The sequence below is a fragment of the Argentina silus genome (assembly GCF_951799395.1).
Source record: "Argentina silus genome assembly, chromosome: 9".
NCBI lineage: Eukaryota > Metazoa > Chordata > Actinopteri > Argentiniformes > Argentinidae > Argentina > Argentina silus.
Window position 1 is genome coordinate 11120140 of NC_139663.1, and position 137826 is coordinate 11257965.

Sequence of the window (137826 nt, forward strand, 5' to 3'; positions counted from 1 at the left end):
AATCTGGATTTGTGCCGTGCTGTGTACTTTCTCTGTGCTATGGCTTGCTGTGTGTGACTTTCTTGAATGCTATTCGTACTAATGTGTTGGCTGTTTGTAACCGTCATTGATTGACCCTTGACCCTCAATTGCCTGTGCTGTCCTGTGCTGTGCCTGACTGTTCTGTGACGTGTGTTGATTCGCTGCTGTGCTGTGTTCCAGTGGTATTTGATTCTGGGAGGTGCAGTGTTCCTCATGGCCACCAGTGCAGCAAAGCCCCAAGAAGGGGGAGACAGCGAGCAGAGCTGATTCCCACTCAAGTACTGTTCTCACTTTGGCTCATTCAGCAACTCACTCTGGGCCCGTCTGTGCTGTGCTATGTGTCTGTTCTGCTTCTTGCAAGCTTATTTGTATTTATTTATTTATTTATTTTTCCACAGATTTGACTAACTCTGATATTCACCTCTTGTTTTTCCTGCCCTTCCCTCCTGTCCCATGCCCTTGTCATCCATGGTCAATGCCAATGGTTACATATTAATTTGTTTATTTAGCTTTGCTTTACTCAGGTTTGTGTAACAGATTGAATACCCCGTACCTAATTAAGTTATAAACTCTAGCAGAAGATCATTGTGATGTATTTACTACACTCCCTCATAGTGAAAAGTAGCCAACTACAGTCAATCAAAGCGCTTTTTACAAAGCCAATTGTCTCAAAGTGCTTTTACAACAACAAAAATACAAACAATCTAACCAATAAATACAATACAACCGATAAAAACTAAGGACCAGGACCATGATTTAGGGCGGGGTGAACTCTTATGTCAGGTCAGCACAGTCGTGCCCCTTTATACCTACACCTGTCATTGGCATTTGACTCTTAGCCGTTTCACCTCTCTGTTCAGCAGTCTCTCACTGTCTCCCACCCTGGTGAGGTGGACATTGACTGGGGTGAAAGGTTAAAAAGACTGGGACTGTTGGGCTTGGGAGAGTTTTACTAATCACAGCTCGTCTGATAATCTAACTGAATGTTGATTAGGAGAAGACGTGTTTGTTATGTGGTGCCTTTGTAATGATACAAACCTCTCTCTCCAGTGGATGTACATTGTTCCACTCGTCCTCTTCCTGATGATGTCAGGAGCTCAGGATCAGTCTGGGGGCGGAGCCGGTGGTGGAGCAGCCAATGGGGGAGGCCGATGATTGCCATGCCAACATGATTTCCCGGGAACAATTTCTACTAGTTGTACATAATGATGTTGACAAATGCACTCACACACCATTTAACAAAATTAGACTGGTATGGACAGATGATCTAACCTTGAAAAAGTATGTCATGGACTGCATTTTTAGTACTGATGGCTAAATAAAGTATTTATTAATACCTGAAAACTGTGTCTGTTTGACTGTTTTTTTCCAATATGGTGCCAATGTGTTGTAAGTCAAGCGAAAAAGGTTCTGCTCTGTTTCCCCCGCTAGATGTCTTCCACCACTAGAAATAGTTTGCAGTGATTTCAAAAGTATATTGAGAAATGGATGAAGAGCAATAGGACTCTTGAAAGTAAGATGAGTCCCTTCTTGACATGCAGACCTTTGAGAGGTTATTGCAGTTATTCAGTCATAGACCTCTCCTGTTCCCAGAATATTGAGTCATCTTTCAAGTCTCTAGTCCCTCATCCATCCTGGTGTCAAATCCCTTTGTTCCTTCTTCCTCTTCCTCTTCCTCTCATCATTTCTTGTCCCATCTTGATCCATCTGTCTGTCCCATACCATTCCTCAATCCATTCAATGCGTTGCAATGAGCACATCCTCCAATTTCTACCTCCATCAGCCTCCCCTAGTTCACACACTGAAACGCAAAATGTGTACGGACAAAAACATCCACTTATCCCCCCTCTCATCTCCGCTACCTCTTCAGTCTCTCTCAGAGTTAGTCTTTCTAACGCCCTTCCCCCCTCTTATTTATAAGTATGAGTCAGGGGATGTAGATTCACAGCAATATGGCTTTAGAAACGGAATGTTCCAGAACCCCTATGTCAACATCATGCCCCCCCCACTCCATCAGTCAGTCTCGCTGTCCGTCCGCCCATGTATCTTATTCTGTCTGTGTCCAGCTGTGAGGAATAGCCCCTTATTTTGAAGTGGCTCAGTGTTGAGCTTCATCGCTTTAGTGCCCTCTTCCCCTCCCTGTTTACCAGCTACCACTTTCTCAGAATACCCCACCAGTCCCACAGATACACAGCATTAGGAACTGCCCTGTAACCTTCGCTCTGTCTTTCCATCCTTCTATGTTCTGTTTGTGTATAATAATGACATTACTGTATATGCCATTTAGCATACACTTTTATCCAAAGTGACTTACAGTGCAGTGAGTGCCTGAATGTTTTGTATATAAAGTCCAAGCATTCCTCCCTTTTTGCCCTGTTAACTTGAGAAAGTGAGGGTTGATGTGACGAGAACAGCTGAGGGAAAGAGGAGAGCTTGAATGGATGGATGGAAGGAGAGGGCAACTGCAAAGTAATTTGTTAGTAAAGAGATATGCTAGTGTGTCACGTGGGCCATACATTATGCATACATCAACAGTGTTCAGAACACTGGAGGAATGTGGGAAAATGAGTTTTCAAGTACACTTCGCAGCTCTTAAATCTACCATACCAACCCCTGGCCCAATTTAATATAAAGCAAAACGTCTTTTGCCAGGTTGACCTACCTGTAGTCCATCAGGGTCGGGTAACTTTTTTACTTTCACCACAAATAGCACTCAGAACAGGCTGGCCAGCGCTGGCCCTGACGACTGCCGGTCTACTAGGAAACGGGGAAGCTGACACCGAGGAGCATAAGTGTTGTGTGATCTTCAGGAATGGAATCTTATGAGTTTGTTGCTCAGCTTAAAAAAGGCATTTCGGGAAATGCAAAAACAAGAGCTTCTAGTTGGCATGCAGCCAGGAAGGGAATCATTCCCACAGCGTAGAATCAGTCTACCAATAAAAAGTCAAAAGTAGCTGTACAGGTAGACCTACTGTAGAATAGAGTACATCAGGGAAGGATGGTGGAGGTAGAAATCGGAGGATAGGCTCGTTGTAATGCCTGAGCCCCTCCTCCGATTTGTACCTCCACCAGCCTCCCCAGGTATATATTATATACAGTATACAGTTACACGTTTTATTCCATGTCCTGTTGAACACTTGATTTGATTTCTATCATTTAATACAGTATGTTACTACAGTATAGGCTACTATGCTGTGGTTGGTGATGCAGGACTTTGGCAGGTGTTTACTACAGTATAGAGCGTATGTTATATCTTCATCAGTTGGGCTGTGGTCACAGCGCTATGGACTGATTTATAGTGTCGGAATGAGCAGATTTCACAGTCCACAGTCAGGTAAACAGGAGAGGGCAAAGGAGAGAGTACAGGCAGAATAGTGAAGGATGGATAATTGCTAAGTGGGGGAAGGTGAGACGATGTGGGTTGAGGAATAATAAATTAAAGAGAGAGACAAAGCCGGACTGCTGCATGCATGTTGGTGGTCACCATAAATCTCTTGGCTCCCTGTCGCTAAGAGATCAATGATGTCACCATGACAACACATGCCAGCCAGGGACCCCCTGCCTGTGATGACTTGAGATTCAGAAGTATTATGGGCTTCATGCTCTGAAGAGTAATGCTATGTGGAGGTAGAAATCGGAGGACACACTCATCCTATGACAAACGCACAGGGCGGAATGCAGACGTTGCATGTTTGATACCATTCCTCATTCTGTTCCATGCATTACAAGAGCCCGTCCTCCAGTTTCTACCTCCACTAGCCTCTCCTGATGGCCATATAGTGCTGCTGCATAGCGTCCCGGAGCACACTCAAAGGCCACGGCATAATACTCTTTAAGTCCACTCACTGACAGCTCAATAAGCTGTGGGGTGGTGAAGTTTATTAGCATACCACACTCTAAACATATCTGGTCTTATGGAGGCCAGTGCTAAGCAGCCAGTTACACTTCATTAAAATGCCTCCTCTAATAGCTTATGTCCCCAAACAAAGTGGCCCAATGAAACACTGTTTCGTGATGCTATTTCCTATCTATAGACATAAATAGAGACGTGTGTCAATAAAAGAAAGCCTCCCATGATCTGATAGGGTTTTAGTATGGGGGACGGATGGTTGCACAATTGCCTGGTCATTGTCTGTCTGAGGACGCATGCTGGGTGGCTTTTGACGTTCCAGTTGGTGCTCCATGGCCACATCCCAACTCAGGACATCACATATAGCGACTAAACAAGAGCAATGGAGCATTCACTTCAAATCAACATGGTACCTTACCTACTATACTTACACTTCTGACTGGCGGAGGTTTCCAGCATGAAGTCATTGTGGCTGCAGTGACTTTCTAGTCAGTAGTCCTTATTTTTGAGGTCAATTGCTAAGCGGTCAAAGTCAAAGGAGACAGCCCTGCCATGGTTATTTCAGGCAGCATACACATCATGGAAGCCATGTAGTATAGAAATCTTATTGGTATGTTTCTAGAATGACGCCCACAATGAGTAAATTCAATATGGGGGTCCTCGCTCTCTGCGTGCGTGCGTGTGCGTGTGCGTGTGCGTGTGCGTGTGCGTGTGCGTGTGCGTGTGCGTGTGTGTGTGTGCGTGTGTGTTTGTGTGCGTGTGCGTGTGTGTGTGTGTGTGAGTTGCGAAATATCGAGAGTGTGTCCTTGTGTCCAACTTTCTGAACTACTGTTGAAGGAGTTTCAGATGTCAGGACCAACCCTTTAGTAACCATTACATCCAACCAAACCTAGCCCTCCCCTTCTCTTCCCTGAACCTGGGCCCCTCATCCCCTCCCCATTTTCCCAGAGGAAATAAGAGTGTACTTTCAGAGGGGGACAGTCACAATCTCTGCTGAAGACCCTACTGTACCATGCCAAACAACGCTACAAGTACCAACGGAGTCATGCCTGCACCTAAGAAAGCAGGTAAGAAGCACATCTTCATCTTCGTTTATCTGTGAGCTCCCCTATTCAAATGCAAAAGGACTAAAATGCTCTCCTTGATCAGAACTTGCAACCAAATGCCATAGTCATTATCGATACAAATTGCAGTACATATGATTTGAGCCTTTCATATCAATCATTTGTGATATTGAATCGTTATTCATAATCAATTTCTACATTCCCAAATAGATTTTAGGGGTTTTAATTTTTTATTCCAGATTCAAGTTGAATTTTGATGAAAAATGTAGGTTTAACTGTACACCTTAGAGAGTGAGAATAATGATCAGAGGAGTTTTTTGTCTCTTAAATGGGACAGTGATTCATCTCAAATTGAGAGAGGTGGCTCATAAATGTGACACTGACAATTAAGAGAGAGGGCTCATCTAACAGGCTATGGTGTTCTGTAACAATTTGTGCATCGTGGTCATGTCATGTGTGATTTTGATGGCTCACAAGCCATCAGAAAGATGATAAGAGTACATTCAGAGTGACTGCTTGGTTCATACCTAGTTAGTTTCATATTTGAATGTATTATTTTCAGAGGAAATCATTCCCAAAGCAAAGGCACCTTTAGCATTGTTTTACATGTGTTGTTTACTGCACATGCCAGTCAAACTCCTCATCATTCAGCTGTGTCAACCCAAGTATTTTAGAACTCTGAGAATTGTGGTTTTAGCATTACATTACAGCATTACTACATACTGTATGTCTCTCTCTCTCTCTCTTTCTCTCTCTCTCTTTCTCCACAAATCCTGAGGTGAAATGCTGAGATGTTGTGTCTAATACTCCTACTTTAGTCATTTTATGATATCCATCTTGTTTTTAGTTGTTGGAAGAATACTTAGGGTTAAATGTTGTTATCAAACCCTCAGAACAAATGCAGTATTTTAGACACATCACTCCTTCTTGTGTGTCCCTCCCTCTCAATGAAAATGCCAACTATGGTGAATGTCCTGGCATACAGTACAGTACAGTCAACGAAGCCAATGTTGCCTCATGTTTACTCTGACAACCAAAGTAAAGACCAGGGCCTGAACCCACGCTCCTCTGAGCACCAGGATTAAGACAGAAGACTTGTTTTAAATTAACAAATAAGCCGACTGTCCTCTCCTTGTGGATTCACTCCATACACGCATGTTTTAATTGGCACTGGTGGTATATGGGGTACAGAAGGGAGGTCTGTGTTGTGTTGTATGGTGCCGTAATGTGGTACACATTTGATAAAGGAAAACATTGAAATAAGTGTCACATAGTGAAATGCAGACGGACAGAGAGATAGACAGACAGACAGACAGACAGACAGACAGACTGAAAGGACATTCAAGTGGTTTAGTCATTACTAAAGGTATTATTTTTTATTTACGATGTGGCTAAAATGTTGTTTAGTGGCCGTCATAAATATGGGCATCATGCTCATCATGTTTCCTTGTCAGCCCCTCTTTGCGAAACATCTCTCTCCAACAGTCCGTCTGCCAGGTCTCTCCCTCATAAATCATCTCAACGAACTGCCCTTCCCACGTGTGTGGCACCGTCACCACACCACTATGTTCTTACATCTGTCCTCTCCTTTCTTGATAATCAAATCCACTCTCTCAGCAGTCTTCTACCTCACACAACCACACTGGCCCTAATGGCATACGTCAGGTCTCACACCTCTTCTCAGTCTATTAATGCAACTTAATCTCCCCCTCACTGCCACTCCCCCCCTCACCCCACCTAATGCCCATGTCTACCCTGGATCTGTCCTGTTCCTCCCAATCTTCCCCAGTGACAGTGTGGACTCAATATCCCAGAACCCCCCACTGTTCCTAAATCTTCTTCTGGCTCCCATGATAATGAAGTGTGAAAGACTACACAGTTATTCAAGTCTTTGGCTGTGAAAGTGCTTTTCAGTTTTATTTATGGCTGTTTGATTCTGCCAAATGTGTCACATCGACATACCAAATCTAGAGTGGTTGTTAAGTGTTAAGTGATTGCTTTGGTTCTGAGAACCAAGAAAAATCATATTCCATCAGATTGCCACAGAAATTACAGTATGCAAGTGTAACCAGGTTGAGATAGAAAACAAACTGCTCAAGTTGAAATACCCCCACCAGTGCCGTCAAATAGCTAGCTTTTCAGTGACGTAGCTGGTAAACATCAGGTATTTCTGTAGCGATCACGTGTACGCAGGTTTGAAACTCATGTGAGCTCATGTGAGTGCGAGGAATCAATACTGTTTGCAACAGCGCAACACCTGTTACCCTGGTGCTGTGACCTGGATCCGATGTTGCAAAGACAGAGGAAAAGAAGGAAGAAAAAATCTGTATGATTGAGCAATTCTTTATCAGTTATCACAACTACAATGTTTTGGTGAATGTTTTGACCAGTCAGTTCACGGTTAGGACTCAATAGCTTTAACCCCCATGTTATCATTGTAATGCAAATTTTGCCATCATGAATACTGTTGTTTGTTTGTCCATCTGTCAGCCCACGCTTTTTCCATCCGTCTCCATTTTCATGTACGCACTCATCATCGCCATGGATCATAACAAGGGTTTTTTCAACACATCATAACAGGGAGCAGAGAGATGGATCAGATCTTAGGCCCGCTCCCTCCGCCTCTCCTCCCATGAGATCTCCTGATCTCACCGACTCAGATCAGTGGCTTCTCTGGCTCTGCTGTCTCAGTTGGATCCGAACCCGATCCTGACAGGCAGCTCTCTCACATCGAGGGGGGTGGCGCCATCCACTAACCAGCCCATCCAAAGAAAACAGCTTATTTTCTGCAGCGTCAAGGGGTCACTATCCTGGCCAGTAAGAGGCACCTACAGATGTCCCCGACATGGCCATCCTCCAAGGCACAGTTTGGAGAGGATCAATGTTCTTAATTTCATTCTCCTATCAGCTTCTGTCTGTCCACACATGTGACCTATCTCCTATTATTGGAGTGGAGACATATCCATGTTAAAAAAAACATTCTGGATATGAATATGTGGAAAACCTTGACAAATGTAAACTTTTTCTTCACCACAGTTTAAATTCCCATTTTGTTCCCGAAATATAGGTTGCTATTTCACAGTTATTTTAACTAAAATGTACCTAGTTCCCATTTTGTAAAAGCTCCATTCCACTTCCATCTCCGCCTGATTAATGAATTATCCCCTACAGTATGTTAGGTACCACTATGGAGTGTATAACTGTCTTGCTTTGTGTTTAGTATGTGCCTGAATGGTCTCCCAAGTCACACCGCTGCACTCTTTCTTTATACATCTCTATCTCTGATGTCAAGCCATCAATCTTCCTGAGGATCTGTTTATCCATCTGTCAATCTCTGTGGGGCTTTGCTGCTGATCCCATTGAGAGTGGATATGTATCTGGTAGGGCTTAACTTCAACAGGGGTTGGCAGAGCCCTGTCATATCCCACAAGCCTCAGTCCTCCCCTCACCCCGCTCATAATAACCACGGTGATGTCTCACTTCAAGGTGACTCAATGTGTTTGCACATCAGGGGAGGCTGGTGGAGGTAGAAAGGCATGGAATGTATTGATACTATTCCTCATTCTATTCCATGCATTACAATGAGCCCGTCCTCCAATTTCTACCTCCACCAGCGTCCCCTGTTACACATACTGCCTGGGAAACACTCTCTTCAGATGGGGATCAGACTCCCTAGGTTTTTCCGTTGGAAGTTTATCAAATGCTATATCCCATGATACTTATGACCTCAAGACTTTTATCTGACTGTCTCTCTCTCTCTCTCTCTCTCTCTCTCTCTCTCTCTCTCTCTCTCTCTCTCTCTCTCTCTCTCTCTCTCTCTCTCTCTCTCTCTCTCTCTGTGGCTTCTATCGCTACCCACCCCCTCAAGGATACCCCTGAATGTCTTGGTGGCCCCCTCTACCACTGTCTTAGACCACTGCTATCCCATTCACTCACTCTTGCTCCTTCACTCACATTTCTCTCTGTGTCCTTCCCTCTCCCACTCTGTCCCTATAAGGGAGAGTTCTGGAAGAGTGTGGTGGGGGGGGGGGGGGGGGGTGACTGATGAAGTGACCTGTCATCAGCTTCTTTCCTCCTCCCTACCTGACCATATGACCTTCACTCTCTCTCTCCCTTTCTCTTGCAAGGCATTTCCTCCCTCATGTTAACCTCTATCTGTTGTTCATCATGTTAATTATATGGTACTTTTTCCTTCTTTCTCTACGTTACAAATTTTTCTCCGTTGGAGAGTATGTAGCTGTTGTGTAGCAGTCACTCAGGACACATGGGCTGGGTCCAAACGGCAAATCTCTCTCTGTAACACGATCCTAACCTTCAGTAGTGGCCAATAAATAGTTCTGCATTCCTAGTGAATTATCTTATTTACTTCTTAGCAACAACTATGGGTAAAGTAGTGTCTATGCAACATAATAGACCCTCACATAGCTGTATATTTTCAGGCTCTTCGTGTACATATAAATGAAGAGCCTGAACTGAAAGTTAAAGGTCTGCGGGTCAGATTCAGTCAACCACAGCCATATGAGGAAGTGGATAGAACTCAGCATGAAATGCCAGGCTCTCTAGCTGACATGGCCCAGGAAAGGCGGCGAAGTTCTCAGCCTTGTTCAAAACTTTGCTCATCTCCCTAGTCTTCCCGAGCTCGCTCCCCGAACAAGCTCACATTTTTCCTCATTGTCGTCATACTGTCGGCTCCCTCCACTATACCGAGAAGCCCTGGTTAAAGAGTTAGGTTTCCCCCAGACTGGTGCCAGAACTGACTGTGCTTCCAGAAAGAGCCAGGGTAAAAGAGCTCACTGCTCTCTCCTTCCAGCCACGTGTTGGCAGGACCTCCGTGATCAATGACCACCTGTCCTCTAAAAAGCCATCCATTGGTGTCAGTGGCAGCCCAGGCTCCCTTCAAGGTTGCGGACTGTCAAGAAGAAGCATTAGATGGATCTCTCTCACCCTCCCATCCCTTCCATCATCGAGGGCTATCAAGTGACATCCTCAAACACAAATTTTTTTGCCATCTGAGAGCATGTTGGAGATGAATGTTAAGGATTTGGAAACGCTTACTCTGTGCAGCTCTCTCTCTCTCTTGCACACACGTGTGCGGGTACACGTTTGTGTGTGTGTGTGTGCGTGCGTGTGTGTGTGTGCGTGCGTGCGTGCGTGCGTGCGTGCGTGCGTGCGTGTGTGTCAGGAGAGGAGAAAATGCCCATACAGATTGTTTTCTTTCATCCATATCCCCTCTGTTCTCTACTCATCTTATGGCATCAAGTCATTGACAAATTACTTTGTATAATAATAATAATATAATAACAAAAAAGTGCCAATGGGACAACATGCAATTAAGTAGGCAGTTTTTATGCTAGAAAGGCAAAAAGCATGTTGTTACACAAGTTATTTTAAAGTAACTACACAGGTATAGGGTACATATTGTTTGTGTTTTTATGTTATTGAAATAAACAAAACACTGAAGCTACTTTCAGCACATTACAATATCCCACTATGTGATGGGTGAAAAAGAGGGATGAGATGACGATGAATAAACAAAACTAATTCAACTAATTCAACAAAAAACAGTCATTCAAGTTGAAGTCACCCATAGAAGACACTGACAGTGAGAGCAGAGTGCGGAGACATGACCACAATAACACCCAGTTTTCGGAGAACACGGAATGGTGAACCGATGAACAGGAGGGAGAAATAGCGATTAAACAACAGGGGATGTAGCAGAGACAAACATGCCATCAAGCTGGACACACAGTGTATTCTTAGAACGAGCTAGCCCCTGCTGTCAGAGGCTGTGATGTGTGTCCTTAGCCATGTAAGTTTAGGCCTGGCATGCCTTTAAGCCGTAACCCAAACCTGGGCTGGCATGGGTAAACTACATGAATCAGAGCTAAGAGAAAAAGTCAGCAAAGCACTCATGCTGATAGCATAAGAGTAGTGGGGAATGATGGGTGACACGGTGACAATAGCCGTGTGGAAGGGACAAGAGAATAAAAACTACTGTACAAATTACTATATATAAATATATGTATACACACATATATATATTCATTAAGTTGTCTCTGTTTTTGTAGGAAGAAAAACTAAGGCCGTTCCCGCAGGTAAAGAACAACGATACTGTATCACTGAATATTTATATAAATTACAATATATTAGTGACAGGTGTCATTTAAACTGGATTATCCAATCAGTGAACAGTTAATGGACGTCTCTCTATCCATCCATCACAGAGAAAGTGCCTGTGTACGAGCCTAATATTCCTGAACCTACCACCAGGGCTGACTTCATGAAATGTGAGTTTACGTATTTTGGCTCTTTGGCTTTATCAGTTTGGGGCTCTTCCTCTGAAACGTGTTTGATGCTGGATCCTGCCGGCCTAGACGCCATAGTGTTGAAACTCGCCCCCCATGTTGCCTCTCTCCTCTCAGACTGGTTCCCCCTATCCCTGGATGACAAAACTGCTCAGAAGCTGCTGTGGCTCTCCGAGGGTGGGGCCAAGGTGTCCCGTGGAGCAGAGGAAGTGTGTCCATACCCCAACAGACCTGAGAGATATGAGCATTCACCACAGGTGAACCTGCCTACAGATAGTATGCCATTGACTGACCATGTGCATACAAAGTTCTAATTTTATAAGCCTGTCGTCGGTTAATGCATGCGTCCCCGAGTCCGAGGCTTCTTCCTCTTCGTGTCTTCTTTCCTCTTCCACTGCCCAACTCTCCTTTCTTCTCCTCTCCTCTCCTCTCTGTGCAGGTCCTCTGTAAGGAGGGTCTGTTGGGGGAGCGTGGTTACTGGGAGGTGGACTACGATGGCTGGGTGGTGGTTGGGGTGACATACAATAGCGTGTGCAGGAAAGGCCTGGATGGGCCATGTGGGCTGGGGGAGAACAACAGCTCCTGGGGGGTGGGCTGGGCGGGCTCCAACTACCACTGCTGGCACAACTCGGAGAACATGGAGGTCCAGCTGCCCCTGATCCCCACCATTGGCGTGTACGTGGACCATCCTGCCGGCATCATCAAGTTCCTCCTGGTGGAGGGAGAGGGGGAGGAGAAGGTGGTGCGACAGCTGCACACGTTCAAAACCACCTTTAAAGAGAAGCTCATGCCTGGTTTCTGGATCGGCAGAAAATCCTTCTGCTGGATCAAAAAGAAAGATCAGTAACAGGGTAGATGTAAGAATCGGGAAAGAGGGAGCGAGGGAAGGAGAGGAGGGTCAGGGACAGTGAGGGGTTTAGGTCAAGGAGGGAGAGTGAATTTGATTAAAGGAGAGAAAGGAAGAAAGAAGTTTCTTATAATTATAGGGAACAAGCACTGGTGTGAGAAAGCAGTTGAAGCCGTGAATAAGGGAATCTTTGCAACATGAAATCATTGCGTTGATTCATATTATTTTTTACAGTTTTAAGGGTTGCTGTTATCCCTCTGTTGCATGAGGAAAACTACTTATGAATTACTATAATCATGATGATATCCAAAAGGATGCTTAATTATCAAATTGACTACTATCATTACAATTCATGAGTATTGTCATTTGTTTTATTTAATAGAATTTAGTAGTTCTAGTCTTTGTTTCTGTTACATACAGCACTTCGGTATATGTTAGAGTACTTCAGATTGAATTCAGAGACTGTATAATTGTATATCTTTGCCTGTGTTTATGAATGTGAATGTGGTGAATAAATACAACTGTGTAAGAACGCTTGGCTCAATTATAATATTGCATGATATGAAATTGCTTTTGTTGGCTCTTCCACACTTAAACAAATGCACACGTCTAGACGGTTGCTATAGAAGCAATAATGAAAACAACGATTCTAGAGAAACACGGTAACAATATTCCCGCTAACTATTATAATGTGTTCCACAGGGGATCTGTGTCTCAAGAAAAAACAAACCCTCCGTGCAGCAATTTATTCACTCATGCTGCCCTCTGTAGGATCCTACTGCACAGGTTTTCCACCACTGTCATGGATTCCAAACGTTGTTGAGCTGTGACTTTCTAAAAGCTTTTGGAATTTTCCTGGAATCAGTGTTGCCAGATGTCATTGACAGTTTTCAGTCCAATCCTAGCCAAAATCTGTTTTTTCAAGAGAATGGATGAACCTTTAACAGAGAGGGATCAGAAACCCAGCCACTGAAGCAAAATAAGTAAAAAAATTTGCCATCTGCCCCAAAGCTATTGTTTGCAAATCACATAAAATGTTGCCAAACACAGAGTGACTATTCTTATAAACAAGTCTAATGTAACAAATCCCACAAGGGCATATTCTTTTGAACGTAACAAAATGCAGTGACATTTGGACAGAGACAGAAAACAACTTGGTCACTGTTTGCTCCTTTATTTAAAACATATAAGTAAACTCAATTAAACATTTAACAGCTTTTGAAATATTGGAGATGAACACATCTCTATTCAGCTCAACCTCTCTCTCTTTCACGCACACTCACTTGCTCACTCATTCAGTCGGGATATTTGGAGCATATTATTATAGTGTCACCATATTTCAGATAGTATCTGTGTTGCAGTGGAGGCTGGTGAAGTCAGAAATCGGAACGTGTTTCAAACCATTCCTCATTCCATCCCATGGATTACAATGAGCCAGTCCTCTGATTTCTATCTCCACCAGCCTCCACTGCTGTGTTGTACAATCATTCTATCAGTCAGTCATTCATTGGCAAGGTAGAAGTACAAATAGGCATATTTATGGAGGCATGTGAGCCCTCCACTTACAATTTGAAAAGCTACAGGTTTCATGTTACTGAAGCCCCTTTACCCAACCATTTCTGAGAGGGTGACTGCATCCTCCACCCTTTAGAAGTTTCGCCCCACAAGGTACAAAGCAACCGGCTGTGTCAGTTAGAATATCATATCAAATATGTTAATGTCTTTGTTGGTCAGTACAGTGGGTCACTGTGAGCACATTTGAGGTGCATGTAGTGTTCAAGTGTGTTGTATTTAGTGATTAAGTGTGTGTACTGTGTTGAGAATGATCTGAGTCTGTGTATATCAGCGTGGTTTTTTTACATCCGTTTTTTTTTTTCCTCGCAGCACTAATGTTGCCGTTTTTCGTTAGTCATTAATACACAGGGGTACTTTTCTTTTGTTAGTATCATATACTGCCAGCCAATCAGGTCCCTCACTTTCACCCACACAATCTCCATCTCCATCACTCTCTCACTTCCTGTCTTTCTCTATCTCTCTCACTCAGTGTTTGAGGGAAAAGTCTCCCGTGTTGAGGCGAGGCCGAGGCAGTCCTCCAAACATTTCGGTTCCGTCGGTGGCTCCGGGGGCCAAAAGGGCCTTCATGCTGGCCGCGATATGATCCAGGTCAGCACAGCCGGCCTGGTGGACACACAGACAGACAAGGTGTCTATGATTGTGACTGATTGACAAAGAAGACAATGCACATCTGAAGATGAGATTGTAAGCATAGTGTAGAGTAATGAGTGTACAGATGTAAGTTTAGGTTGACTGACCCGTTCCCCGCTGTGGCCGTCTCCCTGGGCGCCTCTGCTCCCTCTGAACCCCCACACGGGCACAGACACAGGGAGGGAGCGGGCCATAGCCATGGGGTTAGGGTGTCGAGAGTAGGAGGCATGTCCCATCGCCATGCTGCGTGGGGGAGGAGGGGCATCCTCACTCAAGGAGCCTGGGGCAGAGATAACACACATTAAGAAAGAGATTAACCCATTTGTGCCGAATGCCGCGCGACATCTACCACCGGTGGCTGCATTGCGCACATTTGAATCTACCGCCAGTTGCTGCGTGGCGCAGCATTTTTGATTTGTCTTACTTTTCATGAGTGCAGCACTGTCATTGGTTCAAATACACATGAGGTGGGTCTTGTTGATTTTTTAAAACCACGTGAGCACCCAAATGTCGTGTGGTTCGCCGAAAATCACGTAAATCAATCAGACATACACGTGCGTTTATTGTAGATTTTTTAAACGCACGTGTATGTCGGATTGATTTTCGGCGAACCACACGACATTTGGGTGCTCACGTGGTTTTAAAAAATCAACAAGACCCACCTCATGTGTATTTGAACCAATGACAGTGCATTATATGCTGCACTCATGAAAAGTACGACAAATCAAAAATGCTGCGCCACGCAGCAACTGGCGGTAGATTCAAATGTGCGCAACGCAGCAACCGGCGGTAGATGCAATGTTGCGTCGCGCAGCATCCGGCACAAATGGGTTAAAGACTGTAAGCAAAGACTATCATTATATCACCATAAACTAATGTCACACACACACACGCACACACTGACCATCAGTGCTCTCCTCCTCTCCATCAGACTCAAAGAACGGCTCACAGTCACGAGACAGTGAGTCCTCATCCATGGAGAACACCCCTGAAACGAGGAGAAAGAAATATAATTAAATATACAAGCCAAACGACACTGACAGAGTAACAGGACAACAGAGTTTGGTATTCACCAGCAGTCTCATTCAAATTCCGTCTCCGTTCATCCATGTCTTCCTCCTCTTCCTCATCCTCACACTCCTCCTCCAAGTCGGCAATTCCAGGCCTCTCTCTTCCTCGTTCGGCCTCCTCCAGCACACTCTCTCTCTCCCTCTCTCCGTTCCCGTGCTGCCCAGCAGCTTGACCAATAAGAGCCCCCGTGCTGTAGATTGAAGGGTAGCTCTGCGAATAGAGTCTGGTGTTGGGGCTGATGGTTCCTGTCCCCTCACCTGTTAAGCTCTATGCGAGAGAGAAAGCAAGGACGGGAGTTTTAACCTCACAAATTGTGCACTAGTATGAGTGGACAGAAGGACTGAACCACATGCACACCACTCACCCCCCTGGATCCAGTATCAGTGGGCATGTCCACAACAAGCTTAGCTCCTCCATCCCCAGCACCCAGACGTGTATGCCTATGCGCCGTCAGCATGGATGTGGAGTGCAGCACAGCGATGTCATCCATGTAGCGCCGTGAGGACTCTGCCAAAGCCCCCTGACCCCACACATGATAAGAGAAATCCCACTTCCGGCCTACGGGCAAGAGACCGCCACTCTCCCTTTTCCTGACTCCATCTCCCTCTGCCACAGATGGCCGGAACTTCTTACAGGCTGTAAGAATGGCCAGGTCACAGACAGATTTCTGGCAATACGCTTCCGCCGCAGCCAGTAGTGCCAGCCAGCTCTCTTTGTGGTTGTCTGGGATCTCAGGGTCAGACGACTGGGTGATGGAGGCCATGATAGGTGTATAATCTATTAGGAATGCAGCAATCGAAAATAGTTGTATTGGTCAATAGCTCAAAAGTATAGTCTAATATGCAAGTAGGACTCTACAGCCTTGATGGCATGTGCTCCTCAAGCTTGTCTCGTGATAAGTTGACCTTGCGTCTTAACTTTATTGGAGTGTATAGTGTCTCTATGTCTTCAAAATATACTTAGTAGTAAAATCTGTGTAAAAGTTTTGTTTCTATCTAACTATGTGGTTTTTTTCTTTGGCTGGTTTGCCTGTTACAGCTGAGAACTCAATCTGCAGTTGAAATAAGATAGCAGGTTTAAGAGGCACAAGGTGATTGGTTGATATGATGTATAGCCGTGTCTGTGTGCATGAGAGCTAGGGGAGAGATGAAGGAATGAAATGTTGCTGGTGTTGGTCTGCAAATAAGAAATGATGATGGATTAATACAACGAAAAGACAGGCATTCATTGCAAACAACTGAGGCATCTTTGACAATAACATATTGCATTTTTTCTATATCTAGTTCTAGTTGCAGAGTCTAGTCTAGTTCAGATAATGCTCACTTGGTAAGATGAAGCATGAAGAAAACTGATCTAGTGGTTTGCGATAACATTCGACTCATGCTTTTGAAATATTTAACATCACATGAATACTTACTGAATATAAAATCCAATCAATTCATTGCTTATTCTGGGCATCGTTCTTGCATGTCATAGGTTTATCATGCATGCCAGTCTGAGCATGTTTCAAAATAGAAAACCGACTGTGCAACACCTAATCAGAACGAGTCTCCTCTCGCGAACCTGGTCACTGTCGCAGTCCAGCTACGCTCCCCCTTGCCACCACCATCTCGCGCATTCGTTAGCATAACAACTGGCTCTGCCAAAACCGTGTATGACGCTGACTGCTCTAGCTAGCTTTGCCCTGCTAGTTTTCCAATGTCATTCCTGCCAACCGCACGCCCAGATACACTTTGTTTACAGATGCATGCCGTAGAGTTTTTGCATCGTTGCTCATTATGTTTTGTTCTTGTTTGTTTGTGAGCTGCATACCAAGCTAACTGGTTAGCTATGCGCACTCTCTCCTCCCAACAACATGACCACATTTCACCTCCATTTTTTTCAGATATGAAGGAGCACAACTAGATAATATAAAATGAGACACTAGGAGTAGAGGTTCACTTACACATTCAGTTTCTTCCTTTTTCGGTTGCAGGCTTCTCTGTAGTTTTAACTTTATTTTTTCGATCGTTCTTTGTCTGCTTCTTCTCTCAAGACTTCTCTCCCCTAGACTGGAGACTCCGACGTCGTTGTTTACAGACGCTCCAATCAGACGCACGTTGTACGTGTGACTGCTGGGCGCAGTGGGCGGGCTCGTACTCGCCTGGTTCTGGACGGGCACGTGGACGAGTCCTTGCATGGGGCTCACTGTTGGCTTGTTCTCATGTATCCTTTCCCTTACGTTCTCCATTGATTTGTATTGCTCCGTCCCATTTCTCCAAGTATGCACTTGTGCACTCCCTCACGTGGATTTAAATGGGAATAGATTTGTGTAGGAGCCAATGCTTAGACCAGCAGTTTCCAAACTAAGGGTCGGGACCCCTTTATCAAAGCATAGTGGGGGCCCCAGGATTTCAGATTGGGGTCCCTTGAGAAAATCAAACTCACCTCTATGCTTTGATAAAGAAGACACAAACATTGTATGTGTATTGCACCTGTAGCCTATATGGCAGTGTTTGGGGGTTTGAATCCAACCAATTTGAGCATATTTAGGCGACTAGAATACATACATTGTACATAATTATTATGTGTTAACACAGTCCACAATCAAGTTGTTGGGGTCACAGGAAATTATTGATGTCAATTTAGGGTCACGAGACAAAAACATTTGGGAACCCCTGGCTTAGACCAATCCCCTTCTTTTAAATCAATTCGAGGAAGTGCACAAGTACATACTTCAGGTGAAGGGTGGAGAAATGGGATGCATAATAACAGATGGACAGATGAAGCAAATACCTTATTTGGTAGCTCCCCCATGTTTTCACCATCCTGTCATATTAGGACTTTAGGAGAGGTGAATTGAAGTCACTTTATTGCACCCTCACTCATCATCTATTTCATCCTGAGCACTCCCACACTTCTAGGTGCACCAATTCCAATTCCAATGGACTTTTGGTAAAACCACCACAATCATGCATGCGATTTTTTGCTCAACATGAGCCCAACGAGTGGGCTCGCACTAATCCTGGGTTCAAATAGTCTTTTTTTGTATAATTTAAAATGCTGTGCTTGATTGAGCTTGGCTACTGCAAAGGACCCTATGGAATAGTAACAAAATGGCAAACCCCGCCCACCTGGCACTCCAGGCAGACTGAAGCAAATGCTCAAAGTATTTGAAAAAGCTACTAATTCGACCCAGGTCTGGCTCACACACACACACTCATGCGCAAGTGCTTTGCTAGAGGTCTGAAGACTAGGCTTTTGCCTGGTGAGCTAAATTATTCTTGTGTTGGATAGAAGTATATTATACACTGGTATAAACCCATCATTCTAGCTTGCCTTAACCATTTATTGCACCGTCTACGGCTGCATTCTGTGTATATGATAAATAAACTTTGATTTGATTTGATTTGATTCAAGAGATCAAGTCCACAGAAGCAACGAATGGATATTGCGTTTCATAACCACCACTTAATATACTCGAATATATCAAATGTAAATATCACAATAACGCATGAAAACAACCTCTAATTGGCTGATGTATCCGACTGACGGATCATGTAAGGCGGTCCTATCTCAGATGTACGCGGATATCGGAAGTCTGACGTAATATTGTTTTGGAAAAACAGTGGCGACTGAAGAAAGAATGGATGCGAAGGCTGAGAGTTACAAGGTAAGATCAATGCCTGTGTGTCGCATAATAAGACATTTGATTGATTGTCACATTTGTTGCAGGTAGCCTGTGTCACCTTCAAAGTAGTTTGGTTCCGTTTGTGGAGACTAACGCTAACAACTGGGTCGTATTTGCTTATCTGGAGCTAGCCTTAGCTTTGGCGAGTTTAATGTATTTGGCCGTGACTAACTGTATGTAGCAAATGTCTAGGACAAACTAACTTAATTTTTGCACTGATTGCTTAGCTAAATAGTTCCTCATCAAATCGCTGGTCCTGTAGAGTAATTAAGGTCTATGTTAGCTAGATGACTGAGAATCCCATGCGTGTCTGTGTGTATACTATGTGTCAAACGTAGCGACACTTTAATTATGTAATTACGACGATCATAGCTAAGACTTGTACAGTAGGTGTTATTTCTGTTAGCTATACTACCAGGCGTACTGTTTTTCCCAAACGTAGTCCAATGGAATGCCATTTTATCACTGTATGTATGTAGACACGATAGGTCAACGTTGACAGGGGGAATCACAGCCATGTAGTACACGGAGAGAGTGAGTCATGTAATTCATGTGACCCTACTACGCTAAATCAGCTCATGCATTTTGATACAGAGTCATCAGACAGGATTGTCAACCTTGCTCCACCTCAGTCACACACTTAGTATTCATTTCACATACGGCTCATTAGGTTGGTAATGTAGTTAAATTAGGAACAGGAACATTACATCCCACCCTTACAGTAATGGTTGTGTCCCCTTTGTGTGTTTTTCCTCAAAGCTGGTGTTTGAGAAGGAGGGGGTTTACCTCCACACCAATGCCAAGAGGAGCAACCAGGACACCACTATCCCTGGGTTTATCAGGATTGTGGAACGGGTAAGAGGAAGCTGTATTTATCCAGATCAGGACCACTAAGTTCTCATGTGTTGTGCTAAGACCTCAGAGATCAGTCCTGTACAAGAAGTTGTTGGTCTTCAGCAGTTTTCAGCCTTTTATGACCTCAAACCTCCCCTTCTAAGCTTGATTGGAAAGAGATGAGAGATGGTTTTTCTATTTCACAGGGAGGAGAGCCAGCTTTAGAGTGGAGCCCATTAGAAGATGAAGGTCGAACTGCTCCTTCTGTATTCTACACTAAAAAGGTAAGAGGTGTTTTTGTAACGATACCATTTATACGTTTACATGTAAAGTGCTTCTCATGCATTTCACATCAAGGTCTTAATACACCACTCACTGTCTATAGCAACACGATACTATGTGTTCTTCATTATTCTTCATACATACTCCTTTCCTGTTAGGATGGAGAAGGAGGGGAAGAGGATACAAACTTTGACCCAGGTTATGAGCCAGACTGGGCCGTAATCAGCACAGTAAAGAGAGATATAGAGCTTCCCCCAGTGAAAGAGACAGGTAATGATCCTCTGTGTTAACGGTTCTAGTTCTATTCTATGTATGCGTGTGCTTGAAATAGAGATTGCTGTTGAACATTAATCTTTCCTATCTTTTCCTCTCTCCAGGTCAGTGGTCGTTCTCTCTGCCCCTCTCGGAGCTGTACTCTCTGAAGAGGGCTCGTTTCTCCCTTGGGCGTAACTTCCTGGTTTTGACCAGTAGAGGGGGCCACCCCCTACCTGCTCTGCACTTCCATAGGGGCGGCACTAGGGAGCTGCTGAGGGCCCTACAGCGTTACATCATCCTGGCCCCGTGAGTAGCGACAACAACTCCACAATCAGCTGATGTACTCAGACCCATTGTTTATGCTGTGTTTGGAACTGTTATTCTCTTTATATCACTCGCCCACCCACCCCCGCATTTCTTTTTCACTTATTCTCTGATATTCTGTGTTTTGTCCTTTACTGTCTGCCTCACATCCTCTGAATATCTGTATAATATATTATATAATATCTGGGTTTCAGGTCCCCAGTAGACGGGCGACTCTTCCTAGCTTATCCTCATGACTCTGGTGCCCTTTCTCAGTCATTTGATGAGCTGCAGATGTTTGATGATGGAAGTTCGGACCTTGTCTCTGTAAGATTTTTTTTGCATCTGTGATAAATCTTTTTTTTATTTATTTTTTTATCATGGGGGTATGTTTGTGTGAGTAAGTAAACATATGCATTTATCTGTTTGTAGAGGTTCATCCAGGACCCCTATGCAACCACCTTTGGGGGGTTCTCCAAAGTCACCAACTTCTTTCGGGGGGCCCTACGACCACCAGAGTCCACCCTCCACCCACGTGCTCCTCAGGACCCTCATAGACCCCCATCTGCTGACGAAGAGCCCGGCTTTGAGCTCATCACCTGTGTAAGAGTGGGAAGGGGGGGTGCAGGGTACGGGGTGAGTGCAAGAGACAGAGAATAGGACCTGACTTAATAGCATACAGATGTATCACATACAGATGGTTAGGATGGATAGGATTCAAACAGATGTAAAGCGAGACATGGAAATGAAAGAGTGTGCTTTCCCCTCTGTGTCACCAGGGGGCAGAGCTTGGCCCCAGACCAGAGGTAATCAGGGGACAGCCTCTTGACAAATGGGAAGAGTTCATGGACGCAGAGGGCCGTGTAAAGGACCCACAGCAAGTCAAAGAACTGGTCTTCAGAGGGGTAAGACCATTTATAAATATCAGTCCTCTCATGCGAGGAATGACTGATGCCATATGTCTACCAGATGTGTATATGCTGTCCATATCATACCAGCCAATCCATCTCTCCTTTCATCCTTCTCATAGGGCATCACTCCATCCATGAGGAAGGAGGTGTGGAAGTTTCTGCTAGGGTTTTATCCGTGGAACAGTACTGTCAAAGAGAGAGAGGACATTTTGAGGATAAAAACGTTAGTGGCTATCACTATCTGTTTATGGCTGTCTTTATGTCAGAGGATTTGGACTGGTGTCTAAAGTGAAGTGTACTCACTCTCTCTGTGTTTCCCTCTTCAGTGACGAGTATTTCAGAATGAAGGTTCAGTGGAAGTCAGTCAGTGAAGAGCAGGAGATGAGGAACTCCCTTCTCAGAGGATACCGTAGCCTGATAGGTCGGTCCTGCTGTCTGTTAAACATCTTTGTACATCCCATTGGTTGCTGCTTCTTGGATGATTTGATAATTGTGTGTCTCTTTGGTTTGATTGGACAGAGAGGGATGTGAGTAGGACGGACAGACACAACGCCTTTTTCTCGGGCAATGACAACCCCGGACTGACTCTTCTCAATGATGTGCTGATGACCTACTGCATGTTCAACTTTGACCTGGGTACGTCTCTTCTCTAGGTCCACACTTTGATTTGTCCACCACTGGACACAATGTGTTTTAATGGTTACTTCAAATGGTTTTATTACATTCTATATAGTGGAGTATTCATGTCAATGAATACTCCACGTTGATTGTGGATCTCTCTTTGACTGGACACAGTGTGTTTCAATAGTTAGTCCAAATGTAATTATTATAATATGAGAAAGATGTAGATTCTGCCGATGAATGCTGCACTTTGATAGTGGATCTCTCTTTCTCCCCCTTTGTCCATCTCCTCCTTCTTTCTCTCTCCCTAGGCTATGTCCAGGGTATGAGTGACCTCCTGGCCCCTCTGCTGTTCGTCACCCAGAACGAGGTGGAGTCCTTCTGGTGTCTGACAGGCTTCATGGAGCTGGTGGTGAGAACCTCACATCCAGACATGTTGTTATTCTTATTCTTATTCTTATTATTATTATTATGTGCCATTTAGCTGACGTTTTTATCCAAAGCGACTTACATTTGAAGTGAGTGCATGCATGTCAGTGTATATGGTCCCAGCGGAAATCGAACCCACAACCTAAGCGTTGTTAGTGCCATGCTCTACACTGTTATAAACAGCAGTATCTATACTGTTACATATACCAATGCTATTTTGTTATATTATTTATTATACTTATTATATTTAAAGGCACCATATGCAGGATTGCGCCCTCTTTTCACTTCAATGGGAATTGCAATGACAATTCAGAATAATGTCTCCTCCTCTCTCCTTCCCCTTGCTTAATGCAAACTACTTCTAACTGAAACAGTGAATCAAAAATGCACATTTCTATCCAGCGAATGTCTTAGTTACATGACATTGAAACTAGCAAAGGACCGGTGTGGTTGAAATGCAGTTGTTATTTAGTTTGGAAATGTTTGCAGAAACATGGAACACAGATTTATTATACTGTTATATTTAACAGTCTAGTACTATGCATAGGACAAGGTCTTGTAATGACAATCCCTTGTTTTGTCTTTGCCTTATTCAGCACCAGAATTTTGAGGAGTCTCAGGAGGCCATGAAGCAGCAGCTCATTCAGCTCAGTCTCCTCATGAAGGCTCTGGACCCAGAGCTCTGTGACTACCTGGGTAAGCAAAGATGACACTCGCTCACTCCCTCCCTCAGTCACGTCTCAGGCTTCATCATATCTTACCAGTGTTATTATTCAGTTGGTAAGCTAGGCATGAAAGGTGTCAATTCTCCATTTAATCAGTTAATCATAATCTTAATAATTCACATAATCCTTACCCTGCTACAGTGGTGTCACTACCTCAAGAAATCAAGTGTTACTTTATTGTTTATTGTTTTGTTTGTTGCATTTCTCTCTCTCATTCAGACTCTCAAGACAGTGGCTCTCTGTGCTTCTGTTTCCGTTGGTTACTGATCTGGTTTAAGAGGGAGTTCTCCTTTGAGGATATCCTGTCCCTCTGGGAGGTGAGAGCAACACACATTTAGCACTTGTTGTAAACACTAACATACATTTACAACACCCATACCTATACTCAAATGTGTAAGTAAATATACAGTGTACAAGGCATATTCATCTTCTAACCCCCTTTCTGTCCTAGGTTCTATGGACTCAACTGCCATGTGCAAACTTCCACCTGCTGATGGCCTGTTCCATTCTGGAATCACAAAGAGGGGAGCTCATTGGTTCAGACCACGACTTCAATACTATTTTGAAGGTGTGTTTGATGGGTATTTGAATGTTATTTTCTGTGTGATGTCATTTATGTGTGTTCGCGTGCGTACAGTATAAAGGACTGTATATGTTTCTCCCTGCAGCACATCAATGAACTGACAATGAAGCTGGATCTGCAGACCGTGCTGCGTGGATCAGAGGCCATCTACCTACAGCTGGCCCACTGCAAGGTGGGAACTGGGAAATGGATATGTCCATCATGTAGTTGATTTACTGAGTATTATCATCTAAGTCATTTATTTAAACACTAAAAATCTTTTCTTGCCTCCTTTTGCTCTCTCTCTCTCTCTCTCTCTCAGGAGCTGCCAGTGAAAGTCCAGGAGGTTCTGGGTCTGTATGTTCCCTCCAGTTCTGATGAGGAGAGCCCAGACTTGGACGCAAACGAGACGCAGCACCTTCTTGGCCAATCACAGGCAAAAGCTGCTGCAACGAGCCAATCGAGTAATGGTGGAGCAGCCGCCCGCCCTCCCCCTAGCTACCCTTAACTCTGAATGACTAGACAACTGATGTGCTGCTGAACTGAATGAACTGACCTGTGTGAGGCTTTCATATAGGAAGATATACATTAGGTAATATAATGGAAATTATAAAATTAAGGAGACTGATTATACTGTTCTCTATGGGAAAAGAGGATTGCAGACTGTTATTACCACCTATGACATGCAGGGGGCATTAGTGAGTGAGAGATGAGAGGTTGTTTTAATGTGTTTTCATGAATGTAATTACCCCAAGATATTTAAAGGCTATATATGCTGTGCTTTGTCTTTATATTTACAGCGCATATGTTTTCTTTTACATTGAGCTTCTGTGTAAAGTTTTTTTGATTTTGTCTTTTTCTCTATCCTACATTGTGTGTAATGCTGTTGTTTTTACATGTCTCCAGATTGTTTTATGCCTCCATTTCTTTTTCTGACTGTTTCTCCCTGGTGGATTTGGAGTTTTTTTTGTGTTCATGAACTACATAAATTATTCTCAGTTGTATCCCGGCCGTTATATCTGTCTGTCTTCTCATCCATATTGCTGTTCCCTTGTCACTCTCACTTTCTAAGGGATTAAAATGAAGGATAAACCTACTGACAGCGCGTTGTTAGTACTGTATTATGCCATTACAGCCCTATGCAGATTTTGCATGCCTTATAGAGTGTAGTACTATGCAGTATTGTTTTAGGTTTTTAACTACCTGTATTATTTCATAACAATATTTTCATTGACCTGATATGGCTTAATCTTGTACCAAATAAAGGGTATCAAAACTGTTTCTGATGTTATTGCCAGACAGAGCTGTGTGTGCTGCCTTGCCTATTATCATTTCTTTTGTGCTGGCTTGCCTATTCAGGCAAGCCTGTCCATACCACCACTCCTATGAATCTCAATGTGACTCATCCACGTCTTCGTCATCTATGTCCCCTCCTAAGTAAGTAATAAGATACTGTAGAAAGACTGATAAAAATCAGTGAGATAATGCCACCACAATAGTAAAAGCAGTTACCTAACCTTTTTTCTTTTTCATAACTTGAATCCAATTTTGAAGTAAATCTCTGCTTGCACACAGTTAGATACTGTTAGTTAATTGTTGGCGTTACAGCCCACAGTAATAGATATTAGCAGAGTTAAAAGTATAAAACGAGTCATCCCAAAACAGCATGGGACAGCACTAGGGCTCTTACAGGCTTAGTCTGCCAAATGTGGTTAGGATAGTTTTATGCAGTGTGTTAACAGAGTGAGCTGCTTAAACTCTCCCCCCCCCCTCTCTGTCAGCAGGTGTCTGTGTGAGGTGAAAAGCTGTGGAAAATGGGAGTTCTGTTCTCCAGGAAATGAGGTGGAAAATGAGGGGCGGGCAACCACACACCCCTCTCACGACCGATTCTGCTCTCACTTGTTAGTTTGAATACAGCTGCAATGTATGAATTTAGTAGGGCACTTAAACAGGCCAACAGTCTGTCAGTCTGTTTCTCTTCCCCACGCCCCTCTCTCCCCGGACCTGACCTGACCTCGCTTCACTCCCAGAGCCAAACTCACTCAGTCTTTCATTCAAACTCAGTCAGTGCAGCTCAATTCACTTTTTATGGGTGATGGCTCTCTCAACAGCTTTAAGCCCCATTTCTTCTCTCTAATTCTACAATGGTCCGAGTGTTTTGTGGTGATAATCCCTCTTGCTATGATTGTGTTGCTTTTAGAAGACCTATTATCAGCAGTATTAGAAATCTCAAAGGACTTAATTTCTGTGGTTTAAGTCCCCACCGGGTCTGTAGTCTCACTTCTGAAAAATGCTTGAGGTTTGCCAGCAGATTTGAACCCATGATGAGTACACACAATCAAACAGGTTAGCAAGGTTTGGATCAGTAATTGAAGTGGTTCCACAGTGAATAGAGATTTCTAGGCCACAAGAAAAATCTGTCCACTTTGCTAAAACTATTTATCAAAATGGCTCAGTAATAATGTTGTAAAGGATAAACAGATTTTAAATAATCCCTTTTGAGAGATCTAATGTAACATCAGGTTAGTGACATAGAGTATTCAATTGGGGTAAAGCTACAATATAAAATTGTATCAATAAATCCTTCATCTTGAACTATTCACAAACTCTAAAGGAAACCAGAGCTCCCATCAAAGCCCTTAATGTGTGAATAGCCACCTGTAATGTCTGTGGCAAATACAATCTGAGTTCTCCACTGTGAAGTGTGACCCCATTGTGACCGTCAGGGGAGTCCCTGAGGAGGAGTGTGTGAGAGTGATTCTGCCCAATGAATATGTGAAGTGTGTGTGTGTGTGTGTGTGAGAGAGAGAGAGAGAGAGAGAGAGAGAGAGAGAGAGAGAGAGAGAGAGAGAGAGAGAGAGAGAGAGGACACAGGAGAAGGCAGAAGGCCAGGGACTGGTGTCTGACACTGATTTGTAAAGGGAGACAATACGGCTCATTGACCTGCCTGGCTTCACTGTCTGTTGCACATACCTCGCCCTGCCATCCCCAGTGGATTCACTGCTCTTTAAACACGAGGAGCAGATTGCCACAGGCAAGGGAGGGGTAAGGAGAGGGTGGGTAATGGGGGGAGTAGGGTGACGGGACACAGGTTGCTTTGACAATGAGTTTCCTCTGAGAATGAGGCACGAGAGAGTTCTATGCCAAAAGAGAAAAATAGATAAATTTGAAAAAGTAATATTATAAATGTGTAAATGGTTAAGCAGAGCTCAAATCAAGAAATGAAGTTGTGGATACATTGGACAGTATAAAGCCACAACATTGCTATTTTGATTAAATGGTCTTATTTCTGTGAACAATTTGAAATGTTCTCTTTGAGAAAATATATTTGAGATTTTCTTCGATCGTACTTTTCTCCCTTCACTCAAAGTGTCAACAAACAACCTCCTTTTGTTTTCCATTCCCATTGTCAGAGTTTGGTGATGACCTTTTTTTCTCCTCTCTTCTCTCTCTCCCCTTCTCTTTTTCACTGTCGAAGACAAGCTGTTGCCCTGTCCCTGCGGGCAACTCCCTCTCTTGTGTGCACCCTCCCATTCCTCCCCTCCCTCTCTCTCCTTCTCTTTTTCTCCCTCTCTCCACCTGTTGATGCCATTGTTGCACAGACAGCATTGTTGTCTTTTTGTTATTTTATGTCACCACCCCTCTTTCTACCCTCTTTCTCTTTCTGTCCCTCATCACCACACCCTCTCCGACACTCTCTCTCTCCGATGGGTATAAAACATGGAGAGGAGAGGTGGAGGGTTAGATTCAGAGGAGTACTACAGAGGGATTCACTGAAAGGAGTTTAAAGGAAAGAAGAGGATAGAAGTCAAGAAGAGAAAGTTGGATTGGCTGCAGTTCCACCATAGCCACTACGTCCAATACTCTCTCTTTTCTGAAGCTTGAACATTGACTGTTCTCTCTCTCTCTCTGGACTGAGAGGAGTGTAAAGCCACCCAGGTAGTTGTGTCAGTGGGTTTGAGGGATGTCTATGTCTCTGTGGTGTGAAGAGGAGGGCCGGGGCCAGGGCAGGGGCGAGGCTCAGCTCCGGGCCCCATGGGACCCCAGCGTGTCTGGGCAGCGTGTGATCCAGAGGCTGCTGCGGGTGGAGGAGAGGTACCAGCCCTCCGCCCTCTACATCGCCCTCATCCAGAGGGAACCAGAGCGCAGAGAAGAACTCGCCAAATGGGCCTTGGAGGTACAGTACACAATCTCTGTCCATTTCTCTGTTCATTTTCTCTCTGTCCATTTCCCTCTCTGTCTATTTCTGGATTTTTCATCTTTCAGGTATAGGAGCTGTGAGGCTAATTGTTCTATCTTCTGGGTCTCTCTGATAGGTGTGCGGTGAGTGTGGCTGTGATGAGACAGTGTTTCCCCTGTCTGTCTCTCTGTTGGACCGGTTCCTGTCTGCCACTCTGTCTTCACCTGGCTCTCCCTACTGCCTGGCTGCAGCCTGCATCCTCATCGCCTCCAAACTGGCAGAGAGTGAGATTGTCACCGCTGACACCCTCTGTGCTGCAGCTGAGTACAGCTTCATGCCCTCTAACCTACGGGTGAGTCACCGTCCTTATATGGATTAGTAACACAGTGTGTGTTTTGATTTGATATATCAACACCAGAGGACTGGCTCATTGTAATGCGTGGAATGGAATAAGGAATGTGTTTGATACCATTCCTCACTCTATTCCATGCTTACAGTGAGCCTCCACTGATCAACACACATGTACAGTATATTGATATGATTTCCCTGCCCACATTAGGAGATGGAACGTGTTGTCCTTGGGACTCTTCGATGGGACACTGCAGCAGTTACCCCTCAGGATTTCTTCCCACATTTCCTTCCTCCTGCGGGAGAGAGGAAGGATGGAGAGATGGACTCAGAAGAGTTTTTCTCCACGCTGCGTCGGCATAGCGATACCCTGGTTGCTATGTGTGTCTGTGACTCCCGTTTCCTTGGAGCTCCTCCATCCCTTGTTGCCGCGGCAGCTCTGAACTCTGCCCTCCGGGGTTTGGGCAACAAGGGTCCGGATCAGCTGGGTCACATGAGTGCCACACTAGCAGAACTCTGTCAGACTGACTTGGTGAGTGCCTAAAACCCTAAAGCCCGTCCTCTGATTGCTGCCTCCACCAGCCTCCCATGCTTTGAACCTATAATTGTCCATGTGTCTTTCAAATAATTTGAGGGCACAGGAGCTCTAATTCTTTTTCAAAGTAGAAGTTTGATGAAAGACAGAGTAAAGGGTTGAAATGGGTTATATTTTGAGAAGGAGAGATTGTTGGGCAATAGCCACAGAGCAAAAGGTGTTCAAGTTATATATTGGTTGTGTTATGGTTCCCGGAAATGTGTTATACTGTATTTAACCCTCAAATCTGTCTTCCCTCCCAGGCTGTATTACAATGCTACAGTGAGATGATAGAAGGCGCTCTTAAAGAACGACTAAGACGTGGACAAGACAGCCCCATAGAGAAATATGGAGAGATGGAGGACGAAAGAGCAGGCACTCCCACTGATATGAGAGAGATTGACTTCTGAACACTGAATGGAGTGTAGCATTCAAAGTGCGAATCAATCAAAATCTTACATCAAGTTAATCAGTGAAACTGATATAAATTCATTATGACCTCATGTTCTACATTCTTTTTTATGATATTTATCATTGTTAATTTAATTGTTCTTTATTTATTCATTGACATCATTGTGAGACTGTGTTACTTGTGCCATATTTATTATCTGTCATTACTGTGAATTGCCATTTTATTGTTGACATAACGTCTTTAATCTATTATTTATTAATGTATTTATTATGTCTAATTGCATAATGTTAATTTATTTCAATCTATCATTGTTTGTCTTTTTTTATGTTATGTGCCATGATATTTGATGAAAAATATACAAATCTATTTTTAAAGAAATTAAAGACATACTACACGTGCGTGTTGGAGTTGGCTATTCAGGCAAACATGTTATCGCTTTCTTTGGATAAGGAAAGGGGAAGGACAGAAAGGAAAGATACATGTCTGAAGTATTCGAACAAGACCCATAGTCGCTTGTTTTCGACGTCATACTTCCTACGACGCATCGAGCGTTTTTTTTTTTTTTATACAAGGCAAGTAGCCGGCTACAACGGTCAGGAATTAATTGTAATTGATCAACGAGTAACGGTAAGCAAGAATATTGTATGGTATATCTACGATGTGATGATACATTTGGACTATGGGGGATAGTGATAGCAAGCAGCTGCTCGTGCCGGATGCGCTCCACCGTGGCCAAATAGAATTAGCGACAGACAACGCTACACTACTGTAACATTATGCTGTTGGCCAGCTTTGTAGGAGAAACTGACTTTTTTTTAACACAAGAATTGGTCATTTGTATTTATACCCGCTTCAATTCAGACATTTGAACTGTCGATTCGCGTTGCCATTTAGAAATTCTGCTTCATTGACATTTACTTTGTTTAGCTCGCGACGTTTCTCATTATACGTCCTTGCGTACTATAGCTATAGCTAGCTAGCTAGCTTAACACTAGCTGCTAGTTCTTTATTGAAGCTTATCAAGTCTATTCAACAGGGTGTCCTATGATACGGCTAGTGTCAGTATCTGTCGGCTGACTAGTGAAACATTATCACTAGGTGTTCAGTGGCGTATTGATTACGGATATACCCTCCATTGCAACTAAATGTCGGGTACCTGAAAATAATAGACAGATAGAATTCATGCATAGGCCTATTATTGTTTTGAAGGAGGATGAACTTGGATCCTCGCCTGTTGCTGCTCCTGTCCATCTCTCTGGGGGTGTGGTCGGTGCCTATTGACCGCAATGCAGCCCCCCAGGAAGCCCAGCCCCCCCAGGAGGAGAAACCGGAGGATAGCGTGGTACTGTTCCATAATGACACAGCTCAGTACCTTGCATTTCACCTCTTTCTTGGTGTTGTGTGTGTGTGTGTGTGTGTGTGTGTGTGTGTGTCTGTCTGTCTGTCTGTCTGTCTGTCTGTCTGTCTGTCTGTCTACCACCTGTGACAGATTGTCGATGTTGGTGTGTGTGTCTGTCTACCACCTGTGTCAGATTGTCAATGTTGACCTATCGTGTCTATATACATACATAATTAAGGTGAAGTCATGCTCATATGACATGCCTGGGTTTTTTGCCTGTTGGTAATCTCTCCTCTGTCATTGTGTGTGTGTGCCCTGCGTGTGTGTGTGTGTGTGTGTGTGTGTGTGTGTGTGTGTGTGTGTGTGTGTGTGTGTGTGCCCTGCGTGTGTGTGAGCCCTGCGTGTATGTGTGTTTGACTTGTGTTTTTATGTCTGACATTGCAGGACACAGGCCTGTACTATGACAGGTACCTGAGGGAGGTTATTGAGGTGCTGGAGACCGACCCGCACTTCAGAGAGAAACTCCAGACAGCCAACACAGAGGATATCAAGGTGAATGTCTCTCCTCTCTCAACATCTCATCCTCCCTCCTCATCTCATCTCTTCAATTTAGTATTTTCTTCCCTGGATTCTCTTTCTTATAGTATCTCACATTGTAATTAGATGAGCATTGCTTATAGTGATGACTCATTATTAAGTACAATCTTACCTCTCTGTGCGGATCTTTCTCTCTCTCTCTCCCTCTCCCCCCCCCCCCTCTCTCTGTCTCTCTTTCTCTCTCTCTGTCTCTATTTGTCTGTCAATCTTCACCTCCCCCAGAATGGGCGTCTCAGTAAGGAGCTGGACCTGGTGGGTCACCATGTCAGAACTCGCCTGGATGAGCTGAAGAGGCAGGAGGTGTCTCGTCTTAGGATGCTGCTGAAAGCCAAACTGGATAGCACCAACACACAGAGTGAGTGTGTCGCAGGTGTCACATGTGTCGCGTGTCTGTATCTCTGTGTCTGCATGTAATTTGCTTTAATTCCTGTGTCTATTCCTCAGGTTTGCAGATGGACCATGTCTCTCTGTTGAAGCAATTTGAACACCTGGATCCACACAATCAAAACACCTTTGAGGCCAAAGACCTTGAGCTGCTCATCTCAACGGTAATGCATTGAACAAAGGGGAAACAACACTTAGTCTTAACCACCCCAATAATCGATCTCTCTAAAGCGCAGGCTCTTGTCACGTCACAGATGTTTCCATTCCCCTCATCACTCTCCCCTGTGTCACTACTAGGCTACTAAGGACCTGGAGAACTACGATGCAGAGAGACATGAGGAGTTCAAACGCTATGAAATGCTCAAGGAGCACGAGAGACGGGAGTACCTGAAGGGACTGGACCAGGAGAAGAGGGAGAAGGAGGAGAAAAGGATGGAGGAGTTGAAGGAGAAACATCGCCAGCACCCAAAAGTCAATGCTCCAGTAAGAGAGGGAGGGGGAGAGGGAGTCACAGACTGTCCTCCCATCCATGTCAGTAGCTTGAGAGACCAGCAGAATTAATCTTTCTCTCTGTCTGTCTCTCTCTCCCTTAGGGCAGTGTAGCTCAGCTGCGTGAGGTGTGGGAGGAGACAGATGGACTGGACCCACAGGAATTCAATCCAAAGACCTTCTTTAAACTTCATGGTCAGTTAGGCCCCAGCTCCAATCCTCAGTCTGACCCTATGGAGTACTCTTCTGTTGTAGAACCATAGTTTGGTTTAGCCTTTACTTCCATGGCAGAGACTTAAATAACGCTACAAACACTGCTTATGTGACCTCCATTTGCTCACTTCATGTTTTTTTTGTTCAGTTAAGGAAAACATCTATGAAGAATTATATCATTCTCTTCTTTGCAGATACTAATGGAGATAGTGTTCTAGATGAGCAGGAACTAGAGGCCCTCTTCACCAAAGAGGTACAGTGGTAAACCTTCATCTCAACTCTCTAATATAGACCTCTTCTCAGTAGCAGCAGTGTTTATATGCAGTGTTCAGTAACAGCCAACTCTCTTGTCTCTCTCCCCTCAGCTGGAGAAGGTCTACGACCCAAAGAACGAGGAGGATGATATGACAGAGATGGAGGAAGAGAGGCTGAGAATGAGAGAGCATGTCATGAAGACTGTTAGTATTGGGCCTCCTTTATTCTTTGTTTCACCTGTTTCCCCTTGATGCTGTCTGTCTTTGTCTGTCTCTCTGTTTCTGTCTGTTTCTGTCTGTCTTTGTCTGTCCCTCTGTGTCTGTCTGTTCATTTCTCACATTTTCAGTATCCTCGTCTTTCTGCCGTCCCTTCTTCTCAACCATTACTGTCTCATTCATCTTTTGCCTTTTTTTAATGTTTTGCAGGTGGACATCAATCAAGACCGACTTGTTAGCCTGGAAGAGTTTCTCAAATCAACAGAGAAGAAAGAGTTCAACAATGCTAAAGAATGGGAGGTAAGGAAAGGAAAGAAACATAGCGTGATTACTAGAGCCTGGCAGATATATCGGAGCACCGATATAACTGGCCTTTTACAGAAATATCTGTATCGGCGCATATTCCACAGACAATGCCCTGAAGATGTGCGTCAGCCTCAAATGATAGAATGTCCATGTAATTGTTTTTTTAAAGAGCATCTTTTTGCCGTTGTTTCCCTATGAAAACTGTGCTAAAAAGGAATTCTTAAAAAAAAATAATCGGCATCGGTATCAGACCGAAAAATCCAGCATCGGTCGGGCTCTAGTGATTACAGAGGTGTGTGTATGTGAGAGTGTGTGTTCCATCACTCAAACTCGCTCACTTTCCAGACTCTGGACGACACCAAGCCAGTGTACACAGAGGCGGAGCTCCAGGGGTTTGAGGTGGAGCTGCTGAAGAAGGAGGAGGAGCTGGGCCGGAGGGCAGAGTCTCTGCGTCAGGAGCAGGAGCTGCTGAAGGAGAGGGGCAAAGCTCTAGAGGCACAGAGGAGAGAGTACCAACAGGTACAAAACCCCTGGCATCTCATATAAGCATGACCCCACTGTATGAGTGAAGTCGCCATACCATGAATACCAGCCATTTGCCCCAGTGTATACTGCCCAACAGGAGAGGCTGGTAAAGGTAGATATCGGAGGACGGGCTCATCGTAATGCATGGAACGGAATTATGAATTTGCATACACTCATAATCCTATGGATCGTGTCTGTAGATTATATCTAATAGACGTCTTTTGACTCATTCTTCCAGGCAGTATTAGAGATGTCTCAAAGACAGGAGAAGAAGCCGGTAGAGGAGGTGGCGCCACCTACAGGTCCTAATGGAGAGCTGCAGTTCCACCAAGAGATGCAGAAACTGGAAGATCAAGGTGAACGAGACGAGAGCAGATTGAAAGGAAAGGGGATGGAGTGAATCGGAGACATTTTTTTTCTTTATTCTCCTGTTTGTTCTGCTAGTAATGGAATGTTCTCCCTCTCATTCAGGTGCCAAAGCTCCGGTTGAACATGACGTTGAAGCCCAGAATAACCTGCCTGCTGAACCGCCACAGAACCTGCCGATACACACCTAATACACAACTTTGACAGCCTTATACTGTACACACACACACACACACACACACACACACACACACACACACACACACACCAACCGACTGACTGACACATATGTCCAGATGGGTTATACAGATGACGTACAAACGCACAATAAGTCAATTTGGCACATCCTGTCCTGGCACCATCCCAGTGTTAATCTCTGTGGTCTACATTTGACTTTAATAAAGAACTCAACTCACTGGAACTATTCTGGTTGCTTTGAAATGCCTTGTCAAGCATGGGAAATGATGTGTGTGTCATATCTGTATTCTCTGTGTGCCTTTCTCTAAATGTCATTTCTGAGTGGTAACATTTGACATCTGAATAAGAGGCTTTTTTTTGTGTTATCCTTTATTTATTCAATGAAATCTTACTGAGATCTGAGTCTCTTTTACAGAGGAGCCCTGTAAAAGACACACTGCAACAGAGAATAAGATAAAAGGAACATCCAGAAAGACGAAATCACACAATATTTCAACAACATAAAAGCAGGGGGGAAAATGGAAATGCACGAATCCACAGAAAAAAATAAAAACAATAGCAACAATGATATCAACTCTTAAGACGTCAGCACAACTTAGATTAAAAAACAACAACAATGTGGATAACAGACAAAAGCAATAGATGGGAATCACGCAAAAAAGGACCTGCTAAAACAGTTCCAATTTAAGCATGTCGTCCACTAGCTCTGACTTAGATTTTCATTTCCAGTGCATGCTTTTTCATACTGTGGCATTATTTTGACATCTGGTATTATTCTCTTCACTATAACTATTCTATGACAACTTTCATGGCCTGTGTTATGGCTCCTAGCGTGATATATGGTGGTCCTTGTTGTTGTCCTTTGGAATTGGTCCCCCGGCACACACCGCATTCCTACCCTGCATTCCACTCACCCCCTGACCCCTTGTGACCCCTCTGCCCCTCCTCTCCTGGTGGCAATGCAGCTGCCACCTTTCAATCATCTGACATCACTGGAACTGTGTTTGGCTGTAGTAGGGGCTGGGGATCACACACACTGCCCTAACTGGAGGCCTTGGATCAGATCCACTCACACAGTCACAGTCTGTAGTGATGTCCTAATCTCTCTTCACACTGCACTTCACAGTCTCCAGTTCCGACCTTAATACCACATGCAAAAGCAGTAAATTGGGGAGGAAGGGGTGGGATTGTGAATTCATGGTCTCTGTTATTCAGTTATTCAGCTTAACATAAGGAATTTTCACTGAATTTTCACAGACTATTTAAACAAATTTAGGGGATATATACCTATACCTATACATGAGAAATTTCAGCATTCATTTCAGCACCATGGACAGTAGCTTTAGGACCTAGGTTCTGATACAGGTCAGCGGTCAGAACAGTGTCAACCTGTGCAGAGTTCTATGTATCTAAGTTTCTATGTACACAACCATAGAATTAGTGTGAATCATTCATGCTGAAAATCCAATGATCTTGTGGAGTCTTGGGTGGTGTTATTCAAATATCACAGTATTGTGTCAGAATCTCTGCAAAGAGAGGAACAGTATAACAGATGTCTTTATTTCCTGAAAATTCTTTCCTTTTTTTTCATCATAAGAATCAGATGGAACCTAAACCATTGTTCAATTTCCATTTTCTATCATGTGTCAACTCAGTATTCATACCGGAGAACACAACATGCAGTACCAGAACACAACAGCAGATGGCAACAACAGGCACTGATAAGGCTATGTGTCCATCACACAAATTTTATGTAACTGCCTTTCTTTTTTTCTGAAAATGAAAAATGAACATTTTCAGCTGTGACATTTACAGCTGACAACCTCCATTTTGGAAGTTGGTCCATTGTTTCTCTCCATGGTGTCTGTCAATCATGCTGTTCCATGAACACAGCTTCTCAGTGTGAAGGGGTCGCAGGGTTCATCCACCTTGGGTCTTCAGGTTGAGCACCTGTAACACAGTGGAAGCCGTGCCTGACCTGTGGCGACTATGTCTTTACACACTGATGTCTGGCCTACCATTTTGGTTATAGCCCAGGGCTACATCATTATGGTGCACGTTGTATAATCATGTTCATCTGTAGACTGGGTCTCAAGCCTGTATGGTACAGCTCCTGTGCCACTGTGTTCCTTCTCTGGTCCTTGAACTCAGTGACAACAAAGAAAAACCCAAATAATCTGTGTTTAATGATAGAAAGAGGATTAAAGAATGACTGTTTAAATACAGTACTTATCATCCTTGTTCATCATTATATCCAGATGAGTGAAAGCACTGTAATAATAGTGTACTAATTAGGGCATGATGCACTACCCATGTTGAACTGCAGAGGGCAGCCTCAGACTCTCTTCCATGATATTCACATTTGGGTGAACCCAATAAGTCAGTATGGACCCTAACTGGATTTAGCCTTTCGAGGGGTGCATAGAAAAATCAGCTGTCCATGAATGCTCTCTTATCCTTTTTTTTTTAACCATCAAATTACAGAATTTTTATTGTACATGTTAGTTAAAAAAACAACAACCATCAAATGCAGTAACACTGCTGTGTTACTATAATTCAGCTACACAGTTGCAAATTGTGTTTTTTAGGCATTGTGCTGAGCTTTCAGTAATATACCTTATTCAGAGAGAAAAGGGGTAAATAAAGCACAGAGATTTGCCAAATCATGGTGTGTGTGTGTGTGTGTGTGTGTGTGTGTGTGTGTGTGTGTGTGTGTGTGTGTGTGTGTGTGTGTGTGTGTGTGTGTGTGTGTGTGTGTGTGTGTGTGTGTGTGTGTGGCCTTTTCCCAGGGGGAACTTCAGGGTATATTGCGCAGACAGCAGTAGATGTTTGAATCAGGCTTAATCAGGTCTGGTTTGAATAAACAAATGTCTCTTTCCTCCCTTTCCCCTTTGAGGTAAGGCTGTCTAGTTTTAACCCTGACCCCTCAGTGACCTGGAGAGAGAGAGAGAGAGAGAGAGAGAGAGAGAGAGAGAGGGAGGGAGAGAGAGAGAGAGAGAGAGAGAGGGAGAGAGAGAGAGAGAGAGAGAGAGAGAGAGAGAGAGAGAGAGAGAGACTGGAGGCTGGGTTCATAAATGATGGCTTATTGGGCAGGACTGTCAAAGATAACATTTATAATGTACTTGATGTACAACAATCTCTTCTTTGCTAAAGACTGCAGTGTATCCAGGGGTTGGGTGTCCTGTTGTTAGTCACTGTTATGCTTGCCTTCTCTTTTCCAGGCAGGCAGTGAAATGTTGAGGGACCAGGAGATATTTTAGAACCCCTCTCTGCGCTCTTTGACAAAATGAAAATGATGGCCATTTGTGGCCATGACCTCCCCATACATAACTTAAATTGTATTCATCCCATTGCAATTTTGTCAAGCTAAATTACAGGCGTTGCCATCAACTATCTTTACAGTTATCATCAGTTGGGTGCAATTCTGAATATTGGGGATCACAAAGTAAAATAGAGATTGGACATAGAATCTACATTAACTGGGTCTGTTGAATAATCTACATCTCATGTCCTTGTCTCAAAGTGAACTCCTACACTTGCTCAGACTGTAAGATGTTGAACTTGAGACACATCTGACCTAGTACTGTGTCGCAGCTGCTGCTCTCGGAGGATTCTTGCCTATTTGAATGCTGTCTCTGTACATTCCAATGACATCATCCTTTAAGAGCACATTACGTCATCCTTTCCGGGACATTTCTTGCAGCCCCACCCAATTGAGCCCATATTGGCGGAAAAGCATTTCCATTGGCTTCACCTGTGCATAATACCGCCTTCTTGCATCTTCGATTGGTTCTAGTGTACCCGATGTCTTTTTTATGATTGGTTTTAATAGCACATCTGTCAAGTGTGCTACCAAGAAGGGAGAAAGCCTACACTGGTAGTGATGAATAGCGGGTGATTTGTTTTTTCACATAGACTGCTTGAATTCAAATAGAAATATTTGTCATTTCATGTTCAAACAACATTTAAAATAAACATAGATGTCTTTAATATAGCTGTGACATGCCCCCCAAACCTAGGTCTCTCTAGGGTCGAGTCAATCATCGAAAATGACAATTTACCACTCAGGTACTCAAAGTAGACTTTTACAATAAATCATTTTAAGATTATTATTATATGCCCTATATAGCCTAGCCTCGGTCATGAATCACTTTTACAACATAGAATTGGAAGTAAAGCTAGAAGCGTTTTTTTTCACTCTCTGAAGGCAAAGGTGTGTGTGTGTGTGTGTGTGTGTGTGTGTGTGTGTGTGTGTGTGTGTGTGTGTGTGTGTGTGTGTGTGTGTGTGTGTGTGCGTGTGTTCACGCGCGTGCATGCGTGTGTGTGTGTGTGCTTGTCAGGTGAGTTTGGGAGCTGTATCGTAGGCCTACGACGCAGTACTTTTATCAAGCACCAGAGGGTGCGAGTGTTTCACAGTACAATTAAAATGAGGCAGCCAATGATAAACGCTATCAGTCCTGCGTTCTGATTTTCATACATGACGGGTTAAAGATGAATGTCGTGAGTGTAATTTTAATGAGTAGGCTAGCCTATGTATATGCTATGAAATCTTCGTTTTTTTCCTGGGGTATTTGCGCGAGATCTCCCATGCATCATGATTGTATCTAAGTGTTCCGTGCACGCACTCGAGTATGAGCGCTTCTAGATTGTTTCTTTAAGACCCAGCACCTTTTCATCCACGCGATGGAGGGAGGGGGGGTGAGGAGGAAAGACGGGGGTTGTCTATGGTGAGGTGTAACGTCGATCGCGCCCAGTGCCATACGTGTGAGAGGGAGAGGGAAGGGGGGATGCTGGCAACCGTTTATTTTTTACGACGATACCGCTTCTAACGGCGAGATGCTCCGATGGAGTAAGTGAGGATGATGTCTTATTTGATTTCGACGATGACAAGGGTAAGATGCAAATGAAGTAGCATCAGCATTCAACACGGTCACATTTAATCTTATGAGATTGAGCGGTGCATATGATTGTCCAGCTGTGTTTATGGGGAGGGGGATGGAGAAGAGGGGGCGAGGCGCGGTGGGGTGTTGATAGGGAATAAACGCCTAACATTCGGAATAATTAAACGCCTCATAGTCTAGCCCTCTGGTACATTTAGAAATACCATACACAGTACCAATATTTGATGTGTGCGTATGCTTATTTCATTTGCCGAATCATTGGCACATCAGCTCATATGGGATGGAGAGTGTAATCGGAGGGGGGGGGGGGGGGGGGGGGGGGACATAGCCTATATGTAACTCGACTGCTATATTTCATCAACGTCGATCGTTTTTATTGTGACAGTAGTTTTGATTTATAGGCATACCATTAGAATTATAGTATACATTATAGTTGTCACTGAATACTCGATAATTTGCAGCAGATTATACATGGAAGACACAGGACAGACAGGGGCTATAATGTGTTCCTTCCTGTAGGCTACATAGCCTCTGTATAATTACAATACGTGATGACACTCTTTATTCATGTAGGCTATGATACCTATGCGTCTCTGTGCTATATCTCGCATGGTTACGTGCTTACTACATAGAGAGATGTGCCATGCTAGGCTACAATGTAACCCTCCATGACTCTCATTTCCGTGTATCATGCGCATCCATTATTAGCATTATGACTAATAGGCTGAATGGACCTACAGATCAGAGCAGAGACGGATCGACGATGCTTCAGACGTGTGCAGCGGGATAGGAGAGTAACGCTGGGTAGAATTATTGCAATACAACGTATGATTATTCATTGTCGTGGAGCAGATATGGGCAAGGTGTGTGTATGCGTGTGCGCGAGTGTGTGTGTGTGTGTGTGTGTGTGTGTGTGTGTGTGTGTGTGTGTGTGTATGTGTGGATGTTGATAAGACAGATGTTTTCTCCATGTTTGGTGCCAAATGCACTTACGTTGTGCATCCGTTAAATCTCAGATCCGAGTGTCATGGATAGCCTTGCCTGGAAAACATCCACTAGTAACTATTATAATCAGTCGCTTATTTGACGGATTCCCCCGACCCTCACTAGCCCTAGCTCTAGCCATCATCACATCTCCCAGGCTGGGATATCTTTCAAATATTTTGGGAGGTTCAGGTCTCCAAACATGTCTCCCTTTCTAACATATAACTTCATTATAATAGTAAGGTTCTTATTATGTAGGATGGGACTCTACTAGGCCAATTCATCTCCCTTGATATGGATGCATGTCTGACTTGGTGATCTCTTAGAATAGTCTATTTATACACAAAATGTCTCTTCATTTTCCACATTTCTATCATTCTATTCTCTCTTTTTACAGCTCCCTTTCCCATCAATCTGAAGACCACCTTGAGGGGGTAGAGGCCTTCCAATACACCTGCCCTCCCCCTTGCCCCTTCCCTGAACCCTCAGATAACCCCATTGGCCCCCCCCTTAGTGTTCCTGCCACTCTAAGCCCTGCCCACTGGAACCTTACTCTACCCCCTTTGCCCACTCCACACACCCAGCACCCCAAAGGCACCTTTCGATCTCCCAGCAGCACTGTCCCTGCCACCCAGCCCCTCCCACTGAGCCTATAAAGGGAGCCACTGAGAGAGAGAGAAAATCTGTTTTTATTAGCACATGCTCAGAGCCAATCAAGTGTTCCCCAGACAGACCAAGGCCATTCCTGTGGGAACCGTACTTACCAAGGCACCAATCAGGTAAAGACAGGAAGTCTGGAAATTAAGTCATAGCAAGGTACAGACTGAGAAGCCGTCAACCAGACGAACGAAGGCTTGCTACTGATGACTATGCCTGATTGATAGAACAGTTATCAGGAGTGCCAACAAACGGTGTCTGTCTGCCGACCTCAAAGACACTAAGAAAGAGGGGGAAAGAGCAAGAGACAAAAACCGAGAGATAAAGCAAAGAGAAAAACAGAAACAGAAAGTAATCGATTGCCCACCGACTTCCAGAAAGTGTACACACTTCAAAACATTCCTCGGGCCCCGGCACAAGTTCTCTCTCAGCCGACGCCCACTTACTAACATCCCACACATTCTAGTTCCTTCACACAGACTCACACACTCTCTCCGGTCTCAAGATGATGTGTGAGGTGATGCCCACCATCTCTGAGGATGGCCGCAGTGGGAGTGGGGGCTCATCCTCGCCAGCCGGGGGCGGTGGGGGGATGGGGGGTGGGATGGGAGGCATGGGGGGTGGGTATGGAGGCAGAGAGCCCAGAGGGGGTGATGAGGGGGGCAGCTCAGGGAACCTGGAGTCCCTGATGGTGAACATGCTGACGGAGAGAGAGAGGCTGCTGGATAACCTCAGGGAGACCCAGGATAGCCTGGGGACGGCCCAGCTACGCCTCAGGGACCTGGGCCATGAGAAGGACTCACTCTCCAGGCAGCTCTCCATCGCCCTGCCACAGGTAGGCTACACACAGAGGGGGAGGGGAAGTGTGTGCGTGTGTTTGCTTGCTTGCGTGTGTGCGTGTGTGCATGCGTGCGTGCGTGTTTGTGTGCGTGTACGTGTGCGTGTGTGAATGTGTGTGTGCATCTGTGTAAATATGTGTCAGAGCTGAACAAAAAAATAAAATCCTTCCAAACATCTCTCGATTCTCCTCAAAAAACGCTGTGCCTCCTGAAATGAAAGTTCATGCACTGATGATTTTGTGTAGCCTCTCATATCCATACTGAGTTGACAGTCTCCACTGAGCTGTTCTGTTTGGCTTGGAGCTGGTCTACACTAGTGTATTCTATACTGAGCTGTTCTGTTTGGCTTTGAGCTGGTCTACACTATTGTATTCTATACTGAGCTGTTCTATTTTGCTTGGAGCTGGTCTATACTATTCTATTCTATACTGAGCTGTTCTGTTTGGCTTTGAACTGGTCTATACTATTGTATTCTATACTGAGCTGTTCTGGTTAGCTTGGAGCTGGTCTACACTATTGTATTCTATACTGAGCTGTACTATCTGGCTTTGAGCTGGTCTATACTATTGTATTCTATACTGAGCTGTTCTATTTGTCTTTGAGCTCGTCTATACTATTATATTCTATACTGGGCTGTGCTGCTTGGCAATGGCATACGGTTGTTCCACTTCCTGCTCTCCCTCTCTGACCTGGTCTGGTGCATACTGAGCAGGACTGTTGGCTGAATCATGACTTAGAGAGGATGACAGAGTGTTGCATATTGGCAGTTTAATTCGATTGAGTAGGCCTCTGTATTACAGAGGGGGTCATATTTAGCCCACATCCTGATTCTACTGAACATGCCTGGCCTCCATCTTTAATTCCAGACAGGCAGTCTCCCTGTGTGCCTAGACATGAGGTGGTTTCTTCTCTTAGGACCCATTTTTCTAGGTTGTTGTGGCTGAACCATTCATAGGAATAACAAAAAAAATATCCTCACAGAGAATGACTGGACAATAAAGGGCCATATTACCTTGCTGAGAGGGGGGGGATCAATAAGGTGCACATGTCTGCGACACACGCACGCACGCACACACACACACACACACACACACACACACACGCACGCACACACACACACACACACACACACACTGGGACATACGGGCATACAGAGTGCCGTGATACATTCAACACACTATTGAGTTCATTGAGTGCATGTGCTGTGAGTGTCGGCGCTGCCGAGAGAGAGAGAGAGATCCAGAGAAAAGAGGGAGTGAGGGATGGGGTTCAGGAATGAGACCATGATACAGAGAGAAAACTGGTGCTATGAAACACACACAGAGACTAACGAATTGAGCACATTTGCATATTTGCTGCATACTGATGAGGTTGCTCCTAGAGTCTATTCTTAGGTGTTGTGGCACATATGGAGAGATAGAGATGGATGAAGGAGGAGAGGAAAAAAAAGGATTGTGAGGGCGAGATAGGAGTAGGTGGAGTGAGAGGATGAGAGGGTGAGAGAGAGATGGAGGCTCGGAAAAGTCGAGACACCTTGAGGTAGTGTATTATCATGCTCTGCCTCATGACAATGAGAGAGAGAGAGAGAGAGAGAGAGAGAGAGAGAAGAGAGAGAGCGAGAGATCTGAAAGGTGTGAGAGAAGCATGATTTGGTGACATTGGTGCCCTAAAGCTTATAGAATAATGAGTTCCTACCATATACAGTACACTGTAGGCGACATTACGCTCTCTTTCATTTCTCCTTCTTTCTCCTTATCCTTCGCCAATCCTCCCTATCAGCTCCCTCCATCTCTCTTCCCGTCCTTTCATTTTCTCTTTTCCTGCCTTGCTGTTGCCCTCCTCTCTCTCTCGAAGCTCCATGTTGATGTGACCGCATGTTACTATCATGCTTAGAGAGTGATATGATTGCGGAGGAGTAGTTGTTGATGACTGAGGTGGTAAAGTTGTTCAAGCATCTTCTGTGGTAATGGTAGAAATGATTGGCTCGTGTCTCACTTGTGTAGAAGAATAGATTTGACCTCTTTGGAAGCTGTTTCACCACACTGTATGTAGTCAACTGCATCTCCCCTCTATTTCATTACTACAGGGTTACTTTGTCATGGTCACAATGGCATCCGATTTTTAGGTTCTAGATGTAATGTTAAATGGTCACCTCTATCTAAATCTTCATCATGTTTGTTATGTTTTTACTGGCTACTACTGTGTAGTCGAGAATGCCAATCTAACCGAGTTGAGTTAAACTCACTCCTCCGGTTCAAATACCCCCATCCGCACCATCGGATTGCAAGCTTTTTTCGGTGTAGAAGCTGGTTTCCATCGGGTATTTAGGAGACGGGTCACGTGTGTTGGCAATACAGAGGACCCAGGTTTGGAGACTTGTCTGTACTCGGAGTTTGCCGCAACTTGATGTCTGTTCACTAGCACAGCACCGGTGGCGTAATCAGTCAAAGCTCTCAAGCTTCAAAGCAACAACAGGCCGCGCCGCATGTAGAGGAGAGTTGCACCGAGGATGCACATGTGGAAACACGCGTGACTCACTCTTCACATGCTTCAGGACCCAGTCACATTATTGTCATTAGTGTGTGGTGATGGAATGTGTGTCACAGCTTGATCACGCATGAGCAGAGCCATCTGAGCCAAGATGGTGGACAGAGCATTGTACAGTGGCATATACTGTATATGTGTGGTCATATGTCAGCCCACACAAACATGCACGGCACGTTGAGAGAATGCCCGTGAGGTGTTCAGTGGAGTGGTATAATACAAACACATCAGGAACGTAGACATAAAGTGGCTGCCGAATGAAAATGAAACAAACTCATGAAAATATAATAAAGTCATGTTTTTATAAGTGGCTCTTTTCATATAAGTACCTTACGTAAGGTAATAAAATCATTCTCATTATAATACAATGTACTGTAGCAGTCCTCACAGTTCTACATATTCAGTACAGTTACTCAACCTTGTATTGTTGCATATACTGTAACCCCACACCAACTCAGCTGTGTGTGTGTGTGTGTGTGTGTGTGTGCATGCGTGCGTGTGTGTATGTGTGTGTGTGTGTGTGTGTGTGTGTGTGTGTGTGTGTGTGTGTGTGTGTGTGTGTGTGTGTGTGTGTGTGTGAAATACCAGCTTTTTGGTTGTTATTGTGACTGAGCTTTTTTTGTGTTGATGTTTGTTTACCTGTTTCTGGCTGAAGTGTTGTCTTTGTAATTGTGTGTTGTGAAGTTGTTTGATGTTTGTTGATTGTGCTGTTTCGGATCCATGGCTCATGGATTATTTTGTGAGTAACGGCGCCACCTTGTGACTCTGCAGGAGTTTGCAGTGTTGACCAAAGAGCTGAATGTGTGCCGGGAGCAGCTGTTGGAGAGAGAGGAGGAGATAGCAGAACTTAAGGCAGAGAGAAACAACACTCGGGTTAGTATCTGTATATTTGTCTGTATAGTCTACACACATGTGCAAGTGTGTATTTGAGTGTTTGTCTTTGTGTCTGTTGATGTGTGGATGCTTATTTCTACATGTAGGTTACTTTACTTGGCAGACAGCATGTCTATATTTCGGTCAGTTCAAGTGTGTAAGATGCGTGGTCTTGCCTGTTGTGTTTTCCTCTCTGTAAATTCTGCTCTGTGTCTCTCTACAGCTGTTGCTGGAACATTTGGAGTGCCTTGTGTCTCGTCATGAGCGCAGCCTGAGGATGACAGTAGTGAAGAGGCAGGCCCAGTCTCCGGCTGGGGTCTCCAGTGAGGTGGAGGTCCTCAAGGCTCTCAAGTCCCTCTTTGAACACCACAAAGCCCTGGACGAGAAGGTGTGTGTGTGGATGTGTGTGTGTGTGTGGATGTGTGTGTGTGTGTGTGTGTGTGTGTGTGTGTGTGTGTGTGTGTGTGTGTGTGTGTGTGTGCGCGTGTGCGCGTGCGTGCGTGCATGCATGCATGCGTGCCTGCCTGCCTGCGTGTCTGCGTGCCTGCCTGCCTGCCTGCCTGCGTGCCTGCGTGCCTGCCTGCCTGTGTGCCTGCCTGCCTGCCTGCCTGCGTGCCTGCCTGCCTGTGTGCCTGCCTGCCTGCCTGCCTGCCTGCGTGTGTGGACAAAGCGTGTGTGGACAAAAAGTGTGACGGGGACTGGTATCACCACTCTTCACATGAATACCCATTAAACTACTAAACATTCACCACTCTCTCCCCTCCCTTCACACCCTTTTCTCCATTTCTTCCTCTCTCCCCTTTCTTCCCCTTCCCTGTTACCCCGCTATACCCCATAGGTGAGAGAGAGGTTACGGGTGGCTCTCGAGCGAGTGTCTGCATTAGAGGGAGAACTGGAATCTTCCTCACAAGAGGTGAGTTATCCTCTCCTCTTTCCTCCACTTTCCTCCTCTTCCTCTTTCCATAAAACACAGTGTCCTAATATTTATCCCCCCCCCCCCCCATCTCCTTTTAGGTACATTCTTTAAGGGACCAAATCAAAAGACGACAGCATGGCTTGGAGAATGGGAAGGAGGTGAGGGGAATACTTTATATCCTGATGCGTCAGTGTATGGCTGTCCTCTGGATATGTGTTCATGTAGACCACAGTATGTTTGCATAGAGGATTTTGCGATTGAGTCTCATCATATTTATTCATTTCCAATTTCATTTGCCCTCCTTTCCACAGAGGCTGCCCAACGGACCTTCCTCCATAATGGATGATGGAGAGATCGACAGGCAGAGAGAAGGAGAGATAGAACGGCAAAGATCAGAACTGGCCCAGCTGAAAGAGAGACTGGCCCTCATGTGCCGACAGGTGAGCGTGAGGTAGAAATAGTGATGAGAGACGGTGGGAGAGGGACCCAATACAAAGATCGGAAAACAAACCTGCGTGCGTAGCCATCGGCGGTACCTCACAAAAATCATCTCCCACAGCACCCCCCCCCACCCCACACCCTCCACCCCCCCTCCCCCCAGTGCTTGCACACCACACGTTTTGATTCGGAGCCATGCCTCACAGTTATATGAGTCGCTGGAATCAAATACTTTACTCCGTCAATTCACTGACACGAGGGCCAGATTTGAGTCATTGTTATTCCAGGCTTGTATGCGCTGTATTTGTATATAACGAGGTTATACGCATGCACACACTATAGAGACACATTTTGATTCTACGCCAACGGAATAGGAATAGGATTGATTTGACAAAGACAAATAAGGAGTAATGTATGTGCCCCTGATGACGTCTCCCCATCCAGGTGGGGGAGATAGAGGAGCAGTTGACTGCAGCCAGGAGGGAGGTAACCAAGTCAGAGGAGGCCAATCTGAAACTGCAGAGGGATGTGAAAGAGGTGAGCCACACCTCCTTATTGGTGGAAAATAAACAATGTGTCTGTCGGTCATTATGGCACAGATGATCTATGCATACTTTTGTAATATAAACATGCAACAGTTTCTTGTAGGAACAGAGCCATTTGGCTACATGGCAGCAATAAGTGCTAGTGTACGTGCGAGAGACTCAGTTTGCCCTGTAGCCATGGAGGCAGTGTCATCAGTGAAGCAGCAGGCGTTTGGAATGGAGCCATCGCTGTCACTCAGTCCATTAAGTGACGGCTGATTGGAGGGCCTGAGAGGCAGTAGGGGTTGGAGATTCCACAACTAGCAACAACACCACATCCCTCCTTCCTACTCTTTTACTTCTTCTCCTTCCTGCCCCCTCCTCCCCCACCCCCTGCAGCACTTGTGCAACAGCATCTGGCAGAGAGGTGGCTCCTCACCGAAAAAAGCTGTCAACAGTTTCTTTTAACTTATCATTATCATTCTTGGGCTAATAGCAGTTCAGACACACTGAAAATTCCCTTTGATCATCGCCAAGTTTAACGTCTCACCCTCTCCCTCTTTCACTTTGTCTGTCTCATCCCTGTCTTGCGCTCTCTCTCATCTCTCTCCTGGCCCTCTTTATGTCTCATCTCTCTCTGTCTCATCTCTCTCTCTCTCTCTCTCTCTCTCTCTCTCTCTCTCTCTCTCTCTCTCTCAGGCTCTGTGTCAGAGAGAGGACATGGAGGAGAGAATTACTACATTAGAACGCAGGTAAATACTCCTCATCATCCCCTCTTGAAACACAAAGTAACATCCCTTCCCTTGAGCAATCATGTTTGTTGTTTTACAAGGGTTTTCTTTGTGCGATTGCCTTCAACATGTGTCTTTTGTATGCTGTTGTGTGCAGGTACCTCAGTGCCCAGAGGGAGGCGACATCTCTCCACGACATAAAAGACAAGCTGGAGAACGAGCTGGCCAGCAAAGACTCCCTCTTCAGACAGGTGGGACAGCTAGTTTCATCCTGCCTGGTTTGGTTCCTGTAGTGAGGATTAGGTGGTTTGGAACTGAGAAGGGCTCTGCTTTTTGAGATCTGGGACAGGGTTGATCATCCTTTTTTTACTATGTAGGTTATAAGTTGTGCTCGTCTTCCTTCATTCTCCTTCTCCTTCTCTCCTCTCCTCTCCTACCCTCTCTTCTCCTCTCCTCCACCCTCTCCTCCCCTCTCCTCTTCTCTCTCCTCTCCTTCCTCATCCTGCTGTACTGCAGAGCGAGGAGAAGAACAGGCAGTTGCAGGAGCGCCTGGACGATGCCAAGCAAAAGCTGCAGCAGACCCTCCAGAGGGCCGAGACGCTGCCTGAGATAGAGGCTCAGCTTGCCCAGAGAGTGGCAGCACTCAACAAGGTACAGTAAAGCACCACACAGGCCTGTGTGCTGAGAATGTGGACCTCGTGGCTTAGCGGTAATGCACCAGACATTAAGCACATATGCCATTACCCCAAGGTCCTGGGTCCAATACTCGAGTCGGGCAGTCTGCCATGTCCTCCCACTTTCGTCTGTCTCCCTGTTTCCTGTGCTGATTATTATGTACTATTATGTACTTATCTAATAATCTGAAATTCTTCAGAAAAAGAAACAACGCTGCAGCCATCTAATTGCAGGTTATAATCAATTTAGCCCCGGGTACTCAACATGTTATGAGCTGTATCATAAATGATGTATTGCATTAATTACCTAATGATGATATGCTGGACTGACATACTGTAATTGTTGGCTTTCATTCAGGTACAGTAAACAGGCAGAAAGCATAGCCAAATAGGTTGCACCCACTAACTGTCAGCAGCTTGACACACACATCGGGGGAGGCTGGTGAAGGTAGAAATCGGAGGACGGGCTCATTGTAATGCGAGGAATGGAATGAGGAATGGTATCAAACACATGTGTGTTTGTTAAACAGTACCATTCCTCATTCCATTCCACGCATTACAATGAGCCCGTCCTCCGATTTCTACGTCCACCAACCTCCACTTCACACACACATCCACTCTCATGCGACATGTTGAGGCACGAGGGGTTCAAATGTGTAACAAGGAGATTGATGATTGGTGATCTGAAAAGACATCAGAATGAACATGGCAGAGTGAACATTCAGATTGTGATCTGTACAGACAGGCAATCACTCTGATCAAAAGACTGAGCCAGCCCAAGGCTGCTCAGCCCGTCTCAATTCTGTGTATTCAATTAACGTTGCGACATCATGCATGTTGTAAACCCCCCCCACACCCGCCCCCCCACCCCCCCTTTCCTGTCTCACTCAGGCAGAGGAGCGCCATGGTAACTTTGAAGAGCGACTGCGACAGATGGAGGCACAACTGGAGGAAAAAAATCAGGAGTTACAGAGAGTGAGTCACGCCAGCTCTCTTTCTCTCTCTCTCTCTCTCTTGTTCTGTTGGTCTCCCTCCCCCTCTCTCATACCGTTCCTTTATCACTCTTTATTCTTTATAATAGCGTATTCATTTTCTAAACCCTCTTTTTGTCAACACATTCAGATCCAAATCTTGCTCTCTCACATATTCAGTCAAGCAGAATGCGTGTTATTTACTCTCCGCCCACCCTCCCTTCCTTCCTTCTACCCTCCCTGTCTCTCTCGGTTTCTCTCTCTACCTCGCCAAGGCAAGGCAGAGGGAGAGGATGAATGACGAACACAACAAGCGTCTCTCTGACACGGTGGACAAGCTCCTGTCTGAGTCCAACGAGAGGCTTCAGCTCCATCTGAAGGAGAGGATGGCGGCCCTGGAGGAGAAGGTGTCTCACTCACACCGCTTCCACACCCAAATTAGTTTACACTCCAAATAGTGTCCAGTGTTACCTACCTTCTCTTTAACCAGAATTTTTATCCAGTTTTGAATACAAATCCAATTCCCAATTATGACAGTTCTAATATTCTGTTCCTGTTAAGTACACATATTATTATTATCATTATTGTTATTATTATTATTATGTGTTGTTGTTGTTGTTGTTGTTGTTGTTGTTGTTGTTGTTATATAAAGTTATTTATTCTGACCCCTTCAGAACGCCCTTTCTGAGGAACTGTCTAACATGAAGAAGATTCAGGATGACCTTTTAGCAAACAAGGTAGCTAAACCTCAGGGTAGTTTGAGGTTTCTGTCTTTGTGATGAGACGATCTTTTAGCAAACAAGATAACTAAACCTCAAGGCATTTAGCCGTTTTAGCCATTGTTTGTTTACCCACTTTATCTACCGCATTCAGGATCAGCTCATTGCAGAGTTGGAGAGGATTCAGCTGGAGTTGGACCAGCTGAGACTAAGACCTGGGTCCTCCTATTCCAGGTAAGCTTCCTCCCTTAAGACCCATGTCATGTACCGCAGAGACGTTGTTTACAAATACCTCCCCAATGCTTTTACCTCACACCATTTACCTCATACATCAGTGCTGGTGATATTATAATCACTGTTGAGTAGTATAAGTGGCAGTTTGGCTTCAAGTTAAACTTCCCTCCCCTCTCCCTCGCTCTCTTGCATCCCCCTCTCTCTCTCTTTCTTTTTCTGTCTTAATTTCTCTCCTTCTCTCTCCCCCTCTCCCTCCCGCAGGTCTCTCCCAGGTAGTGCTCTAGAACTACGCTACTCCCACGGAGGCGGGTCCCTCCCTGCAGGCTCCACCACCCACCTGGATCACTATGGCAACACCGGGAGCGTGGTCCGGCGGACACACCGTGGACGATGGAGCACGGCCAGGGAGGACACCAGCAAGGTGAGAGCGCCTCACACACAGTCACCTGTGACCATACATATATACCAGGGGAGGCTGGTGGAGCAAGAAATCGGAGGACGGGCCATGCATTACAATGAGCTCTTCCTCCGATTTCCACCTCCACCAGCCTCCGCTGATACATACAGTATATAACAATGTGCTGTTCATTGGATGAGAATCTAAATCTGCCTCCCGCTCCCTGTGTGTGCAGTACGGAGACTGGGACACCGGGGTGCTGCTGGGGACCGGGTTTGAGAGGGACGTGGATGTGGGCGGTTGCTCTGACGATGACGAGGACAGAGAGACACTGTTTGGTTCCGAGCTGCTGTCCCCCAGCGGGCAGACGGATGTACAGACACTGGCCATCATGCTGCAGGAACAGCTAGAGGCCATCAACAAGGAGATCAGGTAAGAGACCAGGAAGAGGGACACATTTAGGGGGTGGAGAGAAGGGGACCAGGGAGAAGGACCGTGGAGGGGTGGAGAGAGGGTAGAGAGGAGGGGCAGAAGTTTGGTAGATAGGTGTGTTTGTGATGAAAGAAAACTTTGTTTGTTTTATTATTCTTATGTACAGTACATTAATTAATTGGATATTTCTCCTCTGTTTTACCTGTCTCCCCCCCCTGTCTCCCCCCCCCCTCTCTTTTTCCCCCTCTCTCAGACTGATCCAGGAGGAGAAGGAGAGCACAGAGTTGCGGGCGGAGGAGATAGAGAGTCGGGTCAGCAGTGTGGCCCTCGATTGTCCTCCCATCCCCCCATCCTCCCTGGGGAGGGACAGTACAGGACGGGGTTTCATGACTCAATCCATCACCTCTTCCACTTTGGCCTCCCCCTCTCCCCCCAGCTCTGGACACTCCACCCCCCGCCTACCCCACTCCCCTGCCCGTGAGACAGATAGACAGGTACAACCGGTGTGTGTGTGTGTGTGTGTGTGTGTGTGTGTGTGTGTTTGTGTGTGTGTGCGTGTGTGCGTGCGGGCGTGTATTAGTCTTTATGTGTGTCCAAGCCTGTGTACAGGATGTGAGTCTATGCATCCGAGACCCCTAACTTTTTCCAACTTTCCTCTCCAGAAAGAGGATGATAGGTCCCTCGCTCTTCTCGACTCCACCCCTCCGCCCACACCTCGCGCACTGCGATTGGACAGGATGACCCTCACACATCCAGGGGCGATGATGGACGACCCCAGGGAATTCCGCAGGTATGACAGCCAATCATCATAGAGAACAACCCTGTGGTGCTTGTATTGTGCGTTCCTTTCCTGTTTCTCATATTCCCCCTCCCTTCAGTCTCTCAGCAGACGGCAGCAGCTCCAACAGCAGTCAAGACTCTCTCCATAAATCCAGTAAAAAGAAAAGCATCAAGTCTTCCATCGGTCGCCTGTTTGGAAAGAAGGAAAAGGGAAGGATGGGCCAGTCTGGCCGGGAATCTCCCTCTTTGGGTGAGCAGAGGGAAAAAGAACGAAAAAGAGAGAGAATAAGGATTATGTGCAAAAAAAACCCCAGATATAACCTATTGGTTTGATGTAAATGCATTTAATGAAAGCGTGTCTGCTATAGATGTTCATGTTTGGGGTTCTGGTGACCCCTGACACTTTGTATATCTCCCAGCCTCAACCCCCTCTGAGGACCTGGCCTCTGGGGATCCCATGGGACTCAAGATGGCGGGACCTGTGGACAAGGACCGCCGCAGCAAGAAGAAGTGAGTTTCTGGGAATGTTATCATCTCTCTTTCCAATGTATTTGGTGTTTTTATTTCACTCTCTACTCTTGGGTTCCTCTCCTGCATACCTTCCTCTTTTTCACAGGTGACCTCTTACTTTTATTTACATTAATTGAACCTTTATTTATCTAGGCTAACGAGACTTGAGATAACATCTCCTTTTTAAGAGAGACCTCCTCCAACATGGCACAAATCATGAAAAAACATACTCTCTCTCCCTTTTTGTGACTCTCTCGCTGTCTCTGTCTCTGTCTTTGTCTGTGTCTGTGTCTGTCTGTGTCTGTCTGTCTCTGTCTCTGTCTGTGTCTCTGTCTGTGTCTGTCTCTGTCTCTGTCTCTGTCTGTCTCTGTCTCTGTCTCTGTCTCTGTCTGTGTCTGTGTCTGTGTCTGTGTCTGTGTCTGTGTCTGTGTCTCTGTCTCTGTCTCTGTCTCTGTCTCTGTCTCTCTCAATCTCTCTCTCTCACTATCTCTCTCTCTCTCATCCAGGCATGAGTTACTGGAGGAGGCATGTCGTCAGGGCCTTCCCTTTGCCTCGTGGGACGGCCCCACAGTGGTCTCCTGGTTAGAGGTATTGTATGCTCACCATGCCTCTAAAAGAGATATTATTATATCAGATATAAAACATTACAGATAAATCTATTCTCAAACTGACATGACCTCACTCTTTAGTCCTTCTACTCTCTATATCCCTCACTTTCTCCCTCCTCTTCCCCCCTTCTATAGCTGTGGGTAGGGATGCCGGCGTGGTATGTGGCAGCCTGCCGTTCCAACGTGAAGAGTGGGGCCATCATGGCCAACCTGTCGGACACAGAGATCCAGAGGGAGATTGGCATCAGTAACCCGCTGCATCGCCTCAAGCTCCGCCTGGCCATCCAGGAGATGGTGTCCCTCACCAGCCCCTCCGCCCCAGCCAGCACTCGCTCTGTTAGTACCCCCACACACTAGTATCTTCAAACACCAGCACCTTCACTAACTAGTACCCCCGCACACTAGTACCCCCACACACCTCCACACACTTGTACCTTCACACACTAGTGCCTTCACAGAATACATACTTTACATGCACTCATGCTGAACATGAGCATGCTCTGCCAACATCCTACAATAACACACTTGGGCACATACCTATGGTAAACACACAAACATCACTCTCTCTCTCTCACACACACTCACACCCAGACACACACACACACACACACACACACACACACACACACCCACACACACACTTGGGTAATTATTCGATATGGCCCCAGCATTCCCTAGCGCATAAGCCCTCAGCCACAGTGAATTAAGGCATTTCAACAAACCACAGCTTCCAGAGCTTTGGGATGCCTTGTTGGGCTGGGCTGGCGCTGTGAAGTCAAACACTTACAGACCCCCCCCAACACACACACACACACATACACACACACACTCTCTCTCTCTCTCTCTCTCTTTGTGTTTTTGATTAAATTCATGCCTATGTCTCTTGTGCCCACAGTCAACCAGTAATGTGTGGATGACCCATGCAGAGATGGAAACCTTGAACGCAGCCACCAAGCCACCGGTTAGTGTGCTTGTATCTGCCTGGTGACTGCTGCTACTGTACCTGACAGTCATGTCCTTGTATGTTTACATTTAAGTTGTACTGTCCCTGATATACAGTAAGTGTTGTAAAGCATGTTGCATGTAGAAGGCCTAGTTTGTTTGAAATATGTTGATGAATCTCTTTCTCTTTCTCTCTCTCTTTCTCTCTCTCTCTCTCTCTCTCTCTCTCTCTCTCTCTCTCTCTCTCTCTCTCTCTCTCTCTCTCTCTCTGTTTGTTGGACTAGGCCTTAGTGTTGAGCACCTTCTTCTCTCCCTCTGATCTCTGTTTCAGTGTAAACTGCTTCCGACTAATTACCCGTTCACTAACACACTGTTCCTCCCTTTGTCTTCGCCTTCCTGTTTGTCTTCTCTACTCCTTCTCCCTCTGCTTCTCCTCCGTCCTTGTGTCTTTCCTGCTCCTCCTATCCTGCTTTCCCCCTTTTCTGCCTCTTTCCACCCATGTCGCTCTTTCCTTCTTTCTCTCTCTCTCTCTCTTTTCTCTGCATCCAAGGAGCTGAAAGAGATTAGCTGGGATCAGGTAAGGAATGGCAAGAATTTAAGAAATGTGATCAGAATACCATGAACATATATGAATGATAATATAGCATATTGAATATTGAATTGAAGTGATCAGTATATAAAACTACAGAGAAATATTGTATACTGTACCTCAAGGTCCTAGTAATGAAGCATATGTATATGTGTACTTCCTCTTGTCTCTAGATACTGGCCTATGGTGATATGAATCACGAGTGGGTGGGCAATGATTGGTTACCCAGTCTGGGCCTGCCCCAGTACCGCAGCTACTTCATGGAGTCCCTGGTGGACGCGCGCATGCTGGACCACCTCACCAAGAAGGAACTGAGAGGACAGCTCAAAATGGTGGACAGCTTCCATAGGTACAGCTCACTCTCTTTCAGTCAATCTGTTCTTCTTTGACTCTCGATCCCTTTCCCTTGGCGTCTTATGCTTATGGTCTTTCTCACGCTCTCTCTGTCTCCGCCTCTCTTTTTCTGTCTGTCATTCTTTCTTTGTTCTTCTGTTGACTCTTGTGTGGTTGGGAAATATGAAGGTGGTTAAGGACATGAGGAGATATTTCATTCTGTGGTGACACTCTCACTCTGCAGGTGTGTGTCTGCAGGCCCTTTTTTAGCTCTCATAGTTAAAGATGCCGGAGTGGTTTAATACTCTCTGAGTACAAGTGAGAGTGTCAGATGCCCTTAATTAACCTCCTGAACTCCTCCTGACCTTTTGACCTGTTGACCTCTCCCAGGGTTAGTTTGCATTATGGCATCATGTGCCTGAAGCGGTTAAACTATGACCGCAAAGAGCTGGAGAGGAGGAGAGATGACAGCCAGCACCAGAACAAAGGTGGGTTCCTCCTCTCTGCCATTCTTCACTTAAGTAGTTCTCATCCGCCTATTTATACCTCCATTCAGCCAATCATTCATCAGTCCATCCCTTAATCCATCCATTCATCAAGGCGGTTCACCTGAACTTCCCATGACATAAACAACTAAAAAATGACACACCCTGAATAGCAGTCACCTTAATCAGATGGATCTTGAGATTGGCAGGTGTTATGAAAGGTGGTTTTCTTGTTCCCCATGCCTGCCCTGGCCCCCGCCCCCCCCCCCCCCCACCCGGTCTGGACAGATGTGATGGTGTGGTCCAACGAGCGTGTGATGTGCTGGGTGCAGACCATCGGGCTGAAGGAGTATGCTGACAACCTCACCGAGAGCGGGGTCCACGGAGCCCTCCTGGCGCTGGACGACACCTTCGACTACTGCGACCTGGCTCTGCTGCTGCAGATACCCAATCAGAACACACAGGTACCCACCACCAACCTCACCTCATGAGTACCCATTTGATTTGATTGGATTTGAAAGGTGGGTTAACCTGTGGACACCTGAAGGTTGGAATGAAAAGTAGAATAAACAATTTAATAAGCGACCACTGATTAGGGAATTATAAGTGTCTATATACAGTACAGTATATGTGTATGTGTCTGAGTATTATATGTGCCCCCCCCCCACCCCCGTAGGCCAGGCAACTCCTAGAGAAAGAGTACAACTCCCTCATCTCTATGGGAACCGAGAGAAGACCAGATGAGGTGAGTACTATATACTAGAGCCGGACAGATATATCGGAGCACCGATATTATCGGCAGATATTAATTAGCCTTACAGAAATATCTGTATCGGCACATATTCCTTCGATAATGCACTGAAACAGCACCAAAGATGTGCGTCAGCCTCACATTCCATAATAATAGAAAAGATGTGTCATTGGTTTTTTTCCAGAGCAATATAGTATATGGATTCTAGCTAACTTTTGTCACAAGCAGCTTGGGTGCATAGTTCCAATCAACTGTAACAGCATAGACTGCACAACGCAGGTTTGTTTACTCTTGTGAAGAGAGTGGAATTTACCACTTTGATGAAGTTCGTCATAATAAAGCATGACTTGAAATTACAGTGGTGGGAAACCACAAAGTGGAGGGGGTGAAGGAATGTTTTAAGAATGCTTTTCACAGTGCATTTTTGTATGTTTTATAAAAAAGAGGATAAAAAAAAAAAATTCAGTTGATGAAGTTAGATTGAACAGCAAATCAATGATATTAATATGCAGTGCACTGAACAATGTGAAATTCTCATTTGGTAACTGTGCAAAAAGGAACTCTGTATCGAGTCCAAAAATCCAGCATCAGTCGAGCTCTACAACATACTTTCAAATGTGTAGCTCAGAAATGTCTCCCTCATAATGGTAAATTTCCCTCTAACTAGTTTTTTAGGTCGCTAACAATTTTGCATCTCTCTCTCTCTCTCTCTCTGTCTCTCTCTCTCTCTGTCTGTCTCTCTCTATTTCTCTCTCTCTCTGTCTCTCTCAGGATGGAACTAAAACATTCAGTCGCTCACCCTCCTGGAGGAAGATGTTTAGGGAGAAGGACCTGAGGGGAGTGACCTCCGACTCCTCTGAGACCCTGCCTGCTAACTTCCGTGCCTCAGCCATCTCTACGCCCTCTGTGACCCTAAGAAAGGTTCAGAGTGATGGTGAGTATGACCTCTGACCCCTCCCTTTGGCCACGCTCTCAAATTCTCATTTGTTCCACTTCTTAGACCCTTTAAGGCTAACTCTAATGTCAGCAGTCAACATTCCTCAAATTTGGCCATTTGTAACCCCTTGATACTAATCCAGGGGAGGCTGGTGGAGGTAGAAATCAGAGGATGGGAATGTAATGAGGAATGGTATCAAACACGTGTTCAAGCCCGTCCTCCGATTTCTACCTCCACCAGCCTCCCACTGCATGAATCATATTTACAATGTCACTCAAACTGGTGTGTTTTACCCATGCTCAGGGCAAGTATGCATTATGGGTTTTGACTCATAGCTGGGTGTGCACTGGTCAGGTGTCTCTGACTCGGTTCACTGTTTGCATGTGTTGAGCATACAGATGTGAATTCACACGAACCACTCACCATCTAATTTATGACTGGTGAATGTACAACAACAAGATTTGTCTTGAGGCAGCAAGCATAACATTGTTATGTAAGAGAAGAAATACAAGACTAATGATGGTACTCAACTTTTGTCTGTACTGTACTAATATATATAGTAGATATATATAGATATATACCTAGTATGGTATAAAGCTGTATATAGTCACATGTGAAAGGATCGTGGCCTACCAGGACCTGACTATACTATAACAAGGCCCAGAGGCTCAAAGTACAGAGCAACACCACAGCATCATCCCCATCATGCTACTTGATAATGTTGGTGCATGCAGAAGGTCAACATTACTTAGAAGCAGTAGTTATGATAATGACTTCTCTCTCCTCTTCTTACACACAGTGAACTCTGGACCCCGGGGGGAGTCTGCCTCAGTAAGGACATACTCTTGTTGAGAGACACTGAGGTGAGAAAAACCTAACCACCAAGTCATTTGCGATAGGCAGTTGCGATAGCTTACACATGTGCTGTGCACATTTATGGTTAAAGTTGTTTGTCGTATTTGTTGTTGTGCCCTGCGGCGAGCTTTGGTTTTATAATAGTTTTTCTTTGGAGGTCTTTAGTGATGTGGTGTGGTGTGGTGAGGTTGGGGGGAGGGGGGTTTGGGCTGAGTTAAATTCAGGTCACAAAGGCAGTGACATGGGAGTAATCCTGTTTCTCCTCAGGCCGCTGACTCGATCAGGACCGGAGTACCATCTCATTCATTCACGGGGAAAGAAGCAATGAATATAACCATTTCTTTAATATAAATCTATTGGTCTGACCATTCTGCAATAACAGAAGTAGAGAGGAAGGATGGAGAAGAATAACAAACAAAGGGAAAATGACATGAAGAATGTATGAAATATTGACACAATATACGTACGTGGAATGGTAGGATAGGGTGGACTGCTTTCTCTCTCTTTCTCTTTGTCCTCTTTCTCAATGTGTGACTGTGCTGTGGGGTTGTGCGCTGACGAGGAGACTGGTGTCCAGTGTCAGCCATTGTGGCTCTCTCTCCTGCTTCTATGGTGCTGTCTGGGGCTCCCCTAAGTGTCCCCAATTGGTCAGAGTGGTGTAGTTAAACATGTCCCTGTTCATGGCACCAGTTGAGCTCTAGCCACATCAGTGGGACAGCCATTGCTTTTCTTCATGGTATGTCTATTGGCACCTTGAAAGCTGAGAGGCTCTAGGCTCTCTAATCTCTTTTGAAGGGAACCTATTGTGGAGATCAAAGGCCAAGCCACAGCAGAGGGGATGGGGATGGGGGGCCACAGTAGAGAAGGTGGGGATGGGGATGGGGGGGGGGCACACAGGCATTGTGTTAAATGGCCATGACGTCATTCGGTAGTTAGTTAGAATCCATAAAAGTATGTTAAAGTGTACTGGGAAGGCATATTGGTGAGGCCCGGTTACATCATGCGGCTCTTATACAAAGCCTGGGGTTCTAGTCCTCTACATGTGGTATGTTTTATGGCTGTAATCATGAGCTCAGGTTCTTGGGGTGCTACTGAAAGACGAGGTAAAAGATTACAGAGAGATAAAACAGCCTTAGTGACCAGATGCAAAGAGGATGGAGCCGATCATTTACTGCACGCAAGCCATAACAGAAACCAAGAGCTCTAACAGTGGGGGTGGAGAGAACCAGGGGGGAAGACAAGACCCAGGAAGTGAAGGAAACGTTTAGCTTCTGTGTTACGATGCATGTCAAACAACCAAGATGACAATGAACTAATCTTTTGGGGGTGAAGATGATCTGAAGTGATTAAAAATATATCTGTATAAATAAACCTACATGGATGGGAGCCTGGGGAACAATTTGTAAAATGTGTGTAATTTCAGTTGTATTTTTTAATTTTTATGACAACTATATTTATTTTTTCTTTATGTCTGTATTGAATAATCGTATGTATATGTTAATTTAATACTTCATTCTGACTCATTTGATTTTATCTAGTTTTAAAAGTAAATATGAAACATTGAAAATGGTCATTAAAATATGCTATTGTATGTGTACATTTTGAGAACAAATTGTGATGAAAATTATAGTAATACAGATTGAAAAATAACATCTGCAAAATAAACAATAATAATGATGATGATGACAAAAAGAAAAAATAAAGTGGTCCCATGTGGTACTGCAGATCATCCCAAGGTCCTTGTGCTCTCTCTGTGTCCGGGGGCGGCTGGGTGTGTCTAGGCGGAAGGGAGAGTGGAACAAAAGCTTTCTTGTGTACGGTACATGTATCAACATGTGTATTGTGCGTATATCACATCATATATAACCATGGACAAAACACTGACACACCATTGATCCTTGGAAGATTGGATGGCAGGAATAGGAAATCTCACAAATAAATCATGGCAACAGTATGTTAGAATAGTTAATCTTTTACTTATGAAATCCTTTACAATATACATAATTGTATTATCAAAAAGCCAGTTGTATAAATATATTCTTCTGCATACACAGATCCTTTATTACAGTGTCTTTGTGATAAGAGAGACAAACTCTAGTCAAAGAGGTGAATGAAATTATTCTGGTCTCACAATCGGACCACACAGAGATAGAGAGGGATTCTGAGGAACTGCTAGTTTCTTTTGACCACTCAGATAAACACAGAGGGGGGGGGACCTGTCTCTGTTATAAACACGGTGGTAACATTAACACCTGGGTATCATGATGATACCAACAACTGCGCTCACAGTATGCACAGCAACATTCTCCTCCTCTACTTTCCAACAGTACAAAAAAAGCACTCTGGAACTGCTTTCTCAGTAAGACTTCATCCAGAGCAACTGGGAATCATCGTCAGTGCTGAGCAGTATGATTGTCCAACACTAGATGGCGCTCCTGCCTCTACTACTAGACCACACCAGGGGCTGGAGTCATTTACATTTTAAATTTATGGCATTTAGCAGACGCCTTTATCCAAAGCGACGTACAACAAATACATTTGTTTAAGTAAGTGAATCATCTATCCAACAGTCATCATAAGACAAAGCCCAATGTAGCTTTGTAGCTAAGCAATGTAGCTAAGTCAATACTCAATGTACCTGTAGCAATCTATCATTCCACATACATTTTCTATAAATACACACAGATACAGATTTTTATACATAACAGCAAACTGTTTACATATTGTACACATATATATATATATATATATATATATATAAAGAAATATATTAATATCAAACTCATGCTTACATACTAAATGAACAATAACTTACATTATGTATGTTATGCAAACAATAAAAAACAGTACTTATATATATAAAAAAAATCACTATTTAGATATTATAGTTTTCCCTAAGTTCTATTATTGAGGTTTTCTTGTTTTCGTGTAGTCACTTGCACTGAGGCTGTGTTGGGTGCAGGGAGGGGTCTGAATAGGGAACTAGAGAGTGAGGACTGTGGGGCACAAGGGGCAGGACCTCAACAACTCTGATTCATGAGGATAGGCACCTTAGCCCAAGAGCAGAGGGGTCCAGACAATAACATCCAATGTACAGTGCCTTCAATAAGTATTCACCCCCTTATTGGACTTTTTCCACATTTTGTTTGTTGTTACAACCTGACTTTTAAATAGATTTAATTGATGTTTTTTTTGTCACTGATCTACATAAAATATCCTAGAATGTCAAAGTGAAAACATAACATGATGCAGCTACCACTATTCTTCACACGAGGGATGGTGTGGAAACTGCATTGCATGTGCTGAACGAAAACATTTTGAAAAAAATATTTTCACTTTGAAATTGTAGGGTATTTTCTGTAGATCAGTGGCAAAAAAATAAAATAACAATTATTAAGTCAGGTTGTAACAAAACAAAATGTGGAAAAATTCCAGGGGGGTGAATACTTACTGAAGACAGTGTAAGTATAGACCCACGTTAGAAATTTCCGTCTCTCACACTCCTCCTCCTCCTACCGCTCTCCCTCCATAGTGCCTGGTAGCTCTGGACAACAGCACACACACGCAGGAGGAGTCGATGCGGATCCACCTCCAGCCTATCTTATTATTGGCGTCCTTGGTGAGCGCCCTGACGTATGTCTGCTTGGCTTTGCACTCGCTCACCCACTGTTTCTTGTCCACCCCCCGGCAGGTTGCCCCCTCCACGCCTGTGGCCCCTGATCCTGCTGCCTCTGCCGCCCCTGCCCCCGCCCCCCGGGGTGACCCCCCGCCCCTCAGCTGCTCAGCCTTTTTGCAGCGCGTCTCGTAGAAGTACTGTTTCAGTGCCCCTGTCAGAGTCTGCACCTCCGGGAGGATGGTGACCGTCTGACCGCGTAAGTCGATGGCGGTCTTCTTGTCTGTGACCCACACGCTGTCCATGTCGCACACTCGCATCTCGCCCCTCTTGGTTTGCGACACGTGGGAGCGCTTGCGCCTGGCCGCTGGGTGGGGGGGTTCTCTGACCCCCCTGAGGGCGTCCGCCCAGCTCAGTGGAACGCTCCTGTCCGTCTCTCTGTCCCAATCACCCTCGATGTGTCTGTCTGCGTCTGTCACCTCGTTCTGCTCCTCCTCCTGCTGCTGCTCCTCCACCTCCTCGGCCAACATGCCCGTCTCCAGCATGAGGAGAAGAGGGGGGTGATTCGGAGGGGTCGGAGAGGGGGAGAACAGAACCCGTGGGTGTGCATCTAAAAAGGGAAGTTCATCCTCTCCATGTAAACCTTCCAGCCCCAGCCCCATCCCCATCCCCAAACCCAGTCCTTCTTCCATTACCAAGCCCTCCTCTAGCAGCTCCGGACCTGTCCCGGCCCCTGGTGCTCCCTGTCCCCTCTCTCCCCCATTTATACTGCTCTCTGTCCCAGTCTCTACCCTCTCTGAGTCCCTCTGCTGGTCCTTGTGGATGGAGGGATGTGGCCCTGTTTGACTCAGGAGTCCATCACTAGGGGACGGACTGGAGGTTTCCACAAAATAATCTTTTACAGGTCCGATATCATTTCTGTTAGTCCTGCTGTCCAGAGAGTGATGAGGGTTTTCCTCCTGAGCGATGTTTGCAAAGTTGCTGTCACCACTTCCTCTGCTGCTGTCAGATTTGTAGTCCTCTAGTAAGTGGTTATCATGGGAGGTGTAGTCCTTCTGACTTTCGCTATCAGAGGTCCTGAGTTTTCCTCCTTCTGTGGAATCTACATTTAAAGGGATCCTGTTTATATTATCACTATCAAATTTGCTTTTGGTTACATAGCCCTCTTGTTTCTGTTTCCCTTTAAATGTTGGCACCGCCACCTCAGTTAGGGAGGGGTACTTATAATCCTTCTTATGAGTCCTACTGAGGTCTAGTGTTCTGTCTCCTTTGCCAGTGACAACAGTCATGTTGTAGTCCTTGTGAGGGGCATTACTGTGGGAGTTGTAGTCCACAGGGTCCTGAGCAGGAGATGTGGGGTTCTCTCTTGAGCGACTGTGAGAGTCATCGATGTCCTCTCTGTGGTTGTCGAGGCTTCTGCCAGGCTCTGTCGTCGCAGCAACAAGTCTGGCCACAGGGCTGTGAGGGAAGGGCAGGGCCGAGGCAATCACCATGGCAACCAGGGGAAGCCAGTGCATCACTCCCAAGACGTATCAACTGATGGAGTCAGACAAGGAGAGAGAAATAGAGAAAAAGAGAGAGAGAAATTTAAATTTAACAAGGCAAATCGTTTTAAAACAATAAATGTGGCAGCCCCATTAAAAGGTAAAATGAGCCTTTTTACTGCAAGATTACAGCTTTAACTCTTTAAATCTAAATGTTACAACTGTTAAAGAAAAGCTTTACAATCTTGGCTTAAGTCATGGAAAAAAGGAAAACTTGAACAAGGTCGCTCTCCTTCTCAATGTTTGGAGAAGAACATGAATGCGTAGAACAATGAAAAAGCTGCAGAATCAGCTGTCTGCTTAGATGGCCTTCAAATGGAGCCACTAAAATCCTGGTATGTCCAGAGGGCCATAAATTTCACAGCGAAAGGAAATGGATTATAACACAAACAGCTCTGATCCTGGACCGCGGCCTTGGGTTTGGATACAATGAAGCAAACGCACTGTTCAACCTCTAAGGGCATGCAACTTTGTTTGTAGTTTTGTTCTCTCTCTGATATTCATGAATATTCGTAACATATTATTCTCTTTGGCTAGTCAATACTTGTAACAGATGTGGTTTGGAGACGGTCCAATTGCCAAAACAAACCGACAGACAGAAAGGTAAACATCCTGAAATAGATTCCAGTTAACCTGGATAATTCCACCTGATGCACCTCACGCACATCGACCAGCAGAGGGCAGATGAGACCACCAGTTTCAAGTTTATGACCGTCATGAACATAACATTATGAACATAATTTGCATATGCAAAATGTGTATTCTGTCTACATGTTTTCTTGTTTGGAAACCCAGCCATGGTCTGTGCGAAGAAGCCTGTCACATGTGACATACAATATATATTGTAGCACCTCAACCATGATGGGGAGGGAGGGAGAATGTGACCACCACCCAAATCCAGGTTAATACTTCCCTAAAGCAAAGTGTCAACTCTGTTTCTCTGTTGTTATTTGTCTGACAGGAGGGAGGAGAACATTTAGAAAGAGTTAAAAAAAAGAGGAATGCACAGAATGCCAGTGATGTAGGTTTACTGGAGAGGCTCTGTCAGGGTGTCCCCGGGCCAGAGAGAGAGAGAGAGAGAGAGAGAGAGAGAGAGAGAGAGAGAGAGAGAGAGAGAGAGAGAGAGAGAGAGAGAGAAAGAGATCAATGGAGAGAGAGAGAGAGAGAGAGAGAGAGAGAGAAAGAGAAAGAGATCAATGGAGAGAGAGAGAGAGAGAGAGAGAGAGAGAAAGAGAGACCAATGGAGAGAGAGCAAGAAAGAGAGAGAGAGAGAGAGAGAGAGAGACACCAATGGAGAGAGAAAGCAATAGAGAGAGAGCAAGAGAGAGAGAGAGAGAGATGACAGGACGACTTATCATACGGATGGCCACACCTTGGGCACAATACAGCAGAAAAGGAACGACAGGTGGTTACAGCGATGATGACGCATCACCCATGCATCCACCACAGGGCCGAGACTGCTGTCAGTTTGCCGTAACACTGATAAATCACATCAAAAGCTTTCGTTCTGTTTTCTCTGACAGATGCTATTGACTGGCACAGGGCTGCCGGTAAACACAGGTATATGCACGTGTGTGTGTGCGTGTGTTTTAAGCAAGCCAAGTTGTTGTTACCTCTCTCACGCAACATAGGTAGAGAGCAGAAGAGGTGTGCCAATTGTAGACGAACACTCAGTGTGGCATAGGGGGGATTGTTCATTTAAAGAAGGGCTGAGGAAAACATGACTGCTCATTCAAGAGCAAGAGAGAGAGAGGGGGGGGGGGGGGGGGGCGAGACAGGAAGAGAGAGGGATGTAAAGAATAGTCTACTCAATCAAGGACATTACCACCCATGGCTTCCTCCCTGAGAGAAAGAATGCTTTTTATCAACAGGAAGGATTCCTCAAACCAATTGTACCAAAGAGTGTGTGTGTGTGTCGTTTGTGGGAGAGCTGGATGTGTGTTTTATGAGAGCACACACACACACACACACACACACACACACACACACGCTTGAGACAGTATCAGTGGTTTCTCTGTGGCACAACAGCACTTCAACATCATGCTTCATTTGCCACAATGACACGCATCATTTGCATTCTGTACAAGGCTAGACAAGGACCTCTGTACTCATCTACTGTCTGGGCAAGACTAAAACTCTGCCCCAACCAGCAGACAAGAATTCCAAATGCTCTCTAAACTAACAGACAAACCCTCGAAAAGATCCTCACTAGCAGACAAATTGGTAAAAAGAAAAACACTCCAAAGAAGCTGAAAAATCCTAACACTTTGACAGGTCAGAGGACACCATCCTAACTCTTACACAACATACAGGTAGAGCCTGAAAATCACTTAAGAGAAAGAATTGACTGGAGGAAGCATGAGGAAAACTTGAACCTATTGGAATAGGCTAACTTGGCTTAGATGGTTGCTTTGGTGAGGGGGAGAAAGGCTGAAATTACCAAGGAAAAGGAGTGAGAAGGTTTCTTCAACCTCTACCAGGGAAGCTTTTGGGAACAATTTCCCTTTTACAGTAACAACCTTGATGGAGACTGTGTGGTTAGTCTGTCTGTGAAACCCTGCACAGGAAACAGACAACATGACATTAAAACCCTGCTCCACACCTGGCAGTTGCTACTGGGCAATTATCCTGTTAACAACTAATCCCTCTCTTGTGTGGGTAATGTCAAAGATGTCCATTTGACTTGGATAAAGCATTCTGGTATGGGCTCAGTCCGGATAATCCCTTTCTTCTCTTTGAAGTAATGGAACCTGATAGAGATGTGTGCACTCGAACTCTGCATTGACCAGTCAGTGTCCCTAACGCTTCATAGCTAAAGTAGCACCTAATTTCTCCTGACAGCCAAGCCGCAAAGTTGTGAGATAGGAACAATTGTGAAATCAATGTTTGTAGGTCAATCTGCTGTGTGTTAATGACGAACTTCATTAAATGAAGAACTTTGTTGAGAGGAGTAGGGCTGGATTTTCAATTGATAAAGTACTACTTTAGCTATGAGGTTTTCAGGAAACTGAATCCCAGATTAGGAACTGCTTGGATGGCTTCACCACATTGTAACTGTGACAGAGGTCACCTCCATGACTGTGACACCAGCTGTGTGGCAGGGAAAACACTGCAGGTAAATGTTTGTCTGACTCCAAGCGGGAGTTGAGTAAAAGCCTGGCCCTTACGTGTGTTCAGAGCATTTACAGTGATTTGCTGTCCCACTGTGCAAACAGCTCATTAATTCCAGGTCTATGATTGTTTCATGCCACGCTCTAGCCCTCCTTTGCCTACCCTCTCTGGCTTTGGGTCTGTATACAGCTCGATCAGTTAACTACACACACACACACACACACACACACATTAAGAGGACATAAACACAGAGACAGAGTCTAATCTAATCAGACACTCACCAAAAAGCTAAAATGACAGTGATAGTTCAAAGGGTTAGCGTTAGTGAAATCTCCTTGACATACGTTCCACATATGTTCCCATGTTCCGTATTTTCGGCGCAAAATCCATAATATCATATTATTTACGATGAAAAGTGCCGCGTCTTCTATGGTGCAACAAAAGGCACACTGACATTAACTAAATATAGTCATAATTGCGGCAACATAATACAGGCTATATGACATTGATTACATTGTAATACTATAGCTAGAACAAGACCACATGTTTTCATGAAAATCTGAGGGACAATTCCAAGTGATTTACAAGCAAGACTTATAATAGATCTATCAGCCCAATGACGGCTCAACGTGTGTGATCCACACCTGCAGGTAATGAGTGTGCAAAAAAAAAAATTGAAATAGATAGGCAATCATTAATGTAATTCTCATATAGCCACGCACAGTGGCAACTGGTTAACCGAAAGTGGCCATGTTTTATATCAATCAACATGTAAACAAATTATAACAGCGCTACTATGCTACTGCAATCGGGACACACGGCAATTAAACCCCTACCGTTTAGGTGAGATCCTGACCTCGCGTCCTTCCAGCTGACACCACATTGATTATGAAGTCGGGGAGTTGTCCAACTGGTAAAACTCTCAATATTGGTTTAAATAAAACGACTCATTTTCATATTCAATTTGCAGAAATGTTCCACGTCACAAAAAGTCGTGTCTTCTTTCAGTCACCCATGCCAAGCATAAATCCGACAGGACACAAATTGAATGGGAATGGAAAGTAAATAGCACCACGAGTTCCGTCCTAATTGCGCAACTACAGTAGGTTTCTATATTTTGTCATGTAGCCTATATGGCTTTATTAAAATCTTCCAGGCGTTGATCTTCATATTCCACCATAAGAGAAGCTCAGAAAGTGTTGAATTGAAGTCGACATTTCCTTCTGAATTACTTAACTACCGAAAGGGATTCAAATGTGAATACAGCGATACTTGAAAAAGTTTGTCAAAAGCTTCGAGTTCTCAAATGCTTGCAGTTTGCCAAATGCTCCGGGAACTCCGCCTGTAAAGCGATTCTCTCTTCTGGTTGCCAGTGGAGTGGACTAGAAGGACGACAAGACGGAGCGAGACGGGAACGGTTTTTTCAAGTGGAAGACAGACCAATATGGGAAGAGCACAGAAGAAAAAACAGGACGAGGATCTTCTGTAAGAGTAAAGATATCCAATGTCAAGTTTCCCCGTCAGCAGATGAATAGCCCAATTAAGGCTATCTGAAAAGTTGTAAGGGAAAAAAACATAATAACGTCGCAATCTGATAATTTCATGACAAATATATGAGTCACATAAGAGTCACCTCATCAAAGGTAGGGCCAGTCTAGCTATCGATTTGACATTCTAAAATGTGCGTGACAACAATTTAGGCTACCTTTACCTCCTATGAAGCGAGCCCTGAAATTCCCAGGAAAATAATTAAGTTCACATATGGTAAACTACTTTTATTGTCTTTGGCCCTTGTTACCTTTATGCCCTGCCACTGTAACGTTGCACAGTAAATGCAATAAAGATGTATTGGCCTCAACGAAAATACCTAATTAAAAGTTCAGGTCATTGCATGACAAAAACATTGGAGCGTGTGTTTTGTGCTTGAGAAGGCGGGAATTTTGGGGTATGTGCATGTGAGTCAAATACACCTTGTGAATGTCTTGCTGCCGGAGAGTAGACATTGGAAGCTGGTGGAGGTGGTGCCCTGCTAACAACGCAAGGAAAGAAGGACATTCACTGCACTAAATACAATGAAGTCTGACAGTCAACCTACAGTACAGCGCCTTGAACCAGATAAGTAGCCCATGTTTGTGGACTTCTATTGACCTTCGAGAACAGCGCGTCCACGGAGATGGTCCACGATGAATGGTCTTGTTGAAAAGGAAACCATAAATTGGTAGATGAGCAGAGGAAAGACTCTGCCGTTCCCCCTGTCTCTCTCTCACACTCTATCTCTTTCTTTCCTTTACTGAGTAGTGGTTTCCATCTCACCAAAACCCTTTCCCCCTGAATGTTTAAAAAGATGAAAGGATAAGGAAAAGAAAGGAGACAAAAGAGGGGAGGGTTGTGTTACAGCCCTGCCCCTGTGAGACTGCTCATGAAAGAGTTTTGGGATGGGAGAGATAGGGACAGAAGAGGAGACAGAGAAAGAGAAGGATAATGAAAAGAGGTTTTCAAACTCCAACTGCTAAACGGGTCAGTTCTGTATAGTGAAACTGGCTAAAACGCAGAACTCAGTCAAAGATGGAGGCACTTAACACTGTCATTACACTCAGACCTAAAAGGGTGTTGATATACTGTATATCACACACAGTGACAGACTGCTACACTCTCTCTCTCTCTCTCTCCCACACACACACACACACACACAGAATCTGCACTAAAATTAGATTTGGATATGTTATTACCTCCTCATATGCTCACCCTCTGTTCTTTTCTCCCCCTGGTGTCTCCCTCACGGCTTTCCTCCTTCTATGCATTTAGTGTCAGTCATTTGCTGTCCTCAGAACCCTCCCACTATTCTCTCTCCTTCTTTGTCTGAACTTGCCCGTACGCACTTAGATATTTCTGCCCAAGGGTACACCAGTGAGAGTAGGAGAGGGGGATAAAAAGAGAAAGACAGGGAGAAAGAAAGGAGTTAGTATTGACAGAGATGATGGTCAAACAAAGGCGGTGAGAGTAAGAGCAACACAGAAATGTAGAAGAACAAACTTCTTTTTATTTTTACTCGCTCTGCCTTTCTAGCTCCCCTCTTTCTATTTCTCTCTCTCTCTCTTTCTCTGTCTCTCTCACACACACTCTCTCACACACACACACACACACACACAGCGGAAATATAAATGTTTATTGTTTTCTTCCAACTGCCATTCACAGGGGGTTTCACTTAAGTTTCCCTTCAAACAGTTTTCTGCCATGTGAAATCAGTTTTCACATCATCACATCATACTCACTGCTAATTAACTTCATTTCACATATATTGCGCACAATTACAGCACACTGTGCAGCTCTGTAGACACACCAGATATTTATGAAATGATTTGTTTTCCACATCCATGAATAGCACTGATTTGCTTCTCATGCTTAACTGTATTTATTTATCATTTTATTTCAACAAAATACAGGGTATTTTATGTACGGGTCAACAAAATACAAGGTATTATGCCAATGTAAAAACATCAACCGACACACAAACACATTGATACCACACATGCACAAATGATGATACATGCACATTATCTTACCCTGAAACGACTTTTAGGAGTCATGATGTTTGTGATGAAATGAATCAGTGAATCATCTTCCTGTCTTTCTCACACACACAATGGTACCAAACATGTATTTATTACTATAGCAATGGATATCCCATTGTTTTAACCCCAGCCAAATATCAGTGTAATTGTAATGAAGCTATTATGGCAATTATTGAAAATAGCAGAGCTGTCAGGGGGGAAGCTAGCAGTCTGTCCACAGCAGGGACATGAAGTCAGACTTAACTTCAATTACCCAGCTCACCATTCTCCTCAGGCAGTGCCAATCCTTCATTAAACCTCATTCCTCATACTCACACGACTCTTTCTCTCTCTACATCTCTCTCTCTTTATCTCTACATTATCTTTTCACACTTCTGAATCTCTTCTCTCTTACTTTCTACTCTTTTCTCTCTCTATTTCTCTTCCCCTTGTCTTTATTCACATTCTCTCCTGAACTTTACCCCCTCTTCTCCTAAATCTAAACTCTCCTCTCATGAAAACCCCCCACGTTCCCCCTCTTTTTTTGTAGACTGGGGTTCAGCCGCATGTGTTTCCAATTTCAGGCATAATGCTCCACTCACCGCAATCTGACCCAATTAGCCCGAGACTCATGGAAACGCCCCCGTCACCAGCCACGGTGGCACATAGGTAAAAGGTCGGGGGTCGGGTGGTTCAGAGTCTCTGATTAATGTGTCACTGCGTCTGTCTGAGCCTCGCCTCCCAGCAGTGAGATCTCTGAGCCCTGCTACAGAGCCTTCCAGCCATGCTACGGATCCATTTTTGGCACAGGTGGAGAATTCTTAGGAAAACCACTCAAGTCTGAAATTCAATTTCACAGGATAGACGGGTTAGCCCAGTGAGGGTCAGAGAGGCTATGGGAGAGGGTCCAAAGCAGACACATAAACACACACATGTACACATACTTGTATAAACATACATCCACACACCCACACACATAAACAGAAACACACGCAGCGAAAAGTCCATACTTTACTGTATGCAACCTACTGTAAACGTATGGATTGTTCCCTTTTGGGAGAAAGCTTGATAGTGTGCAGAGGGGAATATGAGAGAATCAGAGGGGAATTGGACGTTAGGAATGCCTTAACTATGGGAACAGATTTCACTTTAATCCTTAATGAGAAACAGGTTTGTTTGAATGGAAGAAAGGGCGAAGGGGAGGGGGATCTGTGTTGTATTATGTGGCAACCCGCTCTGTGTCGCTGCTTATCCATTCACTCAGATTGTGCCAACATTTAAACAAAGATGTTGCATGCTTAATGTCACAAACTATTTAGTCACCTTGCTTTCATTACCCATCCCATAGACCTCACTCTCCTCAGACTGCCCCTTCTCTCTCTCTCTCTCTCTCTCTTTCTTTCTCTCTCGCACGCTCTTCCTCTCTGTTCTATCGACCGCTCCGCCCGGTGTCAGTTTACTCCAACACCTTCAAGGTGTTTAACTCATAAGTCATTATCACTGTTCCTCACTTCCAACTCTACTCTGATCTACCTGGTCCATACTCTTCTTACCTCTGTCCTGTCCCTCTTCTCTACATCCCCACCTCTCTTTTCATTCTTCCATCCATTCTTGCTCCCTCTCTTTTCCACCCCCTCATCCATCTGTCTCTCTCTCCTCCTCTTTCTGCCAGGGGAAAAATGTTACACATTATAAACTTTACTCACTGCTCGACACCCTGCAGGATAGGATTTCAGAGGCAGACTTTGTGCGTAAACCGCTCTGGCAATTAGCAGAGGATAGACTTACAGCGTACCCACTGCACAAAGGATGGACCGGCCCAGTTCCACAGCCTCTATCCCCGTTCTATTTCTCTGCCCCTCTCCATCTGTCAGTCCTGTGGGACAGGGTGTGTGTGTGTGTGTGTGTGTGTGTGTGTGTTTGTGTGTGTGTGTGTGTGTGTGTGTGTGTGTGTGTGTGTGTGTGTGTGTGTGTGTGTGTGTATGTGTGTGTGTGTGTGTGTGTGTGTGTGTGCATGCGTGTTTAAGACGATGTTTGTGTCCCTATTATGTCACACAAGACAAAATGTAGCACAACCTGACTTGATAACCCTAAGGCTGATGTTGTACAAGGTTAGGGTTATGGTTATGGTTAGGGTAGGGTTAGGGTTAGATTCACTAACATTCATGTATTTTTTTAAAGACATGATTTAAATGACTTCACATTATGTTGCCCTTGGAGCCTGTGGAGGCTAGTGGAGGTATAAATCAGAGGCCGGCCTCATTGTAATGCATGAAACGGAAAGAGGACTGGTATCAAATGCGTGTGTTTGGTACCATTCTATGCATTACAGTGTTACTACACAAGAAAGTCTAGTGGAGGTAGAAATCGGAGGACAGGCTCATTGTAATGCATGGAACAGAATAAGGAATGGTATCAAACATGATATTCCATTCCTCATTCCATTCCATGCATTACAATAAGCCCATCCTCCGATTTCTACCTCCACCAGCCTCCCCTGTGTAGTAACACTGTAGCCTATACACACCTTCGGATTTGTATTGTATTGTAACTGCATGTTTGTAATTGTTCTGTCGTGACGTATAAATAAAGTTGAGTTGTTGTTACTGTACAAGTCATGTGGAATAAGGCCTGATACTCAGGCACTGTGCCCTTGTAACCTACACCTCAATCCTTCACCAGATGCATTAATATCCAGCCTGACCATCTGACTGACTGACCTGGTTGTCCAGTAGATAATCACTGGCAAAGAGAGGATAAATCTTCGTCTGTCCCTTATTGAACAGAGCCACATCGCCACCCAGTGGAGGGGTGGGGGTACCTGCATTAGGAGCCCAGTGTGAACCATTGATTGACATGACTAATGAGCAGGAGGGCACATTCACTCTGTCTCTGTACTCTCTCTTTCTCTTTCTATGAGCTCTTCTCTCTCTCTCTCTCTCTCTCTCTCTCACTTTCTGTGGTGTAGTCCTCTCTGTTGCAGTCACTCCCACTTAAACCTTTTATAATAACAACTAAGAAATAGAGAGAGGGAGTCAAAAGTAGCAGAAAGAAAGGGAGAGAGAAAGGGAACTAAAGAGAAAGAGAGAGAGAGAGAGGGGGGGGGGGAAAGAGAGCGAGGGAGCTCAGAGAACCAAGCTGTTATATTAATCTGCGAATTTTCTCAGATGACGCAAGGACTGTGACTTTGCCTCCCTTCTCTCTCTGTCTCTCTCTCTGTCTCTCCATCTCTCCATCCCTTCCCTCATTGTGTCTCTCCCGATGCCTTGCTCTCGTTGGAAGGGAGATAACGACACACAGCAGGTAGGACTGATTATCTCCCTTCTCTTCTTTCTCATTCTTACTCCATCCCTCCTCTCCTTCCTGATGTTTAAAACGCTGTGCTCTCGCATTTCATTTCAGGTTCATCTCAAATCTGCCTCCCCCCATGTGCACTGGCTTTACCTAAAATTCTGTGATACTACTGTTGCATTGGCATTGCTGTTTTTCATTCATTGAATTGCAAAGTTTGCAGTCTTTGTGCTGTGCTTTCTTCTCTCTATCTCTATCTGTTTGTATACTTCATGCTTTATATATGTACTGCACTTCTACAAGGGTTTCTCTGTGCTGGTGATGGTTGGTTTGTGTATATATAATTGTTCCTCTCTTTGTGAGGCTGTCTATAACATAATTTTTCTTGTATACGGTTTTCAGCATTCCTAGAGGGTACTGTACTCTGCAGGGAGGTTTTCATGTTTGCCGTGCTGTGTAACCTCCAAATTAGCTGGATTAGTTCTATTTGGTCTCAAATTTGAATATGCAATCACTCATGTTGGGATTAACTATAAGTCAGATGAGGTAATGTCCAGCGATGGTGAATGTAGTGGAGTGCTGTTTTTAGAATCTGAGGGACAGGCAGAGAAACCCAGGAAAAGTTTGTGTAGAAAAAAATAGGTTGTAGAATGTAGAATGTCAAAGGCGGCTTTTGGCAAAAGGAGACGATGGAGATGTGGATAAATTGGCATGAGCAGCATTCAATTGGGTCCGGATGGAACAAGGGATGAAGAAAAATTGCATTCCAATAACAGATGGAAAAGGAGAGAGAGGTGCTGGAGTTCATCCTAGTGGGTTTTCCCATCGCCACAAACACACACAGGATTGTCTCGCCCTGAGACCAGGGCTCGGTTCCCGGTCTCGCCCTTTCTACCTGTAACCCTCTGTCTGTCTCCCTTTACTACTCATACTGTACAAAACAATCTGTCAATAAAATACGAAAGGAGGGTGGAACTCCACCCTTCTTTAAAAAAAAAAAAAGGAGAGAGAGAGAGAGAGAGAGAGAGAGAGAGAGAGAGAGAGAGAATGAGGGAGGATTTATAAATAGCAGAGCTTTAGATGGGTGAAGAGACCAGATGTGTTAGGCAGTCTGTGCTTAAGGAGTTCAAACAACAGATTAACACACTCAGATTATAGTCCAAGAGAGAGGAGAGGAGGAGGGCTGTGCTTGACACACACACAGACAGATGTACACACATATACACACACACGAATGCAAACACAGACATGCACACCAAATCATCATGTACAAAATGCAAACTCAAGTCTCTCTCTCTCCCTGTTTGTCCCTCTCTTTCTCCAATAGACCATCCCTTAGGAAAACTTTGTGAAGTAACATAAATTAAGTTAAAAAGTCTTAAAGAGGAAATGAAGAGTATCACCATGATGATGTCTGGTACAGTGTACTGACCACTGAGCCTCTGACCGTGGAGTTGTTTTGCGTGATTTGAGTGCATTAGATCTGATTAACATTGACCCGGTGGAGAAGGGTTAATACACTACATGTCCTCTTACTTCATCCATGCTCTCTGTGTGTGCAGCCTGTAAGCCATGGCCTAAACACATCCGTGTGTGCATTAACTGTACAAGTCAATGCTATGCCATGAACCTAATGGTGAAGAAGGTTACTGATGTAGAAAAAGAGCGATATAGAGAAATGGAGAGAGTGTGTGTTTGCTTGTGTGTGTGTGTCTTGTACAGTATCTGTGTGTAGACTACTGAAATGTGTGTATGGACTGTGTACGGTGAGTGTATGGACTGTGTTAACCTTTCCATTCAGTGATGTCGTAGTAGTGTCTCAACCTCCCTGTGAGGAGGGAGGGGGTTATGGGATTATATATCTATCCCTTGCAAAGCTCACACCAAACAATCAACCATAGGAAATAATCTCCCTTCACTCAGTCAGTCAGACACACACACACGCACACGCATTAAAACACACACACACACACACACACACACACACACACACACACACACACACACACACAAATTTAGATGCACATACATAGTGTGCATTATGTATGTGCTTTAAATATACAAATACACAGTTGCATTAAATATAAACATTATGCTCCTAATGAAAACATTTGCTTAAACTCGCTAACATATTACGACTCCAAGATTAGAGGTTTGAGATTAAAAGGACACACGGTGTAGTATATCCATAAAGGTATACTCAGATTCCCATGTCCAGTTAGTTACAGTAACATCAGATGTAGACAGGAGGTGGGGGTTAGGTCTAGGGGGTTAGGTCCACCACACATCTGTTGAGTCTCATAAATCGACATCACTGATTGGACAAGGGCAGAGCGGGTTACTGACTGGATGAAAGTGTGTGGGTGGTAGGGGAGGTTACAGCAATACTGTCATTTAAAGACCAGTCATCCGTGACAGAGTCGTTTCGTTTTCAGAGACAGTGATGATGTGTGCTGTAATATTACCTTTAGCACCATTGGATTGATTACAGTAATCAAAGCCCCTCCCCCAAAGACAGAGGGTCCTTCTGTCACCATCAGTCCTGAGGGCCATGACCATTCAGAGGATGTGTGAGTATGTTTGTATCAGGGGAGGCTGGTGGAGGTAGAACTCTGAGCACGGGCTCATTGTAATGCGTGGAATGGAATGAATGGAGCTGGTTTGTATGCATGACACCAGCATGTAAATATCGTGGCACAGGGCTGTGATGCTGTTCATATTCAAAGTATGATGGCTATTCAAATACATTGACCTCAAGCTCCATGATGATATGCTATACATTGTAAAAAATAACTCAGGGGCTTAGTAAAGACAGCTCACAAAGAATTTAAATTTAAGAATTTAAGAATTTAACTCAGACTAGTTGATAATACTTAGAAAGCTGATGCAATTAGTTGCCTTACTTTTTTAAGTAGAATAAGCACAATATTCTTTACAATGTATGATATATTTGGGTTTACCTTACATTTAGGAGATTTGACACGTACTTGGCATGTGGAGTCAGATGTCTGCCACATACAATGTGTTGTGGACATGGAAGTAGTTGTGGAGGAGGGACTCTTAAATAATAATAATAATAATAATAATAATATATCAATTTTATATAGCTCTTTTCTTACACCTAAAGATGCTTTTCATAAAGAAGTGGACGAAAAAAACAACAACACACAGCTAGACCAGCAAAACAAGACAGGCGGACACAGAGAACCAACAGTTGTCTTGCCAATGTTGATCCAGTGTAGCCGATGATGGTATGTGAAGTCCAACCGGCCAGTGGGGATTATCCTCATCTTTACCCAAAGAGCCTGCCTGCCTTTGAAGTGTCCTGCTTGCTCACCCCTGGTGGTTTACATCACTAGCATATGTTTCTGAGAGTGCTTTATAAGGCCAAGCCTTCTCTTCAAAGGGACTGCACGTTGTTATACCTGCTAAGGCTATAATACCTGTGTCATGACTTTACAAAGCCCGGATTTACTGTAAGGGCTCTTGACTGAATTTTATTAACCCATTGACTTGGTGCTTCACTACTTTTTTTATGATCATAAATGCTTAATATGACTTAAGATAGTGTAAACCAATATGACTCTTTCTGGTCATACCGATTATTGTTGTCTCTTTTTTGGCCTAACCAAACATTTGGTCCACCTTACTCTCTCATGTCCCAGTCGGCCATTTTGAGATCAGCTCAACACCCTTCAGGCTGTTCCTACAATTCCGGGAGATATAAAATAATCCCTTAGGAAGAAGATGGATTTGTAACACCGCTGCAGGTCCTTCAGCCTGTCACTGCAGCTTATGCTCTCTGCAGTCTTAAATATCCTCATTACAAGATGCAGGATGCATGCTGTTTCTTCATTACAAAAGGTTGTCTATCTGACCTGCTGAGAGGGTTTAATACTCATCTTCCTTCACAGCCTGAGACAAGTACTACAAGAGTACTGTTTGTTTGTCACTGTGATCCCTACCAAACACGCACCTGTATGTATCTATTGGTATGAAATCCTCTGTGAGTTCATAGATGGTCCGGTGAGATATTACAATCCGTCAGGTCGGCCATGTTGACATTTCTGTCTCTCGATGACTTCACCACAATAAGATAGCTGGGGAATTGATTTATATACGTAGCCCATTTGGTTGTTTGCAGTGGATGCTGGTGGAGGTAGAAATCAGAGGATGGACTCATTGTAATGCATCGAGCAGAATAAGAAACAGTATCAAACATGATATACTATTCATCATTCCATTCCATGCATTACAATGAGTCCGTCCTCCAAAATTTACCTCCACCAGCCTCCCCTGGTTGCTTGTAAACATTGTCCATGTTAAGAATGAAGTGAAGATTGGCGAAGAGGGTTTGGGATGACCGTAACACAGGAGCAACGCATGAAGCCCCTCCTCTCCCCTCCCCTCCCCTCCCCTCTACTGCCCAGTTCACTCTGGGATTATATTCTCTGCAATTGAATCTTGGCAGGAGATTCCCCTCCCCCTTAAAAAATGGGGCATTTGAGTGCATGCTGGCAATCCCCTATTACTCTGCTGTTGGAGTTTAAACTCAAGAGGAGGACAAGCCGATGACCAGAGCAGGGAAAGGGAGAGTGATGGAGAGAGTTACAAGGTCAAAGAGTGAGGTCCCGTAGAGGAGAGGTGAAGGACTAGAAGGTCTAGAAGGACTAGAAGGTCTAGAGGGACTAGAAGGGGTGCAGCTCGTCTAGAGAACTTGTGTGTTGGTGAGGGCGTTCCTTCGTTTACTATGACCGTTTTCTTCTTACTGTAGCACGGCCATCTGCTTGGCTGATGGATTATAATCATGTCTGATTGCAATTGTCCAGCTGAGTCAGTGTGTTAGTAAATGTGACACTCAGGCTCCTCACAGTGACTTCACTCCGCCATGTCTCCATCCAGATGTGTTTATCTGGGGGTCTTTCACCATGGCTTCTCTCTGTCTCTCCGTTGGCCGTTGTGGAATGAATTCTGAATTCTGGAACAGTCTGAACAGGCTGGATATTTATTGTGTACTTTATTGTAATGTATCAACATGATTATTAGTTGGATTTATATTGCTTATATAATATCCGTGGTCTTATTTAGATTCAACCCCCGCACACCTATTGTTTGGTTTCGGTTTGGTCCTCTTTTGTCTGATTTCTCATGTTAGGCTGGATTTTTTTCCCTCTTTCTCACAGAAGTAGGGGTTTATTGGGGTAATGTCCGGGATCATTTTTTCTCTGGTTATTCTCCAGTTGTTTTTCCTATGGATACAGCCATCGGTCTCATATCTACTGTCATTTACCCAGAGGAGCCCATCACAGTATCTCATCATTCCTGTGGCACAGAATTATCGATCATAGATGGCCATTGGTTAAGCCTTGCAGCTACTCTCTGTCTTTCTCCTTATCGTGCAATACTCAGATTAGGGTCAATTCTGTCTCAATGCAATGACAATAACCAGCACATAGTAACCAGACTGATGGGATATAGATATAGAAGCCTATAGTAACCCAGCTTTCTCTCCATTCCCCTTTGATAATATTTGCCAGGTCATAAAATAACCTCTAGATCTACTCCAAGATCCTCTCTCCGATATTTGCAGATCTGAGGGAAATGGATAGTGTGGGCATTATGTTGAACGCTCGCTATGAGCCCACCTCAAAGCAAGGTGGAGCCACCACAATAATTCAAACGCCTATATAGTCCCAACAGATCAGCAAACACCTAAGGGAAAGTGTTAAATGGTATACATCATGTGTGCTCTAGTAGGACTTACCCATGTCTTTTCCTCTCTCCCATAGGCAGGATGACGAATCAGCAGTCACTCAACCAGTCCAATAAGGAGCAGGAATGCGAGGAAGGCGGGAAGCCGAAGTCCAAATCAGGCGGAGGGTGCTGTGGCATTATCACCCGCAACCTGCTCCTGGTCCTCACTGTGCTGGGTAGGTGTCAGAGCTGAACATCGCTGTCCTCCAATGCCATCCACAGACATATGTATGAATCTAGTCTGTCTGGGTGGAATCCTAACTGGAGATCTGATTCTACATGCATTGACGCATTGATGTAAATGGAAAGTGTGCACGATGATTCGAGTTATGTGTATGGATCTCGAGTTAGGAATAGAATACTATGAATAGAATACTATGAATAGAATACTATGAATAGAATACTAGGTGCTCTCACATGTGAGAATTGTACGTCCCTGTCATATGCTCTGTCTCACTAATTCATGGTCTCAATTATTGCTCATTTGCTTATGTTGAGTCATTCCTAAACTTACTGTTGATTAATACATTGTCTACTGGTATTCAGAGGGAAACTTTCAGTGGGTGTTGATTTTCCCCTCGTGCTCCAGACAGTTTTAGGACCAGTCATCCAAGGACAGAGGCAGATTGGATCATTGTATTAAGTCTTTGTAAGATGATGTCTCTGGTGTTTAGTTATTGGTGTCTCTACAGCTGTTAACTCCCACTCTCTCTTAGTAAGTAATCTCTTACTCCCTCCCTCCCTCCATCCCTCCCTCGCAATCGCTTACTCCCTTTTTGTAATTCTTCTCTTACTTGACTGTATTTTTATCTCTCTACAGTCTCTACAATACTGTCAAAACAAACCTCTCTTGAAATGTGATAGAGCAGATCTACTGTTGGATAACTTTTGAAGAGCTTGACTCATGTTGCTTGATCTCATGGTGTATTTCAGCTCACATTCTGTTACATGTTCCAATTGCTTGCTGTTGCAGATAGAGATACAGTATACAATGCACTGATAACCCCTTCCCTACTCACTGACATAGTACTGCAGTACAACATTTGTGATGCACAACCCCTCTGCTCTCTCTCTCTGGGGGCCAGTGGACCACTCTGGTCCTAACTCATCTCCTCTCAACTCTCTCCACTCTCACAGTTGTGCCCTGGGGGCCAGTGTATCACTCTGGTCCAAACTCCTCTCCTCTCTCCTCTCTCCTCTCTCCTCTCTCCTCTCTCCTCTCTCCCTTCTCACAGGCGTTATAATGGGGTCGTTGTTTGGGATGGCGCTGCGGTATATTGAGGATCTGGATTCTAACACGCTCATGCTGATCTCCTTCCCCGGAGACATCCTGATGAGGATGCTGAAGATGCTCATCCTGCCGCTCATCATATCCAGCCTTATCACAGGTATGCACTGCACATCAACCTCCACACACACACACACACACAGGCATACACACACACACACACACACACAAACATACACCACTCACACGCGTACACACACACACACACACACACACACACACACACACACACACACACACACACACACTGTTTCTCTCTCTGTCTCCCCCCTCGACCCCCCAGGGCTGGCAGGTCTGGATGCTCGCTCCAGTGGCAGGATGGGAACTAGGGCCATGGTTTACTATATGACCACTACGGTCATCGCTGCTGTCCTGGGGGTCATCCTGGTTCTGGGGATCCATCCTGGGAACCCCAAACTCAGGGGGACTCAGGTCAGCTCCGCCCCCAAGAACCAGGAGGTGAGCAGCCTGGACGCCTTCCTGGACCTCCTCAGGAACCTGTTCCCTGACAACCTGGTGCAGGCCTGCTTCCAACAGGTGAGAGAAGCTCATTTTCTCACTACATGACATGACAATACAGCAGGGGAGGCTGGTGGAGGCAGAAATCGAGGACAGGCTCATTGTAATGCATGGAATAGAATGAGGAATGGTATCAGTTAGCATGTCAGAAGCCATCTCTCTCTCACACATTCAAACCAGCACTCAGAGTCAGGAAATGATGGAGTGGCTTGTTTGATACCATTCCTCATTCTATTCCATGCATTATAATGAGCCTGTCCTCGATTTCTGCCGATTTCCACCAACCTCCCTTGCAGTAGAGGAGACATCACAGCAACTGAATGTTTTACAATAACAAGTCCAAGTAGTAGGGGTATTCCCTGTAGATTTGACCATTGTTCTCTGATAGGACATTTTCTGCTCTCCCCTTGGTTCTCAGAAATGGTGTGAGTGTGTGTGAATCCAGTTTAGAGCCTAATGCTCTGCTTTTATTGCTTTTAGAATGTATTTCTCCTAACAAACATATACATTCCGTTTTCCATGTCGGAGTAGTATGGTTCCCCCATACTTTAACATTTATGTCTGTGTCCAGTGAGAGGTCAGGTGATCGACCACAGGGTGGTCCGAGGCAGGACAGGATCGTACAGGACAGGTCCGGGACAGCTCTCTGAGATTCACAAAGCAAACAAATCTGGCTGCTGTTTATCCAAGCAGGCTGATCATTTCTAAACGATAATCCAGGCCTCCAATCATGTTGCAGCAGTTGCCTTCTTTTGTCCAAATCCTTTGGGGTTTTTTTCTCTCTCTTCTCCTCCTCTCGTGCGCATGTGTGTCTGAATGATTAGAAATCCTTCTCTGTGGTAGACTGGGTGAGGGTCAGCCCTTCTGTTGGTGCTAATCCTTCTGCATCTGTGTTGCTTCGTCTTGATTTACTACACAAAGCATCTGCTGGTGAGGAGAGTGTGCTGCCGCAGAGGACTGGGCTGACAGGGACATTCTCTCTCTCTTTTCCCCTCTCTCTCTCTCTCTCTCTGTTTTCTTTCTTTCTCTCTCTCTCTCTTCCTCTCTCTTCTCTCTCTTTCTCTCTCTTCTTTTCCTCTCTCTCCCTCTGTTTTCTTTCTGTTTTCTCTATTTCTCTCTCTCTCTATTTTCCTCTTTCTCTGCCTCTGTTTTTTCTCTCTCTGTTCTCTCTCTCTCTCTCTCTCTCTCTCTCTCTTCTTGTCTGCTGTCTGTGTTTATCTTCATCAGACAGTCATTGAAGTTGTAATTGCTATTGCAGATCAGCCATGACATTTCGACATTCTCCCCACCCTCTTGCTTCCTTCTTTCATGCTCCTTCCCGCGCTCCCTCCTTCTCTCTCTCTCTCTCTCTCTCTCTCTCTCTCTCTCTCTCTCATTGTAATCAAGAGAATAATTGGCCGTATAGCAAGCTATTTTAAGCAACTCCTCTGTGGCTCAGTTGGAAGAGCATGGAGCTAACAACGCTTAGGTTGTGGGTTCAATTCCCACCATATATTTACTGAAAAAATATATGCACTCGCCGCAATGTAAGTCGCTTTGGATAAAAGCGTCAGCTAAATGGCATACATTATACATGACCAAAGTTCACCCATATACTACATGGGCTGTGGGAGATTCATACTGTCCCAGTTCTGGTGTTGTGAGAAGCCTGTCAACTGAACCGTGTTCTCTCTGCAGGTTCAGACAGTGGTTAAGAAGGTGGCGGTGACTGTGGAAAACCAGACAGAAGCTGTAATTGTCAGTAAGAAGAAACTGGAGTTCAAGTGGGGCATGAATGTACTTGGTGAGAGGAAGCTACATTCTCATTCTGTCTTTGTTGACGTGTTTGTTCCCTCGATGTTGAGTGATTGGAGGAGTGTCTTGTGTGAAATTTGAGTGTTGTGTTGAGAGAGAGCGCTCAGGGGCATGTCATCACTTTGATTTATTGTTGCATTATTTGTTTTTCCAAGGCTTAATTGGGTTCTTCATCACATTTGGAATATGCATGTCGAAGATGGGGGAGAGGGGAAAGGTCATGAGTGAGTTCTTCAACATCCTCAACGAGATCATTATGAAGATGGTGAACATGATAATGTGGTTAGTGTCTCTCTCTGTGTTTCCCCCCCTGTGTGTGTGTGTGTGTGTGTGTGTGTGTGTGTGTGTGTGTGTGTCTGTGTGTCTGTGTGTATGTGTGTCTGTGTGTCTGTGTGTATGTGTCTTTGTATGTGTGGGTCTGTCTTCCCTCAAACGGGCCAGTGGCTGCAACACTTCAGCATTCTGAGGATGCCACACACAAAGGTCACTGACAGTGATGGATAAGGGGAGGTCTGTGTACATGGGACAACTGTGGGAACTAGGATCAGAGGCAACAAGTGAAAAGGAGAGAAATGAAGCACGAGAGAGTGAGAGAGAAGGATAGAGGGGATGGAGTCTTTGGAATGCTGAGAAGTAGCAGGAGCTGAAGCAGCGAGCCCCTCTGGGTTCCCAAAGGAGCAAGGTTGGAAAACCTCCAGAATGTAATAGATCCACTGTCAGACATACAGACAGACAGGAGAGGAGAGGAGCCACTGGCAGGCAGCAGAGCAGAGAGCACAGGCAGGACAGAGGGACGTGGATAGATGCATGTGAGAGCATGTCCCTGGAGGCCAAGGAAAGCTTTGAGACTTCACAGGACACTGGCCAGTAGAAGAGAGTCTTGTAGCACTGAGAGAGAGAGAGAGAGAGAGAGAGAGAGAGAGAGAGAGAGAGAGAGAGAGCAAGAATGCAGCCCTGTCTGTGTCTCTCTCTCCATAAGGAAAGACATTCAGTCGCCATCTAGTTGTACATCTGGCTTACGCACTACGAAGGAACTTTACATGACTCACTGTCAGTATAAACCAGCCAACCACACTGAACACATTACTCATCAGTCAACAGTTGTAAACAAACACAACGTCCTGTATATACAAAACACACATCATACACCAAACACACATCTTACACAGTTCATCCGAATACTACAGTACACCAAACAACTCCTTAGTGGCTGTATCACAAACAAACCTCAGATTAATGATGCGCGGTTCAGCCCCTCACCCACCCTGCAGTTTCATAGGCGTGGCCCGAGCCCGCTCGACCCGAAATCATGCAGACAAAACAATGTCAACAATCTTCTATCGTTTGAATTTTAGAGGAATATATAGCCTAGGCCTATAAAATAGGAAACAAAATATCAATGCATAACATACTGTAGTCTGTATTCTATTAGCCTGAGAGAACCTCTCAGGGCTGTTGCCAAGGGGCTGAGCACGCACCAGTCAGCAGGAGGCCAGCTAGAGATGCATCTCAGTCCAAAGGGCCTTACTGTACTGTGTCTGTTTTCCATCTTCCATCTTCATTTCGTCATCTGAATGAATTCTTTAGGAGTAAGTCAATTCCCAGTGTTCATCGGTTGCATTGCCTGCACTTCAGACAAGATTTGAATATCCAGTTGGCCGTAGGTCATGAATGGCGATCGTTATGAACTATGAGGACAAAAGATCAATGAAATCTAGGAGAACTACAAGTATGTGTTTGTCCCTCCATCATGTGGGGTGTGGTGGTAATCCTCCACATTGTGCCCCCTAGGTACTCCCCCATTGGCATCGCCTCTCTGATCGCAGGGAAGATAGCGGGCATTGGGGACCTGGAGGTGGTGGCCAGACAGCTGGGCATGTACATGGTTACCGTCATAGTGGGCCTGATCATCCATGGGGGCATCATCCTGCCTCTCATCTTCTTCACCATCACCAGGAAGAACCCCTTCACATTCTACTCCGGAATCTTCCAGGCCTGGATCACTGCACTGGGCACTGCCAGCAGGTAGAGAGTGTGTGTGTGTGTTTGTGTGTGTGTGTGTGTGTGTGTGTGTGTGTGTGTGTGTGTGTGTGTGTGTGTGTGTGTGTGTGTGTGTGTGTGTGTGTGTGTGTGTGTGTGTGTGTGTGTGTGTGTGTGTGTGTGTGTGTGTGTGTGTGTGTGTGTGTGTGTGTAGATGGTCTAGGTGAGTACTGTATCCTTCTAGGGTATTTGAGTTAACTTAAAGTGGGCTTACAAATCAGGACAGCAAGACCAAATATGCATGAATATGGGTGAGCATAGGGACACTGTGGCAGACAGATCCTGTGTTACAAGTGTCTGGGCCTCTGGATTATTTCTATTCAGCCAAACTGGCTGTGTATGCTCTGACTGTGGCATGCTGACAGAAAACCAACCGTCATTTTGGCACATTATTGAGGCTTTAGAGGATCGGGGAAATCCTATCAAACTTCTCTGTAATTATATTATGACCTGGGCTTAGTTTGGACTGCAATCAAATTCCTTTCACTCACATGGTGGATTGCAAAGTACCCCTGGTGTTATATCTCTCTCTTTCCGTCCGCTCTCTCACTTTTCCCCACTTCCTTTTCACTCCCACTTTTAATTTCCTCCCTCCCCCTCCCTCTCCACCCCCTCCTTTTTTGTCTTTTCTACAACCTGTCTCTTGCCCTCTATTTCCCCTCCTCTCTCTCTAAAAATAAATCTGAATTTAACCTTTAAAACAAAGAGTAAAAATCAAAAACTGAGGAGGAAAGCAGGTGAAATGACTCTCTTGTTCTTTTCATCCACTCACTCATTCTTTTATTCATGTTCCCTTCGTCTCTCAGTGCCGGAACGTTACCTGTCACGTTCCGTTGTCTGGAGGAGAACCTGAAGATCGATAAGCGAGTGACACGCTTCGTGCTCCCCATCGGTGCCACCATCAACATGGACGGTACTGCGCTGTACGAGGCTGTGGCTGCCATCTTCATCGCTCAGATGAACGACGTCCACCTGGACGGAGGGCAGATTATTACCGTCAGGTGTGTGCCCTATTCTACACACACAGACGTCCGCACGCAAACGCGCACACACACACACACTCACACACACTCACATGCACACACACACTACTGTTCAGGTGCATTATTTAGACCTCTCTAGTGTTCAGGTGTGTTACCTGGGGTAAATGCTGAGTTCTGGTTGCAGGGGCTAGGCATTAGTGTTGAAATGCGTCACACACACACACGCACGCATGCAAACACAAATACACACACACACACACACACACACACACACACACACACACACATACACACACACTGTTCTGATTGCAGTGGCTAGGTTTCAGTGTTGAGCTGCATCGCCTGAGTTGTGCTCTTTATTGTTAATGTTTGTAACTTAGATTGTACACTAACATGTTCAGGTTGCTGCCTGGGTTTGTTCTAGGCCAATCTGTTGTAGTTCGGTACAGTATAGTCCCTAATGTAGTTATGCTTTTACATATGTCACTCTCTGGCTTTTGCATATATAAATGTATTTAAGAGTGAGAAATGTCCTGATATGGCTTTTTTGGATAAGAAATGGCAATCACAGGTTTGTCATTATCACCCTAGTATTGTGTACCTTGAAATGGTACTCACCAGTGGAGGCTGGTGGAGGTAGAAATCAGAGGACGGGCTCATTGTAATGCATGGAATGGAATGAGGACTGTGTTTGATCCCATTCCTCATTCCGTTCCATGCATTACAATGAGCCCGTCCTCTGATTTCTACCTCCACCAGCCTCCACTGGTACTCACCCATCCTTTAATTTATCATTCATGGTTGCACACAGATCCCTTTTACCATAGAGCAATTCTAATACATTCTGTTGTGACCGTGCCTTGGAATGAGAAACATACGGTATGTGCGTGATGAATCTCCATGCTCTTTGACTAATCCTCACTGACATAATAGTATGGCAATTAGTGGTGTAGATTGAAATTGTTGTAGTCTAGTAATGTACTGTAGTCTAGTAATGTACTGTAGACCAGTAATGAATAGGAAAGGGCTTGGGGTCATGGTTAATCTCAGTGTAGAGTGTGAACAGTGACTGTTTTATCTGACTCATGCTTTGTTTGTTAATCCCTACAAACAGTGACAAGGCAACAGAACAGTTATTTTTCGCAGTTGTTGCCACACACAGATTTGAGAGAGGGATAAAAAAAAAATTGGTGGCTTTGTTATTGTTTTTTTTCAAGGATTGAAATAAGAACTGCAATATGACCTGATTTCTGTCTCTCCCTCTATGCCTACCTCTCTCTCCCTCCATCCCCCTCCACTCCATCCCTTCCACCCCCCCCCCCCCCTCCACTCCATCCCCGTCTCTCCCCCTTCCACTTCACCCCCATCTCTCCCCCCAGTATGACAGCGACCCTGGCCAGTGTGGGAGCGGCCAGTATTCCCAGTGCTGGCCTGGTCACTATGCTGCTGATCCTGACAGCCGTGGGACTGCCCACTCAGGACATCAGTCTCCTCATCGCCGTCGACTGGCTGCTGTGAGTCTAGGAACTGGGTTTTTGTGTCACACATTGAACAATTTTTTGAACACATTTTTCTTCAGCAACATGACGATGTAATTCCATGATTCCATTTTTCTCATTACCTCAACAAAGGAGAATGTAAACATGCAAGCTCTCCAAGAATGCACCACATGTTAGAATGCTGGTGACTAGTTTGGAGCTGAAGTATGCAGTGGTGGTGTGTTCAGCCCTTGCTGTCTGTAACACCATCTACCCAGCCATGCCCAATGATAAGAGAGTTGTACCGGGTCATGTAAAACATGAATCATTCCTGGCTGGCTGACACCTGTGCTGTCTGTTTGTTCAGTGACAGAATGCGGACCTCCATCAACGTCGTAGGCGACTCTTTTGGTGCTGGCATCGTGAACCACTTGTCCAGGGCGGAGCTAGCTGAGATTGACAGGGATGTGCTCCCACCCGAGGAGGAGGAGTTTATCCCCCCGCCCCCCATCCTCACAGAGATGGACCTGATGGATCCCATGAAACCCCCCGATTTACCCCCGCGCTCCCCACGCCCGCCCAAACTCAACCACATAGGTCCGTCCATCTCCCAGGCCCACTCCCTCACCCACTCTCCCCGCTCTGTCCGTTCCCCATCCCCTCGCTCAGTACGTTCTCCCTCCCCACGCTCCATCTGCTCCCACTCCCACTCCCCCCGGCCGTTCCGCACGCACTCCCCACGCCTCCTCCGCAGGACGGAGCCCGGCTACTGCGCCCTGCCCACCCATGACAACCAGGTAGGCTTCACCTGACCTTCACCTGACCTTCACCTGGCCTTATTGCTGCTCTTTGGCTACTGCTAACTTTCCCTCCGGAATCTTTAACATGAGATGAGTGGCATTGGTTGATTTATTAATGTTATTATATTAACTTTTTTTTTTTTATTGATTACTATTGTTGACGTTTTGAGTAATGAGAGCATTTACAGTTAGGACTTAACTTAGTTGGAATGTGAAACTCATTTTCTCTTTGTCTTCCCCAGATCCCCACACTTCCTCGCGGCTACAGAGAGAGAGACAGAGAGAGAGACAGAGATAGAGACAGAGAGAGGGAGCGGCTGCGTGGGCGAGAGAGGGACAGAGAGAGTGAGACGGAGGAGGAAGAAGAGAGAGAGAGGGTGTTGGATGAAGTGAGTGATGGGGAGGAGAGTGACGACACTGCTTATGACCGGAGGCATGCTGCCCCACCTTGTGACCTGCCCTGAGTTTGATTCTGTTATGACAACTCTTCTGTTTAGTTTCACGACTGTTTACTACGGTTCCCACACTTAACTGCACCCCTCCATCCTGTACCAAGATGTATGAAGTCTTTTTGGAGGTCTGGTGCGGTGAATTCAGTAAAAAAAAAAAGAAAAGAAAAAAAAAAGTTACTATCTATGCGTACTTTTGTTTGATTTGAGAGATCTCGTTTAAAATGAGTTGTGTTTGATATAAGTGATCAATAAGCTTGCTTTGAGTGTAACATTCTTGTTTGTATTTATGTTGCCATGGCAACACCCTTTAATGATGTCAACAAGGCCACTCAAAGCCGTGTCCTGAGTTTTGCGCTTTTGTCTGCTGCAAAAGTGGGCTTTAATTTATTGTTGTGTTCTCTCTGTTAACCCATCTCAATACTATGACACACACACACACACACACACACACACACACACACACACACACACACACACACACTCTCCCTCTCATATTTTATAGTCGTGTTATCATTTCATGACCAAATCGAGTCAGTTCCTTAACTCTTCCCCCCTCCTTTGCCTGGTGATACTGAGGTGTGTGTCTGCTGTGATGAGAGAGGTGTCTGGGTGTTGAGGCCTCGTGTTATGTGTTCAGCGTCAGTTAACGCACAACCATAAATCTTCTCTTCTCAACAACCACAAACTTGTCTGTAGACTACCACCCATCTCTACCTGCACACTATAGTAAACGGTTCAACATGTCTGATGAACTCAAGTATAGGGACTATTTAAAGGGAACACACTGTCAGCAAACATTATTTTTATACTGTTCTCTACCTCCTCTGACCCTCATCTCTCACTTCATCCATCTCTCCCCTCCGCATCCTCCTCTGCAAATTCAAAACTCCAATTGCACTTTACCTCAATTTTCCTGAAATGACAATCATAATCTGGTTATTGATGTTAATATTGTTATTACCAAGAATTTATTCATGGTTTGTATTTTTTCTTGTTGTCTGGTGTCAGAAATGATGGTTGTTAGATGTTTCTTTTTGCTCAAATGCACAACAGTCAGTTTTCATTTCGATCTATGTATTACTGTCATTTACTAGTTGTTTCATTACTATTGTACTGAAATATTATTTATTGAATAATATATTGTTTATTACATGATTGATGTTGTCCTTCTGAATGGCCTTTCATTTCAAATTGAAGGTCACTGACTGCCACCCAAAATCCTTCAGTCTTAATTCAGATTCAAAGGTCCAGGTTGTGTGTATACTGTACATGTAATAAAATCTTAGAGATTTATTTAAATTAATGACAATTCTTAGTTTTTTTAATGTGCGTATGTACCTTGTGTTAAGATTGCGCAAGGCTTTGCTTTCTAAAAAGGGGACACACGTCAATATTTGGTTACTAAAGACAGCAGTGAAATCCTGTGGACAAGGATATTACTGGATATTTGAATTGCAACAGACACACAGCAATGATTACACACGTCACAACACACGCATAACACACGCAGAGCACACAACGTTACACTTACAGAGTGATGAGACAGACACACAGAGATACCATCACACTTAATCCTCTCAAAGAAGAGTCAGGGATGGGGAAGGAGGGAGAGTGCAAGGGATGGGAGAGGGATAGGAAGGCAGCAGATGGCCAGAAATCCTCCTCATTCTTCCCAGACAGCATAGTTGATAATTGCAAACAGGACTGACGTTAGTGTAGGGTACCTGCACGTCAGAGAGAGAGAGCGGGGGGAGCGAGGGAACGCTTCAGGCCACCATCCAGTAAGCTTTAACCGGGTTATCTTCTCTGTGGGTAAAGGTTTATTCAAACAGGGTGAGCTCTGATTGTCTATTGAATAATGTCAGCTCTAATGCTGTTAAAACATTCAATGGCGACTCATACCAGAATGTCTCCAATGACACCAATGTATAGCAGCGAAACTGTTAAGTTACTACTAAGTCTCCCTCTGAATTAAAGCACTAATCTAAGCTATCAACACGTAGCATGAGAGTGCTCTCCCCACAACACATGACATAGTGATGTCACTCAGGGGAGGCTGGTGGAGGCAGAAATCGGAGGACGGGCTCATTGTAATGCATGGAATGGAATAAGGAATGGTACCATTGCTCATTCCATTCCATGCATTACGATGAGATTCCTTATTCCATTCCATGCATTACAATGAGCCCGTCTTCCGATTTCTGCCTCCACCAGCCTTTCCTGATGTGACACCACCAGTGGGGGGTCAGGAATTTAATCATTGGGACCGTCAGCAGAAGGGGAGGTTATGGGGGGCATCATCTGCTCCAAAACCCTATCAGTGGTGTGCTCCTTCAACACATTTAATTAACCTCAATTTAACCACATTCTGTATTTTTGTCACGGAGAGTTTATTTCCCATGTATTTTCATTTGTTAAATATATTAATTAGAAACCACCAGATGGCTGACAACATAGGGTGGAATTCTACTCACACCACAGATAGGAATGCACTGTATAAAACAGACATTGTTCACATTGTTCACAGGAGAAAATCATCCACCGTAATTAAGCATAATTCATGTCAGACAGCACAGTATATAATGGTTTTTCTAAAGGTTTCATGGCCTCTTAAGAAACCACTGAACCCAGTGGCCTCAGTAGTGTGGTTAGTGACTTAAAGATGTGTTCAGTGGTGGGGTTTGTGGTAGAGTGCATTGCGACCTCTAGAGGCATAAGAGTAAGTTGCATGGATGACAAAAAACGCGATCCTTCGTTGAGTGTGAATCTGTCGTTCTCGTCACCATGTCACCATCAGATAGATGCAAAAAAAATTCTTGCAACATATCATGCAATGTGAGTGGAGCTCATCTTAACAACGTTGCATGGAAGACAATAATTGTCAGAAATAATTGACAAAAAGAGGGAGTCATTGAGAAAACTGATAAAATACATTATTTATTAAATACAATTAAAATATAAACAGGGCTCACACCCAGTCAAAGAACATACAGGTAATCACACATACACATACACACACACTCTCTCTCTCTCTCTCTCTCTCTCTCTCTCTTACCACTCCCTCATTCAAACTGAGCAATACAGTAGCTCACACATGACTTTGAAACTAAAATCTGAAATCGTAATACATGTATACAGCACAGTGTAACACTGAATGCGGTCCAACACATTTTGTTCAAATGAATTCAAAGATAAATGAGGCGTAGTGGTGATATGGACATGGCTGTGTCTATCTGTGGTCTGCGTAGTACTGTAGTCCTACCCCAGACTGTTGGGGGTGAAAGTGGGTATAATAAGCCAGTGGGCTCCGGCCTGAGCCCTGAACTAGACAGTCACTGGGGTAGAAAGGTTCAGCTGGAAGCTTGACAGTGGTGTGATTACTTAGGTCCAGGATCAGCTTTCCCTGTCGCCAGTCCTAGCTATATCCATTACACTCTGAAACATCTGACCTGGCCTTTGACCAACACCTAGGGGTGGGGCTCTGTCTACACCACAAGCCCCCTGACTGATCTCTTTGTGTTGTCAATGTCAACACAATATCACGGCAGACCGATTCTGCCATGGCTCCCTCAGGAGTGTGTCCCCTCTGCACATTCACACGCCAGGTTGACATTCAAATCTCAGCCGGTACACAACAATAAATGAATGGCACTGCAGTTCACTCCCTTTTCAAAAACAATATAAGATCTATTGCATTGTACACAATCACTATTTTCATTAGTAATGTGTAGACAATCAATAGTCTACCAGTCTGGTAAATATATAATAAATAAATAAATACATCAATAAATATACAGTCTGTTTCAACTATCTTGTTGTCAATATCATGTCAACATATCAGTTAGCAAAAAGCATTCTTTAGAAAATTTCTATCATAGTTCTAATTCTCTGAATTCTGTCTCTTGACTCTCTATGCCATGGGAGTCACCTCTGCTCTTTTTGTACAGTAAGACAGTGTTTGCCATTGACAGTGCAAGCGTGCCAGTCAGTCCTTGTGTAAATAGCATATTTCGGTTTCATATATTGCTATCTATTCCTCCTTTATTCAGCTCCTCCTTTATTCAACTACCTCCTTTTATTCAGCTCCCTTTCTTTATTCCCTTTATCATTTCTCTCTATCTGTAGAGGCAGTGTGCCACAGTCGTTCTAATGCTCTGTCCATCGTGTCTTCTCTCACACCTGTGTGACCAGGTTCTCTCTGAGGTACACGTTCCCTCCTCTCTGGTCCCCATTCTGGCCCGCACACAACCCTGCCAGAAGTGTCCCATTGAGGGGGGCACAGATGCCCTTGCAGTCAGCCCTGTACATGGGTGGATATTCATCATCCCCATATGGCCCGTATTCACCCTCACCGTCCTCCTCCCTCTCCTCCCCGTCCTCCCAGACAGAGGTGGCGACGTGGGTAAACTCACTGCTGCTGTCCACGCACTCCGTCTCGCGGTGGTAGAAGTAGCTGAAGTTGGAGACGATGACGGGCACGGGCAGTGAGATGGTGAGCACGCCGGCGATGGCGCACATGGAGCCCACCAGCTTCCCCCCCACCGTCACGGGGTACATGTCCCCGTAGCCCACTGTCGTCATGGACACCACCGCCCACCAGAAGGCCTCGGGGATGCTGGTGAAGGCCGTGTCAGGGCTGTCCACCTCGGCGAAGTAGACGGCGCTGGAGAAGAGGATGACTCCGATGAAAAGGAAGAAGATGAGCAGGGCCAGCTCTCGCAAGCTAGCCTTCAGCGTCTGGCCCAGGATCTGCAGGCCTTTGGAGTGGCGCGACAGCTTGAAGATCCTGAACACCCGCACCAGCCTGATGACCCTGACTATGGCCAGAGAGCCTGACCCGGCACCTTTGGACTTGGCCAGCTCCGTGCCCAATGTGACGAAGTAGGGAATGATGGCAAAGAAGTCAATGGTGTTCATCACATCCTTGAAGAACAGCATCTTGCTGGGGGAGCTGAGGAAGCGCATGATGAGCTCAAAGGAGAACCAGCAGATGCACATGGTCTCCACTATGAAGAAGGGGTCATCGAAGGGGCTGGAGGAGGGCGGGACCAGGATTGTGGTATTGGGGATGGTGGGGTGGGGCTGGTAGGTGAATTGCTGGAGGTAGACAGGGAGAGAGGGAAAGTGAGTGTGGGATTATAGCTATAATAAGAGAGTATAGGCAAGGTTAACGACAGGAGGATGATGGGGGAAGGTGGGGGGAAGGTGGGGGGAAGGTGGGGGGAAGGTGGGGGGAAGGTGGGGGGAAGATACAAGATACAAGATCATTGCTCTACTGAAAAGAAATTGCAATAACTTCATGAAATCTTTCGTAAAAGTTTTCGAAATAAACAAGTAGAAGTAGAGGTCAGAGAAGGACAAGGGAAGACCAATGATGAGAGTAATTAGGGGAGGGGGGAGGGAGGGAGGGGAAGTGAGAAGATAAGGTTATTTTAAAGGTGGCAAAGTTTTGCATTGCGTTAGCTATACCCTCTTTACGGTGTTAACTCTTCACTCCCCCCTCTCTCTGTCCCTCTCTCTCTCTCTCTCCCTCTCTCTCTCTCTCTCTCCCTCGCTCTCTCTCTCTCTCTCTCTCTCTCTCTCTCTCTCACTCTCTCTCTCTCTCTCTCCCTCTCTACCGCTCTCTCCCTCTCTCCCTCTCTCTCTTTCTCTCTCTCTCTCTCTCCCTTTCTCTCTTTCTCTCCCCCTCTCTCTTTCTCTCTCTCTATCTACTTTTCTCCACAGACGTTGGTATAAATGTGTTTCTCTTTTTTTTTCTTCTAGTATTTAAATACTAGAAAAACATTACAGAACATGTGACAGGCTAATATAACAGAACAGGAGCTGGAATGACTTAGGCATCTGACACTTCACTTCATCACTGACAATGTTTTCTCAGAAGCAGCCAAGGGCACTGGTATACTTTATTGCACCATAGTGCATCTACAGTACCATACAGTGGCTGAGTGAGTGTGTGAGTGTGTGTGTGTGTGTGTGTGTGTGTGTGTGTGTGTGTGTGTGCGCGCGCGTGCGTGTGTGTGTGTGTGTGTATGTGTTTGTGTTGAATGTCTATCAACCTGTTGAGTCTTGTGTATCTGGGATTTTGCATGAACACTCAAAAACCAAAGCCAAGTTGTCTACATGCCTTTAGGCATATGTGGTGTTCATTTACTTTTGTGCCAGTCATCAAATAGGTGCTCTGTAAGACTCTTTCCATGCCTCTTTCAGTGTGTATGAGTCAGTGTGTTTATTAATACAAACTGGCGTTTAGGTGTTGATGTGCTCTTAGGTTTTCCTTCCTCTATATATAGCCCCTTAGATCTCCAAGGGGTAACGTGAGACATTCTCCTCTTCTCTCTTGTCCTTTGCCCTCCACTCACACTTTCTCTCTCTGTGTCAATAATCTATCAATCCACTCCATCAATTCCAAAGTTACTGGGTTTTCCTGGCAGGGGTGCTAGACCAGAGAGGCACAGAAGGACAGAGATCTAACAGTGAGATAATATAATGTTCTTGGTACAGCAGTCCTCTCTCCTCCTCCTCTTTCCCACCCTGTGCACACTCTGGCCCGCCCTTTCACTCTCTCTCTTTCTCACCTGCCATCCTCCACTCTTTCTAATTCACTGATTCCCTCTCTCCCCTCACCTCTGTTTTTCACTGTGCTTTCGTCCCGTCTCCCTCTCTCACTCCCCATCCCCATCCCCTCCCTTCCTCCCATTTCTAGCCGGGAATCTAAGTGTATCAGATTTAACGACGTGACTAAAATAATCTCAGCAATAACCCGCCTCTCTCCTTCTCCCTCCATTTCTTCCTCGCTCTCCCTTTTCCATGTGGGTCTCGTTCTCGTAACCCTAACCCCAACTCTAACTCTGACCTCACTCCTCGTTGGTGTTCTGTCCTCTGGTAGTACAGTGTGTTTTTGTGTAACACACGCACACTCTCTGTTCCGTGTGAGAGTTGTTGTTGTTGACCCTGTAAGGGGCCTGTTTAGTCAAACAGCGTTTACGTTTCCACAGGGTGACACCTGTCACCAACTGCCACCAACTGCCGTCCTTCCATGTTCACCTCATTAGTCTGACACTGTTCTAACCTCTGTTCTCTTAGCAGCCTATCAGCTGCATTCCCCTCTCTTTCCTCTCCCTTCATTCCACTCCTCCATTGCACCCACTTTTTCATTCCCTTACTCCCTTTTTTATTTCCTTTTTTCTATCATTATCCTGTCCTCTCTGTCTCTCTCTCCCCTCATCCCTCACTCCTGTTTGTTCTGTTCTTCCTCTGTTGCCCTCTGGCATCATCCCTCCCCACACTCTTCTCTCACCTCCCTCAGCTCCTTCTCAGTCCTGAAGTCAGGCAGCGTCTCCAGGCAGAAGATGAGGATGGACACCACGATGACCATGACACTGATGATGGCAATGATGCGGGCACCCCCAGAGGACTCTGGATGCTCAAACAGCATCCAGACGCGGCGCTGAAACTCGTTTTCGGGCAGCGGCCTCTCCTCCTCCTTGGGGAAGCCCTCGTCCGCCTTGAATCGGTCCATGATCTCCTCCCCCAGCTCATAGAAGCGTAGCTCGTCAATGAACACGTCCAGAGCCACATTGGCCGGCCGGCGCAGGCGCCCACCCGACTGGTAGAAGTAGAGGATGGCATCAAAGCAGATACGGTTCCGGTCCAGAAAGATTTCGTTGCGCAGGGGGTCAAAATAGCGCAGCCGGCGGCGAGGGTCCCCCAGCAGTGAGTCAGGAAACTGGGCCAAGGTGCGGAGCTGCGTCTCATAGCGCATCCCTGACACGTTGATGGCCAGTCGCTCCGACAGGGCCCACCCCCCCCTGCACAGAGAGCCTGAGCGGCGGCTCTCCCTCTTGCCCTCGACCCTCTCCTCACTACCGTCCTTCTGGGTCTCCTTCTCTCCCTTCTCCACCATGTTGCGCTGGTCCTTGGTCCTCTTGTCGCTGTCGCTGATCTCCTCTGGAATCTCTTTTTTGTCTCCTGACCCTCCGTCTCCATCTCCATCTCCCTTGTCATGATTCTCCATCCCTTTGTCTTTCTTTTTACCTCTTTTTTTTGTGGAAAGTGTATCCCTTTCTCTAAAGGAAGAAAATGCAAAGATTCTTAAGTTAGCAAGAAAACCAAAAAATAAGTACAACGAAAAAGATGAATAAAGAAATGGAAGCTTGAGAAGAATGATGAATAAGAGGAAGAAGACAAAACACAAAACATTTTTTTTTTTTTATTATGTAACAAATCTTAATCTAATCAGATTACTTTATCAGCCATAAATGTATCTAATGACATTACATTTACATTATGCATACATTATTACTGTATAGTTCAAATGATTTTTTTGAAAATATTATTATTTATTCATTTACCACAAGTTTACCATGTTAGTCATTAATGGGAAAAATACAATTCTGAAAATGTTTAATGTTAATCAGAATGTATATTACTTTTTTTACTTGGAATGGAAAATGTATATGCAGGCATCATACAGTAACATACATTATGATATGAGTCAGGCTCATAAACATCCCACAAGTTACTGCAATATGCCATGCTCATGCTCGTCTGGAGTAAAAGACATAACATATCTCCTGTTAACGAGAAGCAGCCTTCACTTTTCCCTACTCACCCCTTAGTCAGTCAGCTCGTGTTGATAGAGACTAATTACAACTCAAGAGAATCACAGTGTATCCACTACTGTACCTCCACCATGGGATGTCCTTCCCTCCCTCCCTCTGTCTGTCTTTCTGTCTCTCTATCTCTCGCCTGATCTCTCCGTAAGTCTCTCCCTCCCACCTCTATGGGTCAGGTTTGGGGGTGGAGGGCGGGGTGGGCAGGGTCGGGGATCCATTGCTCCTTCAGGGGTAGTGTTAATCTGTCTCCTGATTCTCCAGCGCGGGTGAAGTTAAGATAGTTAAGCTTGTTTGTAGGTCACTGTCTTCAATCTCTCCCCTTCGCTCTCTCTCATGCTCACTATTTCTCTGGGGAATGCTGTCAGGTCGAAATTCAATCCACCGCCTTCTCCTCTCCAACCTCAGCACAGCCTCCTCTCCCCCACCCTCAAATGTCAGCCCCTTGCCCCCCCCCTCTCTCTAACTATCTCTCTCTCTCTCCCTCCCTCTCTTTCTCTCTCCCCCCCCCTCTCTCTGTCACCCACATGCGCATACTCATCACACACTTCTTCCTCAACACACACACTCACTTACAGTACACATGCAAGCCGACACATGCAAGTTTGCAGGGCAAATGTGAAGAAGAAAACACACAAACAAGGGCACTTGTACAGTAGCTATCATTGCCCATAATTGCCCATTTACATGCATGCAGTAATATAATTTATAAGTCATTTTGATGATAATTCCATTGCCACAGAGGTTAGTAGACTAGACTAGTAATGGTTAAGAGTGGTTACGGTTATTCTGCAGAAATGTGAATTTCATTCAGAATTGTATTTGATAATTTGCAAAACTGTGTTAGGATATGCAAAATGTGTATTAGAATTTGCATGGGGTGACTACAAGTCCCATAAAGCCACCAGTGAGCCGAACAAACCTTGTGATTATGAGGAACTTGAAATGCATTATAATCACCTGACAAACAAGGATGTGAAAGTTCGTGTTAAAGTATGAGCAGACAATAAAAAAGGTAAACGGGAATGGTCACATTTTTCTGCTATTGCCCGAAGCAATCAGGTAACGAGTCTCTATTTTCGCAACGCTGCAACTGAATTGTCATCACACAAACCACCTTCCGCTCGCAAATATGTCTGGCACTGGCAGTGCTTTGCGTTACCACGACAAAGTTGTCATTGTGACGGGAGGCTCGAAGGGAATTGGCAGAGGGATTGTCAAAGTATTTGGTAAGGAATGTCATTGCTTGAAATAAGTGAATGTGGAGGGATAAACTTTGAACGGTAAAATGAGGAATAACGCACTAACACTTTGTTTCACTTTCAGTGGAAAATGGGTCCAAAGTTGTGTTCTGTGCCAGAGGAGGTGAGTGTCTTTGAGAGTCATTGGATTGAATCCGGATGAAGAGTTCATGCAAATGAATCCAGATTATTATTATTTTTTAATTCTGGTTTGCATGTAATATTCATTACTTTATTATAATGTATACTCTCTTTTGTTACAGTGGAAGCTGGTCAGGCTTTAGAGGCAGAGCTAAACAGGGCAGGGCCAGGCTCATGCAAATTTGTGTCTTGTGACATCTCCAAAGAAGAGGACATCAAGGTGAGGGCAAAGATTTCTCATTGACTCGTGATATGAAAGTCAAGTGATCATCACAGTATGCACACAGTTTAAAAAAAGGTTTTCCTCAATGGATGCCAAGACCAGTGGTTTTGAGTCGGTCCCATTTATAAGATGGCTTTGATTTTAAAGCCAACATCATACACACACACACAGATAATTAATCAATGTTATTTGTCACTTACATTTCCCTCTACCAGATAAACAGGAATCGTATAGACCTCACACACAGTAACTGCTAAAAGGCCAAGAAAAAAGCATTGGAAGGAAACAGGACATGGCTAGCACAGGAAACACAGAAAACCTAAAATCTCCAAAATCACTCCCTCTCTCTCTCTTGACCTTTGACTTATGAGGGAAAAAATAAGTAAAACATTTCAACTGCAATGTTTGCCTACCCACCGCCCCAGCTTCCACCTGCAGGTTCGCTCTGTGATCACCTACCTAAGTGTAAAGTGTAGGTTTTAAAAGTTTATGGACTCCCTGCCTTAGAATATTGTATTTAATGTTGCTTAACTTCAAGCGGGGAGCTATATCAGAGCGGAGCCATCCACTTACGCCAAACCTAATGTATTACCATTTTCATTAACTTATTAAAACGTGTCCTGACTGAACTCACCCAAAGCCTGCTATAAGTGTCACATTCTTTACTTTGTTCAGTTATTTTTTCGTTATCCCAAGCAACACTCCCAAGTACCACTCCTCAGTCAACAGTGATTGCATACACCCTTATAAACAATAGTCTATGGGAGGCCCTAAAGTCTTGCTCTAACCTGTTTCAGTTGTTTGATTGTGGGTGAGTTTGTTCAGCTGTAACCATTAGTTGAGGGTTATGTCCAGCAGGTTTTTCTGCTCCTTTTTAGTAAATTTCCAACAAGTTTATTGACCATTAAAACAAATAAATACAATATATTCAAACAGACTGCATGGCCTGTTGTTCATGATTTAGGTGTTTAGGTGTTTTTTTTCTCAAACAATCAGGTACTTTATATGCTGATGTATTATTAAGCAATTTTCTTCCTCAATTCTCTGTCAATTTATGACATGGTCAACTCAACTGTGTGACTTTTTTCCCCAGAGGATGATTGCTGTGACCATTGAGAACTATGGTCAAATTGACTGCCTGGTCAACAATGCTGGGTGGCGTAAGTTTATTTCTTATTCACAACAATTCATGTTGTTATATAGTGTGTATGTGTATGTGTATGTGTATGTGTATGTGTGTGTGTGTGTGTGTGTGTGTGTGTATGTTTGTGTGTGTTATATTCATTATATGTTTCTCTATCTCTGCCCCTCTCAGACCCACCTCACAAACCCACTGATGACACTACAGCAGATGAGTTTAGAGATCTGTTGAATCTTAACCTCATCAGCTACTTCCTGGCCTCCAAAGTAAATATTGACCCTCTATTCTCTCTTTTCTTATTTTAGTGTGTGTGTGTGTGTGTGTGTGTGTGTGTGTGTGCGCGTGTGCGTGCGTGTGTGAAATTAGTGAAATTTGTTTTGAAAAAGAGATTGCTGGCACACTTTGTTGTGCTCCGGCTAGGTGTTCAGAGAGAAAACACTCGAACACACACATGACAAACACTTGAAAAAATGAACAAACACTTGAAAAAATAAACATTCTCCACAAGAATCCAATCAATCACAATTTGGTTGTTTCTTTCAATGGACTGTTGTTAGGGTTTACCATATTTTACCGTTTGTGTTTCACCATAGTACTTCCCCCTCTCTCCCATCCTCAGTACGCATTGCCCCACCTACGGAAGTGTCGGGGGAATATCATCAACTTGTCAAGTCTGGTGGCCTCCATTGGCCAGAAACATGCTGTCCCATATGTAGCCACCAAGGTGAGTTGCCACCAAGACTAGGCACCAGTATGCATCATTACTCCCTATCTGAAGTAACATGAGTGGTGTCTTTTTTATTCCACAAGGGGGCAATCATTGCCATGACAAAAGCTATGGCTGTGGATGAGAGTCGCTACCAAGTGAGAGTCAACTGGTGAGTATAACCGGTTTCTATCTCTCATCCTTTTATTTTTTTACTACTTCCTACTGGCTTTTTCCCCTCTTTCTTAAAGGTATTTCTTTTGAGTGGGGCAGTCTCATTCTCATATTTTTCTATTTTATTGGATAGAGATAGTGTACAGAGACAGGAAAGTAAGGAGGAGAGGGCATGGGTCAGATTCGAACCCATGCTGACATGGGGAAAATGTGTACCTTGTAGGCCATGGTGCCAGGCCACTTTTCCCTCTTTCAATGTAGCTTTCTATCCTCTTCCTTATCCTACCCTCTTTTTTTTGCTGTCTAATACTGATGAGTGTGTCCCTCCATAAAACCTCTTTACAAATGAGTGCTCCTATTTTTCTTTCTTTTTTTCTGGGATAGTAATACTGTGAAGTTTTGTAGAGGGTAAGAAACTGTTTCATGTCTGTCGTGTCTTGCAGTATCTCGCCAGGTAATGTGATGACACCTCTATGGGAGGATTTGGCAGGACAGACAGCTGATGCCTCAGCAACCATTCAAGAGGGGGCGAATGCTCAGGCAAGTTGTCATGGGATAAGAGCCAAGAAAGACACTTATGAGCATCGACTTACCACAAAGATTTGTTTTAGTGCTATATTTCAGAACTTATCGTGGCAAGTTGGAGGAGATATATTTTCAAATAAACAAACAATATTGAGTGACACTCAGAAAAACGACCTCCATCTTCTTGAATGTGTATGTTTCTTATCTCAAACAGCTGATTGGTCGCATGGGGACAGAAGCTGAGAGTGGGCTGATGGCCCTGTTCCTGGCAGCTGACGCCACATTCTGCACTGGGATAGACCTGCTGCTGAGTGGAGGTGCCGAACTCAACTACGGGTTCAAGAGCCAGGTCCCATAACCCTTTCATTCTGTGTCTACTTGACCCACGAGACACCTGTTCTACCATTCTGTTTCATATTATTGAACTAATTTACTTTGTGTTACTTTTTGGAGATGTAAGTGTGTTTTAATAAAGGGACTTTTATGATAACTCTGTGGCCTGTCAAATCAATAGTCATGTTCACTCAATAGAGCATGATTCATGATTGCTGCAGAGAAGTTGCAGACATTTCATGCACTTTGAGATTATTCTTGTAATGAGCGCTTTATAAATGTAATAAATAATAATAATTATTATTATTATTTGTCTGGACGACTGTCTGTTTCCTCTTATTAATGACAGAAGCAAAAATAGACAGCAGGTCTAAACGTCTTCTTCCTCAATCTTGTCGAGCATCTCCCAACAGACTGATTTGTAGCTGAACCAAAATGACTTGTTAATAATTTAACATGAAACTAGTTCCGCCAAACACAGATGCATATTTAACACTAACACGCAACAGTGAGAAACAGGAAGTGCAGCGAATATACACTCACCAAACACTTCATTAGGAACACCTGTACACCTTCTCATGGTGGAGGTGGTGTAATGGTGTGGGGAATGTTTTCTTGGCACACTTTGGGCCCGTTAATACCAATCAATCATCGCTTGAATGCCACAGCCTATTTGAGTATTGTTACTGACCATGTGCATCCCTTCATGGCCACAATTTAGGCATCTTCTAATGGCTACTTCCAGCATGATAATGCACCATGTCACAAAGCAAAAGTCGTCTCAAACTGGTTTTATGAACACGACAATGAGTTCCGTGTTCTTCAGTGGCCTTCCCAGTCACCTGATCTGAATCCAATAGAACACCTTTGGGATGTGGTAGAACGGGAAATTCACAACTTTGAAAGTGCACCTGAAAAATCTGCAGGAATTGCGTGATGCAATTATGTCATCATGGACCAGAATCTCAAAGGAATGTTCCAACATCTTGTGGAATCAATGCCACGAAGAACAAAGGGCGGTGAGTGTATTAGGGAACATTATTCTTTAGTTTTTATACATATATTATGTTGGATACAATTAAATAAATCAGATTCCCAGTAGATTTCAACCCATTCGATGGCTTTCAGTTGCACAACTGATGAATGACACATTTTCATTCAGGATAGTGGTTCTTCTAATTTAAGCGTATTGTGATCAATACATTTAGAGTTGTGTTACCATGAAATGTGTCCGGTATTACATCAGCTTTCTAAATACATGAATTAAGGTGAAAGAAAAATACTAATGTGCTGACAAACATCCCTGGAACTCAAAGGACATGAATAGGGGGTCGTCTAATGTATAAGGTCAGCGTTACAGTAGTAAATATGTACAACACAGTGGCTCATGCCTACCCCTCGCAGCACCACGGCCAATCAAGTAGCCCGATTGCTATAACTCCCCGCATGTAGACCAATCGCTGCCATCTGAATTCTTCCTCATTTGAACTCTATTAACCCCATGTATTCGAACCTGGCTAACCTCGCTTGTTTTGTCCAACCACATGGCAGAGATTCGACACGCCTTATTTATTTTTAACTCCTTACTGGCCACTGATCTGAATTGATCTAGATTAGATTATAAGTGATTTGACCAGTATCAATCTTTGTGATTTTGTGGATGAACATCATACGCACAATTACAGTCAAATGGAATTTCCACCTTATTCCTATTCGTACACGAGCTAAAGAGCAATAATCTTGAACATTACACAACATGTGTAAACATTTAAAGGAAAGCTTCAAATCTGTAATTTTAAGGCTATAGTTAATGCTAGATATCTTAATGATTAATCAGGGTGACCAATGCCTTTTGTATAATCATTATAACTATAGAAATGTTGTTGTCATGTCGCCAAGGACATACCCGGAACACAAATGATCACTGTCCTCAGAATTTGCTCCCACACGGAAGGACTTGTCATTCATTACGTACGTATCGGCAATGGCAGCACTGAGGACGGTGAGTCCAAAGATCACTCTGTTTATCTTTCAAATGTCTGTTTATCTTCACCGTCTCTGTCAATAATTAACAGCGAATGGCTAATAGATTATACCGATAAAAGCTAATGGACTTTCACTATTTACTTTTAACCTGATGTGCAAGTCTCGCCCCAGTGGTCTCAATCAGCAATCAAGTTCAGCTAGCTAGCTAGCCCCTGCTTTTGGTAACAATTCAACTCAAGCTGGCGATGAAGACAAAAAGTGGCATTACAAGGAGTTGTAGTGTGATGAATGTTTGTTATAACTTTCACGTGTTTTCATGTCTTTAGCGCGTAAACGAATGCGGGTTTAGCTGTGGCCAATTACAATAATAATTGCAATTATAATCTTTTAAGCAAGTTACAGATGCATGCTGATGCTTTAGTTTATCTGTCTTTTTTTATAGCAACAGACAAATAAAACGTTGATTTACATACATGTCAAGATCTGTTAGTTGTCGTTAGCTGGGATGATGCAACGCATGTCATGCATGTTTAATTAATGTCATATGACGGCTTGCCAGTTGCCACATATACACTCACCGGCCACTTTATTAGGTACACCTGTTCAACTGGTCGATAACGCAAATATCTCATCAGCCAATCACATGGCAGCAACTCAATGCATTTAGGCATGTAGACATGGTCAAGACGACCTGCTGAAGTTCAAACCGAGCATCAGAATGGGGAAGAAAGGTGATTTAAGTGACTTTGAACGTGGCATGGTTGTTGGTGCCAGACGGGCTGATGTGAGTATTTCAGAAACTGCTGATCTACTGGGATTTTCACGCACAACCATCTCTAGGGTTTACAGAGAATGGTCAGAAATAAAGAAAATATCCAGTGAGCGGCAGTTCTCTGGGCGAAAATGCCTTGTTGATGCCAGAGGTCAGAGGAGAATGGCCAGACTGGTTCGCAGATGGGCTATTTTTACATGTTTACTCAGTGCTACAGTTTATGGCTATTACTTTGACTGAGATATTCTTCTGCTAACATGGAAATGAAAGTATTGTGTCAAAATTAAGTTTGCACATGACAGCAACAATGTTCACTCATAAGTTACATGGAGATTACTTTGACTGATGTATTCTGCTTTTATCTTATAGTAAATTGTTATATGTAAAATCATATCATGGTTGTCAGACTGTTCTGTTCTTTTGTGTTGTCGTTATGCCCGTGTTTGGATACGCCTATTAGTGCGTGCGTCCTGTGCGCACGTTTCCTTATGTTTCAGTCACCTCCGGGGATAGTGGGGGTCGCCAGTTTCTGGCACAGTTATTTTGGGGGTCCCGGGCTGAAAAGTTTGGGAACCCCTGGTATAGAGGATGAAGAGGAAGGGAGCCAGAACTGTCCCCCGAGGGGCGCCAGTGTTGCTCACCACCCAGTCCGACACACATCCCTGCAGCCGTACAAACTGTGGACTGTTGGTCAGGTAGTTCGTAATCCAGGAAACAATGGGGGATTCCATCTGCATCCTCAGCAGCTTATCCACAAGTAGTAAGGGCTGTATGGTGTTAAATGCACTGGAGAAGTCAAAGAACATGACCCTCAAAGTGCTGCCAGCGTTATCTAAATGGGGGTGGCTCTGTGTAGCAGGTAGATGATGGCATCATCCACACCAATGTCTGCAGGGAGTCCAAGGATATCTTCACCAGGGGCCTCATGTGCTAGCACCAGTCTTCCCATGGTCTTCATGATGTGGGATGTCAAGGCTATCAGTCTATAGTCATTCAGAACACTGGGGTTCCTTTTCTTTGGTACCGGTACCAGGCAAGATGTTTTCCACATTGATGGGACCTTTTCCAGACTGAGGCTCAGGTTAAAGAGGTACTGGAATACTCCACACAGCTGGTCCGCGCAGACTTTCAACACCCTCAGACTCACACCGTCAGGGCCCGCAGCCTTCTTGGTGCAGAGGTTTCCCAGCTCTCTCTTCACGAGCCGTACTGATGAATACACTGGAGCGGGGGGTGGTGGGGGGGGGTCGTTGGCTGTAGCAGTGGTGCCGGGGGTCAGATTGATGGGTGTTGCAGAATGATGGGGGGGGGGGGGGGGGGGGCACTAAAGAGTTGTGAAGTGAGGAAATGGTGGGGCTGGAGGAGGAGGGGAGGTGTAAATGGAGTCAGAGGGGCTGGAGAGGGAAGGGAGAGCGTTTAAACATGATAAATAGGAATCAAGGGACTACAAACAATATGTGAATTAGCTTAACAAATATATATCAATCATCACCATATAATATTTGATATAGTATTGCCCCAGAATTGATGTTATATCCTAATTACCCTGATGAAATAGTATTGCCCCAGAATAGTAGAATAGTACCAGAGATTAATTGAAATCTTTGAAAAATAGTTTTGTACAGTCCATTATGTGTCCTATGCAGTACAGATAGGCCACTTGTATGGCCAGAGTAAAGAGCCAGCAACATTTGCTAAGACATCGCTTTAGATTAAATTAAATCTTTGAAAAATATTTCTCTACAGTCCAGTTTATAAAAAATATAATAGGCATGTGTAAAATTACATGTAATTGCACAAATGTACATTTTCAAAGATCAAAATTACTTTTTGAAAATTGTATGTACTTTCTGTTGGGTGCTTTGTCCTTATTTCGGGAAAAAAGAAGACAATATTGTGATCCCATCACTTTCCATTCATGTTTAAACTCATTCTTTTATTTGAGGCTCACAGCAGCGCCACTCTTACATTATTTGGGGAGAACCCTGAGTGAAATGCATATTACCGAGGGAGAAGTTTTTGTCATTACATGTGATGGTTTACTGATGGTTTCTTCTGTGATGCTATTTAAAGCGCGCTGCTTGGCTCCAGCTGTCCCTAGGCACATACCACAGACAAAGTGCCAGTACTGAACACACACACACGCACACACACACACACACACACACGCACACACACACACACACACACACACACACACGCACACACACACACACGCACACACACACACACACACACACACACACGACACGCTGACCCGCAAAACAGTAGTGTGTGGTGCTTTGCTGGCCCTCATCTACCTATCGGGGTTGAGAAACAGCAACATGTCACCTTGGCTGAAAGGCACATTGAAAACGTGGCACGAGTTGACTGATTGGACGGCAGTAGCAGGTTCATAAGCTCCTGTTCATGGATTCAACTCTTGTTAGCCCTTAAGCTTTTCAAATGGGTAAAGACTCAGGATCAAGTGGAATGTTTTGTCTTGTTTACTAGGCACTCCATGGACGGTTCATCCAAGCCCTCCCCTTCTCCTTGGGGTCATTGAGGTTTGCCAGCTCCTCATTCAAGGTAATGTAAATGATGGAGTTTGCTGACTCACTGAGACAGATTCACTACTAGTGTCTACTAGTGTCACCACAGCACAACCCACAAGGTTCTTTATGAGTCTGACTTGACAGTACATCCGTTGTTTTTGGAGGACGTAAGTCCTATTCCCATTCCCAGTAATCCATTGGTGAGGTCTCTTTGGATCGAGCCAAGTTGTCAGTGTTCCTGTCCAACTTCAGAGAGAGCATTTTCTTTGTGACATCACTTGACTCTGTTCCCTTTCTTCCCCTACCTCACTTTCTCATGGTTTCATTATCTAATTCCATTTAATTAAAGAGTGTTAATTGGCTCTTAAGATCTACATTAATTCCTCTGCCAAAGCATGCTCTATCAATTATGATGAAGAAAATCATTGTATCGGTCCATGGCTCTCTTCCCCTCTCCTGTCACGTCTGTCTGTTTCTCTCTCTCTCTCGCTCCACTCATGCTCCCCTCTCAGGCTGCAGATCTTATGATCGAGCGCAACGCCGCGCCCAAGCCCAAGCCCGACCCCGCCTCCCTGGTGTTCGGCAAACAGTTCTCTGACCACATGCTGACCATCTATTGGTCAGAGAAAGAAGGATGGGCGGTGCCCCAGATCAAGCCCTTTCAGAACCTGTCGTTGCACCCTGCCACCTCTGCCCTGCACTACTCCATAGAGGTGAGAGAAGGAGCCACACCCAAAGTGTCTCAGTGCCAGATGTAAACAGGGTGTGTGTGTGTGTTACTCCACTGTGTTCAGTTTGGTTTTACAGGGACAATGCACATGAATAAACATGACTGTAAATGTGCCGGTTTTAGCCAATCGGCTAATTTTCAACTGTTGTCCCCGTCAGCTGTTTGAGGGCATGAAGGCGTTCCGAGGAGTTGACAACCACATCCGTCTCTTCAGACCCATGTTGAACATGGAGCGGATGCACCGCAGCGCTGACAGAAGCAGCCTTCCGGTGAGTGGCTCTCGAACCTCCTGCTCCTTCAGGACCTCTAGAAATGCTGGTTCTCATCGAATTGATCACGAAAGGGAAAAAAAAGCAATTGACGATCCCTTTGTTTCGCGCCTCGCTCTCTAGTTGTTTGATAAGGGTGAGCTGTTGGAGTGCATCAACAAGCTGGTGGAGGTGGATCAGGAGTGGGTCCCCTACTCCACAGATGCCAGTCTCTACATCAGACCCACCTTTATAGGGATTGAGGTGAGTGGCTCGGCCTCTCTCACAGACACAGCCAACACCATCCTCACCTGAACCTAAATAAGGACGTTGAACCTTGACGTTCACTGATCCAAGTTTCACTGTCCCAGCCTATGACTCCACTAACACCCATTCTTCCCCCTCATCTCTCCCCCCCCCCTCCGACTTCAGCCTTCTCTGGGCGTTTCCCAGCCAGGACACGCCCTGCTCTTTGTCATCGTGGGACCTGTGGGACCCTACTTCACCACAGGGTCATTCAGCCCGGTGTCTCTGCTGGCTGATCCCGGCTTCGTCAGGGCCTGGAGAGGGGGTGTCGGAGCCTTTAAGATGGGGGGGTGAGCATCAAACCTTCATTTTCACACACATCAATATATGTAGGAGTGTGACTCAGCAATTTCAGAAAGTAACAATGGGTTGGTTTGGAATTTGTAATAGTATTTTGATAGCCGATTCTTATATAACAACATGAAATTGTTATGATGTGGTCTGATTCTATGCCTTGAATCAACATCTGAATGTAGTAAAGTCACTGCCTGTAATGTCATTGTATGGTAATTTAAACCACAACCGCATAAAACACAACCGCATTCCTTGCTATGCTAATTGTTAACTGGTGAACATTAACTTAACAGCTGCAACTCAATTGGCTTCCTCTGCTTGGCCTGCACTGATCTGTAAACACAGGACAAGTTACAGCAAACTGGCTGAGATCCAGGGCCTTCAGATTAGTGCAGATGAAGGAGAGGAGAAGAAGAGGTCACTTTATACTATTGAGATGCCCCCTAGATGTTTTCCTGTATGTCCTCTGGTGGCCATATTACTTTGACCTCTCAAAGCTCTCAATATAAAATAAACACCCCTCTTTACATTCGCTCTTCTCTTTCTCACTCCCCCCCCCCCCCCTCTCTCTGTCTCTCCCCCATGTCGTTCTCACCCTATTTCTCTCTCGCTCGCTCACTCTCTCTCTCTCGCACAGTAACTATGGCCCTACGATAGCGTTGCAGAAAGAGGCGGTGAAGCGGGGCTGTCAGCAGGTCCTGTGGCTGTATGGAGAGCAGGAGGAGATCACTGAGGTCGGCACCATGAACTTCTTCATCTACTGGACCAACCAGGAAGGAGGTCAGACATCTGGATGTCCGTCCATCCGTCTGTCACAGTTCACCTTTCTCTTTATGCCTTTATTTATGTTTGAGTGTTTTTGGAACAGAGCCTAGAATCAAAGCAATATGCCAGGATGATATTTTACATGTTTTGATAATTGAGAGAGTATTGTGTGTTGTTATACTGGCTGAAGTGTGTGTATGTTTTTTTTGTCAGTGCCTATATATATGTGTGTGTGTGTGTGTGTGTGTGTGTGTGTCTGTCTGTCTGTCTGCAGAGAAAGAGTTGCTGACTCCTCCTCTAGATGGCATCATTCTTCCAGGAGTCACCAGACAATCTCTCTTAGACTTGGCCAGAGAATGGGTGAGGGGGATGGAGGAAAAAGGAAGGGGGGAGGGGGAGAAAAAAAGAAAAATAATGAATGGATATTGTAGTTGTAGAGGATGTAGAGGATTTTCTGTTTCTTCCAATGTTTGTTCCGTTCCAATTGTTATTCAACCAGAGAATACAAGAAAAGCCGACAGGAAATTAGTTTTTTTCCATGCGGACAAAGTAAATACCAAGTTGTGTTTTGTTTGGCTTCTCTCAGGGAGAGTTTAAAGTGACAGAGCGCACCATGCGTATGGAGGAGCTGCTGGGGGCTCTGGACTCAGGGAAGATCATGGAGGTGTTTGGTGCAGGAACAGCCTGCGTCGTCTGTCCAGTAGGCAGCCTGCTGTACAGGGGGAAGGTAACCATAACCACCGAAATCATCATCATCGGTCTGTCTGGTTACTCTGTGTTGGTTTGTCTGGTAACTCAGTGTTGCTTTTCTCCAATGTCTGTGTGTCTGTCTTGTTTGTCTATTTGTGTTCCTACCAGACCTCTTTTTCATCTTTTTGTCTTTTTCTTTGTCACCGTCTCTTTGGAAATCAAACTCCTTTCTCTGATGATATGCCTCTCCTCCTCAGACATACCAAATCCCTACCATGCAGAACGGCCCTGACATGGCTAAGAGATTCCACAAGGAGCTGACTGACATGCAGGTAAGCTGCGTTGTGTGCCCTAATGCTTGCCTTTTTTCCTTTCAGCAGTGTACTTACAGATATTAACATTTTACTTTTTAACACCACATGTATTTTGTTTGCTGAAAGCAACAAAATAAAACATTATCCTATTTTTTCGCCTTTCCCTTTTCTGCTCCTTGCTTTACCCAGTATGGACGAAAACAGAGTGAATGGGCACCACTGGTTGTTTAATTGGCCGTTTGCACATGCCAATCATATCAAGACTAGTCCCCCAGTTCCATCTTCAAGACCACCAGCTTCTCTTCAACCCATAAATGCACTCCCACTGATCAGCTGGCTGGCTGGGGGACAAGAACATGGATTTGTCGGTTTCTCCTCCTAGGTAACTTTGACCTTGATGTCTGTTTCATGTGTTTCTGTGTGAACTTTTAAAGGGATAGGGGTTAGTTGTTTGATTGTAACAAACAGCTTTTATTCAAAACCAATAGTTACACCATATATGCAATGCTGTGAAATGGCAGCACGTTTCACAAAGCTAACTCACTCTGTGTATTTCTGCAGAAGGAAACATTTTATACTACTTTTCTTTTCTGTATGTGTCTATTCACTCATTCATTCATTCATTCATCATAGGACAGGTTAAGCAAAAGAGGATCCTCCTCAAAGCTTTTAGATGGCACAAATACTACTTAAACAGCAGATAGCACAGACCAATGTATTCATATTGGGATATATGCAATACAAGCAGCTATTTGTTCCTTTTGTAGGGCATTTTGGTGTATTTAAAACAGAGGAGTAACTTTTTACAGGTGCTGCATTGCATTTTAGGCCAAGACATTCTCAATGGCTGTAGGAATGGCCTATAGGAAATCAAATCGGTATCATGGGATTTATTTTAACATGTTACTTTCTGTCACAGATATCTGATATTCAAACACCTCTCCTATGTCAGGAGAGGTATTTGAATATAGTTTTTTTAGATACAGGTCTAGAAATATTTATACATGCCGCTTTGACACAAGAGGAGCTTTTTAACAATGTGATAGAAATGAGTTTACAGTGACCTTTGTCTGTGTGTGTGTGCGTGTGCGAGACTGAATGTTTGAGAGACAACATGAGAACTAGTGAGTGTGTGTATGAGTGTCTGTCTTGATTGGAAAGATGCCACTAAGACAAAAAAAATAATGTTTAAAAAGATTGAGATTTTAGAAGGAGAGGTCAAGGTGAACTCAAGTATGCACAAGTAGAGGGGTAAGGTTAGTCCACATACTGTAGATGCAGTTCCAGAGTACGAGAGAGAGACCACTTTCAATAGACTGTCAGGGCTGTCAGTGGCTCCTGCACTAGGTGTGTAATCAATGTCAACATGTATGGTAACAATGAGTTGTGTTTTTAAGAATAAGAGCTCTGTAGGTTTTATTGTTATTTTATTGTTTTTCTCGCATTGGTTATGGATTGGACCTACTGTCTTCCTATGCTTTTGTCATATCCATCGTATTAACTGTATATCCAGCTTTGTTTCACCCAGCTGCTTTCCCTTCTTTCTTTTTTTAATGTATTGGACTCTTTCATACAAGGTTAACACTCCATCTGCCTGTCCCTTTCCTCTGTCTAAGTGCCTGACCGAGTGTATTATCTATGTCCTGTTGATCTATAACAAGTGTTTTTATAGTGACTCTGCTAAGAGCTATCCTGCTCAAGCCTTTGTTGAGTTTAGTTGTTTTCGTGAGTCACTGTTACTTTTCAACTTTGCTGTTACTATATTTTTACAAATAAATATGATCTGTGTTCCATTTCTGACGAGGTGTGGTTATTCATAAGGACTCCTAATTGCTGTGTTGCTGTTTTCTTGGTTAATTTTCAGAATGGATTGGACCCTATGGCCATATTTATAAAACAAAATAAAATGGCTGTGCATGATAGGAATGAAATCTGTCAAATACTCTTATTTCAGCTGCATGAGATTTGAAAGTCACAATATCGAGGCTGACTCGGAGAGTGAGGTGCTGTTCAGACCCGCAGTTACTTCTGACAGGCTGCAGGGAGCAGTAACCTCCTTCATGGTGGGAAACATTCATGATGACCAATCATGAATGTTTTGTAAACGTGTACCTGAATAAAGAAAATCCCTACATGCCGAGATGTACAGACTGGTAGGATATAAATCATTATGGTATTTGAGAGATCTATTGATTGATTGCACATATGTTCAGTTGATGATTGTGTTATGTAGTGATTATTCATAGCTATTGAGATCCTCAATGAAATTGTCATATTGTCACTGCCATGTTTGCCGTGCAGCACTTCATTGTTCAATTTGAGACTGCACAGATACACTGCCCCCACCTAGCCTCATCTTATTTCTAGTCTTGTTCAATCGTGAACAACCATGAAAAGGTGTATTTAAAAAAAAAAAAGTGAAATATTTAAACCTACTTCCTATTAACTGTAGTGTCAACAGTAGCCCCATTGTAATGAATGATTTGGATAAATAATTTCCATACAAATGACACCTCAGCCAGTTTGACCAACTTTATCATGATTCTATCACAATTATATATAATGGCTACATCGCTACAAATATATGACAGAAAAAACAAGACATTTTAGAGTGAAACTAAATGAGCATAAAATGGTTGTATGAGTCCAATCACCTTCACAACGGAGTAGAGATGTTACTCTTCCCAAAGAGAGAGAGAGAATGCCTTCTGAAGAGCATTTCTTTAAATTTATAATATCAAAACCCTGACCCCAATCATATCAGAAATATATGTGCTCAAGTTACATGAAAGAAATCATGTTTTGAAATAGTGAGTACAGACAAATGCATACAATCAATCTTACTTACTTACTCTAACAATGATTTTAGTTAGACAGGTTACAATGGATAATGCATATCTCTACACATCTGTAAACCAGGCCAGTATCAGATCCTCAGCTTAGATTTCTGATGTGACCCTGATCCATCGCTGAGATGGGGGGTCAATGAGCAGCGATCGAAAGGTGTCATGGTTGGGTCTTCTCACTGACTGGAGCCTTCATTGGGTCCTCCTCAAACAGGGCCAGAGTGTTGTGACCCAGAGGGTTGTAGATGATTATGTCCACCTCGCCACCGCCGTTACTGACCTTCTGAAAGTGGATCTCCAGCAGGTCCTGGAGGAGGTCCTGCTCCATGATGGCAGGGATCCCTGTCAGGAGCAGCGTACGACCGCACTCTGAGATGCGGGTCTGAGAGGAAAGGGAGAGTGGGGTGTCAGATTGGGCTGGAGGTTATCGCCTTACCTACACACTATAGACACAAATACTTGGACTATACAGTCTTGATTTGTGCTTGTTAGTGACAAGATGTGTGGGATTTTGCAAAATAGGAACACTGGAGGTGTGTACATGTTATTTTCCCTCTTTATGTACCAAGAACATGAAATCTGCTTACCTTGAAATTTGTGATCTCTCCGTTCAGGAATGGAGTCGCCTTCACTTTGTGTATTTTTCCTTTCTCAAACTGCACGTTGTGGTACTGCTTATCGGTCAAGCCTTTGGCAACTGTGTGGGACGAGAGCATTGACGATCAATTGACGAATTTGCAGAGTCAAGATTAAACCTAAAATCATTTCTATCGTATCAGTCTTGATGGGAATTTGCGTACCATTGCTCTCTGTAAAAGTGATGACCACATTGCCAGAGTCATGCAGCATGTCAGCTTCATCCACATCCCCACCTCCATTCTTCTTCCTGGAGAAGTGGATTACCAGTTTGTCGAGCAGACGGTCCTCCTCACTCTTGTCAGGCAAGTTGGACACAAGGATACGCTGAGGACACACCTGGGTGTCCATCTGAGATGAAGACAGGCAGATATGCACTTGAGAATCACACACAAGAAATAAAAACTTAACTCCCAGTTTAACACCGCTGATATAATTCCATCATTGAGTTCTCCAAATCATCATGTTCTACTCATTCCATCTCCACCCGCATTCCTATAGATCCAGCTTAGTGAATGGAGATGGGGCCCTCTTTACCTCTACATGACTGGGCATCATCAGCTGCACAGGCTTGGCCTCCAGAGTGATGCTGCACTCCCCGTTCTCCACCAGCGCTACCTTATGCTCCCTCATGCTCAGGATTTTCTGGGCCACTGAGGAAAGAGGGACAACCGGGAGGGAATGTATATACACACACACCTTTCTATTCAGATCTCTCAGATGATTAACCCTGGAACAAGCCTGACATTTTTGAAAAGAGACACATTCATTGAAATAGTCTAAAGACTGACTGAGGCATAGCCACTCAAACAAATGAGGTCATAGTGATAACAAAAAAAAAAGACCCAAAATCCATTGTACTGTGTTCAGTCATACCTATTTCTTCCTCAAAGGTTACCAGTGCAGTGCCCCCCTCCATGGGGTATACTATTCGGGGAATCATATCAAAGTCAAGTGAGTTTGCTGTACCACCAGTCACTCCAGTGAATACAGCCCTCTTCTCTGGCACTGGCACCTACAATTGGAGATGCAGTCTTACTTTACAATCAACAAAATCATTGCACCGACCTACTACACAGCATACATACACACTAATTGCAATACTAAACACCACATAAGTTTGGGGTGTGGCCCTACATCTGTCTGCTGCTTCAGGTTGTGGTTGCTCTCGTCCAGATGACACAGTTCTTCCTTCATCCTCTTGATGTCTCCCTTAAGCCTGCTCTCCTCCTCATGCAGGCTGGCCAGCCTCCGCTGCAGAGGAAGAAAGCTCTGTCAGTCAACCATCACCATATCTCAGATGAAACTCCTATCCTGACCGCCATCGCTTTCTAACAAGCCACTAAGAGAGGAGACAGTTTGCCAAATACTAAACAGAACACTGACATCAAAGCCCAATGAACTCTTTGAACTAATTGTCAAACCTTTTCATGGTCAACTTCCCTGGCCTGGTTACTCTCGTCTTCTTCCAGAGACTTTTTCAGTTTGACTGCACGGTTTCTGAACTGCTCAGCAAGGTTGTTCTGCTCGTCCCGGGCTCTGGCCAGATCATTCTGTTCCAGAAGCAGCTGATCACATTGCACCTGGAGACACAGTTCGGTTCTAAGAGGCCCATGGACACTTAAGTAACAGCTGAGGTGGCTAAACAATAATTTATCTACATCACACTTTTCACCAGTGCAATTTATAATTCCCCTGCTGAAAATAAAAGTAACAACATTAACATTGCAATGTATATTGACGTCACCATATATCAAATGTTGTTTTAAACACATCAACCTTGCATTTGGCGATATTCTTCTGGATTTCATCTAGGGGAGATTCCATTACAAAGGAGAAATCCTGAAAGACAGGTACATGGCATGCTGTCAGTGGCCAGTCTTGGGGACAGGCAAGCAACTGATATGAGATGAAAATGAAAATAAAGCCAATGGGTCTCACAACAGATGGTAAACCGCTTACCTCCTCAGATGACATGGCAATAGGAGAAATTGACAATATTCTGTGGGGGGGGAAAAAATCTTAAATAGTATAATAATCCATGTATCTGAGTCAATATGAATACCAAGCCCTGTTAAGTTAAGACGACAAGTTTGTTCTCTATAAGCCTATTCGATACGTGCATAATATTTCTTCCATGACAGATGAAAGAGTTATGTATATGGTACCCCGTCCAAACACTGTATGTTTGGACTTTAAAACTCAGTAGACTCATGTTGCTTCTACGCATTGAAATGACAGAAATATTAAATGCGTTAAGCTAAATAGGACACCGAAGTTAACTTACCACCGCCTAAGTTTGTGGACTGTAGACAGCGCCTTTCTTTCGGTTTCATTTTCACGAAATTGAGTCATAAGCTGGTCTACGCAGTACGTCTTCCACTTGTTTTCTCTGAACTCCAATAGTGGAACTCCGTCCACCTACTTCCGGCTTTTTATTAGACTTGATTAATTGCCTCGGGTGTATGATGGAGAATGAGTTTAGCTTCTTTGATGGGACAGAACAATTGTTAGAAACTCAATTCCTTGTGTTCTTTCCTGCATCCTTAAATTGCTTCCTTGTCAAAAAGCATTGGAGGAAAATATCTAAGGTGAGGAACAGAGGCGCCAAAGCATTTTGATTAGGACACAAGTAGAGGATGGAAGAGAGAACACAAGGAATCAAGTGCCTAACAATTGACAAAGGGCCAAAGAGTATGTACAAGGGTTAGAGTTTGATGTGCTTGTGAATCATTCTTCTAGCATTGTAACTGCCTATGGCCCCTGGTCTGAGCATTGATTACTTTATCTTACGATGACTGATGGATAGATGATTCACTTACTTAAACAAATGGATATGTTGTAAGTCGCTTTGGATAAAGGCGTCTGCTAAATGCCATAAAGGTAAATGTCTTATAAGACAAAGGCAAAATGTGAGTTGGCTAGTGGGAATACCATTGACTGCGAAGGTGAATACACTTCTATAGGCTAACTTTAAATGAGTCCTCATTTAAAGTTAGGCTTAATGTACATCAGTATATCATTACATGAAAACACATACTTAAAGGCTAGACATCCACACATCATTGATGTCATTACTACAAGGTTTCTGACATGGTCATGTAAGAGGCAACTGTAGTCAACTTTCTTGAATGACAAACAAGATACAAAAAATAACTGCTGAAATGGTGGAAGAGCTCATGGCTGCTGTGAATAGCAAAATACCACAGCAAGAGACTACCACATCTCAAATTATCTACATACAATTCATAAAGTTGGAAACATTATCATTGAGACCATTTTTCCATTTCAGGTCCTCCCGTTTCACCATTTTACCTATTCATTTGGGGTACACAGTGGGGCGGGAAATACAGGATTCATTTTTTTTATATCAAAACCCAATAAGGTACATCATGATCGGCAAAGTGTAAATAAGTACGAGTCAGGGATCAAATTTATACATTTATTTGTGAAACTGATGCAAGCCTAGAATCTGAGCTTCTGGAAGAACCATTTGTTCTTGCCGGTCTTGTACCTGTGGGGAGAACAAAAATGTTTTTAGGAAAGTGTATCAAGGCATAACATGGGCACCGTCTATTATATTCAGCCATGAATGTTCCTTATTCCATTGCAGTCAAGCTGACTGACATCAGAACAATGAAGCAACCTGGTTATTTCTAACAAGACATTCACTCACCTCTCCTCAAACTTAACCTTGGCCTCGCGCCTGGCTTTGCGTTTCAGAGCTGGGTCCCTGAAGACATCCTTGTTGACAACAGTTTTGTCGAGAGGAATATCCACAGAGTATCTGAGCATTAAGAAAAACAAAACACAGGAATTAGTGAGAATCCCAAGAAAAACATTCCAACAGGAAAACAGTTTCTCATTATCAGCAGAAGGTTTAAGGTAATCTATCCCACAAATAATAAAGGGGTTTGAGAAAAAGCAGATGGCAAGACATCCTAGCAGGGGCTTCGTAACATTGCTGGGAGAAGGAAGTGTGCATGGGACTCCACTGAATGTACCACTGCCATCAGAGTATCAACTTCCATATCAATTTTGAGACTTCATGTTGGAAAAGCATTACTTGCCATCACCTACAGTCTCACCTGGCATGGCACTGTCTCCCATGCCAACAGTATCTTAAACCATTTACCACCCACAGTACTTCTGATACACAGTATCCTATATTACAATGTCGGCTGGGCACTGACCTGGTGGGCATGAGGTGATTGTAGTTGTACACCTTCACGAAGGCCTTGATCTTGGACCTCTTGGCGACCTTCTTCTTGCCCATGGTTGTGGTCACCTTACGGGGGTAGCGGTCGATGCCTGAGACCAGGGCGTGGCTGTATGGGCGGTCTGAGGTTCCATCATCAATGTTCTGCAGAAAGACAAAAAAAGCATACAAAGAAGTGTGTCAAGAGTTCAAATTAGCCAAAACAAGAATAGTGTCATTCTCCAATTTAATACAGTACACCTATTCATGGTTAATGAGTTAGATTCTTCATACACAGTAATTCAATGCCTGGTTGCCAGTGAGCATTATGCAAACACTTCTCTTACCTTGACGATGACAGCTTTACGCCCAGCATAGCGTCCAGCAAGGACCATCACCACCTTCCCAGGCTTCATGAACTTGCCCATCTCTAGCAGAAAGAAGAGAAACCGTGTCAAGATATGCAACACAGATGTGGATTGCTTTGGTCTGTCAGTTTACTAGTTCAGCAAATCAACATACGTGAGCCTTTAAAAACTATAGCAGATTGACTGTAACCGAATGTGTGCAGGCCCAGGTCCCAAATACAAGCTACTGTTAAAACCTTACTGATATGCCATGCGTTACAGTCGTTTGATTTGGCTACCATTTTTGATAGCTATATAGTAGACTTAGCCAACTAGCATCGGGATATAATAACACCGCTTTCACGTTCAGTTTAAGCCTGAACAGATTTAGCTTCAACACATTTAAACAAAACGTAAGTAAATCTTACGGTAATCGCGGTTATCACCGATCACAGCATTGTGCAGGGCATATACCTGCCAACTAGCTAAATGTGCATGATTAACGAATTAACAAGGGAGCCCATCTCGTAGGCTACCATGTTGAAACAGTGCCGATTTGGATAGCGGACGTTGTACAAATGTACTCGTTTTTCCAACATTATTGCCCCAATATGGGTCATTTTGTACAGGCCTGCTTCGTGAATGTATATAGTACACAAACAATTTAACGAAAAATAATTCAGATGTCTGGATTATGAAGATTGTTATGGATGGTTTCATTGAGGAATTTACTCACTAGTGCTGTTCTGTGGACACCGCTAACAGGAAAGGAAGCTGGGAAGGATTTTCTGACCTTTCACATCATGTCAACAGTGCGTCATTTCCTGCGGCACCGTTTTTGCTTTTGCTCTGGCAGTCGCAGCAAAGCAGCTGGTAACCCGAAGAATTGCAGACCAGAACAGTTTATATACTTAGTTTACAGACACGGTAATCAGTAATGTTGGGGTGATATGGCAGCAACACGGACCAGCCATAAGAACTGTTTTTAATAGTGTGGCAGTGTTCTCTTGAAAATAATTAGTGGCTCTTATCTACTGTTGAAGTTTAAAGTTTTTTTTTTAATGTCATACAAGTACATACAAAATGGAGACATGAAGTAGACTTTGCTGAAACAAGTTTTATTTGCTCACATTCATACAGATTCATGTACAATGTCAGTTATACACAAACAATAAACAGCAATAGTAGTTACACAAATAAAACCCTGGAAGGTAATCCTCAGAAAAACAAACCAGGGACAGTAATCCAACAAACAGAAGTTTTTTCACAGAGAAATGTAGCCTACAGTCCTCAGCTTTTGTTACTGGTGTGTGTGTCAGTATGAAAAGCTGTTTTGAGTTGAACACAGTGTTTTTTAAACATGAAAAGTTAACAGACAATGCAGAAACAAATTAAGGGCTATTGATATTGATTTCCACTAATATCTCAGGAAAAGCATGCCTTTAAAGGAGCAGGGAGTAAGTTTGTTGGAAATCTGCCACCTCTGGCCACAGAGGCTAAATTCAGTTCAAAGTTCCAAACAACAACATCCTCCCAGTGTCGGACATTAGCTACTGTGTTTCTGCATGCGTGCACAATTCAAAGAGGCAGACACCAGAAACAGAAATGTGGAAATCTGTAAGTCGACTCCCCTAGAATACCACTTGCAGTAACAACATGTTTGTATGTAAACAGAGTGTCGGGTAGGACACTCCATTTTAGAAAGCCATTTTTCCGGACCAAAACAGTGTTTGTAAATGAAATATTTCTTTCAAGGGATCTCATTCCTTGATGGCTACAGATTAAATATAGTCATTACAACCATTAGGAAGCTTTTAGAAAGCTTGAATGTTACATACTGGACCTTTAATGTTGAAAAACCTGCACAAAATGTAGTCAAATGTCAGCAAAGAATCGGGCTAGGCTGAGGCATTAGCACTTTTCTATACAATATAATAGTAGAACAAAAAACTTCATTTGAACACAGTAACATACAGTGTAAGATAAAGGTACACAATGTCAGGGAATGAGTACAATTTCACAAGTTACAAGGTAAGTTACATCCCATAATATGTAGACATTTTTTGGGGAAAAAACATACTAGGGATGTTGCCAATAGCTTTCACCCCAGAGGAAAGTGCACAACCAACTTCTCAGTCTAACAGCATCTATGGTTTGTACATTCAGTATTTCAGGATACACTCACATGTGATTCACATGGGAAGATAAAAACATTTCAAGTTTTTTTTCTTTTTAACTCACCTTAAAAAAGAAGAAGAAAGAAAACAAGAGAGAAACCCATCACACCCATCCCCACAATCATCCTAATATTGGTACTATTAAATATATTATTATTACACAAATGGAATACACTTTTATCACATATTTTTCATTCAAAAATCATGTACATTTTGGAACAGTTAATAAGCAGCAGTTGATACAGGGACTCAGTGTTATCCACCTTTACACTACGCAAGATATGATCATTTCTCAGATACAAAAGGGGAAATACACTCCATGCAGCATAGTCTTAACTAAGTCAGAGATTCTGGAATGACATGCCGCATAGTCGATATCTGCATATTTTAATGGTAATTTTGTGTTTCATAAAACACTTGTTGCATCTGTAGTTATTTTTTCCTATGTTAAACGTTCATGGGTTTAATAGTGTATGTTGCCATCATGCTCATTTGACCTGATCTCTGAGTGCATTGAATTGTGGTCCACCAGTCTTCTATGTGCAGCTTGTGCACAATATTCTAGTTCAGTAACTACAGACAGATAATGATGATCTGTAAATATAAATCTATGCAGTATATATATATACACCTTTCCATATAGAACACGAATAGGCCACTCAAAACAACCATAACACAAAGTTCATGTGTATAGTAGCAACAGTACATAGAACTAACTTTGCTGCTGGCGTTACTGCAGCTGCTAGGGAGTATGGGAAATGCTTTTACTTGTGGTCTCATTGGTGGTCATCCATTCTAGAGATGGCCATTACAGTTCTGTGTTCCTGTAAAAGGCCAACCTCACCTCATTTCCTGCAAAGGTCTGAGAAATCTCATCACCATAGGGACAAGACAAAACAATGGAGCCTGTGTTTCTAATGTGGTAAACATTAAAAGTATAATGAATTGTAACAAATAAACTGGATTATAACTTAGTGTTATAACTAAGTGTTCTTTGTTATAACTTAGTGTTCAAGAGATTAGTTAGTGGTTACAACCTAGAGTTACACAACATAAAATAACCCATGCATCTAAATATTGCACAATTGATTTTGGTTGATCAGCATTGAACAGGATCCATGCTGCATTGTTTTTTGGAGAGGAATTGGTACCACTTAATATTAAGTTGCAACTATTCCTGTGTAAATTAAGATCCTTCTTTTAATCACTTGTGCAATAACACAAACCGCTCCACCCCATTACTATGCATTTACAAAGCAATACTAATGAACTATGTGCAGTTTACAGTGTCATTGCATTTTATTACTAAAGTAACAAGAGTTATTACACAAGTATGAGGCAACTTGAGGTAAATGTGACCTGTGAATATAACAACCATTTTGGGGGAGAAAGACAGTTATCCAGATGCCTCTGATAAAGCACAAATAGCTTTAATGTTTTCTTCAAATATTAACAGAAAATCTAACCCTAACATGAATTGATCAATTAAGTGCCAGGAAGAAACTACAAGAAACAGTATGACTATGACCCTCTAAGACAGGAGTCCATCCATGCCCTTGCTCTTCCCCTTCAATGAAAGCATGGTTTGGGCTTCCTCTCTATGGTCCCAGCTCAGAAGGCGTCCTTGATGTTCTTGAGCTGCCGCACAGCCAGGTCCACTGGCAGGTTGAACTTGAGGTGACTGATGCGGCCCAGGATCCGCAAGGCTCCCTCGAAGCCAGTCTGGGCCATGTAGCTCCAGGGCTGGTAGTGCGGGTGCACCACGGTGCCTGACTTGCACAACAGGTTGAGCCACGACACCAACCGCTGCTCATTGAGCGCCATGCACACCAGCGCCTTGAACTCCGAGTCTGCGCCGCGCTTGTAGCGATCGTGCTCGCACAGCACTGAGTGAATCGCCCAGAGCAGAGACTGCTTGGGTGTGACGGTCACCGGGCCGCCGGCTACAGGCAGGCTGAAGGACTGCGACAGTTGGCGGGCTGGCGACTCCACAAAGGCCTTGCCATTTTTGGAGTGGTAGTACTTGACGAAAAGCTCCCAGGGGTGTATGGTCTGTGGGGCTGGGCTGTAGGGCAGCAAGCAAGAGATGGGAGCCAGCACCAGGCTCATACCCTGGGAGGGGGAGTAGAGGCCATGGGCCAGCAGGTCCCTCAAGGCCAGAGACAGCTCCTTCCTCACAGTGCCAGTGAGCTCGTCACGGGGCCCCAGAGACGAGCTGCTGATGTAGCTGACCACATGCTCCAACGAGGGCTGTCTGCATGACGCCTGCACACGCACCTGTTCCACAGCCCCCTCTAGGCGCTGCACCAGAGGGCCGTAGTCCTGCCCTCCGTTTCCTTGCGACCACATGCTCTGGGGGACGTGGCCAGCCGCGCAGCCAAACTGGCTCACAGCAAAGATCTGTAGTACAGCCAGAGCCCGCTGGATCAGCTGCAAGCCTGTCTCACGCATCTTCTGGGCCTGCTCTGGGTCCACTATGGGCATAAGAGGAGAAACATCAGAACATAAACATCAACTATGATGTTGTAGAACACATGGTAATAATGCTAGGTGATACAGTCCACAGACCTTTCTTCTTCCCTCCTGGGGCTCTGGGGGTTGGCCCAGCTGTCCCTGGCTGCCCACTGTGTTCTCCATCAGACAGGAGGGGGTTCCCCACCTCATCTGTTGGGGGATAGGAGAATACAGTTGTCTTCAGTATGTTATAAGACTAATGGAATATACTATTTAAGGATGTTTTGTTTTCTTTAAATAACGGTGATGACTGATCAGAAAAAAACATTGAAGCAAACAGGGGGTTTCTGTGGGTGGATAATGCACACAGTTCCGACGGTGACAACAAACAGAGGGACACACAACCACTCTCTCTACAGCACTCCTACCCTGAATGAAGTTAATGAACATCTCCAGGTCCCTGATCTGGGTTTTGAGCTGGTCCACCAGCTGCTCCTTGACCCGGGCTGGGTTGACGATCTGAGCGATGGCAGCATCTACTCTCTGTCTCAGCTCCTCAGGTGTCAGGTTCCCAATGTCCTCATTCAAGTTCACATCCAGCTTTTTGATCAACTCATCGATGATCACCTGACGGTGTAACAAAGGAATAGTCATAAGGATTACTACACTAGACTGAGAATTATTAGAGTGCTCGTATTAGTGAGAGGAGACAACATTGTGTGCTTGCTTACCATTATTTTAACTTAAACTAAACACTTCAGATTTGCACACAACAGCCTGTAGTGTGTACAGTAAATGAGGGAGAACAATCTTTAGGCTTCCTACCCTCTGTCTCTCCATTACCACAGACTGTGGCAGGGAGTCGTAGCTGCCTTCCTGGTAGGCAAAGCGCTCCAGGTCATCCAGCTGGGTCTTGAGCTGGACGATGAGATCCTTCTGCTTCTCCCTTTGTGCCTCCAGACGCTCTCTTTTCTCTCTTTCGCTCTGTGTGTGTGTGTGTGTGGGGGGGGGGGGGGGGGGGGGACCACAGAACACAGTGAAGAACACAGTCAGTGAAGGGCTGGGGTCTAAATGAGTAGGAGTGAAGGAGTGGTGGTGGTGGTGGTGATGGGTCAGGCAATCTCAAGAGTCTGTTGTGGGGTCAGGAAATGTAAACATTGAGAATTGTTCCTATTGAAACTCCATTTGGTCACATAAAACAATACAAGAAGAAACAATTGCATAATCACTTCGCTCGTTGAAGTGTCCTGGTGAGAGCACTACATGGTGCATGTTTACTCAGATCAGAGATAGATATCACAGACAAAGACAGAGACACAACGTATTCTGTACATAGACACACAACTCACCAGTTCCTCCTACAAGTAAAGCATGTGACAAAGAGGAAATGAGAAGAAAATATTTACTGAATGATAGGACTACATAAGCAGACATAATCTCAAACTGAACACCACAGGGAGTAAACAATGGAGGGGACTAGGTGATTTGGTTTCATTTAGTTGTGCACACAGAAGCTATTATTAGAAGCTATCTGGCAGTGTGTCCATTGAGCCTGTGACTCACTTGTTTCAGATATCACCATTGTCTGGTTCCTTCCAGAGATAACAGATCTCAGGGAACAGAGATGAGGCGAGCACAGCCTGATGTTTGACGCAAGCCAAAACCTTAATCAAAAGCGGTGCAGTGCAGCTACGAGGATAATTTCATTTTCTGTGAGCTGTTTGACAGCCTCTGGCTGTGTGTGTGTGTGTGTGTGTGTGTGTGCGCGCGTTGTGCAGTTGAGCGTTGCATCCTAGTGTGTGTATGTGTCTGAGTGGGCCTTCCAACTGAGGCTGAATGCTGACCAGACACCCTACGTGACAAGCATGCAGCTGGGTGAAAGCTTATGCAGAGGTGGTCCTCTTGCCCATGAAGTAGTGGGGTTAAAGGCCACCCTGCTTACCACACCCCTACAACTCTCCCTCCTCTGAGTCTGACACAATAGCAGGAGTCAGAGGTGATTGACACTGGTGTTGCTGTGGTGTATGGAGATCAGTGAACAGCAGTACTGATCTCTATTTCAGGGGAAATCTTATTAACATGAGATCATATATCTCACAATCTTCTTGCTTTTAGAATGTTTGGTACTTTTACAATCATTGTCTGACAACTTAACAGTATTGATGTAATAGGCCTAGCTCATTATATGACGGTGTCATGTAGTAACCTACCTGCTGTCTATCAAATATAATGTATGGGATAGGTAATCAAGGTGCATTAAACCATTGTTTTGCCAAGTCCATCATCTCTGACCACTGCCCAGTTTTAGGCTAGTATGGAGATCTAGTTACTCACCGCGTTCTCCAGCTGTTGAGCATCCTGAGTCCTACAGCCCACAACATGAGGGCAACCTTTGAACGCGAACTCCTCGAGTTCCATCAACATCTTCTCCTTCTCCTCGGTCTGAGCGTGAACTATCTGCTTCAGGCGAAATTGCACTTGGGCAAAGTGAGACGTTAGAGCCAGGAGCGAGGAATTCAGCAGGTCCTGTTCCTCCTCCAATTTCTTTAACCTTGCTGTCATCTCCGGCTCACCAGACGGCACTGAGCCTTTCCGCCTTGCCTCAACTGCGTCTCCTTTCCCTGTCTCGTCCTCCGGGCTGGCTACTGCTCCGACGGGCGCCCATCGCTCGCCAGCGCCCGCTAAGGCAGCTTCGCTGTCCGAGGTTGACAGTTCCTCTGTCGACATGCTTGACCGGTAAAATAGACGGCGTTGTGCTCCGAGATTAAAGTTATTCTGACAATATGCGTACGCAGTTTAGTTTAGCTTTGTTGATAGAATCTAAAAGAATTACCACCGATGAAACAGGTGCATCGCCATCTTGAACGATGAATACGTCAAAAGGGGAAGGGTTTCAGATAACCCAAACAGTGCAACGTCAACGTAAAAACACTGATTTCGCCGACATACGAACTGGCTGGAAGGGCCTGCAATATGCAGTTTGAATCTATCCATTTTTTTAACGATTCAGTCAAAGCGCGCGACCGCTTTAAAGCCACAGTCTGTCGATTCTGAGAGACTACCTGAGATTAGCCCTAACCAAAAACAAATAACCATTAATCCATTATAAACGATATGCTTTTGTTGTAAATGTATGGCTTCAAAACACGTTTGAAAAAGTAATACTGCCCTTCTGTGTCATTCCTTGAACATACAGATACATCATAGAAATCAAGTGCTATTTGCATGTGGAAATGTAATGTATGCATTTGCTCCACTGTGGAACACGCTCTGATGGCATGCACAAATTAGAACGGCCTTTAATTGTAATTCATAGACACATGCAATGTTGATTTCCCCTAACTGTAAACTGCAGCCTCCCACCAACTGACCAATGAACACCTTTTACACAACTCTTGAGTGTTTGCTTTTTAACTTTATCTCAAGGGCTTGAGCCTTTGGATACACACCCTCGGGGGGCATCAGCAAGAAAAGTAAACGTTCGGATCACAAATGAACGCTCTCACGCTTCACACAGCAGAGCCTACAGAGCAATAAGCAGACAATAATTGTTTTTTTTGTTTTTTTTTAATCAAATTTAAATCTCAGGTCACATACAGTCAATTTGAATTAAATCCCAACTGCTATAAGAGCCAAAGTAGCATGATTGAAAGTCAGTGCATTACTTAAAATCCAGAAAAACAAGCGAAAAACAATCAAATTACATTGAAGAAGTGGCATCTGGTAGGATGAGTCAGGATGAGTCAGAAAACAGGTGGAGGAGATGACAACATTTCTATGTAGGACGATAACTGATATATTGTTAAATCTCAATTCGTTATTAATACAAAGTTATCCATTGTGCCGAACCAATTATTTTGCTGTAAGAGATGTCAGTTTATAATGACTTATAGCACCTGACTGAGAATTGCAGCAATATATTGTTGCTATAGTATGATTTATCAAGTTTCTCCAGACAGTGTAGGTCAGCCACAGGGTGGCGACAAGGCACGTCGGTTCAGATAACCTACTATTAATATTACGAAAACATCTCTCAACTTTGCAGTGTTTTTCACATGTCCCTTGTAAACTAAAAGAGCTTGAGACATTTTAACATTTTGAAATCGTAGACAGGACAATTTCCCCCAGTGCAACAGACCACAAGCATCTTTTTCCAGTCACCTTAGTACAAGATGTGCCTCCATTTTATACTTTACACTTCTTCCAACATCCCTCATTTCTCCTGAGAAAATTACAATCTTATATCATGCACAGTAACAGCATAACCCTTTATCAGTACACCCCTTTATTAGTGCAGTGTGTGTGCGGCAGTTGACTGTGTGCTGGTGTTGATTTTCACAAGACCAGGGCTCTCTTGTTAGAGAAGAACACCTGCCAGTAGTCCCAGTTGAACCCTGTAGACTGGGAGCAGGTTCCATCCTTCCCACAGGTTAACCCAGTAGGACAGCAGTGCATCATATCACTGCAGCACACGGCCTACGAGGACAGAGGGGGAGGGAGAGGGAAAGGGGGACAGAAATGAGGTGGAGAGGGGAGAAGGGAGAGAAAAATGGATTGTGAGTTCAGAGGCAATAGAACGAGAGTACTCCAGTACTGAACTAAACTACAACCATTTACATTCATAGAGGAGGGAGGGGTTTAAATATGTATCAAAATATACTTAGATATGACAAATATACTCGATATGACAAATGTAGAGCATGCTAGGGTATACAGCATCTGCCCTTCCAGAAAAAACATTGAAAACCAAATTCTACTATAGATTTAGCATTATACTGTGAGATCCCTCTTTAACTGAGCTTTCAAGCATGACACATGCTTGATGTTACTGCATGGCTATGTCAGACCATAGAAAGCTTGATATTGGTAGGGCAATGGTGTATGTCATACATTACGATAGGGGCAGCATCCCCATGTAGTGGCAGATAACTGGCAGCATGTCTCCCCACTTTTACAGGTGAACCGGCCCCCACAATGGATGCCCCTCCACTGTGGGGCAGAGGGCTTAGGTTGAGGCTGGGGCTCTGGAACAGACACTTTGGTCAGGGGTACTGACTGAACCTGAAGAAAGCGCAGCTTCTGGCAGGTTCCTGAGCCCACGTTGCATCTGAAGCCCAGGGGGCAGCAGTGCTGCTGATCCACACAGCACACAGCCTACAGAGAAATGAGGAAATGACAGTGCTAAGTAATAAATGGTGGCGTCCATTTTACCATCAAATCAACTATACCATCTGCAGGTTCCTTGTTAACCCATACTGATTGCTACAGCTTACAATAGCTATCATATTCTTGTCATATAGCAACTGTCCGTCTCAATCAATAAAAGTACCATATGTGGTAACAGAGTATAACTACTGTCACCATTCCTGTGGAGGCAAAAACCGGTTCATTGTAATGCATGGGATGGAATGAGGAATGGTATTAAACACGTGATACCATTCCTCATTCCATTCCACGCATCACAATGAGTCCATACTCCAATTTCTACCTCCACCAGCCTCCCCTGTCTTTACAGTACATGTGAACACTAACATAAACAAGTGCCAGGCGCACACACACCTTGGGCAAGGGGCAGCAGCCCCACTGTCCTGTGGCGAGCTGGCAACAGGTTGAGCCTTCAGGGCATCTGTTCTGGGCATCGCACTTCACAGAGGTGGGTTCAGGGGCACTGTCCACAGACTCAGCGGCCAGCTTGTTGTACCATGGGATCACCACTTTCCCCTTCAGGCAGGAGGTTTTATTATCATTACACGTGTAGTATTTGGGACAGCAGTGATCTCCATCTGCACAGCACACTGCCTGGGGATGAGAAGGAGCAGTGGGAGGTGTCTTATAGGGAGTTTTCTTATCAAACATTTATTGAGCTGACATACAATGATAGGTCAATGGCTTCAAAATGTGTTTGTGTTTGGTTTGTTCTTCATTCAATTGAGTCAACTGTGTTCTCATTTACTATTCTGCTATGATGAAAAAAAAAGTCTCTGTGAAGTTAAAAAACAGTTTGCCTCACACAAGAGAAACATGAGCAGAATATTATACAGCCATTTTGAGAAGGATGATGGAATTGGTGGTGAACACATGCAGCAGCAGCAGCAGCAGCAGCTCACCTCTGGCAGTGGGCAGCAGCCCCACTTCTGGGATGACCTCATAAAGCAGCAGGTAGTGTGTTTAGGGCAGGTGGTTTTGGGGTCACACTGATTCTTGCCCTTCTGGGTGGAGTGTTCTTCATCATCATAATCATCCTCCTCCTCCTCCTCCTCCTCTGTTGACAGCACCATGTTGTCATCATCATCATCATCATCATCCTCCGTTGGCAGCTCCATGTTGTCTTTGGGTGGCGCCTCAGGATCAGATGGTAGGGTTGTGAGAGCGGGGACCTTCCCCACCATGGGCACCGTCCCTGAGGCGCTGTCACAGTTGTGGGTGGTCTGGTTACAGGTGGTTCCATGGGGGCAGCAGGTCTCATGATCCGCACAGCACACAGCCTGGAGGCAGAAAGGACACGTACGTCACAAGGGTTTGAAGGTGTGGCACATCCTTCTGACAGCAGAGGTGGTGATAATACACCTCACGCAATGCCTCAAATAGATCACCAAGTTTCTCAGTTCCCCTTTCAACCAAAAATACAGTCCCTTGTGATTTCAAAATCAGCACTGATGAAACTTCCTGTTTGATTGTTCAAGCAAGATATTATGGAAAGTGAAAAGGTGCTGTCTAAAGCAGAAGGACGGCAGAAGTTAAAAGAATGGGGATGTGATATATACAGTATAGCGATGTTGTAAAGACCTCTGCAAAATGCCTCTTTGTTAGCATTTCAAAATCTCTCACACAGCACAGTCATAGAAAAGCAGTATTAAGCACTCCCTGAGTGACATGACATCCATCTCTGTCTTTACCTCAGAGGGCAGAGGGCAGCTGCTGTCAATGGATAAGCAAGACACATGCTAAGAGAATGAATGAACCACGTGTTCATTGAACCAAGTGTGAGACATATTACAGTACAGCTGTACAAGCTCTACTGTACCTCTGGCAGGGGACAGCATGCCCAGTTGCCTTGTTTGTTTTTACAGCATGTGGTTCCATCCCGACAGTAGGCTGTGCCGTCGCAGGGAACATCCATGCCTACAGAGACAGATGTTTGTTTGCCATTGATGAGTCAATTAACACACTTTTGGGGCTAACAAAATATTCCACAATTGTTTTTCAGCTAGCAAGGTATAAATGAGTGGTGGGTAAGACAAGCACCTCCACGCTGCCTGGGAACAGCGGGAACCTTCTCCACCCAGGCCACAGAGGGTCCAGAGGGGTCTTCACACGTCTGCGCCGCCAGATTACACTTCTTGCCATGTGGGCAGCAGTGGATGAAGTCATCGCAACAAACTGCCTGTAGAAGAAAAGGACCCCAAACATAGAAAAGGAAAGCAGTCAATGGACAAGCAAGACACATGCTAAGGGAATGAATGAACCACGTGTTCATTGAACCAAGTGTGAGACATATAACAGTACAGCTGTATAAGCTCTACTGTACCTCTGGCAGGGGACAGCATGCCCACTCCCCTTCTTTGGTTTTACAGCATGTGGTTCCGTCCTCACAGGCCGTTGTGCCGTCGCAGGGAACATCCATGCCTACAGAGACAGGTGTTTGTTTGCCACTGATGAGTTAATTAACACACTTTTGGGGCTAACAAAATATTCCACAATACAATTGTTTTTCAGCTAGCAAGGTATAAATGAGTGGTGGGTAAGACAAGCACCTCCACGCTGCCTGGGAACAGCGGGAACCTTCTCCACCCAGGCCACAGAGGGTCCAGAGGGGTCTTCACACTTCTGCGCCGCCATATTACACTTCTTGCCATGTGGGCAGCAGTGGATGAAGTCATCGCAGCAAACTGCCTGTAGAAATAAAAAGGACACAAAATTAAAAAAAGGGAAGCTGTCAATGGACAAGCAAGACAGGTACAATCAACTCTCTTAGAAATGATATCCTAAGACAATAAATGAACCAGGAGTGTGAGACCTGGAGTGTGATAAGATATACCTCTGGCAGGGGACAGCATGCCCACCCCCCTTCTTTGGTTTTACAGCATGTGGTTCCATCCTCACAGGCCGTTGTGCCGTCGCAGGGAACATCCATGCCTACAGAGACAAGGTCAATTACTCTAAGTAGTCAGTGTTGTGGCTAACAAAATATTCCACAATTGTTTTTCAGCTAGCAAGGTATAAATGAGTGGTGGGTAAGACAAGCACCTCCACGCTGCCTGGGAACAGCAGGAACCTTCTCCACCCAGGCCACAGAGGGTCCAGAGGCGTCTTCACACGTCTGCGCCGCCAGATTACACTTCTTGCCATGTGGGCAGCAGTGGATGAAGTCATCGCAACAAACTGCCTGTAGAAGAAAAGGACCCCAAACATAGAAAAGGAAAGCAGTCAATGGATAAGCAAGACACATGCTCAGGGAATGAATGAACCACGTGTTCATTGAACCAAGTGTGAGACATATAACAGTACAGCTGTATAAGCTCTACTGTACCTCTGGCAGGGGACAGCATGCCCACTCCCCTTCTTTGGTTTTACAGCATGTGGTTCCGTCCTCACAGGCCGTTGTGCCGTCGCAGGGAACATCCATGCCTAGAGAGACAGGGCAATTAACCCACTGTTCTGGCTAACAAAATATTCCACAACACAATTGTTCACAATGCTCATTTACTAGTCTTTCAGACAGCAGTCTATAAATAGGTGCTGGGTAAGAAAAGAGGCAGAGTGCTGTACCTCCAGCCCTAGAGACAGATGGAGTAGTCGTCTCCCCTCCCTTAAAAGCATGACTCGTAATGGCTGTGGTAGTTTCAGGGTGTTGACCAGAAGTGAGGTTGTCTGAGATGGCCAGTGCTGTCACATGGGAATCTTCTGAAATCCGACAAATCAGTTATTCATATTATTCATACATACACAACCAGACAGGGATTCACAGAGACCAGAAAAGACCAGGGTTTTTTTTTGGGGGGGGGACATCTTACCTTTTTGGTTCTCCCACTCTGCTCTCTTGCGAGCGGGAAACTTGGCCCACATGGGCATCTCCTTATTGGTAGAGGATATACATTTGGATTGCCTGATGTCACAGGTGCTGCCTTCAGGGCAGCAGTGGGCCTTATCTTCACAGCACACAGCCTGGTCAGGGTAAACAGACACCCAGGGCATCACATCAACATGTACAGACAAAGATACAGAAGCCATAAACGATGCAAATCCTTTATTTGACATCTCTCCATTGTATGATCACACACACACTCTCACACACACTCTCACACACACTCTCACACACACTCTCACACACACTCTACTATGAATGTGTGGAATGTCCATGGAAATCTCCAATGGACCAAAATGGTTCATGATTTGCACATTCATGATGGGAACAGCCCATGTTGCCCCTCCATGCAGACCCCTCTACCTTGGGCATGGGACAGCATCCCCAGCCCCCCTCTGGGGTCTCACAACAAGTGGTTCCGTCTGGGCACTCGGACTCTCCATCACTGCACATGACTGCACCAACCTCCGACTCTTCTGCGGAGGAAGAATGGTTAGAGTATATTAATAGATAGAAAGAGAGCCGTACACTCTTGCTCCGATGCTAATTATTTATTTAACCAACGTTTCGGCAGCAAGCTGCCTTCTTCAGGGTTTCAATCAAGAGTATTGAGTATATTAATAGCATGTGTTAGTGTGGTAGGAGAAAGCTGCAATGGTCACGGAAACAAAAGAGAGCACTTAGGATATTCACAACACATCTGTGAAACCACAAATATCTAACCTTTCTGTTTGATGCAGGAGCTGCCATCGATGCTGCAGTGGTGGTCCTCGGAACAGCAATGTTTCCCGTCAGCGCATGGAACACCCTGTGGGTAAATAAGATCCATTTACTTTGCTCTTTGTCATTGATGACACAATAATAATAATAATCCTTATCATAATCACAATTGTAATAATAATTATATGATTTACGATGTTTACTTGAGAAATTCCATAGTTCTGAACATGGAAGACAGTTGACTCTTCAGTAACCACAGCACTATCAACAGTACTTACTTAGGCCGTTAGGTACTCTTCCTGGAGCATACAATAGGACGTTAAAAGCTTTCCAGCATAACCACTGCAATATCCTAGTGTGAATGAGATGGTCAAGGTCTAATCAACACCTGCCGTAACAGTGACTACATTACCTGAGCTAGGGGACAGCAGCTATACCCTTTAAGGGCCTTCAGGCAGGAGAACTCAGCCGGGCAGCGGGATTGGTCAGGGCAGACGTTGTCGTCCTCATCCCCAGAGGAAGCACTGATCATTCTGAAAGACTAAAGGGTGGGACATTCACAACTTTTATAATTATGTAACACAAATCTAGTATTTTTGTTCATTTAATCTTTCATCTAGATTTATGACAAGGATAATGAAGTGAACTGGTGTTGCTTGAATTTTCATGCATCTTTATTTAAACATCCTCATTCTGTTGCGTTTCCTGGATTTATTGGTCTTCTTACTTTAGAAAGTCTGGACGGTTTAGCAGAAACTCTCTCCATCCACGGTAGAGAGACCGTGGCGTTCACACACAAGGACTGATCGACAGCACAGACTGTGCCTTGAGGGCAGCAATGCAGGTGATCCTCACAGCACTCAGCCTGGAAATAGTAGTAAAGGAGTACTTTGATTAACAAAGTTTGTTTGAAGTTTATATCAGACCACACACAGAGGCTATACTAATCTATACCATCAATCCCATAAAATAGTAAAACTCAATGGGACATGAATAGCACAAGTATGCAAGTCGAGGGTTATCTACTTCAGATTACAGAATGGACAAATGACCATTGCATAGGCTAGTGTGTGTATTTCAGAAAGATATAATTTACTGTGACCCTAGTCAATGATATGAGCAGCTCTATTCAAATCGAGAATAGGGCTAAGAGTTTGGGTTGACTAGCTCCTGCAGGAATTACCCCACACATACCTGATGCAGGGGGCAACATTCATAGCCGTCTGAGGGGACCTTGCAACAGGTGTTACCCTCCTCACACGCCCCTCCATCTGGGCACTCATCAGCTGAGGCCAGGGCCAGCAGAACCACACAGAGAACCAGATACTTCTGCATCTGGTCACAGACAGACAGGGAGGAAGGGAAAATACATGAGTAGTAGAAAATGTGGAACAGTGAGGATTGGTCACATGAAGAACACAGGCTGTTTGGACAATCAACAATGCCTGTAATGTAGAAGCAGAGAAACTTTGTCTAACCAATCTAACCAATTTTCACTTCCCTTTCAGTATTCAGAAATGGTGTACTGTAGTGGGCCAATCCCTAAAAGTAATAGATTCACATCCTCTTTCGTTCTCTATTCACTCCAGTGAACAGTTCCACATTTGTATCAAGACAATAAGCAAGCACATAGTATAAAGGCTACTTTATACTACGCATTAAAACATTTGAGCTATAACACAGAAAAGAGGTATGATTCTGATTTCACCCAGGCAGAGCTTCAAAGAAAGAGATTTACAGTATTGGCTTCAATACAGTTAGTTCAGGCTTCAGATAATATGCAGCACAAGGGATTGTTTTCTTTCACTTTCGAGGAAGTAAAATTCCCCTTAATCTGAGCCAAGTACCTCCCCTTATACTGATCACCTTCATGATGGGAAGCTGAGCAACAGGTAAAATACGTGCATTTCGCACTAAATATTCACTTTATGTCACGTGATGTTCACTTAATGTGTCAACGTTATGTTATTTCTAATGACAACATTATCATGTGATGCAATATGCCTACAATTGAATAAATGGTTTAAATGTTTTACAATGTCATGCAATTAGGCTGCATGTTTGGCACTGTTCTTACAAAGAACAACAACTTCGGCATCAGAACTTGATCACCATACTTTAAATATCAATCGACAATTGTCACGGAATATCGGTTGTTCTGAATCAAATAATATTCAACTATGCTTACCTCTGTATCACTGCGGAGGAGTTACTTCAAGACTGACAGTCTGCAACAAACAGTGAGTCTACATTGGAGTTTCTCAACAAAATTATCCACATGAGTACCCGCCCCTTTGAGGGAGAGCCTATCACCAGAGACGTCAGTCTCTTTGATATCAGCCTACCAAAAATGCCATTATGGCGACAGGTGCGCTCTACATGAATCTGCCAGAGACTACTATAGCCATAGGAATGGATGACTACAGCATTGTCTTACGACAGGGGTCGTCATTCTAACCACCATCAACGAATATGTATTTTTTCAAGCAGTGTGTTACTGAATACTACTCTTCGGGCCGGAGTTCATCTGTGAATGGAATAATAAACTTCAGCATTGTTATTGTAACTTGTGCTATCTGGTGTTAGTGTAGGCTTGTGTGTGTGTGTGTGTGTGTGTGTGTGTGTGTGTGTGTGTGTGTGTGTGTGTGTGTGTGTGTGTGTGTGTGTGTGTGTGTGTGTGTGTGTGTTTGTGGTTTGGTCCGTAAATGTATGGCAAAGACACGTTAAGTTAATAAAAAGCATGCATTGAATGTATTATCACACTTCTCATTAGAATAAATTATGCTATCAATATAAGTTGTCAAGACAGCCATGCTTTTCAAAAGCTTATTGGATACAATCAGTTTTACCATAGCAACCTTGCCACAATTTACCTAACAGAGGGAATATGTTTCTTGTGAGTGGTTAACCCTGAACGATATGCACACTCATCACAATAACAGGCATCAGAGTAAAAGAAAACAAAATATCTTGGTACATTCAAATGTTTCTTTATTAATGTATACCTTTTAAAATCACTTTATACACATGTTTAGTGAAGAGGTTTATTTTGGCAACATTAACACAGGTATTCAAAACAGTTAAATGCTTGTTTTTTTTTTGTTCGTTTGTTTGTTTCAAGAGTTTTTTCTTGATCACATTTAGTGGATTATTACAGATGCAATAATACAGAAGCATGATGCTGGTTACAGAAGTAAAAAACAAAACAAAAAAAGATACAACCTCTTACTCAGTCTCTCTATCACTCACCCACTCGCTCACTCACTCTCTCACACACACATGGAAAATACAGATGTTCAAAACAACTAAAAATATATTAAGACTGTGTCCCTTCTTGGGAACTTGTAAGGGAGATACTTTTCTGGGTTCTGCGAGCTCACATTTTGGCATGCTAGTTCCACAAATCACACTTCACAATGGCACATTGTCAAGCCTTTTCCCCCCCTCGATGGGTTTCAAATGTAGCGATAAACAGATTCTACATTACTGCAAAGCAGGGCACAAAGAAAGAACAGGGTCTTTAGGTACAAACTGGGATCCTGGAAGGTGTTTCCTGGTTCCTAGCAAGGACAATCCCCGTCCCCATCGGAGAGGAACATTCTAAAGGATGGCAATCTCCTGAGTCTGTCAACTGCAGTTTAGGTCTGCACATCGGACATACGTGGAAAAAAGAAAACGAAACAGAAAGCCATCTTTCAAATTTTCCCGACAGGCCACTTAAAGGTACTGCAGGGCTGTAAGAAAGTACAAACTATAATACAGTATGTAGGGGTGGCTAGTGTATACATAATAACAGTGGCCAACCCTGCTCCTGGAGACCTAAAAGGTGTGCATACTTTTGTTCTAGCCCAGCTCTAAAAGACCTGATTGTACTAATCAGCTGCTCATCACAGCTCAACAGGTGTGTTAGTGCAGGGTTGGACTAAATTCCCGCACAACCCTTACACTGTAGCTCTCCAGGAGTAAGCTGACCACCTCTGATGGAATTCACTTACCATCATGCAAAAAGAGATTGATTACAGAAAAACGGTTAAAACATAGTCATATTGGCTGTAATCTATATGGTTCAGTGTGTGTGCGTGTGTGTGTGTGTCCATCTAACAGTGTTGAACTAACAGAAGCTATTCACAACAATATATTCACACCACCACATCTTCAAACATTCGCAAACTCTGAGGAAATAAGAAAGAGAAGACACCTGTGAGCAAAAAAGCTAGCAATGTCCACACTGCCACAAAGCCACCAATATCAGCTTGTAAAAAACAGCTCTATAAAAAAAGTGTGTGTGTGTGTGTGTGTGTGTGTGTGTGTGTGTGTGTGTGTGTCTGTCTGTGTCTGTGTGTGTGACAGAGAGAGAGAGAGTGTGTGTGCGAGATAGTAGGCGTGTGTGTGTGTGTGTGTGTGTGTGTTTGTATTTTATCTTGTAAGGTTAACTGGATAGCACAAAAAACATTGTCATTACAATAGAAAAGGTATTTCCCTCTGTTTCTGCCTTGAAGACACTTTGAATTCATCCAATTGATTTAAGGCATAAGTCCCACAGATTTGATCAAAAAGCCCTAGTGGGATTCAACATTGTAATTGTGCCTTTAATCTGTCTTGTCCTACCCCACCCACTCCTGTGTACGCCAACCAATATCTAACAAGCATTGCATATGACCCGTGACGATTATCCCTTTTCTGTTAAAACAGTAGACGATTACTGTTATGTTGAAAAACTTTCACTAGCGGCGGACCCCCCACCCCCAATGTGTGAGTAACAGCAGTAACCATAGTAACCATACATGTCCTGGCTGACACTCTCCTTCCTGAAGCCCCTCCCCCCTGGCCCCTCCCTCAGAAGACAGTGCACTTCTTGCCCCTCTTCTTGACGGGCGGGGGGCAGAGGACCGCGCGGATGGCCTCGTCGAAAACTGTCTTCAGCCCCCTCTGGGTCAGGGCAGAGCACTCCAGGTACTTCACTGACCCTAGAGGCACCAGGCAACAGCCAATGAGAGAGGGGGAGGAAGACAGATGCATATCTGATTGGTCAGGCTTTAGGGGTCAGAAAAAAGGCACATGTACAGGTGAGCAGTAGAGAGGAAGCCACTGGTAGAGCACTGTAGCTTTCTGATTTCAACACCCACATGTGCTCACACAAACACAGACACATTTGGAAATATAGACAGACACACACTTCTTAGCTCTCTCTCTCTCTCTCACATACACACCTATCTCCCTGGCCATGGCCAGGCCCTGGGGGTAGGTGATGGGGGAGAGCTTCTTGTCCCTCAGCCTCTCGATGGTGTCCTTGTCATCCCTCAGGTCCAGCTTAGTGCCCACCAGTATGATGGGTGTGTTGGGGCAGTGGTGGCGCACCTCCGGGTACCACTGCAAGGGTCATCCAAAGGTCAGTGGTCAGATGGTACAAGGTCAACATGTAGAAGAAGG

General features: G+C 44.4%; 16 protein-coding genes across 24 annotated transcripts in view; 8 read left to right on the forward strand and 8 right to left on the reverse strand.

Annotated features, from left to right (window-relative positions):
* The window catches only part of emc10 (ER membrane protein complex subunit 10), a 6658-nt gene extending 5293 nt beyond the window's left edge, over positions 1 to 1365 (forward strand). Inside the window, exons 7-8 of one of the 2 annotated variants that reach the window (XM_083677725.1) lie at positions 202 to 299; positions 1072 to 1365. In XM_083677725.1, the coding sequence (XP_083533851.1) occupies positions 202 to 288 (87 nt within the window). In that variant the 3' untranslated portion in view covers positions 289 to 299; positions 1072 to 1365. The remainder of the gene's footprint in view (positions 1 to 201; positions 300 to 1071) is intronic. The other variant, XM_083677724.1, reaches the window with a different exon arrangement.
* Positions 1366 to 4808: 3443 nt separating this feature from the next.
* Positions 4809 to 12113, forward strand: LOC310810099 (tripartite motif-containing protein 16-like protein). Its single transcript, XM_083677727.1, has 5 exons — positions 4809 to 4938; positions 11004 to 11030; positions 11160 to 11222; positions 11358 to 11497; positions 11680 to 12113. The coding sequence occupies exons 1-5, from the start codon at positions 4884 to 4886 to the stop codon at positions 12085 to 12087; spliced, it is 693 nt and encodes a 230-aa protein (XP_083533853.1). The 5' UTR covers positions 4809 to 4883; the 3' UTR covers positions 12088 to 12113.
* Positions 12114 to 13950: 1837 nt separating this feature from the next.
* Positions 13951 to 17439, reverse strand: akt1s1 (AKT1 substrate 1 (proline-rich)). Of its 2 annotated transcripts, none has more exons than XM_083677712.1 (6): positions 17309 to 17439; positions 15728 to 16140; positions 15366 to 15630; positions 15197 to 15280; positions 14400 to 14572; positions 13951 to 14265 (listed from the first exon to the last, which is right to left on the reverse strand). In XM_083677712.1, the coding sequence occupies exons 1-6, from the start codon at positions 17310 to 17312 to the stop codon at positions 14128 to 14130; spliced, it is 1077 nt and encodes a 358-aa protein (XP_083533838.1). In that variant the 5' UTR covers positions 17313 to 17439; the 3' UTR covers positions 13951 to 14127. The 2 variants fall into 2 exon arrangements, with proteins under 2 accessions (XP_083533838.1, XP_083533839.1); XM_083677713.1 differs by having other exon boundaries at positions 15728 to 16539.
* Positions 17440 to 18936: 1497 nt separating this feature from the next.
* Positions 18937 to 25228, forward strand: tbc1d17 (TBC1 domain family, member 17). Its single transcript, XM_083677691.1, has 17 exons — positions 18937 to 19015; positions 19793 to 19888; positions 20074 to 20151; positions 20308 to 20419; positions 20527 to 20710; positions 20923 to 21034; positions 21140 to 21310; positions 21487 to 21612; positions 21738 to 21841; positions 21945 to 22039; positions 22138 to 22254; positions 22551 to 22651; positions 23265 to 23364; positions 23613 to 23710; positions 23845 to 23961; positions 24062 to 24148; positions 24278 to 25228. The coding sequence occupies exons 1-17, from the start codon at positions 18989 to 18991 to the stop codon at positions 24461 to 24463; spliced, it is 1911 nt and encodes a 636-aa protein (XP_083533817.1). The 5' UTR covers positions 18937 to 18988; the 3' UTR covers positions 24464 to 25228.
* A 2691-nt stretch (positions 25229 to 27919) lies between these two features.
* ccndx (cyclin Dx) lies at positions 27920 to 29467 on the forward strand (the record flags this gene model as incomplete). The annotated part of the gene is made up of 4 exons (XM_083677722.1): positions 27920 to 28132; positions 28272 to 28487; positions 28695 to 29015; positions 29321 to 29467. The coding sequence occupies 4 exons, from the start codon at positions 27920 to 27922 to the stop codon at positions 29465 to 29467; spliced, it is 897 nt and encodes a 298-aa protein (XP_083533848.1).
* Positions 29468 to 30013: 546 nt separating this feature from the next.
* nucb1 (nucleobindin 1) lies at positions 30014 to 34606 on the forward strand. Its single transcript, XM_083677701.1, has 13 exons — positions 30014 to 30096; positions 30679 to 30811; positions 31253 to 31360; positions 31628 to 31760; positions 31850 to 31953; positions 32087 to 32272; positions 32383 to 32473; positions 32686 to 32744; positions 32857 to 32949; positions 33172 to 33261; positions 33613 to 33786; positions 34031 to 34148; positions 34264 to 34606. Exons 2-13 carry the CDS (start codon positions 30683 to 30685, stop codon positions 34347 to 34349), a joined length of 1371 nt encoding a protein of 456 aa, XP_083533827.1. The 5' UTR covers positions 30014 to 30096; positions 30679 to 30682; the 3' UTR covers positions 34350 to 34606.
* A 6348-nt stretch (positions 34607 to 40954) lies between these two features.
* ppfia3 (PTPRF interacting protein alpha 3) lies at positions 40955 to 58817 on the forward strand. 2 transcript variants are annotated; one of them, XM_083677678.1, is made up of 31 exons: positions 40955 to 41733; positions 45053 to 45154; positions 45378 to 45542; positions 45993 to 46067; positions 46169 to 46228; positions 46382 to 46510; positions 46953 to 47045; positions 47732 to 47784; positions 47921 to 48014; positions 48280 to 48414; positions 49329 to 49412; positions 49684 to 49815; positions 50083 to 50145; positions 50282 to 50361; positions 50623 to 50782; positions 50994 to 51190; positions 51444 to 51684; positions 51853 to 51980; positions 52069 to 52220; positions 52390 to 52480; positions 52987 to 53068; positions 53224 to 53424; positions 53984 to 54049; positions 54581 to 54607; positions 54793 to 54968; positions 55343 to 55440; positions 55726 to 55901; positions 56114 to 56182; positions 56960 to 57122; positions 57925 to 57988; positions 58248 to 58817. In XM_083677678.1, exons 1-30 carry the CDS (start codon positions 41404 to 41406, stop codon positions 57975 to 57977), a joined length of 3675 nt encoding a protein of 1224 aa, XP_083533804.1. In that variant the 5' UTR covers positions 40955 to 41403; the 3' UTR covers positions 57978 to 57988; positions 58248 to 58817. The 2 variants fall into 2 exon arrangements, with proteins under 2 accessions (XP_083533804.1, XP_083533803.1); XM_083677677.1 differs by lacking the exons at positions 55343 to 55440; positions 55726 to 55901; positions 56114 to 56182; ... (1 more) ...; positions 57925 to 57988; positions 58248 to 58817 and having other exon boundaries at positions 54315 to 54607; positions 54793 to 54933.
* A 1153-nt stretch (positions 58818 to 59970) lies between these two features.
* ntf4 (neurotrophin 4) lies at positions 59971 to 69038 on the reverse strand. Of its 2 annotated transcripts, none has more exons than XM_083677977.1 (2): positions 68978 to 69038; positions 59971 to 63129 (listed from the first exon to the last, which is right to left on the reverse strand). In XM_083677977.1, the coding sequence occupies exon 2, from the start codon at positions 63108 to 63110 to the stop codon at positions 61476 to 61478; it is 1635 nt and encodes a 544-aa protein (XP_083534103.1). In that variant the 5' UTR covers positions 63111 to 63129; positions 68978 to 69038; the 3' UTR covers positions 59971 to 61475. The 2 variants fall into 2 exon arrangements, with proteins under 2 accessions (XP_083534103.1, XP_083534102.1); XM_083677976.1 differs by lacking the exon at positions 68978 to 69038 and adding an exon at positions 67085 to 67312.
* Positions 69039 to 80087: 11049 nt separating this feature from the next.
* On the forward strand, positions 80088 to 88210 carry slc1a9 (solute carrier family 1 member 9; the record flags this gene model as incomplete). The annotated part of the gene is made up of 9 exons (XM_083677898.1): positions 80088 to 80232; positions 80416 to 80669; positions 82329 to 82434; positions 82601 to 82727; positions 84237 to 84470; positions 85292 to 85486; positions 86848 to 86982; positions 87314 to 87743; positions 87989 to 88210. 9 exons carry the CDS (start codon positions 80088 to 80090, stop codon positions 88208 to 88210), a joined length of 1848 nt encoding a protein of 615 aa, XP_083534024.1.
* A 2958-nt stretch (positions 88211 to 91168) lies between these two features.
* On the reverse strand, positions 91169 to 97151 carry kcna7 (potassium voltage-gated channel, shaker-related subfamily, member 7). Of its 2 annotated transcripts, none has more exons than XM_083677334.1 (3): positions 96884 to 97151; positions 95496 to 96264; positions 91169 to 93295 (listed from the first exon to the last, which is right to left on the reverse strand). In XM_083677334.1, exons 2-3 carry the CDS (start codon positions 96210 to 96212, stop codon positions 92372 to 92374), a joined length of 1641 nt encoding a protein of 546 aa, XP_083533460.1. In that variant the 5' UTR covers positions 96213 to 96264; positions 96884 to 97151; the 3' UTR covers positions 91169 to 92371. The 2 variants fall into 2 exon arrangements, with proteins under 2 accessions (XP_083533460.1, XP_083533459.1); XM_083677333.1 differs by having other exon boundaries at positions 96810 to 96931.
* A 588-nt stretch (positions 97152 to 97739) lies between these two features.
* LOC310809774 (branched-chain-amino-acid aminotransferase, cytosolic-like) lies at positions 97740 to 111726 on the forward strand. 2 transcript variants are annotated; one of them, XM_083677222.1, is made up of 18 exons: positions 97740 to 98039; positions 98137 to 98175; positions 98315 to 98412; positions 99509 to 99575; positions 99731 to 99822; positions 100176 to 100280; positions 100367 to 100434; positions 100880 to 100976; positions 106546 to 106620; positions 107099 to 107299; positions 107475 to 107585; positions 107709 to 107828; positions 107997 to 108160; positions 108802 to 108944; positions 109204 to 109289; positions 109516 to 109656; positions 109877 to 109951; positions 110123 to 111726. In XM_083677222.1, exons 1-18 carry the CDS (start codon positions 97943 to 97945, stop codon positions 110162 to 110164), a joined length of 1821 nt encoding a protein of 606 aa, XP_083533348.1. In that variant the 5' UTR covers positions 97740 to 97942; the 3' UTR covers positions 110165 to 111726. The 2 variants fall into 2 exon arrangements, with proteins under 2 accessions (XP_083533348.1, XP_083533347.1); XM_083677221.1 differs by lacking the exons at positions 97740 to 98039; positions 98137 to 98175; positions 98315 to 98412; ... (3 more) ...; positions 100367 to 100434; positions 100880 to 100976 and adding an exon at positions 103234 to 103296.
* Positions 111727 to 112451: 725 nt separating this feature from the next.
* ifi35 (interferon-induced protein 35) lies at positions 112452 to 115794 on the reverse strand. 2 transcript variants are annotated; one of them, XM_083676253.1, is made up of 10 exons: positions 115703 to 115794; positions 115378 to 115417; positions 115195 to 115257; positions 114840 to 114998; positions 114553 to 114669; positions 114292 to 114430; positions 113953 to 114068; positions 113580 to 113766; positions 113367 to 113476; positions 112452 to 113161 (listed from the first exon to the last, which is right to left on the reverse strand). In XM_083676253.1, exons 2-10 carry the CDS (start codon positions 115390 to 115392, stop codon positions 112940 to 112942), a joined length of 1128 nt encoding a protein of 375 aa, XP_083532379.1. In that variant the 5' UTR covers positions 115393 to 115417; positions 115703 to 115794; the 3' UTR covers positions 112452 to 112939. The 2 variants fall into 2 exon arrangements, with proteins under 2 accessions (XP_083532379.1, XP_083532378.1); XM_083676252.1 differs by having other exon boundaries at positions 114840 to 115257; positions 115703 to 115765.
* A 1049-nt stretch (positions 115795 to 116843) lies between these two features.
* Positions 116844 to 118737, reverse strand: rpl27 (ribosomal protein L27). Its single transcript, XM_083676690.1, has 5 exons — positions 118697 to 118737; positions 117961 to 118043; positions 117609 to 117778; positions 117092 to 117202; positions 116844 to 116929 (listed from the first exon to the last, which is right to left on the reverse strand). The coding sequence occupies exons 2-5, from the start codon at positions 118039 to 118041 to the stop codon at positions 116881 to 116883; spliced, it is 411 nt and encodes a 136-aa protein (XP_083532816.1). The 5' UTR covers positions 118042 to 118043; positions 118697 to 118737; the 3' UTR covers positions 116844 to 116880.
* A 321-nt stretch (positions 118738 to 119058) lies between these two features.
* rundc1 (RUN domain containing 1) lies at positions 119059 to 125442 on the reverse strand. Its single transcript, XM_083677013.1, has 5 exons — positions 124926 to 125442; positions 123417 to 123575; positions 123020 to 123218; positions 122706 to 122801; positions 119059 to 122611 (listed from the first exon to the last, which is right to left on the reverse strand). Exons 1-5 carry the CDS (start codon positions 125316 to 125318, stop codon positions 121749 to 121751), a joined length of 1710 nt encoding a protein of 569 aa, XP_083533139.1. The 5' UTR covers positions 125319 to 125442; the 3' UTR covers positions 119059 to 121748.
* A 697-nt stretch (positions 125443 to 126139) lies between these two features.
* On the reverse strand, positions 126140 to 134658 carry grna (granulin a). 2 transcript variants are annotated; one of them, XM_083677564.1, is made up of 19 exons: positions 134585 to 134658; positions 133591 to 133731; positions 133124 to 133261; positions 132809 to 132937; positions 132400 to 132484; positions 132040 to 132152; positions 131606 to 131756; positions 131361 to 131492; positions 131122 to 131219; positions 130839 to 130977; positions 130630 to 130727; positions 130346 to 130484; positions 130120 to 130217; positions 129837 to 129975; positions 129616 to 129713; positions 128699 to 129076; positions 128151 to 128390; positions 127482 to 127745; positions 126140 to 127067 (listed from the first exon to the last, which is right to left on the reverse strand). In XM_083677564.1, the coding sequence occupies exons 2-19, from the start codon at positions 133729 to 133731 to the stop codon at positions 126927 to 126929; spliced, it is 2721 nt and encodes a 906-aa protein (XP_083533690.1). In that variant the 5' UTR covers positions 134585 to 134658; the 3' UTR covers positions 126140 to 126926. The 2 variants fall into 2 exon arrangements, with proteins under 2 accessions (XP_083533690.1, XP_083533689.1); XM_083677563.1 differs by having other exon boundaries at positions 131361 to 131495.
* A 2574-nt stretch (positions 134659 to 137232) lies between these two features.
* rac3a (Rac family small GTPase 3a) overlaps positions 137233 to 137826 on the reverse strand; it is a gene marked incomplete at both ends in the record, with an annotated part of 4608 nt that continues 4014 nt past the window's right edge. Inside the window, 2 exons of the mRNA XM_083676185.1 lie at positions 137233 to 137363; positions 137607 to 137766. Of these exons, the coding sequence (XP_083532311.1) occupies positions 137233 to 137363; positions 137607 to 137766 (291 nt within the window). The remainder of the gene's footprint in view (positions 137364 to 137606; positions 137767 to 137826) is intronic.

What these genes read in the sequence shown, in the direction of transcription:
- rpl27 (XM_083676690.1), bottom strand. Translation starts at nt 118,041, where the DNA reads ATGGGCAAGTTCATGAAGCCTGGGAAGGTGGTGATGGTCCTTGCTGGA. An exon ending in GTAAAGCTGTCATCGTCAAG is followed by an intron (nt 117,779 to 117,960) that starts GTAAGAGAAGTG and finishes GTCTTTCTGCAG; the next exon opens with AACATTGATGATGGAACCTC. An exon ending in AATCACCTCATGCCCACCAG is followed by an intron (nt 117,203 to 117,608) that starts GTCAGTGCCCAG and finishes CTTAATGCTCAG; the next exon opens with ATACTCTGTGGATATTCCTC.
- nucb1 (XM_083677701.1), top strand. Translation starts at nt 30,683, where the DNA reads ATGAACTTGGATCCTCGCCTGTTGCTGCTCCTGTCCATCTCTCTGGGG. An exon ending in ACCCAAAAGTCAATGCTCCA is followed by an intron (nt 32,273 to 32,382) that starts GTAAGAGAGGGA and finishes TCTCTCCCTTAG; the next exon opens with GGCAGTGTAGCTCAGCTGCG. An exon ending in GACCTTCTTTAAACTTCATG is followed by an intron (nt 32,474 to 32,685) that starts GTCAGTTAGGCC and finishes TCTTCTTTGCAG; the next exon opens with ATACTAATGGAGATAGTGTT.
- rundc1 (XM_083677013.1), bottom strand. Translation starts at nt 125,318, where the DNA reads ATGTCGACAGAGGAACTGTCAACCTCGGACAGCGAAGCTGCCTTAGCG. An exon ending in CTCAACAGCTGGAGAACGCG is followed by an intron (nt 123,576 to 124,925) that starts GTGAGTAACTAG and finishes ACACACACACAG; the next exon opens with AGCGAAAGAGAGAAAAGAGA. An exon ending in TGGTAATGGAGAGACAGAGG is followed by an intron (nt 123,219 to 123,416) that starts GTAGGAAGCCTA and finishes TTACACCGTCAG; the next exon opens with GTGATCATCGATGAGTTGAT.
- ifi35 (XM_083676252.1), bottom strand. Translation starts at nt 115,226, where the DNA reads ATGAAATCCAGAAGAATATCGCCAAATGCAAGGTTGATGTGTTTAAAA. An exon ending in AACCTTTGAGGAAGAAATAG is followed by an intron (nt 114,069 to 114,291) that starts GTATGACTGAAC and finishes CTCTTTCCTCAG; the next exon opens with TGGCCCAGAAAATCCTGAGC. An exon ending in TGATGCCCAGTCATGTAGAG is followed by an intron (nt 113,767 to 113,952) that starts GTAAAGAGGGCC and finishes TCTTCATCTCAG; the next exon opens with ATGGACACCCAGGTGTGTCC.
- LOC310809774 (XM_083677222.1), top strand. Translation starts at nt 97,943, where the DNA reads ATGTCTGGCACTGGCAGTGCTTTGCGTTACCACGACAAAGTTGTCATT. An exon ending in GGTCAACAATGCTGGGTGGC is followed by an intron (nt 99,576 to 99,730) that starts GTAAGTTTATTT and finishes TGCCCCTCTCAG; the next exon opens with ACCCACCTCACAAACCCACT. An exon ending in CTGGACCAACCAGGAAGGAG is followed by an intron (nt 108,945 to 109,203) that starts GTCAGACATCTG and finishes GTCTGTCTGCAG; the next exon opens with AGAAAGAGTTGCTGACTCCT.
- akt1s1 (XM_083677712.1), bottom strand. An exon ending in CTGATACTGGATCCAGGGGG is followed by an intron (nt 15,631 to 15,727) that starts GTGAGTGGTGTG and finishes TCTCTCGCATAG; the next exon opens with AGCTTAACAGGTGAGGGGAC. An exon ending in ACGGCCACAGCGGGGAACGG is followed by an intron (nt 14,266 to 14,399) that starts GTCAGTCAACCT and finishes TGTGTCCACCAG; the next exon opens with GCCGGCTGTGCTGACCTGGA.
- kcna7 (XM_083677334.1), bottom strand. Translation starts at nt 96,212, where the DNA reads ATGGAGAATCATGACAAGGGAGATGGAGATGGAGACGGAGGGTCAGGA. An exon ending in CTGAGAAGGAGCTGAGGGAG is followed by an intron (nt 93,296 to 95,495) that starts GTGAGAGAAGAG and finishes GTCTACCTCCAG; the next exon opens with CAATTCACCTACCAGCCCCA.
- LOC310810099 (XM_083677727.1), top strand. Translation starts at nt 4,884, where the DNA reads ATGCCAAACAACGCTACAAGTACCAACGGAGTCATGCCTGCACCTAAG. An exon ending in GCCTGCACCTAAGAAAGCAG is followed by an intron (nt 4,939 to 11,003) that starts GTAAGAAGCACA and finishes CTGTTTTTGTAG; the next exon opens with GAAGAAAAACTAAGGCCGTT. An exon ending in CAGGGCTGACTTCATGAAAT is followed by an intron (nt 11,223 to 11,357) that starts GTGAGTTTACGT and finishes CTCTCCTCTCAG; the next exon opens with ACTGGTTCCCCCTATCCCTG.
- tbc1d17 (XM_083677691.1), top strand. Translation starts at nt 18,989, where the DNA reads ATGGATGCGAAGGCTGAGAGTTACAAG. An exon ending in GAAGTTCGGACCTTGTCTCT is followed by an intron (nt 21,035 to 21,139) that starts GTAAGATTTTTT and finishes ATCTGTTTGTAG; the next exon opens with AGGTTCATCCAGGACCCCTA. An exon ending in CATGTTCAACTTTGACCTGG is followed by an intron (nt 22,255 to 22,550) that starts GTACGTCTCTTC and finishes CTCTCTCCCTAG; the next exon opens with GCTATGTCCAGGGTATGAGT.
- ntf4 (XM_083677977.1), bottom strand. Translation starts at nt 63,110, where the DNA reads ATGCACTGGCTTCCCCTGGTTGCCATGGTGATTGCCTCGGCCCTGCCC.
- ppfia3 (XM_083677678.1), top strand. Translation starts at nt 41,404, where the DNA reads ATGATGTGTGAGGTGATGCCCACCATCTCTGAGGATGGCCGCAGTGGG. An exon ending in GACCCCAGGGAATTCCGCAG is followed by an intron (nt 51,981 to 52,068) that starts GTATGACAGCCA and finishes CCCTCCCTTCAG; the next exon opens with TCTCTCAGCAGACGGCAGCA. An exon ending in AAGAGATTAGCTGGGATCAG is followed by an intron (nt 54,608 to 54,792) that starts GTAAGGAATGGC and finishes TCTTGTCTCTAG; the next exon opens with ATACTGGCCTATGGTGATAT.
- grna (XM_083677563.1), bottom strand. Translation starts at nt 133,731, where the DNA reads ATGCAGAAGTATCTGGTTCTCTGTGTGGTTCTGCTGGCCCTGGCCTCA. An exon ending in TGTTCCCAGGCAGCGTGGAG is followed by an intron (nt 130,218 to 130,345) that starts GTGCTTGTCTTA and finishes CTGTCTCTGTAG; the next exon opens with GCATGGATGTTCCCTGCGAC. An exon ending in GCTGCTGCCCCTTGCCCAAG is followed by an intron (nt 127,746 to 128,150) that starts GTGTGTGTGCGC and finishes ATTTCTCTGTAG; the next exon opens with GCTGTGTGCTGTGTGGATCA.